General features: G+C 37.2%; 1 protein-coding gene across 3 annotated transcripts; it reads left to right on the top strand.

Annotated features, from left to right (window-relative positions):
- Positions 1-41,087: 41,087 nt before the first annotated feature.
- Positions 41,088-127,393, top strand: LOC131154995 (serine carboxypeptidase-like 18). Of its 3 annotated transcripts, XM_058107865.1 has the most exons (14): positions 41,088-41,394; positions 41,574-41,719; positions 44,284-44,360; positions 73,134-73,256; positions 73,422-73,524; positions 75,138-75,175; positions 75,251-75,352; positions 77,776-77,862; positions 78,065-78,220; positions 78,317-78,388; positions 78,503-78,621; positions 126,608-126,721; positions 126,815-126,869; positions 127,148-127,393. In XM_058107865.1, exons 1-14 carry the CDS (start codon positions 41,237-41,239, stop codon positions 127,229-127,231), a joined length of 1,434 nt encoding a protein of 477 aa, XP_057963848.1. In that variant the 5' UTR covers positions 41,088-41,236; the 3' UTR covers positions 127,232-127,393. The 3 variants fall into 3 exon arrangements, with proteins under 3 accessions (XP_057963848.1, XP_057963850.1, XP_057963849.1); XM_058107867.1 differs by lacking the exons at positions 126,608-126,721; positions 126,815-126,869 and having other exon boundaries at positions 41,157-41,394; XM_058107866.1 differs by lacking the exons at positions 126,608-126,721; positions 126,815-126,869; positions 127,148-127,393 and adding an exon at positions 112,940-113,448 and having other exon boundaries at positions 41,157-41,394.
- The last annotated feature ends 16,786 nt before the right edge of the window (positions 127,394-144,179 follow it).

Below are 144,179 nucleotides of genomic sequence, written 5' to 3'. Positions count from 1 at the left end.
TCACTTGTTATTTATTTCCCGAAAATCAATTTTGAGAAAATTGCTTAGGTTTTCTCCCCGATTTTTTCTTAGGTAAATATTTTTAGGAGAAAATTATTTACAACACAAATATTTTCTTGAACTTAAATTCCTAGATTCTCCAAATATTCTTTATTTGAAAAAATATTTATAAGAGAACATAATACCCATTTTTCATATATATTTTATTTGTGCAAAAATTACTCGAAAAGCAAACCCTAGGTTCTCCTATATTGAAATATATTTTTGGGAGAACATTTTATTGGGGTCATATCTTTGAGTATTTTATCATACACATCATTTCTCAAAGATTGAAAATATTGTTTTGAGAAAACACCCTTTGTCTACTGAGCATATTTCATATCATAAGAGAGTGCATGTATTTGAGTTTTAATGTGTACATCTCTTCTTGTATTCAAAAGCATTGTAATATGTACAAAAGTATTTTTTAATGTATCGGTTGGTTTCAACCCATTAATTGAACTGGAGAGTCTCAGCCCCGTAAGTGAGACTGATTTGGTTCAGCCCAATAAATTGAACTAGGGAGTCTCCGCCCCGTAAGGGAGACAAGTTGGGCTCAGCCTTACAATTGAGTTGGGGTTTACCTCACCCCGTAAGGAGAGGTTGAAACGGATTCTGCTCTGCCCGTTTAAGTGAGCAGGGATAGTATAATCCTTGTAGGGTATGTCCAACGCGGGGACCTAGGCTCATTTGGACGAACCTTGATAACAAATATCGTGTGTCTCTCTCCTAATCTCATTTACTTTATGCACTTTAATTTTCATATGTGTGTGCTTGTTTATTTACTGTTGTAATTATTTGCATGCACACATTTGAGTTAAATGAGATATGTCGCATGTGTATGTTTGAACATATAGTTTCATCATATTTCATACACGCTATTATATTGAATGAGATATGAATTGTGGTGAATCGATGTAAATATTTAAATTAGCCGAAATATTTTTAAAACCTAATTCACCCCCCTCTTGGGATCATACAAATTCCAACAATTGGTATTAGAGCCTGATTGCAATAAGCTTAACCGCCATTTGCATAAAGATTGCAACAAATCATTTTTCGGTGTATCCCTGTTTTGAGGGTCAACCCTTTGCAAATTCTCCACTATTTTTATTGCGTAGACTTTACTGTTTGAATATTGAAAATGATTTTTGTAGAATCAAATGATTGGAGGATTTGGAAAGTGTTTATCGAAATCTTTGATATCCCATTAAAATGTTTTTAATATGCAAAGTTTCCCAAACTTGAAAATGACTTGAATGTGCGTGACATGTTTCTCAATGCATACCATCTTGTGTGCCATGCATACTTTTTCTGTGCCTTAGTCACTAATGGTTTTACAAGTTTATATTTTTCTAAGTGCTAAGGATTTTGGGAACAATAAAATTTTGAAAAATCGAGAGAAAAAAAGACGTCACTCTAAACTCAAACGTTTAAGAAAGAGTAAAATGGAAAGGTATATATATCGTTCTCTTTCTACCTTATTGTATCATTCATGTCGTGATTTGTATGTATATTTTGTGTTTAATTTTTGTATGAATCATGTTCATTTTTTTTGCATGATATCTTATGAAGCACATTTCAAATAATTTTTTATATACTCATAAGATTTTAGGAGACAATATAAACGGGTTCTTAATTCTTTAAATGTCTAAATAGTGTTTTGTGCTTAAAATTTTAAATTTTAGAAGACACTATTGTTTTATTAAGAACCATAGAAAAGCATGGCAATATGAAAACTAAAGTGACATGTCCAATCTATGCTTAATATATATCATTATGATCGGTTATTTTGGAAAATGCATGCTTGAGTGAATCCCCTTCAAATGGAAAAAATGTTTTTAACCGTTATAAGATTCTTGATACTATATATATATATATATGCCTAAATTTAAAAACCTTAAGCATGGCATGCTTTGTCCATCATATTGAGATTGAGGTTTAGGGTTTTTATCATAGCACTATAAATCATATAACCCTAAGCTTATAATGAAGCTAAAATGCTTAAACATTGTCAAAGCTCATCCATAGTTAAAAATTATCAAATAAGTCTAAGCTTGAAATACCAAATATTGATTATTGAAAATTTGGGGTCTTCGCTTAGATTTGAAAGCATTATATGTAAAGACCTAGAAATTATAATAATTAAATAATAGAGAGGAAGGAAAATTTAAAATGGGTCAAAACAGGGTTCGTCGACGAAAGCCCTGGTTTCGTCGATAAACTCCCTGTAGGATTTGTGGATGAGTCTCAGTTTCTCGTCAACGAAGAGATACCAAGAGGGTGTATTTCAGACCCATTGGTTTGTCAACGAGTTTTTTACCTTCGTCGATGAACTACCTTCTTCACCTCGTTGACGAGGCCACGTGTCTCGTCGACGAAGTCATGTATCAAGTCAACTATAAACATGCAAAATTGGGATTTCAGCAAGCAAATTAGTTTTTTCCCTCTTTTCTCTCCCTAGATTTCAGAATTCTTTACCTTCTCTTTAAATTTTCGGCTTCGTCTTTCCCTAGTTCGACGATCAAAAGCTACCATGATGATCTTGGGGGAGATTCTCTACAATTTATTCGGAGTAAAATCTTGATTTGAGAAGGTTGGGCACCATCCCAAAATCAGGGTAAGTAGGTTATTTAAGGTTTATTTGGTTAGTAGGCTTCTCTAAACCTAGATTTTGTATTAGATGTTGATATATTGGTTTTTGGGGTGATTAAACTAGGGTGTTGTGAATTCAGGGTTTGGTGTATATACTGCAGGCAGGCTAAGGAATCTAGAGGGTGTTTCCAAGAACCCAGGTAAGATGATAAGTAGTTTATAAGTTAGGAAATATAGGTATGAAAATTATTTTGGAAATTCAGTTGATTGACAGGGAAATATATATATGTGTATAATTTCAAGATTTTGGAATTATGAACGCCATGGGCGTGAGTTAGAATTGATAGACGAGGTTAGGTTGCTAGGTAAGGGAAATATGCTATGCCAATTAAATTAAGAATTTTTTATCAGTGAAGCATATGTATTCGGGTATATGTATTTTAGATGGTTACAGATATTAAATTATATGATTTTCAGGATTATTATTCAGACCATAAATTATATTTAGTATCAGAAAATATAGATTTCAGAATATGGGATATTTATTTATTCTAGTTGTGTGACATGAGTTAATATCAGACCAATACAATAGTTATACAACTTTCATATTATCATGATTTATAGTATACGTACAGAAACATATATTTTACAACATTTTTTAGAACATGATATACACATTTCAGAACCATAACATTCAGATTATTCAGATATACAGATTATTCAGATATTAAGTATTCAGATATTCAGATATTACAGATTATTCAGATTACACAGTATATTCAAATCAGTTATTATAATACTATGGTTATTTTAGCAGAAATAGAATCTTGGTGAAAGAGTAAGATATATATATATATATATATATATATTATTATTATTATTATTATTATTATTATTATATAGCATTAGATCCCTTAGCTCAGATTCAGTCAGCAGAGCACGGAATCGTAGCTATTTCAGATCAAAGTGCAACCACATATCTCATATAGTGTGTGGATTTCTATCAACCGTGCCTTGGAGGGATTGCAGGCTCTCCAGAGGTCTGGGTTGAGGAAGCCGGTTTGACGAAGGAGATGTCAGTTACCGTGCCTTTGGAGGGATTGCAGAGTGGCCGGTCTGATGATTGATAGAGTTTCAGTTGACTTGTCCTAATAGGCCAACTAGTGTTAAGTCCTGCCTACGGGCCATACAATCTTGTCATGAGTGGTAAAATCATGATATATAGTTTTTCAAGGAAGTTTCATAGCTTTATATATATATATATATATATATATATATATATATATATATATATTTATTGAAATCAACAGACTTACCTATAGATTATAAAAGTACGATTAAATAGTAAATTCAAAAATAGTTGTATTTTAAACCACATAGGTGTGAGTTACATAGTATTATAGTTTACCTGTTATCTCAATTCAGATATTTGTTAGTTTATAGCTCATGTAAACTCATGTTGTCACACACGGGTAATAGCATATTTCTTCTTACTGAGAGTTGTCTCATCCCAGTAATTTAACATTTTTTAGGTGATCCAACTAGACGAGCAGATCAAGATCAGAGATAAAGAGATCATTTACACTACTCTATCTGTAGGGCAAGTGTTTTCAGGGGGACTTATTCTTGGAGTAGCATTCAGGGTTTTTGTTAGTAGATGTTGCTGGGAAAATGTGTAGTTATGTATATATGTTTTGGGGATAATACTAAATTCTAGTATTGTAATAATGGTTGTACAATTTTATGTTTTCCGCTGCATAGGTGTTTTCCAGTAGTCAATATAGGGGTATATATATATTTGCAAAAAAAAAATGATATGATTTTTTGAGGTTGTTACATTTTGGTATCAGAGCCTAGGTTGCTAGGTTCTGTAAACTATAGTGTATAGCAGAAAATAATACCAGAAATAGGAATGAAATTTTGAGAAGGGTAGAATAGGATATCAGTGAGTTAATGTTGGGAAACTAGGGTGAGAATTTAGGGTTCTGTTATGCAGTCTGGAAGCAGGAACTTCAGGGTGGTTTCTGTTTTTTTCTTGGGGTGACGATTTCAGGAAAACCATAGTAAACTATCATCAGTTGCTATTTCCATCTAGTAGGACTAGACCTTAAATTAGTAATAAGTAGCATGAGGGTATTTTAGTTGGATGAAAGTAAGGATAGTATTATGAGGTTCAAATTCTCATAATAATTTGCTATTATTACAGGATGGACCCTAAAGGTAGTAGTGCTCATGCTAGCGGCGATGATGGAGCAAGGCCCTCTAATATGGGCGGTGGGGACTTAGATACTATTTTACGCAGCGTAGCTCAGCAGGTCATGGTTGAGATTTCACGAAGCTCCAGGGGGCAAGGAGGTCCATCTGCAGTGCAGGGATGTACCATAGAAAAGTTCACAAAGATGAACCCTCCCACATTTTCAAGAGCAACTGATCCTACAGTTCCTAAGAACTGAATGCAGGAGATGGAGAAAGTACTTGCAGTGCTTCATTGCATCGATGAGAAAAGGGTCCTCTATGCCACGTACAAGTTGTTAGGTGAGGCCGAGAGATGGTGGACAATCATGAGATTATTGGAGGAGCAAAGACCCATACCAGAGCCTATGACTTGGAGCTGGTTTAGAGATATATTCTTTGACAGATATTTTTCTGCCACTATCAGAGAGGCTAAAGTGCAGAAGTTTCTGAATTTGACTCAGGGGTCATTGATAGTTCAGCAATATGCGGCAAAATTCATCGAGTTGTCACGATTTGCTCCATATATAGTGCCAGAAGAAGTTAAGAAAGCCAGGATGTAACAACTTGCTTAATTTACTATATAATTAATTACATAAACATCCTGATACCACTAAATAGCCATAGAATCAACCCGAAACCGTGGGTAGCGGGGATACACACGTCATACACAGCGAAAACTTAACCAGCAGTAAAAATAAAATTTCATTCTTCCTAACCATAAAGTGCATAATACCAGATTTATCTACAATCCATCATAATACTACATGTATACACATATACAATCCCCAAAAACATCAAGAGATACACCTAGGATCTAATATCAAAACCCACTGACCCTAGCACAAAAGACTCACCCTCCTAGCGGGCTAATAAATACTGTCTCAGCGGCGACCTCGGTCCATCGGTCTATTTGGGTTCCCTGGAATGATTTAAGTTGGGGTGAGATACCTCTCAGTAAGGGAAATAAACTAAATACAATTGTGTGGCAACATGACTATTTATTGCTATAATAGATATACAATACATGTCACATACTTGAAAACACTGTTAATAACATGACTGAGTAACATATAAGTTCATAATTCTACTAAATCATACTGTTCATAAATCATTTGATATAACTAGTAATTTTGAAATTTACCCAGGATGAATAGTTAGCTAATGTCATGTATTCCCCCCCATGACGGGTTATGCTGCCTAAAGGCGGGACCCGAGAATGGCTGACCGACCACTACCAAGTCAAAAATGTTTATAATAACATAAATAAATGCGGTCTTGCTCCGATTACATTCATATATGTGGCCTTGCGCCAAAACATTCATAATTACAGCCTTATGCCGAAAACATACATAATTCACGGCCTTGCGCCAGCTATCAATCACGGCTTTGCGCCAAACATATCATACATACTGATCTAAATAAATGTATCATTTATCATGTATTCTGAAATCATAGTGTACTGTATTATACTGAAATAACTGCAAATATGTTTTTCTTGTAAACTTGATTAACATAATACAATTTGAGTAAAATAATATTCATGTCACACAATGCTGAATAAAATCATAACTTCCATTCTAAAGTCATATTTCTTGTATAACAGCAGTATTTTCCCAAATATGCATTTTCTACCAATATAATCATACATATAATACATGCTTTCTGAAAATTAATTTGCTAATAAGTAATAATAATTTTCATGGAAAATAACTGCTTTACTTTTTTCCCTTACTTGACTTCTAAAAAACCCTTAAAATATACCAGTCTTGCACCCATAGGGTTTCCCGTTCAACACCCTTAAATCAACGTCTCCTAGAACAAAACTTCAGTATTTTCTTGACTACTACAATTTGTACAACTACAAGAAAGTCAAATACTGAATATAAAGCCTTACCCTAAACTTGGGATGAAATCACGGCAGCCCCACCAACAATCCACTCCAGTAGATTTGAAGAGAACTTTCCCAGGAGTGTCGTAGTGGCCTCGAATCAACGAACCGGCGAGAATCTGGCCCGAAAACTTAGAGAGAAGGAGAATGGGTCGCACAAGAGAGAGAGAGAGAGAGAGAGAGAGAGAGAGAGAGAGAGAGAGAGAGAGAGAGAGAGGTCAATTTGTGCATGAATTTTGGCTAAAAATGAAGTTTAGGTTCATTTATACACCGGCCTTCGTTGATGAGCCACGTCGCTTCGTCGACAAGGTCAAGAAGGAAATTTGTCGACGAATGCTTACTCGTCGTCGATGAAATTTAGAATTGCGATATATCCTCTCGGTATCTTCTCATCGACGAAACATGTCCCCGTCGAAGAGTTCCTCATGTGTGCTTGTCGACGAATCCCCTGTGTTCGTTGATGAGACCCTTTTAATTCCTTTTTCCTCTCCTCCTTCTGTTATTAAATTACGATAATTATTCAGGTCTCTACATTCTCCCCTCCTTATAAAATTTCGTCCTCTAAATTTACTATTCATATGATTCATCATCCCTCAAAGATAAACGATCTACTTATTTTATTACTTACCTTCACTTATGGAAAAGGAATTACGTGGTTACATTCTAAGTTTTGGGAGATTACATATGTAAAAAAAAATTCCCCCAAAACTAAAAAGATACTTACTAACTAAACTACTACATGTACCTAAAAAAGAAATATTACATAATTACTTACACTTTCCTTGATTATAACTGAACTCCGTGGAACAATTGTGGGTATTTCTGCCTTATCTGTTCCTTGAGTTCTCAAGAAGCTTCTTCTATTGTGTGATTTCTCCACAAAACTTTTACAAGAAAAATCTTCTTATTACGTAATTCCTACTCCTTCCTGTCTAGAATCTGTACTGGTACCTCCTCATAAACTAGTGAATCACTGAACTCTAATTCACCATAACTAATCACATGAGAAGGATCTAGAATATATTTCCTCCACATGGAAACATGGAATACATCGTGTATCCTGGACAACATAGGTGGTAAAGTTAACCTTTAGGCAACTGGCCCCACTTCCTCTAGAACCTCAAAAGTGCCAATAAACCTAGGGCTAAGTTTATCCTTCATTCCGAAATTCATAACCCCTTTTAACGAAGCTATTTTAAAAAACATATGGTCATCGATATCAAACTCCAACTTCTTGCGGCGGTTATCAGCATAACTCTTCTATCGGCTCTGAACTGCACTAATTCTATCCCTAATGAGTCAAACTTTAACACACGCTTGTTGTATTAACTCTGGTCCTACAACACGTTGCTCACCCATCTCATCCCAATATAAAGGAGAACGACATCTTCCACCATAAAGTGCCTCAAACGGTGCCATGTCAATGATGGCCTGAAAACTGTTATTATACGCAAACTCCACCAGCGGCATAAATTGGGTCCAACTACCCCCAAAGTCTAGCATGCATGCTCGAAGCATATCTTCTAATATCTGTATCATCCTCTTAGTCTGCCCATCTGACTGAGGATGGAATGTCGTGCTAAAAGATAATTGAGACCTTAGAGCTTCCTACAAGCTCCTCCAAAATCGTGACGTGAAACGTGGGTCTCAATCTGACACTATAGACACTGGCACTCTGTGAGAATGGACTGTCTCCTGAATATAAATTTCTGCCAAATGGTTAAGGGAGTAGCTGATCTTGATACGAAGGAAACGGGTGATCTTAGTCAAATGGTCTACAATCACCTAAATCGCATTCTGGCCATACAATGCTGACGGCAATCCTAAAACAAAGTCCATGGACATGAGATTCCATTTCCACTATGGGATAAAAAGTGGATGCAACTAACCTTCCAGCCTCTAGTACTCAGTTTTTACCTACTGGCATATAAAATACTGTGCTAGATACTCGACAATCTCCTTCTTCATACCCCTCCACCAATACGACTCTCGTAGATCCCTATACATTTTTGTACTGCAGGGATGAACTATGTACAAAGATCTGTAAGCCTCTTCTAAAATGGTATTCCTAATGTCAGTATCAGCAGGAACTCACAATCTAGAATGGAACCGCAAAGCTCTGTCATTTGTAATACAAAATTCTTTCCCCTGACCATTCTTCACTCTAACTAATACCTCTACTAATTCTGGGTCTTCTGTCAGAGCAGCTTTAATCCTTTCCCGCGGAGTAGGTTGTACCACTAAACTGGCAATACGTGCTTGAGGATCACTTTTGATCAATTCTATGTCGAGACTCTCCAGGTCTATCAAAATCGGGTACTGAATCTCCATAACTGCCAACACTGGTCCCATAGACTTCCTGCTTAACGCATCAGCTACCATATTTGCTTTCCCTAAGTAATAACTAATGGTACAATCGAAATCTTTAATAAGCTCCAACCACCTTCTTTGCCTCATATTCAGTTCCTTCTAAGTGAAGAAGTATTTTAAACTCTTATGGTCAGAGAAAATTTCACTTCGCTCACCGTACAAATAATGGCTCCAAATCTTCAATGCATGTACCACTGCAGCCAATTCAAGATCATGGGTAGGGTAGTTCTTTTCATATTCTTTCAACTATCTAGAAGCATACGCTACCACTCTACCATGTTGCATCAAGACACAGTCAAGTCCCTTCAAGGACGCATTAATGTAGACAACATAACCTTTACCTCCTGACGGGATGATTAGCATTGGTGCCGTGACAAGCCTCTACTTCAATTCTTGAAAGCTCTACTCACAGCTGTCGTCCCATTCAAATCTGATGTTCTTCCTAGTCATTCATGTCAAAGGCCCTGATAACGCTGAGAATCCCTCAACAAAATGATGGTAATAACCAACAAAACCCAATAAAATCCTAATCTTTTGGACGTTCCTCGATCTAGCTCAATTCACTACCGCATCAATCTTACTAGGACCCATAGAAATTCCATCCCCTGAGATGACGTGCCCCAAGAACACAACCTTCTCGAGCCAGAATTCACATTTAATGAACTTGGCGTACAACTTATTTTCCATGAGCGTCTATAAAACCTGCTTCAAATGCATCTCATGCTCCTCATAGCTCCTCGAATAGACTAGTACATCATCAATAAAAACAATAACAAACTGGTTTAAGTATTGGTGGAAAACTCTATTCATCAAGTTCATAAATACTGTAGGAGCATTCGTCAAACCAAACGGCAAAACGAGAAATTCATAATGCCTATACCTGGTCCTGAAAGTTGTTTTCGAAACATCTTATGCTTTCACTTTTACCTGATGATAGTCTGATCTAAGGTCAATCTTAGAATACACCCATGTACCCTGGAGCTGGTCAAATAAATCATCTATATGGGGTAGAGGATACTTGTTCTTCATTGTCACCTTATTAATTTCCCTATAATATATACATATCCTTATGGACCCGTCTTTCTTCTTCACAAATAATACTGGAGCTCCCCATAGAGATACACTAGGCTGTATAAAACCCTTATCAAGTAAATATTGCAATTGATCTTTTAACTCTGCCAATTCTACTGGCGTCATTCGATAAGGTGCTTTAGAAATCAATGTTTTAGGAAAATCTACCTCACGATAAGGCGGCAAACTTGATAATTCATATGGAAACACATCTGTAAATTCTTTTACTACTGGTGTATTAGTGGGCTTCAATCCATTCCTTGTCATTTCCTTCACAAAGGCCATGAATCCTTGACAACCACTTAGGATCAGTCTCCTTGCCTAAATAGCTGAAACCAACTGAGGTAGAGATTGTACTTGCGACCTTATAAATCTGTATTCTGGTCTTCCTGGAGGTCTGAATATCACTTCTCTCGAACAGCAATCTATACTGAAAAAGTTAGCTGCTAGCCAATCCATACCGAATATGACATCAAACCCATGCATGTCCAGCACTATCAAATCAACAAATAAAATTCTCCCCTGGATATAAATTGGACAGCCACGAAGCACCCTACAATACCTCACTACTAACCCAGTCGGTGTAGTCACCAATAGTTCAATGTCTAATAACTATGTTTCTGCCCCACATAATTCAATACACCCTATAGACACAAACGAGTGTGTGGACCCTGAGTCAAATAATGCAATAACTTCAAACAAAAACATGCTAACTATACATGTCACCACGTCGTCGGTTGTCTCAGCGTCACTCGGTGTCAACGCAAAAACCCTAACTAGAGCCATATTCCTCTGCTGGCATCCATGTGGCACATGATAGCCTCCTCGAGCAGGTCTATGAGCGGGAGCAACACCAATCTACGCCTGACAATCTCTCATCACATGCCCTGGTTCCCCACATCGATAGTAGATAACTCACCCGGCACGACACTCACCCGGCTGTTTCTTCCCACAAGTCAGGCAAGCTAGAAGTGGCTACATACCTTGGAAACCATGATTCCCTGTCTCCTGCCTATGGTTTCTGTAGTAACCCCCTTTCTTCCATGAACCACAACCAACCCCCTGCTGGGAACCAGAAGGTATGGATCTCTTCCTCTATCTCTGCTCCTTAGCCTCCAATCACTCTCCAATCTTTGCTATAGTTGCTCGGTCTACTAGCTTAGAAAAATCTTGCAATTTCAGTATCGATACCTGCTTATACATCTCTCTCCTTGAACCTATTTCAAACTATCTTACCTTCTTTGTCTCATCTATAATAATGTACAGGGCGAAACGAGATAATTCAATAAACCTCACCGCATACTGCTGCACCGTCTATTGAAAAATATCTCCTTAAAATACTCCCACGTCATCTCCATAGGCATTGTCCTCTACTGCTCTAGGAGTTTCACTACTGTCCACCATCTTTCAGCTTCTCCAATCAATTTATATATAGCGAACAACACCCTCTACTACTCAATACACTATAGCACTGCAAACACTTTCTCAATCTCCTGCACCTAGTTTTTAGCGATAGCAGGATCAATTCCTTTTGAGAAAGCTGGAGGATTTATCTTAATGAACTTTTCAATCGAGTTGCCATGGCCTGCAGATGAACCACCCAGCTCTCTGGAATTCTTGGCAATTTCAGCCATGACTTGTTGCGCCATGGTGCGCAATACTGCATCTGAATCACCGCCCGCAGCGCCTGAGGGCCCAGCTCCCTTATTCCCACTAGCATGGGTGCTACTACCTCCAGGGTCCATCCTGAAAAGTCAATATATTTAATTTAGGAACCTATCTCCATAACATATCAATTAACTAGTATATTATATCTTAAACTAATTCATCACCACTGATCTTAATTCAAGGTTCAATCCTGCAAACTAGATACCCAACCTAACGATAATCTACCAAGGCTTTTCTGAAATTGTCATCCTAAGAAAATCACACAAACCATCACAGAAGTCCTGCATCTAGATCATAAAACTAGATCTCAAATTCCTTTATCCTATACTCTGGTATTATTACTGCTACATTCTAGAGTCTACAGAACCTAGCATCCTAGGCTCTAATACCAAACTGTAACAACCTACTTAATTTACTATATAATTAATTACATAAACATCATGATACCCCTAAATAGCCATAGAATCAACCCGAACCCGTGGGTAGCGGGGATACACACGTCACACACAACAGAAACCTAAGCAACAGTAAAAATAAAATTTCATTCTTCCTAACCATAAAGTGCATAATACCAGAATTATCTACAATCGATCATAATACTACATGTATACACATATACAATCCCAAAAAACATCAAAAGATACACCTAGGATCTGATATCAAAACCCACTGATCCTAGTACAAAAGACTCACCCTCCTAGCAGGGTGATAAATACTGCCTCAGCGGCGACCTCGGTCTGCCGGTCTATCTGGGTTCCCTGAAATGATTTTAGATGGGGTGAGACATCTCTGAGTAAGGGAAATAAACTAAATACAATTATGTAGCAACATGAATATTTAATGCTATAATAGATATACAGTACATGTCACATACTTGAAAACACTGTTAATAACATAACTGAGTAACATATAAGTTCATAATTCTACTAAATCATACTATTCATAAATCATCTGATATAACTAGTAATTTTGAAATTTACTCAAGATGAATAGCTAGTTGATGTCATGTATTACCCCCCCATAACGGGTTGTGCAACCCGAAGGCGGGACCTGACAATGGCTGGCCGACCACTACTGAGTAAAAAATGTCTATAATAACATAAATAAAGGCGGCCTAGCGCCAATTACATTCATATCTGCGGCCTTGCACTGAAACATTCATAATTACGGCCTTGCGCCAAAAATATACATAATTCATGGCCTTGCACCAGCTATCAATCACGACCTTGTGCTGAACATGTCATACATACTGATCTAAATAAATGTATCATTTATTATGTATTTTGAAATCATAGTGTACTGTATTATAATAAAATGACTGCAAATATGCTTTTCCTGTAAACTTGATTAACATAATACAATTTGAGTAAAATAATATTCATGCCAGACAATGCCAAATAAAATTATAACTTCCATTCTAAAATCATATTTCTTGTATAACAGCAGTATTTTCCCAAATATGCATTTTCTATCAATATACTCATACATATAATACATGCTTTCTGAAAATTAATTTTCTAATAAGTAATAATAATTTTCATGGAAAATAGGTGCATTAGTTTATTTCCTTACCTGACTTCTGAAAAGTCCCTAAAATAAACTAGTCCTGCACTGGCAGGGTTCCCCGTTCAACACCCTGAAATCAACTTCTCTCAAAACAAAACTTCAGTATTTTCTTGACTACTACAATTTCTACAACTAGAGGAAAGTCAAATACTGAATAGAAAGCCTTACCCTAAACTTGGGATGAAATCCAAGGGAGCCCTACCAACAATCCACTCTAGTAGATTCGAAGAGAACTTTCCCAGGAGTGTCGTGGTGGCCTCGGATCATTGAACTGTGAAGAATCTGACTTGACAACTTAGAGAGAAGGAGAATTGGTCGAACAGGAGGAGAGAGAGAGAGAGAGAGAGAGAGAGAGAGAGAGAGAGAGAGAGAGAGAGAGTGAGTGAGTGAGTGAGAGAGAGAGGTCAATTTGTGTGTGAATTTTGGCAAAAAATGAAATTTAGGCTCATTTATACACTAGCATTCGTTGACAAGGTCAAGAAGGAAATTCGTCAACAAATGCTTACTCCTCGTCAACGAAATTCAAAACTGCGATATATCCTCTTGGTATCTTCTCGTCAATGAAACATGTCCCTGTTGACGAGCCCCTCATGTGTGCTCGTCGACGAATCCCCTATGTTCATCGACGAGACCCTGTTTAATTCCTTTTTCCTCTCTTCCTTCTATTATTAAATTATGATAATTATTCGGGTCTTTACATAGGATGTTTGAGAGGGGCTTGATACGAGATATATATAAGCAGGTGGCAGTTCTAAAGATGCAGAACTTCTTTGAAAATGTAGACAGAGCCATGGTAGCAAAGGAGAGCGAACAGAAAGATATGGGAGTACCGAGCTAGAGGAAGAGTCCCATGCCTCTGGGTTTCCAAGAAGGTCCCAGCTAGGGCCTATGGAGGGGAGACCGGTTCAGTGGAGGCCAGAGGTAGATGACGGGACATCATGGTTTCTAGGGTGAGGAGACTTATTTCATCTACTCCAGATGTGGACGGAGACATCCATGTGAATGTAGTATGGGAGAGAACGTCTACTATTAGTGTGGGAGACCTGGTTATAGGGCTTGATCATCTCAGGGACCATTAGCTCACACACCAATTCACAGACCGTTCCAGGGTGGTTACTAGGCGCCCCATGGAGGCCAATAGAGGAACACAACACCGGCGAGGGTCTATGTATTAACGCCGGGAGACATTGAGGTTGCAAGGGATGTCGTGACAGGTATTCTTACTGCTTTACCACATAAAGTTGGTGTTTTGTTTGATACAGGGGACACCCATTATTTCGTGTCATTGGGATATGCTAAATTAGCTGGGGTTGAGACACAGTTGTTAGATGTTGAATTGTTAGTGGTCACGCTGACTGGATCAGTAATGAGGTGTAGGAGGGTGCTTAAAAATTTTCCAGTAGGCATTCAGGAGAAAGTACTACCAGTCGATTTTATGGTATTAGATATACAGGGGGTTATATATGATATTGGGTATGGACCGGCTAGTAGCTAATGACGCCAGCATAGATTATCATAGAAAAGAAGTGATTTTCAGACCCCCAAGTGAGCAAGAATTCAGATATATAGGTTCACGTGTGCACGCCTTGCCACAGTTGGTGTCAGCTATTCATGCGAGGAGACTGGTTTCGGGTGGTTGCCAAGGGTATATTGCTTACATAAAGGAGTTGTCAAGGGAAGAACTAAAACAGGTTGATATTCCAGTAGTAAGAGAATTTCTAGATGTCTTTCCAGAGGAATTATCTGACTTACTACCAGATTGAGAGATTAAATTTACCGTGTATCTACTACAAGGGTTGACACCAATATCTAAAGCGCCGTACAGAATGGCTCCAGCTGAACTGAAAGAATTAAAAGACTAGCTATAAGAGTTGATGGATAAAGGATTTACCAGGCCTAAAGTGTCGCCTTGGGGAGCACCGGTCCTGTTTGTAAAGAAGAAGAATGAGACTATGAGGATGTGCATTGATTATAGAGAAATAAACAAACTGACAGTCAAGAATAAATATCCTCTTCCCAAAATTGATGATTTATTTGATCAGCTCCAAGGGACCCAAGTCTACTCCAAGATTAACCTTCTATCGGGATATCACCAAGTGAAAGTTAGAGCAGAGGACATTTCAAGGACAGCATTTTGAACCAGGTATGGGCATTACGAGTTTTTGGTAATGCCGTTTGAATTGACTAATGCACCGACAGTGTCTATGGATCTAATGAATCAGGTGTTCCATCAGTACCTAGACTAGTTTTTTGTGGTATTTATTGATGATACACTGGTCTACTCAAAGAGTTTTGTGGAACATGAGGATCATTTGAGGCTAGTCTTGTAGGTGTTAAGGGGGAAAAATTTATACACTAAATTAAAGAAATGTGAATTTTGGTTGACGCAGGTTATTTTTATCAGGCATCAGATCTCCGAGGACGGCATATCAGTTGACCTGAGCAAGATAGAAGTAGTGGTGAGTTAGGGGAGACTGGGGAACGTTCAGGAGGTTAGGAGTTTTCTCGGTCTGGCAGGATATTATAGACGTTTTGTAGATGGCTTCTCCAGATTATCGGGTCCACTAACACGACTCACAAGGAAAAAATGTATGGTTTGAATGGACTAATGATTGTGAGCAAAGTTTCAAGGAATTGAAGCAACAGCTAGTCACTGCACCGGTATTATCTATTCCATCATAAGAGGATGGGTTTGTGATATACAGTGACGCGTCCTAGAAAGGACTCGGGTGTGTGTTGATGCAGCATAAGAAAGTTATTGCCTACGCTTCTCGGAAGCTTAAAGAGTATGAAAAGAACTACCTAGTACATGATTTAGAGCTAGCTGCAGTGGTGTATGCTCTAAAGATCTAGAGGCATTATCTTTATAGTTGGAAATGTGAGATCTTCACTAATCATGAAAGTTTAAAGTATTTCTTCACTCAGAAAGAATTGAATATGAGGTTAAGAATATGGTTAGAGCTTATTAAGGATTATGATTGCACCATTAGCTACCACCTAGGGAAAGCAAATGTGGTGGTTGATGCGCTGAGTTAGAAAGTAGCAGAAGCGATGATGTCAGCAATGGAGATGCAACGACCTATTCAGATGGATTTGGAGAAACTAGGCATGGAGCTAATAGAGGGTGATCATCAGGCATTCATTCCCAATCTGGTGTTATAGCCTAACTTGTAGGAGAGAATTAAAGCTGCTAAGAGAAATGACCCAGAATTGGTAGAGTTGATAGATAAAGTGCAAAATAGACAGGGAGAGGAGTTTACTATATTAGATGATGAAGCCTTGAGGTTCCGTACCAAACTATGTGTTCCTATAGATGTTGAGATTAGGAGGGCTATTTTGGAGGAGGCTCACATATCCCTTTACACAGTTCATCCTAGTAGCACTAGGATGTATCGGGACCTTCAAGAATCTTTCTGGTGAAGTGGTATGAAGAGAGAGATAGCTCAGTTTATGGAGCAGTGTTTGACATGCCAGCAGGTAAAGGCTGAGCACCAAAGGTTGGTAGGACAATTGCAGCCACTTCACACCCCCGAGTGGAAGTGGGATTATATATCAATGGATTTTGTCACAGGTTTGCCGCCAGTGCTGCATGGCCAGAATGCCATTTAGGTAATTATAGACTGGCTGATGAAAACTACCCACTTCCTATCTATTAAATTCAACTACCCTATGAATAGACTGGCAGAGATATACATTCAGGAGATAGTTCGACCTCATTGAGTGCTAGTATCCATAGTTTTAGACTGTGATCCACATTTCACATCTTGATTTTGGAGAAGCTTACAGGAGGCTTTGGGGTCTCAGTTATCATTCAGAACAACTTTTCATCCTTAGATTGATGGAAAAATAGAGAAGACGATCAAGATACTTAAGGATATGCTACAAGCATGTGTGTTGGATTTTGGAGGTAGTTGGACCCAGTATATGCCTCTGGTTGAGTTCGTGTATAATAACAACTATCAGGCCAGCATTGGGATGGCACCTTACGAGGCATTGTATGGTAGGAGGTGTCGTTCTCCACTATACTAGGATGAAATAGGTGAAAGGTGAGTTTTGGGACCAAAATTAGTGTAGTAAGTGTACGATGAAGTTCGACTAATCAAAGATAGGATCAGTGCAGCTCAGAGTCAATAGAAAAGTTGCGCAGATACTCACCGCCAAAAGTTAGAGTTTGATGTGGGAGATCAGGTGTTTTAGAAAGTAGCACCACTAAGAGGAGTTATAAGGTTTGGGAGGAAGGGTAAGCTGAGCCCTAAGTTTATTGGCCCATTTTAGATACTAGAAAGAGTGGGTCCAGTGGCTTACAGGCTAACTTTACCACCAGCTTTATCAAGAATACATAATGTATTTCATGTTTCTATGCTGAGGAAATACATTCCAGATTCCCCCCACGTGATGAGTTACGAGGAGATAGAGCTTAGAGATACACTAGTATACGAGGAGACGCCAGTGCAAATCTTGGATAGAAAAGAACAGGAGTTGTGTACTAAGAGAATTCCACTAGTAAAAGTCCTGTTGAGAAATCATGCAGTGGAGGAGGCCTCATGGGGGCTAGAGGAGGAAATATGACAGAATTACCCACATTTGTTTAGTGGGGATCAGTATTAGTTAGAGAAGAAACAACAACATTTCAGATAGAGTAAGTTTTATTTTGATATTGTATAAAGTAATTGATGTATAAGTTGTATATAAGAATACAAGATAGGTAGTGTTTTTGGTTTTGGGAGAATTTTCTTTTAAGTATATATTTGCAATCTCCCAGAACCCTAGTTGTAACCACGGTATTCCTTCGGCACAAGTAAGGGTAATTAATAAAATAAGTAGCCGATTTTTTCTATAGAGGATGGAGTATAGCACAGATAGAAAATTTTGAGGATGAAATTTTATAAGGAGGGGAGAATGTAAAGACTCAAAAATTATAATAATTAAATAATAAAGAGGCAATAAAATTTAAAAAGGGTCGAAACAGGGTTTGTCGACGAAAGCCCTGGTTTCGTCGACGAACTTCCTATAGGATTTGTGGACGAGTCTCAGTGTCTCATCAACGAAGAGATATCGAGAGGGTGTATTTCAAATCCATTGGTTTGTCAACGAGTTCTTTACCTTTGTTAACGAACTACCTTTTTCACCTTGTCGATGAGGCCACGTGTCTCGTCGACGAAGCCATGTATCAAGTCACCTATAAACATGCAAAATCGGGATTTCAGCGAGCAAATTAGTTTTTGCCCTCTATTCTCTCTCTAGATTTTGGAATTCTCTGCCTTCTCTCTAGATTTTCGGCTCCGTTTCCCTGGTTCAACGATCAGAAGCTACCACGATGATCCTGGGGAGATTCTCTACAACTTAACCGGGGCAGAATCTTGATTTGAGAAGGTTGGGCACCATCCAAAAATCAGGGTAAGTAGGTTATTTAAGGTTTATTTGGTTGGTAGGCTTCTCTGAACCTAGATTTTGTATTAGATGTTGATATATTACTGTTTGGGGTGATTAAACTAGGGTATTGTGAATTCAGGGTTTGGTGCATATACTGTAGGCAGGCTAAGGAACCTAGAGGGTGTTTCCAGAACCCAAGTAAGATGATAAATAGTTTATAATTTAGGAACTGTGGCCATGGAAATTATTCTAGAAATTCAGTTGATTGATAGGGAAATATATATATATATATATATATATATATATATATATATATGTGTGTGTGTGTGTGTATACTTTCAAGATTTTGGAATTATGAATGCCATAGGCGTGGGTTAGAATTAGTCGACGAGCTTAGGTTGTCAGGTAAGGGAAATATGCTATGCCAATTAAATTAAGAATTTTTATTAGTGAAGCATATGTATTCTGGTATATGTATTTTAGATGGTTATAGATATTAAATTATATGATTTTCAGGATTATTATTCAGACCATAAATTATATTTAGTATAAGAAAATATAGATTTCAGAATATGGGATATTTATTTATTCTAGTTATGTGGCATGAGTTAATATCAGACCAGTACAGCAGTTATACAACTTTCAGATTATCATGATTTATAGTATATATACAGAAACATATATTTTATAGCATTTTTCAGAAGACCATGATATACAGATTTCAAAACCATAACATTCAGATTATTCAGATATACAAATTATTTAGATATTCAATATTCATATATTCAAATATTACAAATTATCCAGATTACACAGTATATTTAGATCAGTTATTACAATGTTACGATTATTTCAGCAGAAATAGAATCATGGTAAAATAGTAAGATATATATATATATATATATATATATATATATATAGAATATTATTATACAATATCAGATCCTTGATGAATCAGTTCAGTTCAGATTCAGTCAGTAGAGCACAGTATCGTAGCTATTTCAGCAGAGCACTAGTGCCGTAGTTAATCACAATCATTGCTCTAAATGCTCACAATCCATCCTTCACTCAAAGATTAATTATATTTGATGGATAATTTATGTTTGCATATTCTGTTATTTGAGTTGAATGTTTACTATCCATTCTTCATTTAAATGACAATTTCATTTAAAGGACAAATATTTTTGTTTGCTCTACTGATGTGCATACGTGTACTGAATGTCTCCTGCGTGGCTAATGCAGTGATATGAATTGCATGTTGGTAGTGGATATAGGTTCTCACATGCTCAAACTGAATTATAAATTGCTTGTATGAATCTATCAGGTTTTAGGTACATGGAAAAATGAGAAAATGTTCAATTTACAGACGGCATACTGCCAAAGTTTCGATAGAAATTTTTCCCAAAAATTAAAATGATGTGCCAAGATGAGTAAAATAAAATGCATGCTAAAATATTTTGAAAGGAAGAGTGAATCACAAAGAATATTAACTTCCCATCCTTAATTGTATATGCATGCACCTGAATATATAGGGCTGACTGCACTGGTCATATGATAAAATGCCTTAATTGATAACTAGTATAGTTATGTCAAAAGGAGTGCTTATAATGTATGGTTTACTTAGTGGAATTAAATTTTGATTAGTATAAGCCACTCAGTTCTCCTTCCTGTGATGTTGGATAATTGAATAGGCAAGTTGAATCATATATGCTTGCGCTAAATTAAAAACATGTACACATTTTACTGTTCTATGATAACTTAGTTCATGGACACTGTTTGGTCCAAAATCTTTAAGTTATGAACTTCATGTTGGACCTAAATGGTTAGTAATCACGTCGTAAATTTCAAGTCCATGTGACTAAGGAAATTGCATGACTCAGGGGAAGTATTCATTCTGCACACACTCATTGTGTATTTTGAGTTGTGTCATTCCTTTTAAACCCCTATTGCATTAACTTAAGCATAGCCTTGATTGGCAATCGTGCATTAATATGAAATGCAATATGTCATGCATATGTGTTGAATGACCAATATTTGTTGCATACTGAAATCCTTTGAAAAGGATTTATATATGATGAGTGTCTTTATATGATGAATATATGCATATGTGTGCAAGTATGTGTGCACGCAAATATACAGGGGGAGGTTAAGCCCCACTATTAGGAAAAATGAATAAGAGCTTAATGCCTATATTCTCTTGCATACTGAGTTTTGTCATAGAGGATGATCATATGTTAAATGTGCTTAAATGAAAATTCATCCTTGCCCTTAAATGCACTTATGTGTGCTTGAAAATATACCAAGGAGCTTAAGCCCCATCCTTAAAATATGGATAAAAATCACCTGCCCCATGGAATCACATTCTCATTGTTTCTACTTTTTGAGTCCTAAATCTTTCTAAGTACCCTGAACATCATATCCTATCTTCATTGAATCAACTTTGATATGGATTGTTCCTGGTACGCATGAACACCTTGCACATGAATTTATGTTAAATCTCTGGTGCATGTGTGTTCTAGGAATAGTTTTACTAGTGAAAAACAAATGGTTTAACATATATCTAGTAAAATTTATTTAAGAATGAAAATAGTACTTATATTGTTCAAACTCTCAATGATTTTTTTTTTTAGCATCAGTATAGGTAGTTGACAATATCTAACCATGAATTCAAATTGATAGGGGGAGCATCTAAACATAAAATCCTATCTTGTGTTGCTCGCCAACATTTTAGGCTTAGATTTGTTTTTGAATTTTCTGTGGCTTGTGCTTAAATGTGATTTTTTATTGAATTTTTTTAATTAAAATATACTACTTAGCCACAACTCTTTGTTCTATCATGTGATCCTTGTTTTAAAATTGTTATAATATTTTTAGGATCTATATGGTTGTTCTTTCTAGGTATTTATTGAAATGCTTTGTGTTTATTTGTATACCAGAAAAACATTGCTTGCTTAAACTTTCATTTTAAAGTTTCTTTTTGAGCAAGCATAGCCTCCAATATTTATCGAAACTCATTAGGGATATATATACATATATATATATATATATATACTTTTATTTATATATACATTTTTAAAAGCAAGAAATGAACTTATATGAAATATATTTTATGTCTTACTTGTGTGCTCAAATGCCTTCATGACTTGTGTTATTCTATGTTAAAAATTACATGTCATGAAGTTTCAAAATTTTTAAGGGTGTTGCATAACTGGTTTATTGACTTTACATGAAATGTATGTGAACTTGCTAGATCATGTTTATCCTCAAACCTATTTTCTGATATGCCGCATGTTTTTAAATTCCAATCTTTGCGGAGTCTTATATTGTGCTTAAACTGAAATTATTTTTGTATAGTTCTGATCTAACCTTGTTCATTATGTCATTTTCTTTTTACCAGTTAAACTGTGTTATGTGCTTAATTGTCATATATCTTTCACACAGTTACACAATTTTATGCCCATAAAGTATACTAAAAAGAGGAAGAGTTTTTCTAAGAAAAGTAAAATTATTTTAAAACGGGAGTTTTTTTTGCTAAGTCTGTTTTAAATACTCAAAATATGTTCTACTTATCTTAGCCCGTTTTGCTAATGCCAAAAGGGGGAGAATTTTATTTTAAGCGCAAAATGTTTATGACTAAAAGGAAAATTTTTTTTTAGGGGCAAATATCTGAGTATGCGCTTTAATGCAAAACTTAAGTGCATATGTTTTGAAATGTCTTCTTTTATAAATATGTTTGTACTATATTGTTTACATTTTTAAATTATGCATATTCTTGGGGGGAGCCTTTTTAGGCAGTACCTATTTTGCTTTGGTGCATCTGTTATCATAAAAAAGGGGGAGATTGTTGACTTTTTGAGTTCGATCTCTGTTTTGATGCTAACACAAAGCACTTGTATCTCATGTGTGCATTTAACGTTTTTGAACAGGTTCATGATTCAGCACACACTTAATGTAGTGGACATTCAAGCCAGAAGGAATGTAAAGATCACACACTCAAGCTCATTCCATGACACTAGAAGAGAAAAAGAAGAAGACACTTAATTTAAGTTGTATATGCAATTAATTTTTATTATCTGGTCTGTAATAATGCATGCATCTGCATGATATGTTTGAAAGCTCAGAATGACCATAGCTGACCTTAGGACACAAAATCTTTAATCGAAAAATCCCTCACTTAAAAACTATACTCATACATTTAAGGGAAAATTTCGTTAAGGTCAAAATCAGGGGCTAAATAGGAATTTCACTTGCCTCGGTCGACCGACCGTCGCAAGGTCATTTAACCTTGGTCAACCAAACTAAGTAGTTAACCAAAGTCAAAGCTTTGGTTGACTGTACCCTTGGCATTATAAATGCCTTGGTCGACCGAACCATTATAAGTCAATATGTTGACTTCGCTTGGTCGACCATTTTGTTTTAAATGCACCATCTTCGGTCAATCGAACCATTAACCGCTGACATCCGAACTACTTGGTCGACCAAACATTATAGTTCAAATTGGCTTTGGTCGATCGAATTTATATGAATGGTCGACTGGCTTTTTTCTTGGTCGACCGAATCCATGAAAAGTTTAGAATCGCCCTGAGTTGGTCGACCAAATCTATAGTTCAAATTTGCCCTAGTCGACCGAACTTATAAAAGTTGTCGACCGAATCTCTCGAGTTGGAAATTTTTAAAGAGCTCAAATGTCATTAATTTTTTAATTAAACTTTTCCATAACTCATATTAGTAACTTTGATTAACTCTAAATTTCTCTCTAATCTTTTGTTAATCAAAGACCCCTAAATCAAGTTTTATTGCTAAAATCATTCTTTTGGGGAAAAATCTTTTAAGCAAATCTCTATCAACTCTCTTTTATTTGTTTATTTCAAAATCATTTTTGAAGAGAGAATTTTATTTTGGGCGTTTTATTTGCATATACTCTCACTTGTTACTTATTTCCCGAAAATCATTTTTGAGAGTATTGCTTAGGTTTTCTCCCGGTTATTTCTTTGATAAATATTTTTGGGAGAAAATTATTTACAACACAAATATTTTCTTGAGCTTAAATTCCTAAATTCTTCAAATATTCTTTATTTGCAAAAATATTTATAGGAGAACATAATACTCATTTTTCATATATATTTTATTTGTGCAAAAACTACTTGAAAAGCAAACCCTAGGTTCTCCTATATTGAAATATATTTTCGAGAAAAAAATTTAATAGGATCATATCTTTGAGTATTTTATCATACACATCATTTCTCAAAGAATGAAAATATTGTTTTGAGAAAACACCCTTTCTCTACTGAGCACATTTCATATCATAAGAGAGTGTATGTATTTGAGTTTTAATGTGTACATCTCTGCTTGTATTTAGAGGCATTGTAATGTATACAAAAATATTTTTTAATGTATCGATTGAGTTCAGCCCGTTAATTGAACTAGAGAGTTTCAGCCCTGTAAGTGAGACCGGTTCGATTCAGCCTAGTAATTTGAACTGGGGGGGTCTCTGCCCCGTAAGGGAGAGAAGTTGGGCTCAACCTTATAATTGAGTTGGGGTTTACCTCGCCTGTAACATCATGAACCCGAAATTGGGGTCCGGAGTGTTATTGAAAATAAATCTCTGATGCCATATAATAAAATAGTGGAAGATCTTCATAAGAATTACCAGAGTAACTAAAATATTCCAATATAACATTAAATCCATCCACTATCTCAATGAAGTTCCTAACTCATCAAAACCTAAATAAAATATCAATAATATCTTTAATATATATTTAATACATCCTTAGGAATTTCAAGATAAACCACAAATAATAAATTTAGTAATTAATCTAAACTACTATTTCTAACCCCACCCACGCTTCTGTTGTGCTACTCTGATTCTTGTCATACTCTATAGGGCATCTGAAAAATATTTGATAATAATGGGGTGAGACACTTCTCAGTAAGGATGGAATAAATTATTATCATTGTGTGGTAGATGAGTTTTAGTATATACAAGATATAATCATTTGTTAAGCGACAACAACTCTTTTTTATAAACAATATTCAATTATGCAACATTGTTTTAAAAGCGAGAGTTCTCGAGAACTGAGAGATTACACGCCCATACATGTAACGCCTCTTTACTCTGATAACTTATGTAACCTTTGTAAGAACCCGAACGGTGATATATGGGTTAATTGTGTAAAAGAAGGATAAAATGGTAAATTGAGCAGAATTCGTCGATGAGGCCAGGGTTCGTCGATGAAGGTTGAAGGCTCCTCGTTGATGAAATTCAGAGACTTGTTGACGAAGGAATGTCGAGAGGTTCAGAGGAATTGAAATATCCAGCTCGTCGACGAGGCCATCGACTCGTCGACGAAGCTAATAGCCGACTCGTCGACAAGGACGCCAATTCATCGACGAATCCACCCGGGTCAAAGGCCTTTAAAAAGATATTTTGGGTTACTTATTGGCTAAGATTTGGAAAAACCTCTCTCTCTCTCTCTATATATATATATATATATATATATATAGAATTTGGAACTCTCTCTCTCTCTCCTCTATTTCTTCACCGCTTGTCGCCTGATTTGTAAATCGGACATTACTGCAAGGATCAAGGAAGAATTCTCTATTTTTCTAGCGGATTGGAATTCCATTTCGAGCATTTTCGGGTTTCGGGCTAAAATCGAGGTAAGGCACGATTTTCATTTCTAATTCAGTATATGTGTAGTAGTACAGATTGTAAGCATGTATTGTACTGTGGTTTGTAAGTTTTGGAGTCTCGGTTCGTAGTTTTGGGGACTGTAGAGTTCGTAGTTGGAATTCAGGTTAAGGTAAGGGGATTTTTTTTATATCAGTTTATTTTTAAAATCGGAATCAGTAAGCTTGTAGGCTACGATCGCATGTATGTTTTGGCTACTTATTTGGGGAAATCTATCAGGTAAAAATACAGAATTTTTGGGTTACAGTTTTTTGGAAAATTGGGGATTTCGGGTACCATCTCTACTTTGTTTGGAAAATTGTTGGTTATGTTGAAACTGTATCATTGAGGTGGCTGTAATCCATATTTGCATAAACTGTATACTTGAATTTGTAAACGATATGATTTGTCGTAAACCAAATAAGTGTGGTATGTATGGTTGTATGTATTTGTTCCAGGTATTTGTGAAACAACTATGTGGCGGCTAATTACCGTACGCTGAAATGTATAGGAACTTGAGTTCCAAAATGATTCTAGGTTTTATGAAATCAGCTAGGGGTGGCTAATTACTGTACGTAGAAATAGCTATGTGGCGGCTAATTACCGTACGCTACGCCATGTACCGGTTAACTACCGTGGGCGAGAGTGGACGGATCTATATCCGAGGTGTGAAATATCACTAGTATGTTTCGGCTGGTCACCGATGGGTGTGTTCTACATCGTATGGAGTAATGTAATCACTATTGGGCCTCGGTCGTCGCAACGTAGTTGCATATGTAGCAATGTAATCGCTGTGAGACTTGGGTGACCTTATGTAGTTGCGTACTAGTGTGACGACACTGACCGTATGTTTTGGGTATCGTATGTACTATAATGGTTTTTTTGAAAATACTGGAACTGTATGGAATCGTATGGAACTATATGAAAATGTTTTGGAACTGTATCATATTGTATAGTATTATATTTTATCTAAAATAATACTGGTATGCCACACACTGATATATCCTACTTTCTTCCTTAATGAGAGGTGTCTCACCCTGATTGTACATACAATGTTTTTTTTCAGGTCCTTCTGGTAGCCGGAACTAGCATCCTAGCGTCCGGAAGTAAGGGGTGTAGTTTAGCTACTATTAGTGCCTGAACGGTACGAGCCTTTGTAACCGGGTTGTCGTGATGGATTTTGTTGACGCCCATAGTATATATGGTATTCATAGGGACGTATATCCTTGTATGGTATAGACTCTGGTATGGTACCGTTCATGTATAGAAAGACCATATTCTGCTCCGTATTTTGATGAGTATGGATGTTTATGTGTATGTATATGGGGCATCCGTTCACCCCATGAGGTCGGACCCTCTTCTTGGTGTTGTATCATGTATGTTTTAATTGATACAGAGATAGTTTAGGTTACTAAATTCACACATGGGACCCACCTGAGGGTTCGGGGTGTGACAGCTTGGTATCAGAGCTAACCAGGTTGTTAGGTCTTGTAGACTTGGTTAGGTGTATCTATTGTGTACATACCAAAGTTTAGGATGTAGGAAATGGGTAGAGTAGATTGAGGGTTGTTTCGTCGCTAGATAGGGATTCGTTGGCAGTGTTCCGTGTTTTTCCTAGAATGACGATTCTTGTAAAAGCAGGGCAAACCATTGATGACTTTTGTGTCAGTGTGATAGGATAGACCTAGACCTATGAGAGTAATAGTTGACATGTATAGGTCTATGATTGTGTTAATTGTGTAGGATGTAAGAATTCTAACTGATTCCTATTCTGTTTTCAGAATGGAGCCCAAGGATAATAACTTGGAGAGTGGCTCCGAGGAGATGGCGAGCGATGAGTCTCCATTTGTGCCTCGTGCTTTAGCAAGACAGGTGATCTGAGAAATTGGGCGGAGTGTTAAGAAACGCAAACGCTCTCCTTCTAATATGGGGTGTATGATTAAGAGGTTCACCAGTATGCACCCTCTGACATTTACGGGAGGACCCGATCCGATTATAGCGGAGGACTGGGTTGAGAATACTGAGAGGATTCTAAATGTCCTCCACTGCACTGATGGCTAGAGGGTCCTTTACGCTACTTTCTAGCTATCTAGAGAGGCTGGGCGTTGGTGCACGGCGACGAGTCTGCTTGAGAAGCAGAAGGCTAGTCCATCGGGGATGACGTGGGGCCGTTTCAAGGAGGTATTCTTCGAGAGATACTTCCCGGTCCCTACTCAGGATGCGAAGGCCGATGAGTTTTTGGGCCTGACACAAGGAACTTTGTCAGTGTAAAGGTATGCCACCAAATTCATAGAGCTATCTCGTTTTGCGCCGTACTTGGTGTCAAACGAGTACGAGAAGGCCAGAGGTTCGAGAAGGGTTTGGGGAAGGACATCCGCCAGCTTGTGGGGATGCTTGAGATCCATGATTTCTCTGTCTTGGTGGGTAAGGCCACCATTGTTGAAACCGACCTTCAGGGGGTTGAGGTAGTACTGGAGCAAGGGAAGAGACTGGTATCTTCTGGGTCTCAGACTGGTCCTTGGCAGGGTCAGTGGAAGAAGAAGAAGAACTACAACTCTAGTTATCGGCGGAACATCGAGCGGCCGAGTTCTCAGGGGGATCCATCCTCCGCACCGTGTGCTAAGTGCCGTAAATGGCACGATGGCGAATGTCAGCCATTCTGGGGTGTCTTCTACAACTGTGGCAAGTCGGGCCACATGGCGAAGAGCTATCAGGAATAGAGGAGGATTATGCCTGCACAGAGTCAGAACCGTGGGAGTAATCAGATGCCTCAGGGGAACCACTAGGCGACCACGGCTTCGGCGAGAGTATATTCTCTTACCCTAGTAGATATGTAACACGCTAGGAACATGGTGACAGGTACAATGTTATTGCTTTCGAATAGAGCTGTTGTTTTATTTGATTCAGGAGCAGCCCATTCGTTTATATCTACTAGTTTTGTGAAGTTGTGTGAGGCAGAAACCTGTGTGATGAATGAGATGTTGTCTATAACTATGCCGATTGGGAGTGTAACGATTTGTAGTAAGATGTTAGGAAACATCCCAGTTGTGATTCAGGAGAGACTGCTACCAGTGAATCTTGTAGTATACGACATGTCAGGTTTCGACATTGTACTGGGAATGGATTGGTTATTCTTCATCTATGCGGTGATTGATTTTCGTAGGAAGGTAGTAGTGTTCAGACCTTCTGGGAAGAAGGAGCATGAGTTCGTGGGATTGTGTGTGCGTTCGATGCCATAGATTTTGTCATCATTACAGACGAGGAGGTTACTCTTGGATGATTATCAGGGGTACCTAGCTTGCATGAAGGAATTTTTACGGGATGAGTTGAGACTCGAGGATATTAGGGTGGTCAACGAGTTTTCGAATGTGTTTCCAGACGAATTGCCCTGTTTACCTCCGGATCGTAAGGTGGAGTTTACGATAGAGTTGCTGCCTGGTAAGGCACCGATCTCTAAAGCTCCATACCTGATGGCTCTGGCAGAACTTCAAGAGTTGAAGGAGCAGTTGCAGGAATTGTTGAACTAGGGTTTTATTCGACCAAGTGTTTCGCCCTGGGGAGCTCTAGTTTTTTTTTTTGTGAAGAAGAAGGATGGGTCGATGCGTATGTGCATTGACTACTGTGAAATCAACAAAGTGACGGTGAAGAACCATTACCCTTTGCCTTGTATAAATAATCTCTTTGACCAGCTGTAGGGAACATATGCCTTTTCAAAGATTGACCTACGATCAGGGTATCATCAGGTGAGGGTTAGATCTGAGGATGTAGCAAAGACTGCTTTCCGAACCAGATATGGCCATTATGAGTTCTTGGTTTTGTCGTTTGGGTTGACCAATGCACCGACAGTGTTCATGGATCTGATGAACTGGATTTTTCATGAATACCTAGACCTGTTTGTAGTGGTGTTCATCGATGACATTCTGGTATACTCAAGGAGTCCGGAAGAGCATGAAAACCATTTGAGGTTGGTGCTACAGACTCTGCGAGAGAAGAAGCTGTACGCCATGCTGAAGAAGTGTGAGTTCTGGTTGAATTAGGTTGCGTTCTTAGGCCATGTGGTGTCTATGGGAAGTATCTCCATTGATCCTAGCAAGATTGAAGTTGTGGTCGACTGGGCTAGATCAAAGAGTGTGCAGGAGGTTCGGAGTTTTCTTGGACTAGCGGGTTATTATCGTCGGTTGGTGAAGGGTTTCTCTAAATTTTCTGGACCTCTGACACAATTGACTAAGAAGGGGGTGAAGTTTGACTGGACTAGTGATTGTGAGCAGTGCTTTCTCGAGTTGAAGCACTGGCTGGTTACTGCTCCAGTATTGACCATTCCTTCGGGGGATGGGAGTTTTGTGATCTATAGCGACGCATCCTTGAAGGGTTTGATATGTGTGCTTATGCAACAGGGTAAGGTGGTAGCTAATGCTTCTCGGCAACTTAAGGAGTATGAGAAGAATTACCCTATGCATGATCTGGAATTGGCTGCTGTAGTTTATGCCCTAAAGATCTAGCGACACTAGCTGTACGGTGTTCAGTGTGAGATTTTTACTAACCACACAATCCTCAAGTACTTTTTCACGCAGAAGGAGCTGAATATGAGGCAAAGGCGGTGGTTAGAGTTGATTAAGGACTACGACTGCACCATCAATTATCACCCAAGAAAGGCTAATGTGGTAGTAGATGCGTTGAGTCAGAAGTCAGAGCATGCAGCAGTAACTGCAGTTGTAGCTCAGCATCATGTTAGGCGGGATTTGGAAAGCCTTGGCGTGCAGTTGGTGTCCGGTGATCATCAGGCTTTCATTGCTAGCTTGGTGATTCAGCCGACCTTGTATGAGCATATTAAAGCCACGCAAGCTAATGATGTAGAGTTAAATGAGATTGTGGAGAAAGTTTAGTAGAGTTTGGCTGCGGATTTTAACATCTCTGATAGAGGTGTGTTGAGGTTTGGGACCAGGCTGTTTGTTCCAAATGACGATGAGATCAGAAGGGCAATTCTAGAGGAAGCGCATCGTTCTCTGTATACGATACATCCGGGTAGTACGAAGATGTATCGAAATTTGTGCGAGTCCGTTGCAGCCTTTACCTATTCCGGTATGGAAATGGGAGTACACTTCTATGGACTTTGTTACCGGATTGCCGCCAGTACATCATAGACAGAATGCTATTTAGGTAATCATGGACAGGTTGACGAAATCTGCTCACTTTGTACTGACAAAGATTAGCTACCCTTTGAGTAGGCTAGCGGACCTGTATGTGCATGAGATTGTGAGAATGTATGGTGTATCGGTGTCCATTGTTTCAAATCGGGATCCGAGGTTTACTTCTCGATTTTGGAAGAGCTTGCAGGAAGCACTGGGGACGAAGCTTACTTTCAGTACAGCGTTCCACCCCCAGACTGATGGACAGTCAGGGAGGACGATACAGATATTGGAAGATATGTTGCGAGCATGTGTGTTAGACTTCGATGGTAGCTGGATACAATTTATGCCACTTATAGAGTTCGCTTATAATAACCGCTTCTAGTCTAGTATCGGGATAGCACTGTTTGAGGCTTTGTATGGTCAGAGGTGTCGATCTCCTTTGTATTGGGATGAGGTCGGTGAACGTCAAGTTTTAGGAGCTGAACTCGTGTAGCAAGCGTATGAGAAACTAGGTTTGATCCAAGAAAGGATTAGATCGGCTCAGAGTTGGCAGAAAAGTTATGCGGATGTTCACCGCCGTGAGTTGGAATTCGAGGTAGGGGGCAAAGTATTCCTTAGAATCGCTCCGATGAAGGGAGTGATGAGATTTGGAAGGAAGGGCAAGTTAAGCCCGAGGTATAATAGACCATTTGAGGTTATTGAGAAAGTGGGTCCGGTAGCCTACAGAGTTGCACTACCTCCAACACTCTCGATGGTCCACGATGTGTTTCACGTATCCATGTTGAGAAGGTACGTGTTGGATCCATCTTATGTTAACAGTTATGATGAGTTGGAAATCGAGGATACTTTAGCATATGAGAAAATACCTGTTCAGGTTCTGGACCGTAAAGTTCAAAAGCTTCGTACCAAAGAAATACCATTGGTGAAGGTATTGTGATGAAACCACGAGGTTGAGGAAGCTTCTTGGGAACTGGAAACGAAAATACGCCGAAAGTATCCATACTTGTTCTGAGTAGTAGTTGGATAGCAGCGTGGTATGGGCATGTATGTATGTATGCAATCCTCTGTTATCGTATTGTATTAGGTGGTTAGTCTCTGGGAGAGTCCTGTTGTATTGTAAACTCTGGAGGCCACGTATGTATATAACCATGGTATTCCTCCCCCATAAGTGAGGTAGAGTATGTATGTATGTATCTTGACGGGGCTGCGTATAAATGGCCGTCGTATTCTCTAGAGTGCGTATATATGTATCGTAGGGGCGACTGCGTATAAATGGTCGCCGTTTGCCGCAGTGTGTATGTATGTAGTAGTATGAATGTGTTCGTAATGAGAGATTGCAAATTTCGAGGACAAAATTTTGTAAGGAGGGGAGATTGTAAGAATCTGAATCGTGATATATGGATTAATTGTGTAAAAGAAGGGTAAAATGGTAAATTGAGCAGAGTTCGTCCACGAGGCCAGGCTTCGTCGACGAAGGTTGAAGGCTCCTCGTTGATGAAATTCAAAGACTCATCGACGAGGGAATGTCGAAAGGTTTAGAGGAATTGAAATATTTGGCTCGTCGACGAGGCCACCGACTCGTCGACGAAGCTAATGGCGGACTCGTCAACGAGGATGCCAATTCGTCGATGAATCCACCTAGGTCAAAGGCCTTTAAAAAGATATTTTGGGTTACTTATTGTCTAAGATTTGGAAAATCCTCTCTCTCTCTCTAGAATTTGGAACTCTCTCTCTCTCTCTCTCTCTCTCTCTCCTCAATTTCTTCACCACTCGTCGCCTAATTTGTAAATCGGACATTACTATAAGGATCAGTGAAGAATTTTCTATGTTTCTAGCGGATCAAAATTCTATTTTGAGTATTTTTCGGGTTTCAAGCTAAAAATTGAGGTAGGGCATGATTTTCATTTCTGATTCAGTATATGTATAGTAGTACAGATTGTAAGCATGTATTGTACTATGGTTTGTAGGTTTTGGAGTCTCGGTTCGTAGTTTTGGGGACCGTAGAGTTCATAGTTGGAATTCGGGTTAAGGTAAGGGGATTCTATTTATATCAATTTATTTTCGTAATCAGGATCGGTAAGCTTGTAGGCTACAATCGCATGTATGTTTTGGCTACTTATTTAGGGAAATCTATCGGGTAAAAATGCAGGATTTTCAGGTGACAGTTTTTGGGAAAATTGGGGATTTTGGGTACCATCTCTACTTTGTTTGGAAAATTGCTGGTTATGTTGAAACTGTATTATTGAGGTGGGCGTAATCCATATTTGCATAAACTGTATACTTGAATTTGTAAACGATATGATTTGCCGTAAACCAAATAAGTGTGGTGTATGGTTGTATGTATTTGTTCCAGGTATTTGTGAAACAACTATGTGGCGGCTAATTACCGTACGCTGAAATGTATAGGAACGTGAGTTCCAAAATGATTCCAGGTTTTGTGAAATCGGCTAGGGGCAGCTAATTACCGTACGCTGCGCCATGTACCAGTTAACTACCGTGGGTGAGAGTGGCCGGCTCTATATCAAGGGTGTGAAATATCACCAGTATGTTCTGGCTGGTCACCAATGGGTGTGTTCTACACAGTATGGAGTAATGCAGTCACTATTGGGCCTCGCTCGTCGCAGCGTAGTTGCGTATGTAGCAATGTAATCCCTGTGAGACCTAGGTGACCTTGTGTAGTTTCGTACTAGTGTGACGACACTGACCGTATGTTTTGGGTATCGTATGTACTATAATGGTTTTTTTGAAAATACTAGAACTGTATGGAATTGCATGGAACTGTATGAAAATGTTTTAGAACTGTATCGTATTGTATAGTGTAATATTTTATGTAAAATAACACTGACATGCCACACACTGATATAACCTGCTTTCTTCCTTACTGAGAGGTGTCTCACCCCGAATGTACGTACAATGTTTTTTTTTAGGTCCTTCTAGTAGCTAGAACTAGCATCCTAGCGTCTGGAAGCGAGGGGTGTAGTTTAGCTACTACTTGTGCCTGATCGGTACGAGTCTTTGTAATCGGGTTGTCGTGATGGATTTTGTTGACACCCGTAGTATATAAGATATTCATAGGGACATATATCCTTGTATGGTATAGACTCTGGTATGGTACCGTTCATGTATAGAAAGACCATATTCCGCTCGAATTTGGATGAGTATTGATGTTAATGTGTATGTATATGGGGCATCTGTTCACCCCACGAGGTCAGACCCTCTTTTTGGTATTGTATCATGTATGTTTTAATTGATATAGAGACAGGTTAGGTTACTAAATTCACACCTGGGAACCACCTGCGGGTTTGGGGCGTGACAACTTTGCCTATTTAGTTTGGGTGTGGCTAGATACAACTGATACCTATTAGGGCACTCGCCTAACTCAACAAACCCTCGGACGGAGAGTGAAATTAGGAATAGCTTCCCAAGAGGGGGGGGGGGGGTGGGTAAATTGGCTTTTAAAAATTTCTTTTAATTCCTTTTTAGAATTCTTAGACTTATTTTATTTCTTTTAACCAATTTCGTGACTTGTTTGTTTAATTTGTTAAGCACTCAAGAACTTAGTTTCTTTATTGAATCCTTAACCATACAAACATCCAATCATTCAACCAAATCAATCAACTATAATTAGAGAGAAAACAACTAAACCAATACACAGCACTTATGTAATATAAAAACTCAAGATGGTTGTTTGTTTATATTAGCCAAATTTGAACCAAGCCTTGTATAAATGAATTTGCTTCTTCAATATGATGTGCAATATAAAATTCAATCACTCTTTCCAAATATTTAGAATTCAGATAAACTCTTAGTTAATTTCTCCTTGGGATGTTTAACCAAGTAACGTACTCCCGTATGGTTTCCGCAAGATATGGTTTAACCAACATACTCCCTTTCGGTTTTCGAAACCCAAATCAAAATTAAACTTTAAGTTTACTTGATTTCCAAATATGCGTAATTTATATGATTTTCAAATTTAAACCATCCACGCAATTTAAATATGTACTGAAAATAAAAAGTAGAGAAAGAGAGAGTGAGATGGAGATTTTTACGAGGTTCAGCTTATACCCAGCCTATGTCCTCGCCTTTGGCAAAACCACCAAAGGATTCACTAAACTTGTTCCATTGACGGGTGGAACAAACCTTTACAACACTCTTTGGTTAAGGCTAGAGTCCGCCTTCTCCAAACGATATGCCCTCGTCCGGTCACTCCTTACATAGGCTGGAGCCCGCCTCTCTGAGCAATATCCCCTTGCTTAGCCAACGATCCAAACAACCCTTGGAATCATTAATCTACAAGATACAAATCAAATATTTGTGTACAAGAACTTGCTCACACAAAGAGCTGATTGGTACAACAATTTAGAAACTAATATACTTTAAAGTAAATAACAATATGGAATTTAACTTGAAGCTCAATGAAGTATATCACCAATTTAATTCTTTCAATGGATGAAAGATTTCAGAATTGTAGCACAAACTTGGTTAGTAAAATCAACAAGAACTTAGTAAGCTTCGTGCAAGTTGAGAGCAAGAGAAAGCCTTGAGAATTTGAGAGCAATTTGAGAGAGATGCTGAATTTTAATTCTTGGTGTGTGATTCAATAATCTTTGAGGATTATTTATAGACTTTAAAAGGTAAGTAACTTGGTCCCCAAGTGTGTTGAAATATCCCCTAAGTTTTTCATAAATTTTGAGCCACAAACAACCCCATTTAAAAATTTGACCGTTATGAGAAAAATCAAAACAGCCGCGTGGCAGTCGCCTACCCCAATCCTCTAGTCGCCTGCCATGTTATTTCTAAAGGAACAGAAAGGGAAGTAGCCTGGCAGTCGCCTACTAGAACTAAGCCAGTCGCCTGGCATAGCCACCTAGGCGCCTAGCATGTTCAGGCAGTCGCCTGGCATGCACACTTGCTGTTGTCAACTTCAAGAACCCTTCTATTTCTCGGTAATAACTTTTTCGGTATAACTTTGAATTTGATGATATTTGTGTCAAACAAAAGCTAAGAGAATGTCCTACAACTTTCACGTTGAACACTTTTTAAAATAAAGAGTGTTTAATAAAGAAAAATACACCTCAATGCAGATGTAGAAAAATTAACAGCATTTTGAAAATCCTCTTTTTGGTGCTTTTCATTCCAAAAATGATTCTAACCTTTTTAAATCCATTTTTGAATCCATGCTTTAAGCTTCATATTGAATTCATTCTTTGAAGTACAAGCTTTCATCAATTCTTTAACGCTCTATCCTTGAGTCCTGAAAATATATCACTTAAACAAAACATGTTAAGTTCTACTTGTTTGTTAGCATCAAAATAGGATATTAAGCCTTGTAAGGCCAACAATCTCTCCCTTTTTGATGATGACAAATAAAAAGAAAAAATTGGAGTGAGCCTTAAGAAGACTTCCCCTTTCAATAAGCATCATCTTAACAATATTTGCAAGATTAATATCAATTTCAAAACCTCTTTTACAATCATGCTCATCACTATCAAATACTTCTCCTTTTGATATATATTATGTTCATGCTCAGTTTTTGCAATTTGCAATACTATGCTCAATTTTTGCTTAAAACCTTCTCCCCCTTTTGACATCCATCAAAAAGAAAAAAAAAATGATTAAGTAAAATCACATGTTGAGAATATCGTTAAACATGCATATCAAACATATGAACACACTCAATTTATTATTTTTCAATATAGCATGATTCAAGTATATGAGTTATAACTTCATTACTAACAACTTTTTCCTTTAGACAATATTCAAGATTTCAATTGTTGATTTTATGATACCAATTTAAAATTGAATTCATGATATCTATTTAAACTTCATGATACCAATTGAGAATTGATACCAATTGAAAATTTAATTCATGAAACCAATTGAAAATTCTCTGAATTGATTAATAGGGAAACAATCATAATATAAGCAATATGACATAACACTCCCCCTGAATTCAATACATTAAGTTTTGTTGTCAATTTTGCTTTCATCATCCTATGTTTCAAAACATTGATCCTCATCATGTATCAAATATCAATATCATGCCAATATCATTAATGTCATATCATGTTCACAATTATACTTGTCATGCTCAAAACATGTTAAGTTCTACTTGTTTGTTAACATCAAAATAGGATATTAAGCCTTGTAAGGCCAACAGAGAGTTTTACCTCGCCGTAATTTTTTTATGCATTTTAATTCACATACATGTACTCACACACATTCCTCATCAATCATACCACAGAATCTGCATACATGTACTTTTCATAATAACATAGCATATCCAAAATCATAATGTAATCAATTCACATACACATTCACACCCACCAAGGATAATGCACAAGTACTTCAGTATTCATCATTCTCATTGCGTACCGAGCAAATCTCAATACGTAACCCACGCAGGGACTTTCACAGTTACAATACACACAACACCATTCATAGAACATCGATAAAAACGAACTCTTCATCCATCCTGTCAACATTTTTACCCCATTTATATAAATGACAATATAACGAACTCCTCATAATCATGCCAATGTTATATCACAACTTATATCATGGACGATATAACAAACTCTTCATTTTCCTGCCAACGTTTTATTGCGATATGCATGAAGGACATTAAATCACACAAACATATAAGTACTCACAGCACAGCAATCACAACCGATTTATTATAAAGAATTAATCTCATGCCACACGAGTTAAGTGTTAACTACACTTACTAAACTGTGATGGTCAACCCTAATCACTTTGATCCTTTACCAAAATACGTATATTAAATCAAACCCATAATTTTAACCGGTCAAATCATTCAGAAAATCCACTACAATAATCCAAAAATCACATACTTTAGTTCAATCGGTTCAATTTTGAAATAACAATTATTATAAAATCCGTATGCTCACAAATGCTAGTTTAATCAATTCATGATAATAATAATAATAATAATAATAATAATAATAATAATAATAATAATAATAATAATAATAATAATAATAATCCAAAATCCAATTTCTATATATTCGAATACCCAGAAAGCATCTATATCAATTTCTGTAATCATATATTTAATTGATTGAATTTTAGAAAATTCCTGACATAATTTATTCTCCTTACCTTTCCCTAGGAGTGGAGCCTAGGATCCTCAAACCACGAATCTATTCCGATTAACTTGCTAAGGATCGAAGTCAAGACCCTGTGGTGGTGTCCAATAGTCAATTTTCCTGAATATTGGGGAGAAATTGAAGAGAGAGAGTAGGTTTACTTTATCCCGGGAGTGGTGCTTATGACGCCCTAATCATGAATCCACTCTAGTTAAAATGTTGGTGGCTGAGATAGGAACCCAGTGGTATTTTCTATTTTTTAATCGGCGCACTTATCATCGAGAAATTGAGGAGAGAGAGAGAGAGAGATAGAGAGAGAGAGAGAGAGAGAGCAAGAGAGAGAGTTGAGGAGAGAGAGAGAGACAGAAATGGCATAGGGCAGGGTAATGTTCTTAGGAAATAAAAATTTCCTTTCCTGAAGCCAGAAGCTTTAGGAAAGGTTACTTATATATATATATATATATATATATATATATATATATATATTGTTATAATAATGTTATATTATATTATATTAATATATTATATTATATTATTTAATTAATAATTATTATTTTATTTTTTATTTTTAGGATCATAACCCTGATCAAGTATAACTATTTTTGGGATCGTTACATCACCCCGTAAGGAGAGGTTGTAATGGCTTCTACTCCACCCATTTAAGTGGTCAATGATAGTATAATCCTTGGGGGGGTATACCCAACGCAGGGACGTAGGCTGGTTTGACCGAATCTCGATAACAAATATCGTGTGTCTCTCTCTTTATCTCATTTACTTTCTACACTTTAATTTCCATATGTGTATGCTTGTATAATTATTTGCATGCACACATTTGATTTAAATGAGATATGCCGCCCGTGTATATTTGAACGTATAGTTTCATCATTTTTCATACACGCTATTATATTGAATGTGATATGAACTGTGGTGAATCGATGTAAATATTTAAATTAGTCAAAATATTTTTAAAACCCAATTTACCCCTCTCTTGGGATCACACAAATTCCAACAGTCTAGGTCGGTTGGATTTAGGTGAATCACGTGTCCACCCATGGCAGGGACATGTGGCAGCCTTTTTTTTCTCTTTTTTTTTTGAATTTACTTTAATAGGGTGACGTCATGCCACGTGTCAACACCCAGTTGATCCTAAAAGTTTAACCCATATCGTAGACATGGCAACAATCTGGCCATCCAGAAAAAACATACATCAGATGGTTAGGATCGCTCCACGTTGCCCATGAAAATTCTCGGCCTAGGTTGTGTCATGTGTCACCATTCATGTGGTGACACATGTCCCACTATACCTTGAATAAAAAAAAAATTTGTTCATTTTCTCCCATCTGTTTCTCTATCCTTTTCTGCAATTTCTCTCTTTTTATCTCTCTCTCTTCTCAGTCTCTTTTGTTCTGGATATTCCTTGCTCTCTCTCCCTCTGCGAACTCCCTCTCACTCCTCTTGCTCTTTTTCCTTCTCTTAGTTTCCTCACTCTTCTCTCTCTTTTCTTCTCTTAGTCTCTCTCACTTCTTTTCTTCTCTTAGTTCGATCTCTCGAATTATTTCTCCTTTTCTCTCAGTCTTTCTCTTATCTCACCTCTTTTCTTTCTCTCCGTTCTCTTAGATCATTTTCTCAAGAGCGAAATAGGCTCCTAGGTTTTGACTAGGGTTGGGTTTAGTAAGACTTGGGCTTGACCAGAGTTTGGGGCTAGTTAGGGCTTTTCTAGTTAGGTTTGGGTTTAGTCTGGTTGGGTTTGGCAAGACTTGGGATTGACCAGGGGTTTGGGCTAGTTAGGACTTCTGGCTAGGTTTGGGCGGACTAGGGTTTCAACTGGTTTAACTTGGGCTTCACCAGGGTTTTGGTTAGGTGGGCTTTATTTTTAAAAAGTGGACCCCTTTTTGAAAGGATGGGCTTCGGGTCTAGTGGGCTTATTTTGAAACAACGGGCTAGTCCGTTTTAAAAAAAATGTGGGTCTGGGTTTTTTAAAATATGCGAGCATGGGTCTTTTTTAAATATGGGTAAGGTTTTTTTTAAAACATGTGGGTCTGGGTCTTTTTAAAACTCTGGATCATTTTTATTTTTTATTTTTTTAAAAAAATATGGGCTTGGGGGTTATTTAAAACCGTGGGCTTTGGGCCTTCCTTTTTTTTTTTAAAAAACACGGGCTCTAGCCCGATCCTTCTTTAGGCTTTTTCTAAACTGGGCCTGAGGAGGTTCAAGTCTTTTGACACAGTGGCCTCAAGGCTTTTCCAAAACTGGACTTAAGTTTAATCCTTTGCTAGTAGGCGTCTGGTTTACTTCATGATTGGGCTTGGTCTCAAGGCTGAATTGCATGGGCAAGGGGGGGGGGTCACAATTTGGTTTACCAAGACTAGTATGCTACTAAGAATATGGAAGTAAAGAAATATAAAAAATGGAATACTAATCTTGGGTCTTTCACTCCTCCATTTCTTCGTATCCAACCTTTCTGCCCCTCGGGTTGCTCCTTTTCGGGTGTTAGTATTTGCTCTTATCTTCTATCCCTTGCTCCTTGGTGCTGATGACCCTTCAGGCTCTAGAGATCGTTGATCCTTCGCTCCTTCAACAATCAGACCCTTAGTTTGCTTAGTAAGGGCTTAGTCCACCCTCCTCTCAACTAGTATTCATCACTTTACTCTCAATATTTCTGAGAAACTTTGGCCTCTCGATTGCCTCTTTTTTTTTTTTTTTTTTTGTCCTCAGATATTACTTCATCTCAATTTGCTTCCTGTCTATACTACTTCTATGTGTTTCTCTCCTTGCGAAAGCCCCTATTTATAGGGTTAGGACCTCGGCCAACATAGGCAACAAATCAAACCTTCCCTATTGCCACTTTCCTCATGTTCTATCTTCTCATGCGCATGTTTTCCTTCCAATAGAAAATTCCCACCCTCGGCTAAGGCTCATTGAAATGAGATTTTCTTTGCTGATTTTTTTCCATATGAGTTCCCAAACGAGTAATTGGATTGGGGAACAAATCAATCTTCTTTATTGTAAATCAATCATTTTTGAGAAATAAATTATTTAATTTATTTGTAGATCAACTGATTTTAAGAAAGATATATCTTCTTCTTTATTGTTGGATTTAATCTTTGTTGGATTTAATCTAACTTTTTGTGCATGTGCTAGCAAAGACCTTCCGAATATTCCATGTATATTCCTCTATATTTTTCTTCGTATTGCTGTATTTTTCCGTGTTTCACTATATTTCCTTGTATTTCTCTATATTTTCATGTATTTCACTATATTTTTATTTCTGCTGTATTTGTATAAACACTGAAATAAATGCCTTTCTTTTTTTTTCGTTTTCCTTACATGAGGCCACCGTCAAAATGGGGTGTCTACCACTATCTGTCAATCACATCCATTGCAGTTTCTATACAGCTGAAACGCGCAATAGTAAAAATTTCTAACGTTCAAAGCCACTGCACAGACCTGCTGTTCCACCCTATTAATTCAGAAACCAAGGGAGAGAAAGGAAAGAGACGACGGCAGTGAAAGATACAGCGGCATGGCTGAGCCTGCAAGTTCTAGAGCACTCACAGCCGCCCTCCTCCTCCTCCTCCTCCTGCTTCTTCCTCCACTCCCCCAAAACGTCGCCGTTTCACAATCGATCATCAAGACTCTCCCTGGCTTTCCCGGCGACCTCCCTTTCAAACTAGAAACTGGGTATGTTTTCTGTTTTTTCCTCTTTTCAGGATGCTCATATAAAGCCTTCCGAGTAATTAACAGATCGAGCCTGTGTCTTCCAGGTCCCATATGCGGATGCATTAATATATATTGTCCAGCTCCTTTTCTCTCTGTAAATATAATTAATTCTTTTTATCGTTGAATTAACTGAGCTGCAGCTACGTGGGGATTGGAGAGGTGGAGGATGTGCAGCTATTCTACTACTTCATCGAGTCAGAGAGCGATCCAAAGGTTGACCCCCTCTTTCTTTGGCTTACGGGTGGACCTGGCTGTTCTGGCTTTTCTGGGCTTGTGTATGAAATTGGTATATACTCCTCACTCCACTCTTCCTCCTCCTCTGTATATGTTGCATGCAATCCCTTTCGCTTGTTTCACTTTTCATCCATCCCAAATGCTACCTATTTTTGAGCTTCGAAAGGAATTCCCAGATAACATAAAGAATAGTAGAGCATTATTATTAGATGAAATTAATTGTTTGTGTATGTATAACTGCGCTGTACTTTAGATAAATGATTAAATCTTTAAAATTTTAAGTTGGTTAACTCAAATAAATAATCATGAGGCTAATCATATTACAAATCTAATTAGAATTTGATTAGTTGTTTAAATTATGACTTTCATTATTATTAGTGGTTTATTTGGACTTTCATATTGTGATGTTTGGTTTACGGATCCAACCAACAACTTTCATAAATTCAAATTGTTTTTCGGATATTCATTTTGATGTTTGGTTTACATTCCAAACGTACTTAAGTGGGAACCACTCAAAATTATTAAGTGACAAAAAGGAATCATATACGTATTTAAAATATATATATATATATATATACCCTTGTTGAAAACTAGGTGCACTATTAAATTAACAAGTCTTTAAATTATTTAGTAATTTATAATTTTATAATGGATATTGCTTTTCATGTCATATTGTTAATGAGTTTGATAATCTTTTTCATATTTTTTCTGTGCTCGTTGGAAAAATAGTATTTAATAAAACATAATATCTAAGAGAAAGGGCACTCAAAGTGGTTGACCTTCCCTGAGAATTGATAAAAATACACTGACTTCACTTAAAGTTTCAAAAATTCAAAAAATTATCCCTGAGGTTTCAAAAATTCCAAAGACCTCTCCTGAGGTTTGCCAAAAAGACACAAGCCTCTCCTTGTAAATTGCCAAAAAGATAAGTATTTTTAAGTGGAGGTTTGTATCGTTTTGACAAACCTTAGGAGAAGTGTATGTCATTTTTTAAATCTCAAAAAAGGTCAATGAAATTTTTGAAACTTCAGAGAGGTCTTTATCTTTTTGTCAAATTTCAGGGGAGGTGAGTATCTTTTGCTTATATATATAATCAGTTGCCTTTTGTGTGTGTGTGTGTGTGTGTGTTTTCTATAGCTTTTTCTTCTTTGTTTAATGAAACACCATTGCTTCCCTAAAAAAAAAAAAAAAAAATGGCGAGCAACTTTGAGATGGCAATATATATATATATATATATATATATATATATATAATTATTGTTCCAAAGAAAACCAAAGAGGGGTGAATTGGATTATCTAAAATTTTAATTTTAATGATAAGAAACTAATGCATACAAGTAATTAATTTAAAATAAATAACGTAGAGAGAAGAAAATAACAAACTCTTTATAGTGGTTCAAGCCTACATCCTCTATTTCAAGGAATAGTCTGTCTTGAGGTTTCACTATTTTCAAAGTCCCTACAATCCCCTTACTTCACTCAGTGGCAAGGACACCAAATATAATAAGTTTGATTGAGAGAGTTGAGAATTCCTTACTAGGAAGAGTTTACAAGTGTAGCACAAAAGATAAATTTTCAAGGAATAAATGAGAATATGCACAAGAGTTTTTGAAATGATTTTCAAAATTAAGAAAATTTGAACACTATTAAGTATTTGAGACAAAAGAGCTTTCACAACTTTCAAATATTTGTGTGAAATGCTTGCTTTAGAGGACACACACACACACACAACGAAGTTAAACTAGCCATTTTTGTTTGTTGGGGTCTAATTTATGGTTGGGTCGATGGACCGCTTACAGAGGTGCATTAACCAAACACTAGAGTTGAAGTAAAAAATAGGTTGTTGAAATCTCTAAAAAAGTGAATCGGTCTGCTACTCCAAGCATATTGCTTAGGTTGGTCAACTAGTCCAAAAGAGGTAATAAATTACTTGGCCTATTTTATCAAGACCAATTGATCGGTCCATAGGGCCTAATCGACTACCCAAGGCAGCAAGCTTGGAACAGTTTCTGATATTCTTCTCATTTTTCATGTTTAGTTACTTTTGTGCAATGATCATTCATTTTCTTTAGAGAATACATTCAATTCAATTTTAAAAAGTACATTCAAATAAATAAAGAGGAGTCCTGAATATTTTTCAAGTTTTGCCCATTTCAAAGTTGTTAAAAATTTCAAGTTTCATCCATTTCATGAAATCATTAACAACATGCGCATCACACTTAAACTCAACATATCAAATTCATAAATAATTTGTTATCATTAAATTAGGCCATAGAGCCATGAGACTAACAACAATTTACCTAAAATACACGCACACACACATGCACACATGCACACAATCAAAGGATCCTTATGCAATTTTCAGTACTTTCATTTTTTTCCTCAATGTTCTGAAAATCAGTCTTCTCTCACATATTAATTAAAATAAAATTATTAATTAGTGAATAAATTAGTAAATTAATATTCATTAAAAACTATCTAAAAATCCATAATTCCTCCACCATTGAGATGGCCAAAATTAGATTAAAATGTTTTTCAACTTATTCCACCAATCAAGAAATATGGAGTGATAGAAAAATTGAGCTTTGTTTGATTGTCATTTTTAATATTTGTGTAGGTCCATTAACTTTCAACTATGCTAATTTCAGTGGGAAACACCCCACATTTGAGCTAAATCCATTCTCATGGACAAAGGTGCATACCCTTTTGACTCTATATTGCTATTGTTTGATTTTTATTTTATTAATTGTATAGTAATTGTTGTAATATGTGGCTCATATGTTGAGTAAAATGCATGTACAAAGAGAAAACATAGTTGAAAACAGAGTTGTGGGCCATGCAGGACAAAATTGTTGACGATTTTCCTGAAACCATAGATGGTTTTGCCACGTACAGAAGAAATAGTCGACCGTTTTTGTCCTGTTACATTAACTGTTTGGTCTCGGCTTTAAATTGTCAATGGTATGTCTGAAACCGTTGATGGTTTTGCACAGTTACTCAGCGCTGATTTTCAAATTTTGAATTGTGAAGTTGAATAGGTTAGGTTTCAAGGGGGAACCTCTGGGAGGGTTATATATGCATGTTGTATGTTGTAATTCTATGTCTTTGGACCGAAGATAGTGAAAAACTCACTATTGTTTGTTCTCGTGGATGTAGGTATTGCCGAACCACGTAATTTTTTGTATCATTGTTTTATTGCTTTCTCATAATCTGCATGATTTTGTTTTTCTGTATATTTCACTGTTGAGTGTTGCATTGTGAGATTGTTTGTTTCTACTGCGCATTCATTTGCACAACAAATTGGTATCAAAGAAATTGGTTTTTCAATGATTCTAGGGTTCCTTATGCAAAGTTTGATGCTTTTAAGTTCAATGGAACGAGAAATTTTAGACTATGGTAGAGGAGGGTTAAAGCTTTGTTAGTGCATCAAGGTATGGTGAAGGCATTATACAAAGGTTAACCAAAAGGTATGGATGAAATAAGTTGGAATGAATTGGAAGTAAAGGTTGTGTCGACTATCATACTTTGTCTAGCTGATGAAATATTGTACCACGTCATGGATAAGGATTCTTCGACGACAGTTTGGTAGAAATTGTAAAGTTGGTATATGTCGAAGTCTTGATCGAACAAGTTGTATCTTAAGTAGAAATTTCATTAGTTTAAGATGGCAGAGGGTTCGAATTTGAGCCAACACATCAATGTATTCAATCAAATAATCAGTGATTTGAGGCATGTTGATGTGAAGTTCGAGGATGAAGACAAGACATTAATGCTATTGAATTCCCTACCAGCGTCTCATACATATGAAAATATGATTACAACTCTGACATGGGGAAAAGAAACTCTGAATTTGGAAGAGGTTACAAGTGCTATGCTATGTTTTTATCAAAGGAAGAAATTCAGGGATAAGATTTCACAAGGTTAAGAGCTTATGGTGAAGGGTAACGAAGAAAGTGGGAGAAGCAAGTTCTGGAGCAGATCGAGTAATAACAAATCTTAGTCGCGGTTCAGGAAGGAGAAGGACACATGATGTTTTCAGTGCAAGAAAAAGTAGCACATAAAATTGGATTGTTCGGAGTGGAAGACGGGGAATGTAGAAAATCAAGTGAGCTCGCCAAAATCTATGAATGTAGTAGAGGAAGGAGACTCAGGGAGCAGTGATAGTGATATGTTTTCAATTTAATTAGGTTCAAAACATCTCACAGATTCTTGGATTCTAAATTCCAGATGTTCTTATCGCATGACACCAAATAGAAATTAGTTCAGCACTTATAGGTCAGTAAATTTTGGTTTTGTTCTACATGAAAAATTATTGTAATAGGAAATATCATAATTAAAAAATTTGATGGTGTTGTGAGAACATTATGTGATGTAAGGCATGTACCATATTTATGAAAGAATGTGATTTCAGTGGGCACTTTATATTGTAACGGATATAGTTACAAGTTTGAAAGTGGGATAATGGAAGTGTGTAAAGGCGTTTTGATAGTGATGAAGGGACAGAAGTTAACGGGAAATATCTATGCACTACTGGGTACCACAGTTATAGGTGGAGCTACAACTGCATATTCTGAGTTAGATAATACTGTTGTGCATAAAACAGTGACACACAAGACAAAGGACATTCTTAACTACATTTATTCAGACGTTTAGGGACCGGTGAGAGTAGCATCACGGGTTGGACATATGTACTTCATGAGTTTATCATGAAAGGTCTTAGTGTATGATAGCTTTGCCAAGGTTTGGATCCTTAACTACCAAAGATAAAATTTATAAATACCTAACTACTCCCAAGTTTGGTAAAATAGTGAGTAAGTCAGGTGTCGATCCTCAGGAACTCAATGCGGTGGTGTACCAAAATTAACCTAATTTACTACACCAGAAACAATAAGAAAATATTGAATGGTGGATTTTCTATTTAAAACTATGAAAGCAAATTATTGAAGGTGGAAGATCTTATGGGAGAGTAATTCCCCGGTTATGAATCCACCCTAAGCCGGTAATTCACAATAACTAAGGTTCAGTCAATTGTCCATAATAGGGTTTCAATAGTTCATCTTAATACGAAAGCATAAGATGAACCCTAAACAAAGACAAGTAATCCGCTCAAGTTGTATAGCGCATCTAGGCTTGCACCAATTGTTCGGAGCATGATTGGAAGAACTGATCGAGTATACCTTATATACCGAACACGGATTCCTTTTGATTAATCTTGTTGCATGAACATAGATTAGGCTTGGTCCACTCTAATCTAAGTACTTTGATTATGAAAATTAATTTATAAAAGTCTAAATAACATCATGCAACCATACTCGATTATGAACAATCAACTAAACACTAGCTTCACGAATCTAACTTAGGGTTTCATCACAACTAGAGAATCGAGGGAGATTAGCGACTCATTACGCATGAAATCAAACAAAAAGACAAGATGATAAATACAAATGTAAACATTGCTCTTATTGAAAATCAAAATTTTCACACAATGGGAACAAAACTACATTCAAACTTTTCAATTCAGAATTAAACAAAAACAATACAAGGCTTAAAAGCCAAAAGAAAAACTCCTTATTATCTCTTAGAAGTTTTTAATTAATACCCTTTAGGGTTTACACATGCTCAAATTCAAATCAAGAAATAATCTGCAACAATATCACGAAATAGATTTCTGAAGTCAACCGTAGTCGACCTGGTCGCACTACCAAGGTCTCCTAGTCGCACCCTGGTCGACACATTTTGGAAAATCTTCAATTATTTCCGTGTTCATTTGATGGCATCGTCGACCAAGTTGCACTTCCAATGTTTCTTGGTTGCGCCCTGGTCAAGGGCCTCAGTGAACTTGCTATTAACTAGCACTCTGAGTCTTCTAGTTTGACTTGGTCACCCCTTGTGACTTCTTAGTCGCACCACATGGTCAATCAGGGAAATTTTGTTACAGTTGAATCAAGGTTATGGAGACCTCGTTGAGCTGTGATTTGCACTTGGTCGAGCCTTATTGTAAAGACCCGAAAAACAATAGTAATTAAATAAAGAGGAAAGAAAAATTTAAAGGAGGGAAAGCAGGGTTTGTCGACGAATGCCCTGGATTTGCTGAAAAATTCCCTTATACGATTCGTGGATGAAGTTCAGTGTTTTGTCGATGAAGAGATACCGAAAGGGGGTGTTTTGGACCCAGTGGTTTGTCGACGAGATCCTTACCTTCGTCAACGAACTACCTTCTTCATCTCATCGACGAGTACATGTGGCTCGTCTATGAAGTCACGTGTCAAGTCACCTATATATATATATATATATATATATATGCGAAAATTGAGTTTCAGTAGGGAAATCAAATCCTCTTTCCTTTCTTTCTCTAGAAAAACATATGCTCTGACTTCTCTCTACAAATTCGGCCCCGTTTCTCCATGATTCAACGATTAGAAGCTACCACGATAATCCTGGGAAGATTCTCTACAACTTAGCCGAAGCAAAATTTCAATTTGAGAAGTTTGGAAACCATCCCAAAATTAGGGTAAGTAGGTTATTTAAGGGTTATTTGGCTTGTAGGTTTTTCTGAACCTAGATTTGGTTGTATATGTTATTATACTGGTGTTTGGGAAGATTAAATTTGGGTGTTTTGAATTCAGGATTTTATGGCTTATACTGCAAACAGGTTAGAGAACCTAGTGGGTGTTCTCAGGAATCCAGGTGAATGATAAATAGTTTATAAATTCAAGAAATGTGAGTATGGAAATTATTCTAAAAATTTAATTGATTAACAGGGAAATATGTATATGTATAATTTTAGGATTGTGAAATTATGAATGTCGTGGGCATAAGTTAGAAATCTGTAAACGAGCCTAGCTTGTCAAGTAAGGGAAATATCCTATATGCTAGGAATTTTAGAAATTTTATTAGTAATATATATGTGTTTTAGGGTAAATTCTACAAAGTATAAATTATCTTCATTATCAAAAAATACAGATGTCACGCCCCGAACTTGGCAATGGGACCTAGGGTGTGATGTAGTAACCTAACATGTCTCTGTATCATACAAAACACAATTGATACTATAATAAATGAGGGTCCGACCTGTGGGATTCCCATGCACCCTATACACATTCACATATACGACATATATACAGCAGAAAAATTCATTCCATATATACTTAGTACCATACTAGAGTCTATACAAACAGAGTCTAAGCTTCATATTACAAAACATAACCCAGGGTGCCAGTAATACCCAAAACGACGACCTTGTTATAGTCCTAGTACTTACACAAGTACTTCACGCAGTAACCCGACCACCCCGCTCCCAACACAAGGACGCTAGTTTCGGTTACTCAAAGGACCTGAAAACATGTACATACGATAGGGGTGAGACACCTCTCACTAAGGAAGAATCAAGTTATATGAGTGTGTGACATATAAGTGATATCATGATATAAAATATACACAGTTCAATACAGTTCAAATATTTTCACAAAATAGTTCTAGTATAGTTTTAAACACACACATTATCAGGCAACCTGATGTCGTCACACCCTTCGGCATGAAGTCGGCCCGTATTACACGGCATCCCCAATTCATGGCATAGCCCCAGGTTCCCATGGCATCATATCGATACATCTGGTGTATCCACACCCTTCGGTGATCAGTCGATAAGAGGCGATATTTTACGCCCTTTGATATAGATTCGGACACTCTTGCCACTAGCAGGTGGTATTTCACACCCTCGAATATAGAGTCGGACATTCTTTCACAACATGGAACAATTCGGAACTCACGTTCCTATATCTCATTTCAACAAATCACAACTCAATGCATGTTCATATAACCGTTCATTCCACACTTATTTGGTAATCTCAAAATCATGATTTTCAAAATACAGTTTAAAACAAGTCAAGGCATGGTCTTTTCCATAACACAATATATCCACGGTTTTCCAAAAAAACCAGAGATGCAACCTAATGCCCCCTTTTCTCCCAAAACTATAATATGAAAACCTCGTAATTTTCACCATTAGATTTTCCCAAATAAGTAGCCAAAACATACACAGTATCGTGAACCATAGTTCTACTGAATCCAATTTCAAAAATAACTGATATAAACAGAATCCCCTTACCTTTCCCTAAAAATCCCAATACGAACTCTACGGCTCCTAAACCACAAACCGAGTTCCCAAAACCTTAAATCACAGTACAATAATTACTTATAATCTTACGCTCTACAAATCTACCAAAACAAAAATAAAAATCGAGCCTTACCTTGATTTTTGGGCAAAAACCCGAAGACCTCAAAACGAAGATCCGTTCCATAAAACATGTGGAGATTCCTTCCCTGATGCTTGTAGTAGAATTGGTTCGTCGATTCTAGCGACGAACGGCAAAGAAATCTAGAGAGAGAGAGTGGAGTTTCGAGTTCTAGAGAGAGAGAGAGAGAGAAATTAGGATACCTTAGCTTCTAAGCAACCCAAAATGATATTTATAGCACCTTTGACTCAGCCAAATTTGTCGACAAGGCGGCGTCTTCGTCAACAAGCCAGAAAGGAAATTCATCAATGTAGTAGTGGTCTCATCGACAAGCCTGAGATTTCAGGATTTCCCAACCTCTCTGTGATGACCCAAAAATATATATATGATTAAAGCATAATAATAATAATAATAATAATAATAATAATAATAATAATAATAATAATAATAATAATAATAATAATAATAATGGTCATTAAGATTAATATCAATACACAAGTGTTTTTCTGTAGGATCTTTAATTCCATGTTTGATGCCTAAGAAAGACCTTGTCTTAATGAATGCTCAGAGACTATTGCGGCTCAATCGCTCCCTGGAGGTTGGCCTGGTCAAAATAGAATTTTATAGGATAAACAGAATAAACACTATTTGTACACATAAATAAGTACATATACATAAAATAATGTTTTGATAGACATAATTTGTAGAAATACATGATAAAATACTAATAATAATATAGGTATCCTATGATGGGCCCACAAGACTGTGTGGAGCCCACATAAGTCCCGAAGTCGTGTGGGGTCCACATGAGTCCCAAAACTGTGTAGGACTCATAAAACCGTACGAGAACTATTGGAATTACGTAAGCCCCACTTGGGCCTCGAAGTTGTGTGGGGCTCACATGAGTTCCGAAGTCGTGTGGGGTCTACATGAGTCCCGAAACTATGTAAGGCTCATAAAACTGTGTGAGGACTATTGGACTTACGTAAGACCCACTTGAGTCTTGAAGTTGTGTGGGACCCATAAGACCATGTGGGACCTACATGAGTTTTCAAAATTCGAATTTAATTATGTTGGCCTTACATAGCTTAAAATCTTGTTATCTTATTTTGATGTTAACAAACAAGTCAAATTTAACATATTTGTGTAAGTAATGTTGTCTCAGGGCTCATATATGAGAAAGCAAGGTCAAAGTGCTCACAAGGATCAAATGAAGCTTAAAAGAGTCAAAGCATGGATTTAAAGATCAAAGCATGGATTTAAAGATAATATATTAAACCTTGAAGAATATTAGGACATGAATAAGTTGTTGAAAGCCATGGAATATTAAAGTTAAAAAAGCCAAAGAAAGGCAAAGTGAGAAATCTCAAAGAATATGAAAGCTTGAAGAAAATATGGACTCAATCCAAGAACAAAGCATGAAGACTCAAGAACCTGGAATGAGAAAAGTCTTAGAAGTCTTTATGTAAGTACTTTAATGTTTAAATATCATTTGAAATATTATGAAGCTCTTAAGTTAACTTCTTGGACCTAGATACCTTTTAAAATACTTGGAAAATATTTTCATAAGGTCAAAATATATTTCAAAAAGGTTAAAATTATTTTTGGAATGAAAAGCACCCAAAGGAGGTTTTTCCAAATGTTGTCAGTTTTTATACATCCACATTGAGGTGCATTTTTCTCTATGTAAAACTCCTTATTTTAACAAGTGTTCATCATGGCGGTTGTAGGATTTTTTCTTAGCTTTCTTTTGACACCAAGAACACCTAATTTGGAGTTATACAAAAAAAAAGTTATGGCCAAAATACTGAAGTATGGTCACAACTGTCAGCCAACCGAACATTGTTCACGGGAGGAAGTTCAGCTGACTCAACAGCACACAAAACCACTTCAGACAACCAAAGTGTAACTTCAGACATCTGAAAAATAACTTTAGATGACTGAAGATTAAGTTCAGTCATCTAAAGATTTTTTGCTAAATTTTCTAAAGAGGCAGAACCTCCTCAGACAACTGAACTCCAAAGTTCAATCATCTGAACACTATTCAATGGGCAAAATTTTTAAAATTTAATATTTTAAATAATAGTTGCTTGGGTTCCAAACTTTCTAAAAACTTGGGAAATTATCTAAGGAAACTTTAGCAACATGGAAACAAGTCTAATTGCCTATAAATACATGGTTTTCCAAATCAAGACTCAACAATGAATTGAAAAATCTGTTTTAGAAGCTGAAAGCACTCTTGTTCTTCCAAAGCTCTCTTGTTCACTCATTGCAAATCTCTTTTTCTGAGATATTCTGAAGTGCTAATCTTTCATTCTCTAAATTCTTACTGCTAATCCTCATTCTCATATTAATATTTTACATTGAAGTATATAGTGCTGAACTTGTACTAACTTGCTCTTTGTGAGAGTATATTTGTACGCATATTATATCTTGTTTCTTGTAGTTCTTTGATGTTCTAAGGATTGTTTGGATCATTGGCTAAGCAAGGGAATATTGCTTAGATAGGCGGGTTCTAGCCTAAAGGAGTGACCGAACGAGGGGACATCGTTTGGAGAGGCGGGCTCTAACCTAGTGAAGGAGTGTTTGAGCATGGGGTATCACTTGTAAAGGTTTTATTCCACCCATCAATGAAACAGGTTTAGCGAATCCTTTGGTGGTTTTATAAAGGCAAGGATGTAGGCTGGGTATAAACCAAACCTCGTAAAAATCTTCGTTTCACTCTCTCTTTCCCTATTCTTTATTTTCAGTGCATATTTAAATTGCGTGGATGGTTTAAATTTGAAAATCATATAAACTACGTACATTTAGAAATCAAACAAACTTAAGGTTTAATTTTGATTTGGGTTGCGAAAACTGAGAGGGAGTATGTTGGTTGAACTATTTTTTGCGGAAACCATACCGGAGTACGTTACTTGATTAAACGCCCAAAGATAAATTAACTGAGAGTTTATTTGGATTCTGAATATTTGGAAAGAGTGATTGGATGATGCATTGAATATTGTATTGAAAGAACAAATTCATATATACAAGGCTTGGTTCAAATTCATATTAACAGCAGGGCTACACACAAGTTGAGAATTGTTGTCATTGTTTGGTTTGATCATCAGGGTAAATTGATTGGTTTGGTTGAAAAGTTGATTACTTGTTTGGTTAAGCAATAAATGCTATGGTTGAAGATTGAATGATTAGTGAGTGAAAGAATTAATAGTGGAAAGAGATTTTTTGAGTAAGTTCTCACTCACCCACTCTTTGTGATCCCATTTCTTAGAGATATTCATTGTGTTCCTGGCACAAGGTTAAAGAAGAGATAAGTAAATTTGATTATGTTAGATTTTTATTTAAAATTCATACCCGAGTTTATTTATAAGTAAATTTCAATTATGTTAGTTAGTTTCATAAAATTCTCTTGAGTTTATTTTTACACATTTTTAATTATACTAGTTTTATTTTAAATATACTTACATTTATTTTTGCGTTAAGAAATGTTCTAAACCCCTCAGGTATTTTACATCATTAATTTCTATTCAAAAAAATATTTTTAACACGAAAATTGTGTGGTATGAGTTTATTTATACGTTGCATATTTCAAAAAAATATGAGTAAAAATTACATGAGTTGATTTTTTTTTTTTACGTTTTGTATTTCACGAAAATATGAGTAAAAATGATATTTTCATGATATTATTTTAATTGTACAAATTATACAATGAAAATATTTTTAAAACCCCTTATGGCAAAGAAAGTTCAAAGTTACAGATGATCGATACCGCAATTTAAAGTTTAAACGGATCAGAGTGCACCCACACTATTTACCGAGTGGTTTTATATGGTTATGGATTTCTCCTGAGTGCACACCTGGGTCGGACCAGGGTTTAATAGGGAAAATCTCACTTAATGATGATGTACGTTGATTTAGTTTGACCGACCAGTCAGTTAAGTCCAGTTTTCGGACCGCACAACTCAATCATGGGGGTAAACATGACTTACAATTAATAGGCTTAAGGGTGGTTTTAATAGTACTTGTATATATATATATATATATATATATATATATATATATATATATTTAATTACATATATAGAACTATTGATGAATTGAAGGAAAAGTGTATGTTTATGTAAACGAGGGCATTTTTGTACCTAGATAATGATTTAGTTAGGAAAAGTATATATATATATATATATATATATATATATATATATATAAATATATATATATATATATAAAATTTAGTATTATAGTTATAGTTTTAAAAGTTAAAAAGTTCAATTTAACAGTTATAGTATATGATTATATAATTTTACTGATAGTAAAAGTTTTATACAAAAATTTTTAAATTTATATTTATTTTTAAAGCAGTTTTAAAGTTATGGTATTAAATATTATTTTACGAAATTAAAATATTTTGAAAGCTCATTTTGGCCACACACAAATAATAATCTTATTTATTTACTGAGCGTTGTCTCACGCCATTCATTATTTTATATTTCAGATCATTTTGAAGAGTATCAAAAATCTAGCGTAGCAAGTGCATGGGTAGGAATGGAAAAAGTATAATAGAATAAATTAATATAATATAATTTAGAATATGTTTGTGTATTTTAGAATTTTAGAAGTTTGCATTTTAATAGTTGAGACATATATTTGTAATAAAACTAATTAGTATTCTGGTAATAAAAATAATTTAGATTTATTTGGGTTCGCTGAAAAATTTATATGTAGGAACCCATTCGGGTTCGGGTCCTTACAATTGGTATCAGAGAATAGGATATAGGTTCTGCATACTCTAACATAGAAATTTTACCAGAACTTAAGCATAAAACATGATTTGGGTAGGATTTGGTAGTTTATAATTTTTATTTTAATTTGTTCTACGTTAATAATAGATTTATGATTTTAAAATAACATTTGATCATTGTTTAATAATGGATCTTAAAGATAGTAACATTAGAAGAAATGAGATTAACGTGAAGGCTCCCAATGACAGGTAACAATCTTATATTCTCTAAGAAAATTTGTAGTATTATTGAACACATTAATTAAGTTAAATATATTATTTATGTTTGTAGAAACACATACCCATATTGATGACTCATAATTAATTGTTAGATCATATGTATTAATAATTTAAAATTTTCATATATATAAATATAATAATATAATAATATCCAAGATTTATTTATTTTCGCTGTTATTATTTTCACTAAAAATATAAGAAGTAGCACATTAGACCCTATTAGGTTTGGAGGTATTATACATACAAATAGATATGAATAAACAGTTTATTTTGAAATCTGAAACTTCCCAAAAATTTCTTTGCATGTGCAAGTTGGATATGAATATGTATTTTTACGTTGCATATTCAGTTCTTATCAAAATATTCAAGCTTAATTTAAGAATATATATTTTGACGAAATCTTTAATTTTAATTTTGTATTAGTTTATAAGGAATTAAATATAATTTAAATGTTACTATATTATATTTAACATAAAAAAAAAAATCTCTTAGCATGTGTAAGTTAAATATGAATATATATATATATATATATATATATATATATATATATATATATACGTACATACATTGCATATACAATTCCCATCAAGTATCCAAGTTTAATTTAGGAGTACAAATTTTGACGAAATCTTTAATTTTTATTTTGTATAAATTTATAAAAGTTAATACAATTTAAATTTTACTATATTCTATATATATATATATATATATATATATATATATATTAAAACTTTATATGGTAAAATAATAATAATAATAATAATAATAATAATAATAATAATAATAATAATAATAATAATAATAATAATAATAATAATAGTCTCATGGGTGGAAATCATCGGCTATAGCTCATTTACCCTCGAAATAAGGTCAGGGCATGAGACCACTTGAGTATAGTGGGGATTCGAACTCGCGATCACATGGATGCATGGCCGGTTCCTTACCACTAGGCCACCTACCCAAGTGATAACTTGAGTATGAAATTAATTATAGTTAAAACATTAATAATGATGTAAAAACATGAATAGAACCTTAAGTCCACAAATTTTGCAATATGTGTCACTCGCTCAATTTCCGAAGCACCCGTCACTCTCTCGATTTTTGCAACACATATTGCTCTCCCTCAATTTTTGACAAATGCGTCACTCGAGGCACGTGTCACTCACTCTCTCTCTCTCTCGATTTTTGGGATACACATCGTTCTCCCTCGATTTTTGCAAAACGTGTCGCTTGATATCCATGACACACGTCGCTTTCTCTCGATTCTCGCGACGCAGGTCGCTCTCCCTCGATTTATGCAAAATGCGTCGCTCGATATCCGTGACATGTATCACTCTCTCTCGATTCTCGTAGCACAAGTCGATCTCCCTCGATTTTTGCAAAATGTGTTGCTCGATATCTGTGACACGCGTTACTTTCTCTCGATTCTCGCAGCACATGTTGCTCTTTCTCGATTTCCACAACACGTGGCCATTCCCCTATAAAAAGGGTTTGCTCTTCTCGAACTCTAAGAATCACAATTTTCTATCATCTTGAACAATCACATTTGGGTTTACAGAGATTAGCTCTTCCTAACTTGTCTCCTTGTTGTCTCATTACTTGAAAATGTTGTCAAATCACCCAACTCCCCAAGTTGCTGAGAGCAGCACTAGATCGTCGATTCAAAGATGGAAGCCTAGTAAGGAACAGTTGGAGATTTTAGAGGAGACCTTCCACAGTAGTCAAGGGGAACTCCCTTCTATGGAGCACGCTATCTTGCTTGCAGCACAACTCCGACAGTATGGTCCAATTGAGTCGAGAAATGTACGCTTTTGGTTTGAGAACCGTAGGTGTAGGCGGAGATCAATTGAAGAAGCCACTATCTCAACTACTGCCCCACCAATTATCCATCTTACCTCCTCCGCCCCTATCGCCCCAAGCAGTGCCCCTGCTATTTTTCCAACCACTTGTACCCTCAATATTCCGTCTATGAAACTCACAACTAACATCACAACAATGAGTCATACCCCTTACAATGGCAGTATCGTAGTCACCACACTAAGGGTTTCGGATAATATTGGTCTACTCCACCATTGCAAAGAGATCCAATATGCGTTGAGACTCATGTACGGGCCACCGATGACTCATTATGATCATCCCCACCAAAGGCCACAAGGAGAAGAGGGCAGTTTTTCCTCCCTCGCCGAACAAATGGGCGTTCTCTCCCTTTTTCCGACCCAAGTCGGCGACATTACAAGAGGTCAACTCCGCCAAGAAAGAACCCAGGCAGTTAGCAGTGACACCGCTAGCACTTCGTTAGATGTTGACGTTGATCTAGGCTCTAAAGGCCAGATTTTTTTTCATTATATATATATATTTTTAATTTATAGGACATGTATAATATATATATATATATATATATATATATATGTACATAATTATCCTTTTCCACGTCTTCTGAATTTCTTTTCCATTTTAACCCATATTAGACCAACGATTCACACTTCAGTTCCCAAAATAAAATATTTCACCAAATTGACCCTCGATTTATTTTAAGATTTAGTCAAATCATTCATCAATATACTCTTTCAAATAGTGCAACCAATTATACAATACTCATTTTAAATTAACGACTTTCAAGGACAAAATTTTTATAAGAAGGGGAGAATGTGATGACCCAAAAATATATATACGATTAAAGCACAATAATAATAATAATAATAATAATAATAATAATAATAATAATAATAATAATAATAAAAATGGTCATTAAGATTAATATCAATATAGAAGTGTTTTTATGTAGGATCCTTGATTCCATGTTTGATGCCTAAGAAAGACCTTGTCTTAGCGAGTGCTCAGAGACCATTGCGACTTAGTCGCTCCCTAGAGGTTGGTCTAGTCAAAATGGAATTTCATAAGATAAACAGGATAAGCACTGTTTGTACACATAAATAAGTACATATTTTGATAGATATAATTTGTAAAAATACTTAATAAAATACTAATAATAATATAGGTATCCTATAATGTGTCCATAAGACTGTGTAGATTCCACATGAGTCCCGAAGTCGTGTGGGGTCCACATGAGTCCTAAAACTGTGTAGGACTCATAAAACCGTATGAGGACTATTGGAATTACATAAGACCAACTTGGGTGTAGAAGTTGTGTAGGCCCTACAAAACCATGTGGGGCCCACACGAGTTCCGAAGTCTTGTGGGGTCTACATGAGCCCCAAAACTATGTAAGGCTCATAAAACCGTGTGAGGACTATTGGAGTTACATAGGACCCACTTGTGTCTCGAAATTGTGTGGGACCTACAAAATCATGTGGGCCCACATGAGTTTTCAAAATTTGAATTTAATTCTTTAAAAAATATATATAATACTAAAACATGGCTTAAAAATAATAATAATGATAATAATAATAATAATAGTAATGATTTAAAAAAATAAAAGAATCAATAAATTAATTAAGTAATTAATTAAAAATTAATTAAAGGGGAGTGAGGGCAAGCACTCACACATGGCCTCTATCCCTATCTCATACTCAACTCATACCTAGCCCATCCCTTGCCCATTCTTTAATTTTAAAAAAATTATAATTTCACCCCTCTCCCCATACTTTTACAAATTTTATTTCTTCCCCAAAATTTTCCTATAAATAGGAAGCTCTCAACCTTCATTTTTCACAAAAATTTTCAAAGGAAGAGAATGATTAGTGAGTGAAAGAATTAGTGGTGGAGAGAGAATTTTTTGAGTAAGTTCTCACTCACCCACTCTTTCCGATCTCATTTCTTAGAGATATTCATTGTGTTCGTAGCACAAGGTTAAAGAATAGATAAGTAAATTTGATTATGTTAGATTTTTATTTAAAATTCATACCCGAGTTTATTTGTAAGTAAATTTCAATTATGTTAGTTAGTTTCATTATATTCTCTTGAGTTTATTTTTAGACATTTTTATTTATACTAGTTTTATTTTAAATATACTTACATTTATTTTCGAGTTAAGAAATGTTCTAAACCTCTCGAGTATTTTACATCATTAATTTCTATTCAAAAAAATATTTTTAACACGAAAATTGTGTGGCACGAGTTTATTTATATGTTGCATATTTCACGAAAATATGAGTAAAAATTATATTTTCATGATATTATTTTAATTGTACAAATTATATAATAAGAATATTTTTAAAACCCCTTATGGTAAAGAAAGTTCAAAGTTACAAATGCTTGGTACCGCAACTTAAAGTTTAAATGGATCAGAGTGCACTCACACTATTTACAGAGTGGTTTTATATGGTAGTGGATTTCTCCTGAGTGCACACCTAGGTCGGACCAGGGTTTAATAGAAAAAATCTCACTTAATGATGATGTACGTTGATTTAGTTTGGCCGGCCAGCTAGTTAAGTCCAGTCTTCAAATTGCACAACCCAGTCATGGGGGTAAATATGACTTACGATTAATAGGCCTAAGGGTGGTTTTTACAATACGTGTATATACATATTTAATTCCGTACACAGAGTTATTGATGAATTGAAGGAAAAATGTATGTTTATGTAAACGGGAGCATTTTTGTGCCTAGATAATGATTTAGTAAGGAAAAGTATATTTATATAAATACATAATGTAGACACCCTATTTTTGCCCTAGCCGAATAGAACAAAGGAGTCCCTTCTCATTATATTATTATTATTATTACCTTATTTTTATTATTATTATTTTATTATTATTATTAGTACTTTACTATTATTTTGCTAGTATTTTTATTATCATTATTATTATTATTTTTATTATTATTACTAGTACTTTTATTATCTTTATTTTATTTTTACTTTACTATAATTATTTTTGTTTTCCATTTATTTTATTGTTATTATTTTTGATATATTATTATTATTATTATTATTATTATTATTATTATTGTTACTTTTTGTATTATTACTCTATTTTTATTAGTATTGTTATTATTATTATTATTATTATTATTATTTTACTGATAATATCTTTATTATTTTTATTTTTACCATAATTATTTATTATTATTTACTATTAATAGTAGTATTATTTTTATTATTATTATCTTATGGATACTTATATTATTATGATAATTATTATTATTATTATTTCCTTTTTCATTATTACCATAAGAATAAAAGAATAAAAAAAAAAAATCAAAGAAGGAAGGTTGTATTAGGGTTTTCATTTTTTTTATTATAAAGCAAAGGGGGGTGAACACACAAGGGGGGCGCACAAAGGCAGCACACAGCCGGAGCAAAAAAGCAAAAAAAAAAAAAACCTTTTTCATTCTTCTTCTTCTTCCCGGAGACACTGCAGCAGCCACCACCGTCTCCGATCGCACACGACTCCATCACTCTCAAACTCCCATCTCGTACCTCCATTCCATCCTCTACTCCCCTGTTCCAGCACCCGAGCATCCCTCAAGCATTAACCCGAGCGCCAAGAGCCCAACACCAGCAGTAATCACCACCGGTGGCCTCCCCTGCAAACACCGTCTGCCACACCCATCTCCGACGAACCCGCACACTTGCAGCACCAGACGCCATCGCTGTTGCCACCGACGCTGTTCATTGCCACGCACTAGCCATCCTCCAGGCCGTGCCCAGCAACCTCGCTCCTCACACGATGCAGCAGTGCTCCGATCTCTCTATCTATAGCCGCCCAGCACGCACGGCACCACAGCAACCTGTTCCTCCTAGTCCCTCGCTGCAAACACTGTCGCCGTCGCCCCAGCGTGTCCACAGCTTCGGACTGCCACACCACCGTCGCTGTCAACCACGTCCATCACCAGCGCCATTCTGGCTTCTCCTCACGCCGACAAGTAGAACCACGCCCCAGTGGCCTTCTCACGGCCAACCCCTTACTGCCGAAGCCGTCTTGGCATAGTAGCTTGCTGCCTTAAGCAACACACAGCCGTGAACTGAGCACGGCCACCCTCAACACTCACCTCACGGCTTGCACTACACATGCAACACCACTCCACAGCCTACACACACACCCACCCGCAAACACCGGCATCACCCCCCTACTGGGAGTTTCCTGCACCCGCACACACATACATACACTCACAGGCACACACATGCATAGGCCTTTGTTTGTTTTGTTTTGTTTTTTTTTTTATTATTTTATTTTGTTTATCTCATGGAACTATGAAGATTTTCTTTTTATGACCCTCTTATTTTGGTTTTTTTTTGTCTTTTTATATATTATTAATTATTAATTCATTTGTGTTTTTTTGTAGGATTTTTTTTGGGGCTTATTTCAATGTTCAAAGTTGGATTTTGTTTTCTTGATTTTATGGTACATATATATATATATATATATATATATATATATATATATATATATATATGGTGTTGTTTTCGTTATGTAAGTATCAAGTTTATATTTTTATTTTTACGTTTACTTTTATTATTTATTTGGTCTGCTGCGTTTGGTTATATTTATCTCTATTATTATTTATGTTTAGCACATAGATTATTTCAGGATTGTTTGGGTATTTTTAGTTTAGATTAATTTTCACATTAATATTGTCTAGGTTTTGTTTAACATTTAGATTATTTCATGATTGTTTGGGTATTTTTAGTTCAGATTATTTTTCTCATTAATATTGTTTAGGTTTTGTTTAACGTTTAGATTATTTCATGATTGTTTAGGTATTTTTAGTTTAGATTATTTTTCACATTAATAATGTTTAGGTTTTGTTTAAAACTTAGATTATTTTGTTTGGTTTTTTTTTTTATTTTTTTTATTTTTTATAATTTAGATTATTTTTCACATTAATATTGTTTATGTTTTGTTTAAGGTCTAGATTGTTTCATGATTGTTTGGTATTATCTTTATGTTTGTATTTGGCATTTCTCATTATTATTTTAGTATATATGGTATTATTTATTATGATATTTTAAGCATTTTTAGGATCTTAGCATATATGGTGTTTTTAGTATGTTAATATATTTTGTGATAGTATCATAGTATTTCTATTATGTTTACATGTGCTGAGATTTATTATAGTATCCTTAGTATATTAACATAGTAATATAGTATCTAATTACTTATTTTGACATTCATGATATTTTAGTAAATTTGTATTGCTTATTACTTTATCACCATATATTAAAACCTCCCATATTTAGTATCTTTCTATAAAAAATTTTTATACAATTTCAAATTTTGGGAGAGTATTTTTCTTAAGTATTTTCTTAATTATTAATTCCTATGATTTTATTGCGGGGGTATGAGCCTTCGGGCTTCACGTACCTTAAGCTCTGAGGGAATATATGTATATATTTATTTATTTATTTATTTTTTCATAGGTATTTATAAATTCATAAAAAGGAGTAATTTAAAGACTTATTAGATTAACTTAGGGATAATTTCAAATTAATTAGGTACCGTTCGTAAGAATGGGCGCGTAGGGGGTGCTTGTACCTTCCCTTCGCGTAACTGAACTCCCGAGCCCAACTCTGGTAACATAGACCCATTCTACCCCTAATGGGGTAGTAATCACGTGTTCTAACCACACTAAAAGGTTAGTGGCGACTCCAACATTCCATGTTTTTCCTTGAAAACTAAAATTGATTTTTAATTTCGCCGCCCAGGGCACACGCGCTCCCGGGACGTCGCGATACATAATTTAATATTATAGTTATAGTTTTAAAAGTTAAAAAGTTCAGTTTAACAATTATAGTATATGATTATATACTTTTACTGATAGTAAAAGTTTTATACAAAAATTTTTAAATTTAAATTTATTTTTAAAACAATTTTAAAGTTATGGTATTAAATATTATTTTACGAAATTAAAATATTTTGAAAGCTCATTTTGGCCACACACTAATAATAATTTTATTTACTTACTAAGCGTCGTCTCACCCCAATCATTATTTTATATTTCAGATTATTTTGAAAAGTGTACCAAAAATCTGGTATAGCAAGTGCATGGGCGGGAATAGAAAGAATAGAGTAGAATAAAAATTTAATATAATATAATTTAAAATATGTTTGTGTATTTTAGAATTTTAGAAGTTTGCATTTTAATAGTTGAGACATATTTGTAATAAAACTAATTAGTGCTCTGGTAATAAAAATAATTTAAATTTATTTGCGTTTACTGAAAAATTTATATATAAGAACCCATTCGGGTTCGAGTCCTTACACTCTCGGTTTCTCCGCGTCGAAAAACCTCTGCATTTCGTCGCTGAACAGTAGAAGGGTCTTCATCGACGAAGCCTGCTCAATTTACTATTTTACCCTTTTCTTATTTATTTATTCCATATCTCACGGGTCAGGTTCTTACAACCTCCCATCCTTACAAAATTTTTGTCCTATAAATTTGTAATCTCTCATTTACGAACTCATCCACAACCAAATACACATGCTCGACTCTAGGAAGAGCTGGCAGCCTTTTACAACGCAGCCCCATCACAATACATACATACCCTCATTTATAGCGGAGGAATATCGTGGTTACATACATATACCGTCTCGGAAGTTCACAATAACACATACTCCCAAAGAATAACCACCCATCACAACACAATAGCAGCATTATTCACACGTACTCAACTAACTCTACCATCCAAACTATCTCTTTGAACAATTGTGGATACATCCGATGTATCTTCGTTTCCAATTCCCAAGAAGCTTCCTCAACCTCGTGATTCTGCCACAATACCTTTACTAGCGGTATATCCTTGGTGCATAATTTCTGAACTTTACGGTCCAGAACCTGAACGAGTACCTCCTCATACGCTAAACCATCCCCAATTTCTAAGTTCTCATAACTAATAACATGCAACGGATCTGACATGTACCTCCTCAACATGGATATGTGGAACACATCGTGGATCCTTGAGAGCGCTAGGGGTAGTGCAATCCTGTAAGCTACTGGACCCACTCGCTCAGGAACCGTGAATGGTCAAATATACCTCAAGCTCAACTTGCCCTTCTTTCCGATTCTCATCACCCCTTTCATCGAAGTGATTCTCAGGAATATCTTACCCCCCCACTATGAATTCCAACTCACGACGGCGAACATCTGCATAACTCTTCTGCCAAATTTGAGCCGATTTAATCCTATCATGGATCAAACCCACCTTCTCAGTTGTTTACTGCACGAGCTCAAGTCCTAAAACCTGACGTTCACCAACCTTATCCAAATACAAAGGAGAACGACACCTTTGACCATACAGAGCCTCGAATGTTGCATCTCGATACTAGCCTAAAAGCTATTGTTATAGGCAAACTCTACTAGTGGCAGAAATTGCATCCAACCACCACCGAAGTCTAACACGCAAGCCTGTAACATATCCTCCAAGATCTGTATTGTTCTCTCCGACTGTCCATCAGTCTGGGCGTGGAACGTTGTACTGAAAGTAAGTTTCATCCCCAATACTTCCTACAAGCTCTTCTAGAATTGAGAGATAAACCTCAGGTCTCGATCTGACACAATGGACACTGGTACTCTATACATTCTGACTATATCATGCACATACAGGTCTACTAACCTACTCAAAGGGTAGCTAACCTTCATCGGTACAAAATGAGCAGATTTTGTCAGCCTATCCACGATTACCCAAATGACATTCTGCCCGAGAAGCACTGGCGGCAATCTAGTAACAAAGTCCATGGAAATATGCTCCTATTTCTACTCCGGAAGAGCTAAGGGTTGTAATGGCCCTGCCGGCCTCTAATGTTCAGATTTCACCTACTAACACGTCAGACACTGCTCCATGAATCAAGCAATCTCCCTTTTCATACCACTCCACCAGAAGGTCTTGCGTAAATCCCGATACATCTTCGTGCTGCCAAGATGTATCGTATACAAAGAACGATGCACTTCCTCCAAAATCGTCCTTCTGATCTTATCGTCGTTTGGAACACATAGTTTGGTTCCAAACCTCAACACACCTCCCTTAGAGATGTTAAAATTTGCAGCCAACCTCTGTTGCACTTTCTCCACAGTCTCCCCTAACTCCGCATCATTAGCCTGCACGACTTTAATACGCTCAAACAAAGTCAGCTAGATCACTAAACTAGTAATGAAAGCCTGATGATCTCCAGCCACCAACTCTATACCAAGGCTTTCCGGATCCCATCTGATATGATGCTGAGCTACAACTGCAAATACTACCGCATGCTCCAACTTCTGACTCAACGCATCAGCTACCACGTTAGCTTTCCACGGGTGATAACTGATGGTGCAATCGTAGTCTTTGATCAGCTCAAGCCACCTCCGCTGCCTCATGTTCAACTCCTTCTGCTTGAAAAAGTACTTGAGTATTTTGTGGTTAGTGAAAATCTCACACTAAATACCATACAGGTAGTGTCGTCAGATCTTCAGTGCATAAACTACAGCAGCCAATTCCAGATCATGCGTAGGGTAGTTCTTCTCGTATTCCTTAAGTTGCCGAGAAGCATAAGATATTACCTTACCATTGTATAAGCACACATCCCAAACCCTTCACAGATGTGTCGCTATAGATCACAAAACTGTCATTCCCAAAAGGAATGGTCAAGATTAGAGTAGTAACTAATCGTTGTTTCAGCTCCTGAAAACACTGCTCGCAATCTTTGGTCCAATCAAACTTCACCCCCTTCCTGGTCAAACATGTCAGAGGCCCAGACAACTTAGAGAATCCCTCGACGAATCGACAATAATAACCCGCTAGTCTCAAAAAAACTCTGAACCTCTTGCATACTCTTTGGTCTCACCTAGTTGACCACAGCTTCAATCTTGCTAGGATCAACTAAGAAACTGCCTTTAGACACCATATGGCCTAAAAATGTGACCTAATTCAACCAAAACCCACATTTCTTCAGCTTGACATACAACTTCCTTTCTCGTAAAATCTACAGTACCAACCTTAGGTGGTTTTTATGCTCTTCTGGACTCCTCGAGTATACCAAAATGTCATCGATAAACACTACCACAAACTGGTCTAGGTACTCATGGAAAACCCTGTTCATCAAATCCATAAAAACTGTCAGAGCATTCATTAACCCAAAAGGCATGACTAAGAACTTATAGTGGCCGTATCTAGTTCGGAAAGTAGTTTTCACCATATCCTCATATCTAACCCTCACCTAATGATACCCTGACCATAGGTCGATCTTTGAAAAGACCTGCATCCCTTGCAGCTAGTCGAAGAGATCATCAATACGAGGCAATAGGTAACAGTTCTTCACAGTCACTTTGTTGATCTTATGGTCATCAATGTACATGCCCATCGACCTATCCTTCTTCTTCACGAACAAAACTGGAGCTCCCCAAGGTGAAACATTAGGTCGAATAAAGCCCTTGTCCAGTAATTCTTGCAACTGCTCCTTCAACTCCTAAAGTTCTGCTGGAGCCATCTAGTATAGAGCTTTAAAGATCGGTGCCTTACCAAGAAGCAACTCTATCGCAAACTCCACCTCACGATCCGGAGGTAAATCAGGTAAGTCTTCTGGAAACACAGTCGGGAACTCGTTAACCACTTGAACATCCTCAAGCTTCAACTCCTCCTGTAGTGGTTCCTTCCCACAAGCTAGGTACCCCTGACATCCGTCCAAGAGTAACCTCCTTGCCTGTAATGTCAATAGAACCTGTGGCATCGAACGCACACACGATCCTACAAACTCATACTCCTGCTCAGCAGGAGGTCTGAATACTACTATCTTTCCTCAATAATAGATCACAGCATAATTAGATGATAACCAATCCATTCCCAGTATGACATTAAAACCAGACATATCGTACACCACAAAATTTTTTGGTAGTAGCCTTCCCTTAATTTCCACTAGGCAGCCTCCTAACATCCTCTTATAGGATGTTACACTTCCAGACGGTGTAACCACAGATAACCCTTTATTCATAACTTGGGTCTCAACCCCACACATCTTTACGAAGTTCATAGATACAAAAGAATGGGTTGCCCCCAAATCAAATAAAACAACAACTCTGTTTGAAAGCAATAACAAGGTACTTGTCATTACATTCCCTACACGGTCAGCATTAGCCTGAGTAAGAGAATATACCCTCGTCGGAGCTGTGTTAGCCTGGATGGTTCCCCGAGGTATCTGATTGCTACCATGGTTCACACTAGATGCATGTATGTCTCTCTTTGGTGCGCGGAAGTCATGTGGCCTAATTTGCCACAACTATAACAGTTACCCCCAAATGAATGGCACTCACATTCATACATTCATGCCATTTGTGGCACCTGATACAACGATCGTGCGACCGATCCACCCGAGCACCCTAACACTCGGTATTCTGGCGTTAACCTGAGCCCTTGTTCTTATTCTTCTTCTTCCATGATCCCTGATTAGAACCTGATGGCATCGGCCTCTTCTTCAATTCCTGATTCACCTCATCCTCTCGGATGCTGGTCTCGATCACAGTAGCCTTATCCACCAAAATAGAAAACTCACGGATCTGCAGCATATCCATTAATCTACGAATGTCTTTCCTTAGGCCCTTCTCAAACCTTGGAGTCTTCTCATACTTGATTGAGATCAAGCACGGCACAAAACAGGATAGCCCTATATACCGAGCAACATACCCCTGCACTGTCATATCTCCCTATGTTAGAACAGAGAACTCATCCACCTTAGCATCACGTGTGGAGGCCGGGAAGTATCTCCCAAAGAACACTTCCTTGAAGCTGCTCCATGTCATCTTTGTAGAACCAACTCTCTGCTTCTCCAGCAGACTCACTGCAGTCCACCATCGCCCAGCCTCCCCAGACAACTGAAAAGTAGTGTAGAGGACTCTCTACTTATCTGTGCAGTGTAGAACCTCCAGAATCCTTTCAGTCTTTTCGACCCAATCCTCCGCTATCATCGGATCGGGTCCTCCTAAAAACGTCGGATGGTGCATATATGTGAACCTCTTGATAGTACACCCCGCAGTAGTAGGAGAACGCTCACATCTTCTAACACTCCGTCCGATCTCCAACACAACTTGCCTTGTTAACCCTCGAGGCACAGAAAGTGACTCATCGCTCGTGGTATCCTCGGAGCCACTATCCAAGTTGTTATCCTTTGGTTCCATTCTAAAAAATAGAATAAGAATCGGTTAGTATTCCTACGCCATGTGCAATTTACACAATCATTGACATCTAATCATGTAAACTACCAATCTCACGAGTCCAGGTCTGTCCTATCACACCGACACAAAACCATCAATGGTTTGCTGTCATTTTACTGAAATCATCATTCTAGGAAAAACACAAAATACCGCCAACGAGTCCCTGTCTAACAAAAAAACAACCCTCGACCTATTCTACTCATTTCCTACATCTTATACTCTAGTATGTACACATAACTACACCTAACCAAGTCTATAAGACCTAACAACCTGGTTAGCTCTAATACCAAACTGTCACGCCCCGAACCTGGCAATGGGATCCAAGGTGTGATGTAGTAACCTAACATGTCTCTATATCATACAAAACACAAATGATACTACAATGAATGAGGGTCTGGCCCCATGGGGTTCCTGTACACCCTATACACATTCACATACACGACATATACATAGTGGAAAAATTCATTCCATAGATACTTAGTACCATACCAGAGTCCATACAAATAGAGTCTAAGCTCCATATTACAAAACATAACCCAGGGTTCCAGTAATACCCAAAACGATGACCCTGTTACAGTCCTAGTACTTACACAAGTACTTCATACAGCAAATCGACCACCTCACTCCCAACACAAGGACACTAGTTCCGATTACTCGAAGGACCTAAAAACATGTACGTACGATAGAGGTGAGACACCTCTCAGTAAAGAAGAATCAGGTTATATCGGTGTATGGCATATGAATGTTATCATGACATAAAAAATACAAAGTTCAATACAGTTTCAGTATTTTCACAAAACAATTCCAGTATAGTTCTCAACACACACATGATCAAGCAACTTGGTGTTGTCACACCCTTCAGCACAAAGCTCGCCCGCATTACACGGCGTCCTCAGCATATGGCATAGCCCTAAGCTCCCATGGCATCGTACCGGTACATCTGGTGGATCCACACTTTTCGGTGATCAGCCGAAGAAGTGATATTTCACGCCCTCGGATATAGAGTCGGACACTCTTGCCACTGGCAGGTGGTATTTCACACCCTCTGATATAGAGCTGGACACTCTTTCACAACCTAGAACAATTTTGAACTCACGCTCCTATATCTCATTTCAGCAAATCACAACTCAATGCATGTTTATCACAGTTCATTCCACACTCATTTGGTAATCTCAAAATCATGATTTTCAAAATACAGTTTAAAACAAGTTAAGGCACAACCATCTCCATAACACAATATATAACACAATATATCCACAGTTTTCCAATGAAACCAAAGATGCAACCCGATGCCTCCTTTTTCCCAAAACTCTAATATGAAAATCCCGTAATTTTCACCCACTAGATTTCCCTAAATAAGTGGCCAAAACATACATAGGATCGTGAACCAAAGTTCTATCGAATCTAATTTCAAAAATAACCAATATAAATAGAATTCCCTTCCCTTTCCCCAAAAATCCCAACACAAACTCTAAGACTCCTAAACCACGAACCGAGTTCCCAAAACCTATAAATCACAGTACAATAATTACTTACAATCTTACGCTCTACAGATCTACCGAAATAGAAATAAAAATTAAGTCTTGCCTTGATTTTTGTGTCAAAACCTGAAGACCTCAAAATGAAGATCCATTCCACAGAACACGTAGAGATTCCTGCCCTGATCCTCATAGTAACGTCGATTCTAGCGATGAGCGACGAAGAAATCTAGAGAGAGGAAGTGAAGTTTCGAGTTCTAGAGAGAGAGAGAGAGAGAAAGATAAAGAAATTAGGATATCTTAACTTCTAAGCAACTCAAAATGATATTTATAGTACCTTTGACTTGGCCAACTTTGTCGAAGAGGCGGCGTCTTCATCGATGAGCCAACGAAGGAAATTCGTAGACGTAGTGGTGGTCTCGTCGATGAGCCTGAGATTTCTAGATTTCCCAACCTCTCGGCTTCTCTGTGTCGACGAACCTCTACATTTCATCGTTGAATAGTAGAAGGGCCTTCATCGACAAAACTATGGCTTCGTCGACGAAGCCTACTCAATTTACTATTTTACCCTTTTCTTATTTATTTATTCCATATCTCATGGGTGGGGTTCTTACAACAGATTTAAGTACAAAAGGTTTTTATTTATTTAGTTGTGTGGCATAAATTAATATCAGAACTGTTTAGAATTTATACAATTTTTAGAATATCATGATTTACAGTATATATATATATATATATAGATGGATAGATAGATATTTCACAGATTACAAATGGAAAGATATTTTACAATAATTTCAGAACACCATGGTATACAGATTTCAGAACCATAACATTCAGATTATTCAAATATTCAGATATTCAATATTTAGATATTAGAGATTATTCAGATTATACAGCATATTCAGATCAGTTATTACAATGTTATGGTTATTTTAGCATAAATATAACCATGGTAAAATAGAATATATATATATATATATATATATATATATATATAAATATAACAATGTTATACAGTATTAGATCCCTAATGAATCAGTTCAGTCAACAGAGCACGATACCGTTGCTATTTCAGATCAGAGTGCAACCACATATCTCAGATAGTGTGTGAATTTTAGTCAACCGTGCCTTGGAGGGATTGTAGGCTCCCCAGTATTCTAGGTTGAGGAGGTTGGTCTGATGATGATAGAGTTTCAGTTGACTTATCTTGATAGGCCAATCAAAGTTAAGTCCCGTCTACAGGCCACACAACCCTGTCATAAGGGGTTAAATCATGACATACAGTTTTCCAAAGTAGAGAAATGCACACAGTATACTTACTAGAAGTATGATTAAATAGAAAGCTCAGATATTACAGATGTATTTTAAGCCATATAGGTGTGAGTTATACTATGTATTATATTGTAGACTATCTCAGTTTTAGTTATTTATCAGTAAATTATTTATGTAAACTCAGTTGCCACACACTGGTAATACCATATTTCTTCTTCTGAGCGTGGTCTCATCCCAAAAAATTAACATTTTTTAGGTGATCCAACTAGACGAACAGATCAGGCTCGAAGATAGGGAGGTTGGTTGCACTGCCCTATTTGTAGGGTAAGTGTTTTCAGGGAGAAGTATTTATGGGTAGACTTCAGGAGTTTTGATAGATGAAACTGGAAAGATATGTATTTATGTACGTATATTTTGGGAAAATACTAAATTCTGGTATTATGTATGTGGTTGTACAGTATTATATTTTTCGCTGCATAGGTGTTTCTCAGTAGTTATTATAGGGGTATCAAAGTAAATGATTATCAATCTATTTATGTTTTATTTGAAAAAAAAATTGTATGAAATTTTGGATCGTTACACTTATGCTTCCAAATTGCTTCATTGACTCCTTGCACTACATAACTCTTCAATTTAAGCTCTAATTTATTGAAACATCAAATATACCACACGTAACTTTGAAAAATAATAAGAATTGGTAATTACGGAGTAAATAGGAACATCGCACAGGTAAATGGGGGACTAAATGAGCATATTTAGGAACACATCAATGTACTTCATGCGGCACAAGTTAGAGATGTTTGCTAAGTTTAACTTGTGGCTAAGGTGGAAAACCACATCAAGATAAAAATCCTTAGGTCACACAATGGAACTGAGTACACTGGTATTCAAGGAGTTTTGCAAACAACGTGGCATAAGGAGAAATTTCACACTACACAAGATACCATAACAGAATGGTGTGGCGAAAAAAGTGAATTGAACTCTAACTCCCAAGATATTAATTTCTGTTGTCTTTTCTCAACAGAAATTCTTTTCTGTTGTTTTATGTGAATGACATATTAATTGCTGGAAAGACTTTGACCGAGGCTAATTATTTGGAAACTCTGTTGAGAAAAGAATTTGACATAAAGGTTTTGGGTATGACTAAAAAGATTCTTGGGTTGGAGATTTGCAGGGACAGAGCTGTAGGGAGATTGTGGTTATCTTAGGGTAGTTTTGTGGAGAAGGTGTTGGATAGGTTTAACATGATTAATACAAAATCGGTCACCAGTACACCATTGGCGAATCATTTTAAATTGTCTACTGCTCAATGTCCAAGGACGAATAATGATATTCGTGACATGTCAAAGGTTTCCTGTGCCAATGCAATGGGGTGTTTGATATATGCTATGGATAGTACAAGACTAGGTCTGGAACAAGCTTTTAGTGTGGGTACTTTAGACTATGGCGTTATGTTCGGTAGGCAATACAGTGATCCGTTAGTTGTGGGATTTATGAATGTAGACTATGCAGGGGACTTGGATGACAAGAGGTCTACAATAGGGTATGTTCTAGGAGGGCCTATTTATTGAAAGTCTAGGGTACAGTCTCTGGTTGCACTATCTACAATCGATTCAGGGTATATGGCAGTAGCTAAATCTACCACGAACAAGTTCAAGCATCGCTTGGACTTGGTTTATGTCTCCAGTTGCTAGATGAGAGGCGGTTCCATCCTATTGTTCTAAGTGGAGCAACGGGTTATGTTTTTTATTTTCTCCTAAGGGGTGTATATTCACCAAGGTGGAGATTGTTGTAATATGTGGCTTATATGTTGAATGGAATGCATGTTCAAAGAGAAAACATAGTTTAAAACAGAGTTGTTGGCCAAGCTGGAGGAAACTGTCAACGGTTTGTTTGAAACCGTCGATGGTTTTGCCAGGTACAAAAGAAAAAATCGACTATTTTTGTCCTGTTACATCGACTGTTTCGTCTTGACTTTAAATTGTCAACGGTAAGTCTGAAACTATCAACAGTTTTGTGCGGTTACTCAGCGCTAATTTTCGAATTTTGAATTGTTAAGTTAAATAGGTTGGGTTTTAGGGGGAAAACTTTCAGGAGTGTTATATATGCATGTTTGTATGTTATAACTTTATATATTTGGGCAAAAGATAGTGAAAAAATCACTGTCATTTGCTCCCTTGGATGTAGGCATTGCTTAACCACGTAATTCTTTGTGTCATTCTTTTATTGCATTCATATAATCTGCATGATTGTATTTTTTTGTATATTTCATTAGTGAATGCTGAATTGTGAGATCGTTTGTTTTCGTTTCGCATTCATTTGCACAACAGTAACTATATAGTCATAGATTTTTTTATTAATTAAGAAACAATGATGTGTTTCAAGGTTGCCAGCATAATATTTGTAGATGCACCTGTTGGCACCGGATTTTCATATTCAAAAACTACTCAAGGATACAATACTGGTGATTCACTCTCAGTCAAGCAAACCTATGAGTTTCTAAGGAAGGTGAGTCAAAATTCGCTTGCCCAATCCCAAATAAGTTACAATCACATTCAAATGTATTTTTCTCTTCTTAAGTACTCCTTATACAAACTTGTTAAACACATTATAAAATATTTAAAACATATTTGTATGTATTTGCTAATGTACTTTTTTGAGTTGTTGATGCAGTGGCTCATTAATCATTCCAATTTTCTTTGGAACCCACTCTATATCGCTGGTGATTCATACTCAGGCTTACTTGTTCCCATAATTGTTCAAGAAGTCCACAATGGTAAGTGAGCTACACAAAACTAGATTATTTTTGCTTGGTTAATAATCTGTTTTATTAATTTCTACTAAAGCATAAGAGAATTATAACGATAAAAACATAACAACAAGCCTTTTTTGCTCTCCAAATCATTAAGCCTATTACCAAAAACTTTGCATTAAGAAAATAACAAAGTTGATATTTACTAATTAAATGTGACAATTTAATTGTTTTTAAAAAGATTTCATTTTAAAAGAAGTCTGCATATTTTGTCAAATTTTCTATTTTTTACTTCATCAATTTACGGAGGGATTGTACAAATATATTTAAAATTCTCTGATTTGTTTGATTCTTATAATCTCTCTTATTTATTTCTTAATTGACAACTCATGCGGATATATTTTCAAAAGTAATACATTATTGTTAACTTAATTTGGTGCATATATTTTATAAATTTTTAATAAATTATTTATTTTTCATGTTAATTTACTCAATCTATCCTCGCAGACAATTTTTTTTTTGTTATGATGGTTAATAAAGTGATAATATAAAATTAGGAAAAATTACAAAAATATCCTTGTAATTCCACTCAAAAAAACATGAGCTGCCTAGTAGTTCCACTACTACCACTTAAAACTTTAGCACTCAAAGGCAAACCCAACTCTTGGAGAAATTTAAAGCCAACAATATCTTTTAGAGGAGAAGTATGAAGCCCATTATCAAAGAAGAAAGAGTTGTTACATCCATTCCCACTTGGAATCTTCATGCCTGTGTATGCTTGTTTTAACGCCTAAAATTTTCCTTCAAGACCATGTACCATTCAAGGTTGCTTTAATACATAGTCTTATTTCATCTAATACTATTTGATTTGCATTTAAATAAGTACTTGTAAAATTATTTTTCTTAAAATGACAAATATTTTCTTAAAAAGTATTTTTTCTAAAAAAAAATAATGTACCTGCTTAAACTATTTTAGATGAGTACTCTTATAGATAAGTATTTTTTCTAAAAAAAAAAATATTTTTCTTCAAGTGGTTCTAAACTATTCCCTATTATAATAGTTTGCCCATGGTCTTAGAAAACAATATATAAAAATATGTCTTTGCAAAGTTTAGCAAAGCAATATATAAAGATATGTCTTAAGCTGCGATATTCAAACTAGAGAGAGGAGCTCGAGTCAATTTTGGATTCTTGGTTCTCACAATGTTTCAAGCTAAATCAATTAAGTTTAGAAAATGCCCAAAAAGGTGAGCCTCAAAATGACTTTGTCTATATCTTAAATTCCTCATAATAGCATGTGGTGTATTATATGAGATTTTAAAATTTTGAATTCTCATAGGGATCTAAAATTGTTTAAGGTAACTATAAAATTCAACTTTCATATTTTGTGAGAATCTCAAAGCGATCAAACATTAGCATCACATTAAATGTTAGTTTTGTACTAAACATGGGAATAGATGCATGAGCATTACTTTTTTGAAAATCATGAAGTATTTTGCGAGCCAATTAATTGTTCCCTTAGGGTTCATATACTATCGAGAAACTCCTTTCATTTCTTATTTTTGGTATTTTTTACTTTTTGAAGTTTATTTTTGTAGAAAGAATTCACAAACTAACTTTAAGTCAACTTGTTGCAGGTAACGAGGTTGGACTATTACCGCATATGAATCTCAAGGTATTCGTTATTATTAAAATCCCTACAATTAGTTAATTGCTAAATAACTAACTTGTTCTTTTGAATCTGAGTTAGGGTTATGTGCTTGGCAACCCATTGACCGATGAATATAATGACCTCAATGCAAGAGTTCCATATGCACATAGAATGGCCCTTATATCTGATGAACTCTACAAGGTAATTGAACCCATTGAGAAATTTTAGTTGGTAATCCCTTCTTTCAATTGCATATTCCTATGCATATATACTAGTTAGTCCTATGGGTTTAGTTGAAGAAATGAACTTTCGAACTTCATTTTCAAAAAATAAAAAAAGCATCGCATGACTAGAAGACAAAAAGAAAAGCGAAAAAAGGAACAAGAGAGACAAAGGTAAACCTAGACAATTTTGAATTTTATCCTCTCTGCTCACTATCATATTTTTAAAAAAATAATTAAAATTTTTCATTCTTTTTAATAGATTCTTTGTCAAAAATAAAAGAAAATGCATCCACGCAGTTTAGAAGACAAAATGAGAAGTGTTGGGGTTAGAATTAGTATGCCCTAGATCCAATCTCACATGTAATTGTTTGAACACATTTTTAATCAACAGTTTTGATTAATATATGACATTAGCAATTTTATTATTTAGTTATTTATTTAACTAAATAAAGATCTTTGATTAAATTTATAAGTTTGTCATCATAATGGAGATCGTAATAATGAGAGTTAGGCCTTTTTACTATGTAATCTAAATTGTTCTTAGTCATAGGATCATTAATATTAGGACATTAATGATATGGTTAGATCAATATATATGTGGTGGTCTCCATAAGATAGAGATTAGTTGATCTCATTAACTAAATTACATATATAGATGATGTATTTGGATATATGATCATTGAAATGACTCATTTGAAAATTCCTAATGGTTAGACTTATCATCAAAATGTCAATAGGATATTTTCTTGAGGAATATCATGTAATAATTTTCTTTGACCTGAGAACTTCATAATAATTAACATGTTATTTATTATACTTTATTTTGGACACCTATTGCGCTACGGTGATAATTGAAAAGATATTATTGGGTATGATTTAATACTTGTAGAATTAATGATTAATCAAGATGGAATCCGTCAACTCTTGGTAATGAGTTTAAACTCTATGTTATCATTAATTATAACGACTAAAACAAGACATTGGTCTGGGCAATTGAATAAAAGAAGAAAAGAGTTTCTTATATCATTCATTGGTCAGTTATAATAAATATGGAACATAATAGGTTACCAATTGAGATTTGACAGTTGAACCATATCTTAGGGTATACCCAGAGCTGTAATAATGGAAGAAAATACTACAATTATTCTTCTGCAGGTTCTTGAATGTAATTGTGTATTTCATGTTATTTGACCATTAAGGAGATTAGTTTGACCAATTTACTACCAGCTTAGTATTAAACCAATGAGGTCACACACTAACGAGTATTCTGATCTTTCTTAGTGGATTATTTATTTTATTATTTGATAATTAAATTAGAGAATTTAATTTAGTCAAATAAATAAATTTTTAGTTCAAATGGAATATTATTATATTTTTTGCTAGCATCGAGCATAAAATTAATATTGGATACAAACTGATGATTTTCTATTTAGAATAGGAAATTGATAATATTACTATGTTATTCCAATGATTAAAGATAAAATAATCTATTAATAGTGGAGTGTGACATATTGATCGCATTATTATAATAAGTTAAAATAATGGAAGATGATGCGAGAGAATATCAAAAGTCTCCCAATCCACATTGCCGCAGTGGTTATAAAATATATAATATTATTTTATTAGCTTATAATATAAGGGAGACTATTTTGGTAACATGAGAACAATATGTATAACATTATTGTGCAATGAAAGTCTTCCCTACATGGTTATAATATTATATTCAAGCGAATAGTCGATTGCAAGTACTAAATGATATAATAATAATTATTATGAAATTATTCACACAATAATACACTATTATAATGTAAAATGTGAGTGTGCTGTATAAGATTGGAGAGGATATAATAATGTGAAGTGTGAGTGTGCCGTGTAAGATGGGAGAGGATATAATAATTTATAATTGTTATGAAATTATTGAATATTGATAGTCCCAACCATTATGGATGTATTTTCAATAATGGTGGCTATCCTCTTCATCTCCTCTCCACCAATGACCAACACTAGATATAATAATTTATTATATATAAATCTCTCTCACATGACTTATAAATTGTATTCGGCTGATCTGAATGATAGAGAGATAAGCACAATTCTCCAGACTGAGAAAAGGCAAGTAGCTTCTCCCGCTTGAGAATGGGGTAAGAGCAACGAAATTCTAAAACTCAAGAGATATAATACTGAGTTTGTCTACTGTTTCCGTTGATCAAGGAGTTAATAATAAAGGTTAGTTTTTGTGTGGATACACATAAAATCTTCGTAATATCCAAAACTTTTTATATCCAAACTCGCTTTCAGGTATATTTTTTTAATATTTAGAATAATTTCAAATGCAAATAGATCTATTTTTGGATTGTTTATATTTTTCTGTTGTTTTTTCCCCTATGCCTACTTCCTCAGGCAGTTAAGAGCGACTGCAACGGACACTATGAAAATGCAGACCCAACCAATGCTCCATGCATAGCCGATCTCCAAGCTGTGACAAGGGTAAATGAGCATCCACGATGCATAATTACTTGTTGTCGTTTGCTAAGAAATTTGGTTTTTATTCGTATTTATGGTTTATAGTAAGGCGTGCGCTGAGATTGAGAATATCATTAAAGAAATCAATAGCGAAGAAATATTTTTTTGGGAATGTTTCATTTTTATAATGCATTGAGATTGATTTCATTCTTAAATACGTACGCAGTGTATGGATTCAGTATATCTTAGTCAAATATTGGAACCTTCATGTAGCTCTTGGATCAGCCCAAGACCTAGTTTTTTTCAATGGGATAAAAATGTGAAGGAAAATATCAGAGACTTCATGGACTTGCCTTCACAACGTCCTAAGCAGTGGTGCCGGGTAACCAGCCGCATGCCTGCCTGCACTTTTTGTTTATTACAAACACTGAATAGGGCAGAAGCTTAATGAATTTGGTTTCTTTCTCTTTGTGATTAGGAATATAATTATGTGTTCAGCTACGTTTGGGCTAATGATAAAACAGTCCAAAATGCGCTTCACGTTCGAGAGGTACATGATTTGTCTTTGTAAGAAATATTTTCTTAATGTTCTTTGTTTTATTGCACGCATAGAAAATATTTTGACAAAAATTTATATGTTCCTGCAATTGCAATTGGGAAGCAGGGAACCATAAGGGAATGGGTGAGATGCAATTGGACTTTGTCTTACACAGATGAGGTCGAAAACTCTGTTGGCTATCATCGAAATATTAGCAGAGAGGCTTATCGTGGGCTAGTTTACAGGTAATATATTACTCGTAGTCACCCCATCAAAATTGAGAATCAACATATAAATTAGATGCTAACTCTTTGTTATTCAAACAAAGGGCTTCTTTGGTTTGCCCTTCACATTCTTGTTATTGAATTGTGAACTGACTTGCATGCGAGATGAAGTCTCTGATGTAATTAATGATGCCAAGAAATTGCTGTATTTCCTTGACAGAAAGATTATCATCAGGAAACTGTAATAATTGTTCAGCAAGATGAGGACCTGGACAGATGGTTCCATGAGATATCTTCATTCCCAGAAAATCAATTTCTTGTTGTCTAATCATGCTTTTCTTTTCTGACAGCATTATCCCGTATTGTGATGCCAGCTGGTGGAAATGTTCAAGAAGGTGATGATGATCTGCAAGACTCTTTGAGAATAATAAAATATCATCAATATAGATCAGGGTACTATGCAGGATAGGATTAAAAATCTTGGTCATCACCTTTTGAAACAGTGATGGTGCAATTTTTAAGCTGAAGGGCAAAACAGTCCATTGGAACTAATCATTCGGAATACAGAATGCTGTTTTGAAATGGTCATCTGGATGAATGCCAAGTTGCCAAAAAGCATATTTCAGATCAAACTTTGAAAATATTTCTGTTTTGGCAAGATGGATGAATTGTGTTCTGGCTTTAGGAATAGGGAATTTATCATCCCTAATGAACACATTCAATGGCTTGTAATCAATAACCAATCTCTTTTTTCCTCTAATCTTTTCTGATCTTTTTTCAACATAAAATGCTTGACATGCCCAAGAGGAATTGGTTGGTTCAATGAGACCTTGCTTTAGTAAAGAATAACATTCTTCTCTGGCAAGCTTAAGGTCTGATGGAGTCATTCCCGGATGGGTAGCCTTGGTTGGGCTAACATCTTCATTGAGCTTGAAGGGAATGTGGATGAAAAAGTCTAGGTTTTTCTAGAATGGATGATCATGAATGAAATGGTCATGACTTTCTGCACATAACTTGAGGAGTTTGTTTTGAATAGGCTGGAAATCTGGAGGAGAATACGAAATAGAATAGATCTTGTTTGTTTGGGTAAAAGGCTTGAATTCTCTTTTGTACTTAATTCAAGTGGGAAGAATCCTCAAGGATTTCGAAAGACAATAAACATCCCAACCTAATAAAACATTTTTCCGAGGAAGTGGACTACCGATGACATCTGTCCAAATTATGCAATTAGGAAGGAGTTTAATCCCAATTTTCCTTTTGGAAATTAGAGCAGTAATAAAAATTTGGTCATTTGCAGCTCTAAAGAATTGAGTATGAGAAGACCAACATTCTGATGGTAGAACTTTTGGATTAACCATGGTCTTATGGGATCCTGTATCAATGAATGCAATAACAGGAATGGGTTTGCCATATTTTTCAGGGAGGAGCTGAATTTGGACATGGGGACTTATCTGAGAATCTTGAGAAGAGAGAATAGGTTGGACTTGAAGAGTTTCATCTGAATGATAGTCATCTTCTGAATCAGAATTTTCTGAATCAGTAAGGACGAGAATAGTTTCTTCAATCATCTCTTCTTGTTCTGAAAGAACAGATTCAGCATCTGCATCGAGTTTTTCATTCTGTAGTTGCTGGGCAAGCTTTGCAGATTTTGTCTTGTTCATTGGGCATTGCTTTGCAAAGTGGCATTTCTTCTTGCAAATGAAACATCAAGGAGATTTGTCATTTCCTTGTCGGAACTTCTTTTTTAAGAATCTAAACGTTTTCTTCTTTCTGAAATCTTTCCTGAAATGCTTGTCAGAACTATAATCTTTGAAGTGCTTCTTCTTTTTAGGACTATAGATGCAATCCTTTTCTTTGCATTTGATTGGCAAATAAGGCTTCTTGCATTGTTTTGTGAACTTATGATTCTGTTTCAGCATCTTTGAAAACAACTTATGGGTATCACATAATTTTTCAAGAGCAGTGAGTGCCAGTTGATGAATTTCTCCTAATGAGATATCTCTGAGTGGTCATGAGAGAGATGCAATCTTTCTCTGTAAATATGGTTGGATGTCTTCTGGTAGAGAGTTAATATAAACTTGTCTGAGATTGTCATCATGAAATCCACCAAGAAGATAATATCGCTTGGACATCCTTTGATAGTGAAAATCAAGATCTTTTCTTTTTAAGGAGCAACATCTCATTTCAAAATTTTCTTGTCAAACTTCATTGGCATGAGTGTCTGGATCTCCAACGAATTCTCGATAGAGCGTTCCCAAATTATAGGAGGGAGTCTGGGATTTATTGAATGTTACTTGTCTATATTCACCAAGACTTTGAAACCAGTCTCTTAAAGTTCCAGTAAATCTAGATGTGAATTCAATGAGAACTGTTTCTAAAGTATTCCCGGGTTTTGAAAGTTGGAGGTCAATCCATGCACCAAATTCACGAATGCGATCTCGCCATTTAGTTGGAGGTATTCCATCAAAAGAAAACCAAGAACCATTGGTTGAATGATGGGGGATCGAATGAGGAGTAGTTGAAGTAGCCTTATAAGGTTCTATAATGGGAACCGTGGTGTCAGTCTCTTCATGGAATTCTTGTTTTCTTGATGATCCTGGATCAGTGGGAGATGCCATCATCATATTGGTGAGATCAGTAATCTCTTGATCTGAGGAGGAGGACGATGTTTCAGTGGAAACATCACTGTTATCATCAATGGGTACATCAAGAATAAAGTCGGCAAGGAAAGATGGGTATTGATCAAGTGATACAAATGGGCTTTTGAGTTTATGATCAACAGGCTCAGAAGGCAAGGGTTTTGCTAGGATTAGAGATCTTGGAGAAGTAGGGGTTGATAGAATAAGAGAATGTCTCTTAAAGATCTCAGCAGTGGATTTAAAATGCTTAGAATAATCTGGCTGTTGGTAGGATGGAGTTGGTAGTGACTGAGGAATGAAAGAGTACGGTGGAGTATATGAAAAAGCTTTAGGCTTGTAGGTTGGTGAGGGAATTGGATGATGATCTCGTTGAATCTGAGATAATTGATCTTTGAGCCTTCTAATTTCTGCTTCTTTATCATTAAACATGGATCCAAAATATCCTGCAGAAATAATTTGTCAGAGCTAAGCATTAACACTATCAATTCTTCTCTTGAGATGAACATATAAAGCTTCAATTCTAGAATCGAGGTTGCCAAAACGTTGGTGCATCTGAGTGCCATGATGTATGAGTTTATTAACTTTGTGATCAATGGCAGTCAACGTTGTATTCTGTGATCTAGCATTCTGAGTTTGCCAGTTCAGAACTTGTTCAGTTTTTGATGGAAGCTTTTTGGAACCGTCTGGTTCAGAGGGTTGGATGAAGGGTCTAGTATGAAGGTTGGAGTCTGCATATGATCTTGGTTCCAAGGGTGGAAACTGTTTATCATACGGAGAAGCCATGAAACAGGGAATTGGCTGAGATTGGGGCAATTTAAAAACTGGAGTTTGGTATGGTTTTGGGTCAGGTTCTTCTGGAGGAAGGAGTCACGAAGAATCTTAAGGGCTCTATCATAGATCCATAAGGGCTTAGGTTTAGGATCTGGATGCCGGATTCCTATCCATAGGCTGCTTGGGTCATCAGGTTTTCTGTGAGGAGAAAAAGGTTTACAAAATGGTTTGGTTTCACTCTGGGGAGATTGGTGACAAGTGCAATCTGGATCACACATCGAAGGATCAACATCCCAAATGAAATGTCCTTCAATTTTATCAGTATGAATAGGGGATCCGTCTGCTTCAACATGGCTGACAGGAATGTCATCTTCAAAAGTTACATGCTTTATCATCAAGGATTGGAACACCGGAGGAGTGCTGGATGAAGCTGTATCTTTTGGATTGAACACCGTATTTACTGTTCCATCTGGAAGTCTCTAGAACTTGGGATCTGAGAGATGGATGGGTGATGATTGCTGATGAAGTTGTTCATAACTGGAAATCCACTCTAGAGGAATGAGTTGCTTTAATTCTTCTCTGGGAATTTGTCGTGGAATTTGGAAAATAATGGGAGCATCATCTTCTCTTTCAACAGTAATCAAGATTGTGTCCTCAGACTGTCCTGGAAGGGGAAGATCAACAGCATGATCTTGAAGTTTGTAAATGAGCTAATGGTGAAGGATAGCCATTTAGGCTGAAGAAACTTGTGGAGCACTAGTAATCTACAGTTGAACTTTTATGCAATTCCTCAAATTCTTGTCTCTCGGAGGAATATTGAAATTAGGAAAGAACGTGAGACAGACGCTATCAGCTTGAAGAGTGGTAAGCAAAGTGCCAATTTCTGCATGCCCATACTGTGTGTAGGTAGTATTGAGTAGAGTGATATTGGCTATGACTGGAAGTCCTTTACGGCCGTGAAGGGTAACAAGGAGTTTGATAGCACCGAAATGGAGATGAGTATAGCCTTCTATGATCCATTGGTTGATCAGATCTTAATCAAGTTCAAGATCAACATATTGCTCTTTGGAGGAGGCTGGGATAAGACACTTATCAAGGGTTGTAGTCTGGATGAACTCCTTGACTTGAGGTCTGTTATGAGATATAAGAAGAGTGCGAACTTGGTTGGCTAGGGATTTTTTCCTTTTGAAAATATTGTAGGGATTTAAGAGTGGAAAAGAGGTTTCCTGGATCTGAGCAGAGTCAGGAATATAGGAGTATTCTACTAGCTTGGTGATTTTGGAAGAGGTAGTTTTCTTTATGGAGGGAGGAAGAGAAATGGAAGAAGAAATTCGAGCAGGTGTGATTTTTGTACTTCAAGAATGAGATTCCATGGTTTGCAAGTTTCCACTTTGAACTATTTGTACCTCGTTCTTCTAAAATTTACTTCTATGATCTTAACTCTCCTAGACTCTAGGAATGGACGTGGCTCTGATACCACACGAGAGTTGGGAGCCCCAAGACCTTCCAAAGGAAAGCAACCAATCTAGGGCCACATCTCCAACATAGGCCATCCCATGGCCACTCAAATGGAGAACTTGGGTCCTTCAACCAAATGCTTTACCAGAGGAGGTCTTCGGGGACAGTACAACCTTTCGAATGTGCAAGATCCTCCTTAGAGGCAAGCACAAAGCATACTTGGTGCCATGTTATGATCATCAAAGAGGACCCATTACAGTTTCGTTAAACCAGAGGTTTGCCTTATGCCAGCATTGTGACTCGGCAGGTTACGGGTATCCACTGTAAATATATCCCTTATAATATCATAATGACATTACAAGCTTATAGAAGTAGAAGATAGAAGTCCTTTGGACAAATAGCTTTTAGGGGAAGAGAGAACTTAGAAGGCCATGGAAAACATAAAGAGGAAATTTTTATTCTGCTCTCCGTCCAGTTTGCCTTACAAAAGGGAAGACAGTCCCTTATATAGAGGTCTGAGACCCCAAAGCTTACACGTTAAGAAAACATTGAGAGGGACATAAAGTAAACATGAAAAAGACATAAAGTAGACGACGACATAAAGCAAAGTGGGTGAAGACTTTTGTCGCGTCGACTGACAACTGACAAAGACGACCTAACTACCGACAAGAGACATAATTAAAAGGTGACAGCACATGGGCGGCTGCATTTGTGCCGGAGTGACCCACCACCTTTAATCATGTAACAACTTTTGACTTTCATGCAAACTTATCATACAAGCAGACATAAGACGTCCCACCATTGTGGACTTATGGAAATGATAATACATAAAGTAGTCTGCCATTATGGACTTCGGTGAGATGGCGAGAGGTTGAGATTGACGTAGTCCTCATCCGTGATCTCTCCATGGATCAGATGGTAGTACATCTTCTGCTTCCAAGGATTGTATTCGTCTTCATTTGTATCCATAGGATCCTGATCAGGGAGGTCCTTGTCAGGTGGCTTGGGAGCTAGGATCTCATCTAGAATGGCTTTGACGAGCTCAGAACAAAATTTCAAATCATTCATTTCGCAGAGATGATTCAACAATGAAGGCTTGTAGCTTGGCTATGTACTGGGAAAGTTATACAGCATATCCCATTCGTAGACTTGATTCTGGGACCACAGGAGGTTCTGGTTTGGATTGTAGAAATACGGTCTATGCAGAATGAAGATACTGTGTACTGCGGCTGCTTTGGCTGGGTCCATCTTCCAAAGGTTGTGATTACCCATGAGGGTAGTCAACTTCTTTCTCCATGTGAACAGAGGATCAAACAGCTGGAGAAAGGTTCAGAACAGGGATTTCTGGTTGGCTGGATCATCAAAATGAGCGTACATTTCTTGAAGAGGGAGAAATACAGCATGTACCTGCAAAATAGAGATATACCATAGATAGTATAATACATGAGTATTAAAGGATGACGGCTTGATGATGTAAGAATTGAGGAATGGGTATGCTGGGAAGGTTAGGTAATGATCTATCAGATCAGCATAGTGGCTATAGAAGGGTTTTACAAAAAATTTGATTAAGGAGACATCAATGGTTTCTGAAGGTAATTCTGGCAGGAAATGTATTTGGGTAGAAGCACCAAGGTAAAGGATATCTAGAGGTGATGATGATGAGGGTTTGACATCCATAACTTGAGGAAAGTCCAACCTATTCTCTCTTCTCAAGATTCTCAGATAAGTCCTCATGTCCAAATTCAGCTCGGTCGTATTTCTATAATCCAACCAGGAACCTCTTATGGTCCCAAAATCAAGTCTACAAATGGGATACGCTGTACAACCTTCCCAGTACATGGCCAAGCTAAAGACCTTCACTGTTGAATCATCTTTGCAAAATGAATGATCTGAAATTCTGTTCTGAGCTCGTCAAAGCCATCCCAAATGAGATCCTAGCTCCTAAGCCACCTGACAAGGACCTCCTTGATCAGGATCCTATGGATACAGATGAAGATGAAGACAATCCTTGGAAGCAGAAGACGTACTATCATTCGATCCATGGAGAGATCACGGATGAGGACTACGTCAATCTCAACCTCTCGCTATCTCACCGAAGTCCATAATGGCAGACTACTTTATGTATTATCATCTCCATAAGTCCACAATGGTGGGCCGTCTTATGTCTGCTTGTATGATAAGTTTGTATGAAAGTCAAAAGTTGTTATATGATTAAAAGTGGTGGGTCACTCCTGCACAAATGCAGCCGCCCATGTGCTGTCACCTTTTAATTATGTCTCTTGTCAGTCGACGCGACAAAAGTCTTCACCCACTTTGGTTTATGTCGTCGTTTACTTTATGTCTTTTTCTTGTTTACTTTATGTCCCGCTCAATGTTTGCTTAACGTGTAAGCTTTGCGGTCTCAAACCTCTATATAAGGGACTGCCTTCCTTTTTGTAAGGCAGACTGGACGGAGAGCAGAATAAAAATTTCCTCTTTGTGTTTTCCATGGCCTTCTAAGTTCTCTCTTCCCCTAAAAGCTATTTGTCCGGAGGACTTCTATCTTCTACTTCTATGAGCTTGTAATGTCTTTATGATATTATAAGGGATATCTTTACAGTGGATACCTGTAACTTGCCGAGTCACAGTGCTGGTGCAAGGCAAACCTTTGGTTTAATGAAACTTTAATAGGTCCTATTTGATGATCTTAACATGGCACCAAGTATGCTCTGTGCTTGCCTCTAAGGAGGATCATGCACATCAGAAAGGTTGTACGGTCCCCAAAAGACCTCCTCTGGTAAAGTATTTGGTTGAAGGACCCGAGTTCTTCATTTGAGTGGCCATGGGACGGCCTGTATTGGAGATGTGATCCTATATTGGTTGCTTTCCTTTGGAAGGTCTTGGGGCTCCCGACTCTCGTGTGGTATCAGAGCCATGTCCTTTCCTGGAGTCCAGGAGAGTTAAGATCATAGAAGAAAATTTTAGAAGAACGAGGTACAAATAGTTCAAAGGGGAAACTTGCAAACCATGAAATCTCATTCTCGAAGTACAGCAATCACACCTGCTCGAATTTCTTCTTCCATTTCTCTTCCTCCCTCCATAAAGAAAACTACTTCTTCCAAAATCACCAACCTAGTAGAATACTCCCATATTCCTAACTCTGCTCAGATCCAGGAAACCTCTCTTCCACTTGTAAATCCCTACAATATTTTCAAAAAAAAAGATCTCTAGCCAACCAAGTTCGCACTTTTCTTATATCTCATAACAGACCTCAAGTTAAGGAGTTCGTCCAGACTACAGCCCTTGATAAGTGTCTTATCTCAGCCTCCTCCAAAAAGCAATATGTTGATCTTGAGCTTGATCAAGATCTGATCAACAAAAGGATCAGAGAAGGCTATACTCATCTCCATTTTGGTGCTGTCAGACTCCTTCTTACCCTTTATGGCTGTAAAGGACTTCCACTGACAGCCAAGATCACTCTACTCAATACTACCTACACACAGTATAAGCATGCAGCAATTGGCACTTTGCTTACCACTCTTCAAGCTAGTAGCGTCTATCTCACGTTTTTTCCCAATTTCAATATTCCTCTAAAAGACAAGAATCTGAGGAACTAAATAAAAGTTCAACTGCAGATTACTGGTGCACCATAAGTTTCTTCAACCTATATGGCTACCCTTCACCATCAGCTCATTTATGGACTTCAAGATCATGTTGTTGATCTTCCCCTTCCAGGAAAGTCTGAGGACACAATCCTAATTACTGCTGAAAGAGAAGATGATGCTCCCACTATTCTCCAAATTCCACGAAAAATTCCTAGAGAAGAATTAAAGCAATTCATTCCTCTAGAGTGGATTTTCAGTTATAAACAATTTCATCAGCAATCATCACCCATCCATCTCTCAGATCCCAAGTTTCAAAGACTTCCTGATAGATTGGTAAAAACGGTGTTCAACTCAAAAGATAGAGCTTCATCCAGCAGTCCTCCAGTGTTTCAATCCTTGATGATAAAGCCTGTAACTTTTGAAGATGACATTCCTGTCAGCCACGTTAAAGCAGACGGATCCCCCATCTATACTGATAAAATTGAAGAACATTTCATTTGGGATGTTGATCCTTCGATGTGTGATCCAGATTGCACTTGTCACCAATCTCCCTAAACAGAAACCAAACCATCTTGTAAACCTTTTTCTCCTCATAGAAAACCTGATGACCCAAGCAGCCCATGGATAGGAATCCGGTGTCCAGATCCATTCCTGTTTCAGCATCTTTGAGAATAACTGATGAGTATCACATAATTTTTCAAGAGCAGTGAGTGCCAGTTGATGAATTTCTCCTAATGAGATATCTCTGAGTGGTCGTGAGAGAGATGCAATCTTTCTCTGTAAATCTGGCTGGATGTCTTCTGGTAGAGAGTTAATATAAACTTATTAGAGATTGTCATCATGAAATCCACCAAGAAGATAATATTGCTTGGACGTCCTTTGATAGTGAAAATCAAGATCTTTTCTTTTTAAGGAGCAACATCTCATTTCAAAATATTCTTGTCGAACTTCATTGGCATGAGTGTCTGGATCTCCAACGAATTCTCGATAGAGCATTCCCAAAGCATAGGAGGGAGTCTGGGATTTAATGAATGTTACTTGTCTATATTCACCAAGACTTTGAAAAAAGTCTCTTAAAGTTCTAGTAAATCTGGATGTGAATTCAACGAGAACTGTTTCTAAAGTATTCCAGGGTTTTGAAAGTTGGAGGTAAATCCATGCACCAAATTCACCAATGCGATCTCACCATTTAGTTGGAGGTATTCCATCAAAAGAAAACCAAGAACCATTGGTTGAATGATAGGGGACCGAATGAGGAGTAGTTGAAGTAGCCTCAGAAGGTTCTTCTACAATGGGAACCATGGTGTCAGTCTCTTCATGGAATTCTTGTGTTCTGGATGATCCTGGATCAGTGGGAGATGCCATCATCATATTGGTGAGATCAGTAATCTCTTGATCTGAGGAGGAGGACGATGTTTCAGTGGAAACATCATTTAATGAATGTTACTTGTCTGTATTCACCAAGACTTTGAAACCAGTCTCTTAAAGTTCCAGTAAATCTGGATGTGAATTCAGCGAGAACTGATTCTAAAGTATTGCCGGGTTTTGAATGTTGGAGGTCAATCCATGCACCAAATTCACCAATTCAATCTCTCCACTTAGTTGGAGATAATCCATCAAAAGAGAACCAAGAACCATTGGTTGAATGATGGGGAACTGAATGAGGAGTAGTTGAAGTAGCTTCACTAGGTTCTTCCATAATGGGAACTGTGGTGTTTGTCTCTTCATGAAACTCTTGTGTTCTGGATGATCCTGGATCAGTGGGAGATGCCATCATCATATTGGTGAGATCAGTAATTTTTTGGTCCGAGGAGGAGGACAATGTTTCAGTGGAAACATCACTGTTGTCTTCAGTGGGTATTTTAGGGACGAAATCAGCAAGGAAAGATGGAGATTGATCAGGTGATACAAATGGGCTTTTGAGTTTATGATCAACAGGCTTAGAGGGCAAAGGTTTTGTCGGGATTGGAGATCTTGGAGGAATAGGAGTAGATGGGATAAGAGAATGTCTCTTAAAAATTTCAGTAGTGAATTTGAAATGCTTAGAATAATCAGGCTGTTGGTAGGATAAAGTTGGTGGTGACTAAGGAATGAAAGAGTACGGTGGAGTATATGGAAAAGCTTTAGGGATGTAGGTTGGTGAGGGAATTGGATGATGATCTCGTTTAATCTGAGATAATTGATCTTTGAGCCTTTTGATTTCTGCTTCTTTATCATTAAACATGGATCCAAAATATCCTCAAGAAATAAATTGTTTGAGCTCAGCATCAAGACTATCAATTCTTCTCTTGAGATCAACATATAAGGCTTTAATTTTGGAATCAAGGTTGCCAAATCGTTGGTCCATCTGAGTGCCATGATGTATGAGTTTATCAACTTTGTGGTCAATGGCAGTCAATGTTGTATTATGTGATCTGGCATTCTGAGTTTGCCAGTTCAGAACTTGTTCATCTTGTGATGGAAACTTTCTGGAACCTTCTTGTTGGATTTCAGAGGGTTGGATGAAGGGTCTGGTATGAAGGTTGGAGTTTGCATATGATCTTGGTTCCAAGGGTGGAAATTATTTGTAATACGGAGAGGCCATGAAACAGGGAATTGGTTGAGATTGGGGCAGTTTAGAAACTGGAAGTCCTTTATGGCCATGAAGGGTAAGAAGGAGTCTGACAGCACCAAAATGGAGATGAGTATAGCTTTCTCTGATCCATTGGTTGATCAAATCTTGATCAAGCTCAAGATCAACATATTACTCTTTGGAGGAGGTTGGGATAAGACACTTATCAAGGGCTGTAGTCTGGACGAACTCCTTAACTTGAGGTCTGTTATGAGATATAAGAAGAGTGCAAACTTGGTTGGCTAGAGATCTTTTTCTTCTTAAAATATTGTAGGTATTTACAAGTGGAAAAGAGGTTTCCTGGATCTAAGCAGAGTCAGGAATATAGGAGTATTCTACTAGGTTGGCGATTTTGGAAGAAGTAGTTTTCTTTATGGAGGGAGGCAGAGAAATGGAAGAAGATAGTCGAGCGGGTGTCATTTCTGTACTTTGAGAATGAGATTCCATGGTTTGCAAGTTTCCCCTTTGAACTATTTGTACCTCGTTCTTCTAAAATTTACTTCTATAATCTTAACTCTCCTGGACTCCAGGAAAGGACATGGCTCTGATACCACACGAGAGTCGGGAGTCCCAAGACCTTCCAAAGGAAAGCAACCAATCTAGGACCACATCTCCAACACAGGCCGTCCCATGGCTACTCAAAAGGAGAACTCGGGTCATTCAACCAAATGCTTTACCAGAGGAGGTCTTCAAGGAATGTACAACCTTTCTGATGTGCATAATGCTCCTTAGAGGCAAGCACAGAGTATACTTGGTGCCATGCTATGATCATCAAAGAGGACCTATTAAAGTTTCATTAAACCAGAGGTTTGCCTTGTGCTAGCACCGTGACTCGGCAGGTTACGGGTATCCACTGTAAAGATATCCCTTATAATATCATAAAGACATTACAAGCTCATTGAAGTAGAAGATAGAAGTCCTTTGGACAAATAGCTTTTAGGGGAAAAGAGAACTTAGAAGGCCATGGAAAACACAAGGAGGAAATTTTTATTCTGCTCTTCGTCCAGCCTGCCTTACAAAAGGGAAGGCAGTCCCTTATATAGAGGTCTGAGACCCCAAAGCTTACACATTAAGCAAACATTGAGAGGGACATAAAGTAAACATGAAAAAGGCATAAAGTAGACGACGAAACAAAGCAAAGTGGGTGAAGACTTTTGTCGCGTCGACTGACAACTGACAAAGACGACCTAACTATTGACAAGAGACATGATTAAAAGGTGACAGCACATGGGCGGCGACATTTGTGCGGGAGTGACCCACCACCTTTAATCATGTAACAACTTTTGACTTTCATACAAACTTATCATACAAGCAGACATAATACTGCCCACCATTGTGGACTTATGGAGATGATAATACATAAAGTAGTCTGCCATTATTGACTTTGGTGAGATGGTGAGAGGTTGAGATTGACGTAGTCCTCCTCCGTGATCTCTGCATGGATCGAATGGTAGTACATCTTCTGCTTCCAAGGATTGTCTTCATCTTCATCTATATCAATAGGATCCTGATCAGGGAGGTCCTTTTCAGGTGGCTTAGGAGCTGGGATCTCATCTGGAATGGCTTTGATGAGCTCAGAATAGAATTTCAAATCATTCATTTCCCAGAGATGATTCAACAGTGAAGGTTTGTAGCTTGGCCATTAACTAGGAAAGTTGTACAGCGTATCCCACGCGTCGACTTGATTATGGGTCTATAAGAGGTTCTCGATTGGATTGTAGAAATACGGCCTATGCAGGATGAAGATACTGTTTACTGCGGCTACTTCAGCTGGGTCCATCTTCTAGAGGTTGTGATTGCCCATAAGGGTAGTCAGCTTCTTTCTCCATGTGAATAGAGGATCAAACAGCTGGAGGAAAGTCCAAAACAGAGATTTCTCGATGGCTGGATCATCAAGATAAGCACATGTCTCCTAAAAAGGGAGGAATACAACATGTACCTGCAAAAGAGAGATATACCATAGATACCATAATACATGAGTATTAAAGGATGATGACTTGATGATGTAGGGATTGAGGAAAGGGTATGCTGGAAAGGTTAAGTGATGGTCAATCAAACTCGCATAATGGCTACAGAAGGGTTTTACATAGAATTTGATTTTTGAGACATGAGTGGTTTCTGGAGGTAATTCTGGTGGGAAATGTATCTGGGCAGAAGCTCCAAAGTCAAGGATATCTAGTGGTGAGGAGGAGGATGAGGCCATGAGAATCAATGGAATGGCTCGGTGTTTGGATATGAGGAAGGATGTTTTCCGAGGGCGAGATAACATATTAGCGAGCACATTGTGATCGCCTTTTATATGCTTCACGGAGAAGTCATATCTGGAAAACCAGTCTTTCAGTCTGAGAATCTATGGATCAGGAAGAATCTTGTTCCGAAATTCAAGCATCTTTGGGAAAGATGAGTTGTCCATTTCTACTGTGAAGTGCTTTGATCTGATGTAGAAGTCAAATTTCTGAATTCCATTCTTCATTGCAATAATTTCTTTGAATACAGTGTGATAGTGCTTTTGAGATTCTTTGAATTCTCCACTGGCGTGTTCACAATAGGATCTTTTGTTGTCTTTTTTTTCAACTAGTAAGGCACCCCAATAATGGTCACTGGCATCTGACTGGAGGATAAGATTTCCTGTCGATGGAATAGTCAGAGGCGGTGGATCCTTTGCAGCTTTCTTAAGATATTTGACAGCCTTTGTCTGGTCAGGGCCCCATGGGGGTGGCTTCTTTTTCAATAGCTGTGACAGGATGCTGGTGAACTGACTTGCATGCAGGATGAAGTCTCTGATGTAATTAATGATGCCAAGAAATTGCTGTATTTCCTTGACAGAAAGATTATCATCAGGAAACTGTAATAATTGTTCAGCAAGATGAGGACCTGGATAGATGGTTCCATAGGATATCTTCATTCCTAGAAAATAAATTTCTTGTTGTTCAATCAAGCTTTTCTTTTCTGACGGCATTATCTCGTATTGTGATGCCAGCTGGTGGAAATGTTCAAGAAGGTGATGATGATCTGCAAGACTTCTCGAAAATAAAAAAATATCATCAATATAGATCAGGGTACTATGCAGGATAGGATTAAAAATCCTGGTCATCACCTTTTGAAACAGTGATGGTGCAATTTTTAAGCCGAAGGGCAAAACAGTCCATTGGAACTAATCATTCGGAATACAGAAAGCTGTCTTGAAACGGTCATCTGGATGAATGCCAAGTTGCCAAAAAGCACCTTTCAGATCAAACTTTGAAAATATTTCTGTTTCGGCAAGATGGATGAATTGTGTTCTGGCTTTAGGAATTGGGAATTTATCGTCCCTGATGAACACATTCAATGGCTTGTAATCAATAACCAATCTCTTTTTTCCTCTATTCTTTTCTGATATTTTTTCAACATAAAATTCTTCACATGCCCAAGAGGAATTGGTTGGTTCAATGAGACCTTGCTTTAGTAAAGAATAACATTCTTCTCTGGCAAGCTTAAGGTCTGATGGAGTCATTCCTGGATAGGTAGCCTTGGTCGGGCTAACATCTTCATTGAGCTTGAAGGGAATGTGGATGAAAAAGTCTGTGTTTTTTGAGAGTGGATGATCATGAATGAACTGGTCATGACTTTCTGCACATAACTTGAGGAGTTTGTTTTGAATGGGCTGGAAGTCTGGAGGGGAATACGAAAGAGAATAGATCTTGTTTATCTGGGTGAAGGGCTTGAATTCTCTTTTGTACTTAATTCCAGTAGGAAGAATCCTCAAGGATTTCGAAAGACAATAAACATCCCAACCTAACAAAACATCTTTTTGAGGAAGTGGACTACCGATGACATGTGTCCAAATGATGCAATTAGGAAGGAGTTTAATCCCAATTTTCCTTTTGGAAATCAAAGTGGTAGTAAAATTTTGGTCATTTGCAGCTCTAAAGAATTGAGTATGGGAAGACCAACATTCTGATGGTAGAACTTTTGGATTAACCATGGTCTTATGGGATCCTGTATCAATGAATGCAACAACAGGAATGGGTTTACCATATTTTTCAGGGAGGAGCTGAATTTGGACATGAGGACTTATCTAAGAATATTGAGAAGAGAGAATAGGTTGGACTTGAAGAGTTTCATCTGAATGATAGTCATCTTCTGAATTGGAATTTTCTGAATCATTAAGGACAAGAATAGTTTCTTCAGTCATCTGTTCTTGTTCTGGAAAAAAAGATTCAGCATCTGCATTGAATTCTTCATTTTGTAACTGCTGGGCAAGCTTTGCAGATTTTGTCCTGTTCATTGGGCATTGCTTTGCATAGTGGCCTTTCTTCTTGCAAATGAAACATCGAGGGGATTTGTCATGTCCTTGTTGGAACTTCTTTTTGAAGAATCTGAACTTTTTCTTCTTTCTCGGATCTTTCCTGAAACGCTTGTCAGAACCATAATCTTTGAAATGTTTCTTCTCTTTAGGACTACAGATGCAATCCTTTTCTTTACACTTGATCTGCAAATAAGGCTTCTTGCATTGTTTTGTGAACTTATGATTCTGTTTCAGCATTTTTGAAAACAACTGATGAGTATCACATAGTTTTTCAAAAGTAGTGAGTGCCAGTTGATGAATTTCTCCTAATGAGATATCTCTGAGTGGTCGTGAGAGAGATGCAATCTTCCTCTGTAAATCTAGTTGGATATCTTCTGGTAGAGAGTTAATGTAAACTTGTCTGAGATTGTCATCATAAAATCCACCAAGAAGATAATATCGCTTGGACATCCTTTGATAGTGAAAATCAAGGTCTTTTCTTTTTAAGGAGCAACATCTCATTTCAAAATAATCTTGTCGAACTTCATTGGCATGAGTGTCTGGATCTCCAATGAATTCTCGATAGAGCGTTCCCAAAGCATAGGAGGGAGTCTGGGACTTAATGAATGTGACTTGTCTGTATTCACCAAAACTTTGAAACCAGTCTCTTAAAGTTCCAGTAAATCTGGATGTGAATTCAACGAGAACTGATTCTAACGTATTCCCGGGTTTTGAAAATTGGAGGTCAATCCATGCACCAAATTCACCAATTCAATCTCACCATTTAGTTGTAGGTATTCCATCAAAAGAGAACCAAGAACCATTGGTTGAATGATGGGGAGCCGAATGAGGAGTAGTTGAAGTAGCTTCAGAAGGTTCGTCCACAATGGGAACTGTGGTGTCGGTCTCTTTATGGAAATCCTGTGTTCTGGATGTTGCTGGATCAGTGCGAGATACCATCATCATATTGGTGAGATCAATAATTTCTTGGTTCGAGGAGGAGGACAATGTTTCCGTGGAAACATCACTGTTGTCTTCAGTGGGTATTTCAGGGACGAAATCAGCAAGGAAAGATGGAGATTGATCAGGTGATACAAATGGGCTTTTGAGCTTATGATCAACAGGCTCGGAGGGCAAGGGTTTTTCTGGGATTGGAGATTCTTGAGGAATAGGAGTAGATGGGATAAAAGAATGTCTCTTACAAATTTCTGCAGTGGATTTGAAATGCTTAGAATAATCTGGCTGTTGGTAGGATGGAGTTGGTGGTGAGTGAGGAATGAAAGAGTACCGTGGAGTATATGAAAAATCTTTAGGAATGTAGGTTGGTGAGGGAATTGGATGATGATCACGTTCAATCTGAGATAATTGATCTTTGAGCCTTTTGATTTCTGCTTCTTTATCATTAAACACGGATCCAAAATATCCTCCAGAAATAAATTGTCTGAGCTCGGCATCAAGACTATCAATTCTTCTATTGAGATCAACATATAAGGCTTCAATTCAAGAATTGAGGTTGCCAAAACGTTGGTCCATCTGAGTGCCATGATGTATGAGTTTATCAACTTTGTGATCAATGGCAGTCAACGTTGTATTTTGTGATTTGGCATTCTGAGTTTGCCTGTTCAGAACTTGTTCAGCTTGTGATGGAAGCTTTCTGGAACCGTCTGGTTGAATTTTAGAGGGTTGGATGAAGGGTCTGGTATAAAGGTTGGAGTCTGCATATGATCTTGGTTCCAAGGGTGGAAACTGTTTGTCATACGGAGAGGCCATGAAATAGGGAATTGGCTGAGATTGGGGCAGTTTAGAAACTAGAGTTTGGTATGGTTCTGGGTCAGGTTCTTCTGGAGGAAGGAGTCCTTCTTCACGAAAAATCTCAAGCGCTCTGTCATAGATCCATAAGGGCTTAGGTTTTCGATCTGGAGACCGGATTTCTATCCATTGGCTGCTTGGGTCATCAGGTTTTTTGTGAGGAGATAAAGGTTTACAAGATGGTTTGGTTTCTCTCTGGTGAGATTTGTGGCAAGTGCAATCTGGATCACACATCGAAGGATCAACATCCTAAATGAAATGTCTTTCAATTTCATCAGTGTAGATGGGGGGTCCGTCTGCTTCAACATGGCTGACAGGAATGTCATCTTCAAAAGTTACAGGGTTTATCATCAAGGATTGGAACACCGGAGGAGTGCTGGATGAAGCTGTATCTTTTGGATTGAACACTATCTTTACTGTTCCATCTGGAAGTCTTTGAAACTTGGGATCTGAGAGATGGATGGGTGATGATTGCTGATAAAGTTGCTCATAACTGGAAATCCACTCCAGAGGAATAAGTTGCTTTAATTCTTCTCTGGGAATCTGCCGTGGTATTTGGAGAATAGTGGGAACATCATCTTCTCTTTCAGCAGTAATCAAGATTGTCTCCTCAGACTATCCCGAAAGGGGAAGATCAACAGCATGATCTTGAAGTCTGTAGATGAGCTGATGGTGAAGAGTTGCCATGTAGACTAAAGAAACTTATGGAGCACCAGTAATTTGCAGTTGAACTTTTATGCAGTTGCTCAGATTCTTATCTCTGAGAGGAATATTGAAATTGGGAAAGAACGTGAGACAGACGCTACCAGTTTGAAGAGTGGTAAGCAAAGTGCCAATTGCTTCATGCTCATACTGGGTGTAGGTAGAAATTTTGGATTAACCATGGTCTTATGGGATCCTGTATCAATGAATGCAACAACAGGAATAGGTTTACCATATTTTTCAGGGAGGAGCTGAATTTGGACATTAGGACTTATCTGAGAATCTTGAGAAGAGAGAATAGGTTGGTCTTGAAGAGTTTCATCTAAATAATAGTCATCTTCTGAATCAAAATTTTCTGAATCAGTAAGGACGAGAATAGTTTCTTCAGTCATCTCTTCTTGTTCTGAAGGAACAGATTCAACATTTGCATCGAGTTCTTCATTTTGTAGTTGCTAGGCAAGCTTTGCAGATTTTGTCCTGTTCATCGGGCATTGCTTTGCATAGTGGCCTTTCTTCTTGCAAATGAAACATTGAGGAGATTTGTCATGTCCTCGTCGGAACTTCTTTTTGAAGACTCTGAACTTTTTCTTCATTCTGGAATCTTTCCTGAAACGTTTGTCAGAATCATAATCTTTGAAGTGTTTCTTCTTTTTAGGACTATAGATGTTGAAAAAAGATCAGAAAAAATTAGAGGAAAAAAGAGATTGGTTATCGATTACAAGCCATTGAATGTGTTCATCAGGGATGATAAATTCCCTATTCCAAAAGCCAAGACACAATTCGTCCATCTTACAGAAGCAGAAATATTTTCAAAGTTTGATCTGAAAGGTGCTTTTTGGCAACTTGGCATACACCCAGATGACAGATTCATTTGGTTTTCCTGATCCACAGATTCTGAGACTAAAAGACTGGTTTTCCATATATGACTTCTCCGTGAAACATATAAAAGGCGGTCACAATGTCCTCGCTGATATGTTATCTCACCCTCGAAAAACATCCTTCCTCATATCCAAACACCGAGCCATTCCACTGATTCTCATGACCTCGGCCTCCTCCTCACCACCAGATATCCTTTACCATTGAGCTTCTACCCAGATACATTTCCCACTAGAATTACCTTTAGAAACCACTGATGTCTCAATAATCAAATTCTATGCAAAACCCTTCTGTAGCCATTATGCAAGTCTGATTGACCATCACTTAACCTTTCCAGCATACCCTTTCCTGAATCCCTACATCATCAAGCCGTCATCCTTTAATACTCACGTATTATAGAATCTATGGTATATCTTTGTTTTGCAGGTACATGTTGTATTCTTCCCTCTTCAGGAGATGTACGCTCATCTTGATGATCCAGCCAACCAGAAATCTCTGTTTTGGACTTTCCTCCAACTGTTTGATCCTCTATTCACATGGAGAAAGAAGCAGACTACCCTTATGGGTAATCACAACCTCTGGAAGATGGACCCAGCTGAAGCAGTCGCAGTACACAGTATCTTCATCCTGCATAGGCTGTATTTCCACATTCCAACCAGGAACCTCTTATGGTCCCAAAATCAAGTCTACGAATGGGATACGCTGAACAACTTTCCCAGTACATGGTCAAGCTACAAACCTTCACTGTTGAATCATCTCTGCGAAATGAATGATCTGAAATTCTATTCTGAGCACATCAAAGCCATCCCAAATGAGATCCCAGCTCCCAAGCCACCTGACAAGGACCTCCCTGATCAGGATCCTATGGATATAGACGAAGATGAAGACAATCCTTGGAAGCAGAATACGTACTACCATCTGATCCATGGAGAGATCACGGATGAGGACTACGTCAATCTTAACCTCTCGCCATCTCACTGAAGTCCATAATGGTAGACTACTTTATGTATTATCATCTCCATAAGTTCACAATGGTGGGCCGTATTATGTCTGCTTGTATGATAAGTTTGTAGGAAGTCAAAAGTTGTTACATGATTAAAGGTGCTGGGTCACTCCCGCACAAATGCAGCCGCCCATGCGCTGTCACCTTTTAATTATGTCTCTTGTCAGTAGTTAGGTCGTCTTTGTCAGTTGTTAGTCGACGCGACAAAAGTCTTCACCCACCTTGCTTTATGTTGTCGTCTACTTTATGTCTTTTTCATGTTTACTTTATGTCCCTCCCAATGTTTGCCTAATGTGTAAGCTTTGGGGTCTCAGACCTTTATATAAGGGATTGCCTTCCCTTTTGTAAGGCAGACTGGACGAAGAGCATGATAAAAATTTCCTCTTTGTGTTTTCCATGGACTTCTAAGTTCTCTTCCCCTAAAAGCTATTTGTTCGGAGGACTTCTATCTTCTACTTCTATGAGCTTGTAATGTCTTTATGATATTATAAGGGATATCTTTACAGTGGATACCCGTAACCTGCGGAGTCACAGTGCTGGCGCAAGGCTAACCTCTGGTTTAACGAAGACCTCCTCTGGTAAAGCATCTGGTTGAAGGACCTGAGTTCTCCTTTTGAGTGGCCATGGAAAGGCTTGTGTTGGAGATGTGGTCCTAGATTGTTTGCTTTCCTTTGGAAGGTCTTGGGGCTCCCGAATCTCGTGTGGTATCAGAGCCATGTCCTTCCCTGGAGTCCAGGAAAGTTGAGATCATAGAAGTAAATTTTAGAAGAAGGAGGTACAAATACTTCAAAGGGGAAACTTGCAAACCATGGAATCTTTATTCTCAAAGTACAGAAATTACACCTGCTCGACTTTCTTCTTCCATTTCTCTTGCTGCCACCATAAAGAAAACTACTTCCTCCAAAATCACCAACCTAGTAGAATACTCCTATATTCTTGACTCTGCTCAGATCCAGGAAACCTCTCTTCCACTTGTAAATCCCTACAATATTTCAAAAGAAAAAGATCTCTAGCCAACCAAGTTCGCACTCTTCTTCTATCTCATAACAAACCTCAAGTTAAGGAGTTTGTCCAGACTACAGCCCTTGATAAGTGTCTTATCCCAACCTCCTCTAAAGAGCAATATGTTGATCTTAAGCTTGATCAAGATCTGATCAACCAATCGATCAGAGAAGGCTATACTTATCTCCATTTTGGTGCTGTCAGACTCCTTCTTACCCTTCATAGCCGTAAAGGACTTCCAGTCACAGCCAGGATCACTCTACTCAATACTACCTTCACACAGTATGAACATGCAGCAATTGGCACTTCGCTTACCACTCTTCAAGCCGGTAGTGTCTGTCTCACGTTCTTTCCCAATTATAATATTCCTCTGAGAGACAAGAATCTGAGGAACTGCATAAAAGTTCAACTGCAGATTACTGGTGCCCCACAAGTTTCTTTAGCCTACATGGCTACCCTTCACCATCAGCTCAATTACAGACTTCAAGATCATGTCATTGATCTTCCCCTTCCAGGACAGTCTGAGGATACAATCTTGATTACTGCTGAAAGAGAAGATGATGTTCCAACTATTCTCCAAATCCCACGACAGATCCGCAAAGAAGAATTAAAGCAACTCATTCCTCTAGAGTGGATTTCTAGTTATGAACAACTTCATCAGCAATCGTCACCCATGCATCTCTCAGATCCCAAGTTCCAGAGACTTCCAGATGGAACGGTAAAGACGGTGTTCAATCCAAAAGATACAGCTTCATCCAGCACTCCTCCGGTGTTCCAATCCTTGATGATAAAGCCTGCAACTTTTGAAGATGACATTCCTATCAGCCACGTTGAAGCAGACAGATCCCCCATCTACACTGATAAAATTGAAGGACATTTCATTTGGGATGTTGATCCTTCGATGCGTGATCCAGATTGCACTTGTCACCAATCTCCCCAGAGCGAAACCAAACCATCTTGTAAACATTTTTCTCCTCATAGAAAACCTGATGACCCAAGCAGCCCATAGATAGGAATCCGGCGTCCAGATCCTAAACCTAAGCCCTTATGGATCTATGACAGTGCCCTTGAGATTCTTCGTGAAGAAGGACTCCTTCCTCTAGAAGAACCTGACTTAGAACCATACCAAACTCCAGTTTCTAAACTGCCCCAATCTTAGCCATTTCCCTGTTTCATGGCCTCTTCGTATGACAAGCAATTTCGACCCTTGGAACAAAGATCATATGCACACTCCAACCTTCATACCAGACCCTTCATCCAACCCTCTGAAATTTAACCAGATGGTTCCAGAAAGCTTCCATCACAAGCTGAACAAGTTTTGAACTGGCAAACTCCAAATGTCAGATCACATAATACAACATTGACTGCCATTGATCAGAAAGTTGATAAACTCATACATAATGGCACTCAGATGGACCAACGTTTTGGCAATCTCGATTCTAGAATTGAAGCCTTATATGTTGATCTCAAGAGAAGAATTGATAGTCTTGATACTGAGCTCAGACAATTTATTTCTACAGGATATTTTGGATCCATGTTTAATGATAAAGAAGCAGAAATCAGAAGTCTCAAAGATCAATTATCTCAGATTGAAAGAGATCATCATCCAATTCCCTCACCAACCTACATTCCTAAACCTTTTTCATATACTCCACCGTACTCTTTCATTCCTCAGTCACCACCAACTCCATCCTACCAACAGCCAGATTATTCTAAGCATTTTAAATCCACTGCTTAGATCTTTAAGAGACATTCTCTTATTCCATCAACCCCTATTTCTCAAAGATCTCCAATCCCAGCAAAACCCTTACCTTCTGAGCCTGTTGATCATAAACTCAAGAGCCACTATGTATTACCCGATCAATCTCCATCTTTCCTTGCTGACTTTGTTCCTTAAGTACCCATTGATGATAACAGTGATGTTTCCACTGAAACATGGTCCTCCTCCTCAGATTAAGAGATTACTGATCCACCAATATCATGATGGCATCTCCCACTGATCCAGGATCATCCATAACACAAGAATTCCATGAAGAGACTGACACCACGGTTCCCATTGTAGAAGAACCTTCTGAGGCTACTTCAACTACTCCTCATTCGTTCCCCCATCATTCAACCAATGGGTCTTGGTTTTATTTTGATGGAATACCTCCAACTAAATGTTGAGATTGAATTGGTGAATTTGGTGCATGGATTGACCTCCAACTTTCAAAACCCGGGAATACTTTAGAATCAGTTCTCGTTGAATTCACATCCAGATTTACTGGAACTTTAAGAGACTGGTTTCAAAGTCTTGGTGAATACAGACAAGTCACATTCATTAAGTCCCAGACTCCCTCCTATACTTTGGGAACGCTCTGTCGAGAATTCGTTGGAGATGCAGATACTCATGCCAATGAAGTTCGACAAGAATATTTTGAAATGAGATGTTGCTCCTTAAAAAGAAAAGACCTTGATTTTCACTATTAAAGGATGTCCAAGCGATATTATCTTCTTGGTGGATTTCATGATGACAATCTGAGACAAGTTTACATTAACTCTCTACCAGAAGACATCCAGCCAGATTTACAGAGAAAGATTGCATCTCTCTCACAACAACTCAGAGATATCTCATTAGGAGAAATTCATCAACTAGCACTCACTGCTCTTGAAAAATTATGTGATACCCATCAGTTATTCTCCAAGATGCTAAAACAGAATCATAAGTTCACAAAGCAATGCAAGAAGCCTTACTTGCAAATCAAATGTAAAGAAAGGATTGCATCTGTAGTCCTAAAAAGAAGAAACATTTCAAAGATTATGGTTCCGACAAGCGTTTCAACAAAGATCTGAGAAAGAAGAAAAAATTCAGATTCTATAAAAAGAAGTTCCGACGAGGACACGACAAATCTCCTCGTTGTTTCATTTGCAAGAAAAAAGGACACTATGCAAAGCAATGCCCAATGAATAGGACAAAATCTGCAAAGCTTACCCAGCAACTACCAAATGAAGAACTTGATGCAGATGTTGAATTTGTTCTTTCAGAAGAAAAAGAGATGACTGAAGAAACTATTCTCGTCCTTACTGATTCAGAAAATTTTAATTCAGAAGATGACTATCATTCAGATGAAACTCTTCAAGTCCAACCTATTCTCTCTTCTCAAGATTCTCAGATAAGTCCTCATGTCCAAATTCAGCTCCTCCCTAAAAATTATGGTAAACCCATTATTGTTGTTGCATTCATTGACATAGGATCCCATAAGACCATGGTTAATCCAAAAGTTCTACCATCAGAATGTTGGTCTTCCCATACTCAATTCTTTAGAGCTGCAAATGACCAAATTTTTACTACCACTTTGATTTCCAAAAGGAAAATTGGGATTAAACTCCTTCGTAATTGCATCATTTGGACACATGTCATCGGTAGTCCACTTCCTTAGAAAGATGTTTTATTAGGTTGGGATGTTTATTGTCTTTTGAAATTCTTGAGGATTCTTCCCACTGGAATTAAGTACAAAAGAGAATTCAAGCCCTTTACCCAGACAAACAAGATCTATTCTCTTTCGTATTCTCCTCCAGATTTCCAGCCTATTCAAAACAAACTCCTTAAGTTATGTGCATAAATTCATGACCAGTTCATTCATGATCATCCACTTTGGAAAAACCTAGACTTTTTCATTCACATTCCCTTCAAGTTCAATGAAGATGTTAGTCCGACCAAAGCTACCCATCCGGGAATGACTCCATCAGACCTTATGCTTGCCAGAGAAGAATGTTATTCTTTATCGAAGCAAGGTCTAATTGAACCAACCAATTCCTCTTGGGCATGTCAAGTGTTTTATGTTGAAAAAATATCAGAAAAAATTAGAGGAAAAAATAGATTGGTTATCGATTACAAGCCATTGAATGTGTTCATCAGGGATAATAAATTCCCTATTCGAAAAGCCAGAACACAATTCATCCATCTAATAGAAGCAAAAATATTTTCAAAGTTTGATCTGAAAGGTGCTTTTTGGCAACTTGGCATACACCCAGATGACAGATTCAAGACAGCTTTCTGTATTCCGAATGAATAATTCCAATGGACTATTTTGCCCTTCGGCTTAAAGATTGCGCCATCACTGTTTCAAAAGGTGATGACCAGGATTTTTAATCCTATCCTGCATAGTACCCTGATCTATATTGATGATATTTTGTTCTTTTTAGGAAGTCTTGCTGATCATCATCACCTTCACCTTCTTGAACATTTCCACTAGCTAGCATCACAATACGGGATAATGCTGTCAAAAAAGAAAAGCATAATTGGACAACAAGAAATTGATTTTCTGGGAATGAAGATATCCCATGGAACCATCTGTCCAAGTCCTCATCTCACTGAACAATTGTTACAGTTTCCTTATGATAATCTTTCTATCAAGGAAATACAGCAATTTCTTCGCATCATTAATTACATCAGAGACTTCATCCCATATGCAAGTCAGTTCACCAATACCCTATCACAGCTGTTGAAAAAGAAGTCACCCCCATGGGGCCCTAACCAGACAAGGGTTGTCAAATATCTTAAGAAAGTTGCAACGGATCCACCACCTCTAACTATTCCATCCACAGGAAATCTTATCCTCCAGTCAGACACCAGTGACCATTATTGGGGTGACTTAGTACTTGAAGAAAAAGACAACAAAAGATCCTATTGTGGACACGCCAGTGGAGAATTCAAAGAATCTCAAAGGCACTATCACATTGTATTCAAAGAAATTATTGCAGTGAAGAATGGAATTCAGAAATTTGACTTCTACGTCAAATCAAAGCACTTCAAAGTTGAAATGGACAACTCATCTTTCCCAAAGATGCTTGAATTTCAGAACAAAATTCTTCCTGATCCACAGATTCTTAGACTAAAAGACTGGTTTTTCAGAAATGACTTCTCCGTAAAGCATATAAAAGGCGATCACAATGTCCTCGCCGATATGTTATCTCACCCTCGGAAAACATCCTTCCTCATATCCAAACACCAAGCCATTCCACTTATCCTCATGCCCTTATCATCATCACCTCCAGATATCCTTTACCTTGGTGCTTCTACCCAGATACATTTCCCGCCAGAATTACCTCCAGAAACCACTGATGTCTCCTTAATCAAATTTTATGCAAAACCCTTCTGTAGCCACTATGCTGATCTGATAGATCATCACCTAACCTTCCCAGCATACCCATTCCTCAATCCTTACATCATCAAGCCGTCATCCTTTAATACTTATGTATTATGGTATCTATGGTATATCTCTGTTTTGCAGGTACATTCTGTATTTCTCCCTCTTCAGGAGACGTACGCTCATCTTAATGATTCAGCCAACCAGAAATCTCTGTTTTGGACTTTCCTCCAGCTGTTGGATCCTTTATTCACATAGAGAAAGAAGCTAACTACCCTTATGGGTAATCACAACCTCTAGAAGATGAACCTAGTTGAAGCAGTACACAGTATCTTCATCCTGCATAGGCCATATTTCTACAATCCAACCAGGAACCTCTTATGGTCCCAGAATCAAGTCTATGAATGGGATACGCCGTACAACTTCCCCAGTACATGGCCAAGCTACAAGCCCTCACTGTTGAATCATCTCTGTGAAATGAACGACTTGAAGTTCTGTTTTGAACTTGTCAAGGCCATCCTAGATAAGATCCCAACTCCCAAGCCAGCTGGCAAGGACCTCCCTGATCAAGATCCTATGGATACAGATGAAAACAATCCTTGGAAGCAGAAGACGTACTACCATCCGATCCATGGAGAGATCATGGATGAGGACTACATCAACCTCAACCTCTCGCCATCTCCCCGAAGTCCATAATGGCAGGCTACTTTATACATTATTAATACCAAAGTCTACGATAATGGGCCGTCTTATGTCTGCGTGTATAATAAGCTTGTATGTAAGTCAAAGTTTGTTGGCTTAATGTCAAAAGCTGTTACATGATTAAAGGTGGTGGGTCACTCCCGCACAAATGCAGCCACCCATGTGCTGTCACCTTTTAATTATGTCTTTTGTCAATAGTTAGGTCGTCTTTGTCAGTTGTCAGTCGACGCGAAAAAAGTCTTCACCCACTTTACTTTATGTCGTCGTCTACTTTATGTCTTTTTCATGTTTACTTTATGTCCCTCTCAATGTTTGCTTAATGAGTAAGCTTTGGGGTCTCAGATCTCTATATAAGGGACTGCCTTCTCTTTTGTAAGGCAGACTGGACGGAGAGTAGAATAAAAATTTCCTTTTTGTGTTTTCCATGGCCTTCTAAGTTCTCTCTTCCCCTAAAAGCTATTTTTCCAAAGGACTTCTATCTTCTACTTCTATGATCTTGTAATGTCTTTGTGATATTATAAGGAATATCTTTACAGTGGATACCCGTAACCTGCCGAGTCACGGTGCTGGCGCAAGGCAAACCTCTGGTTTAACAAAACTGTAATGGGTTCCTTTGATGATCATAACATGGCACCGAGTATGCTCTGTGCTTGCCTTTAAGGAGGATCCTGCACATCAGAAAGGTTGTACGGTCCCCGAAGACCTCCTCTGGTAAAGCATCTGGTTGAAGGACCCGAGTTCTCCATTTGAGTTGCCATGGGAAGGCTTGTGTTAAAGATGTGGTCCTAGATTGTTTGCTTTCCTCTGGAAGGTCTTGGGGCTCCGGACTCTCGTCTGATCTGGGTGCCATTAGAATGAAGGGACTCCATGGGGCCCTAACCCAGAGGGTTGTATGACAGATCTTTGTTTTGGACTTTCCTCCAACTTACTGTATTCCGAATGAACAGTTCCAATGGACTGTTTTACCCTTCGGCTTAAAGATTGTGCCATCACTGTTTCAAAAGGGGATGACCTAGATTTTCAATCCTATCTTGCACAGTACCCTGATCTATATTGATGATATTTTAATATTCTCAAAGAGTCTTGCAGATCATCATCACCTTCTTGAACATTTCCACCAGCTGGCATCACAGTACGGGATAATGCTGTCAGAAAAGAAAAGTATGATTGGACAATATGAAATTGATTTTTTGGGAATGAAGATATCCCATGGAACCATCTGTCCAGGTCCTCATCTTGTTGAACAATTATTACAGTTTCCTGATGATAATCTTTTTGTCAAGGAAATATAGCAATTTCTTGGCATCATTAATTACATCAGAGACTTCATCCCGCATGTAAGTGAATATTCACCAGTGCCCTGTCACAACTGTTGAAAAAGAAGCCACCCCCATGGGGCCCTGACCAGACAAAGGTTGTCAAATATCTCAAAAAAGCTGCAAAGGATCCACCGCCTCTGACTATTCTATCCACAGGAAATCTTATCCTCCAGTTAGACGTCAGTGACCATTATTGGGGTGCTTTACTACTTGAAGAAAAAGACAACAAAAGATCCTATTGTGGACATGCCAATGGAGAATTGAAAGAATCTCAAAAGCACTATCACACTGTATTCAAAGAAATTATTACGGTGAAAAATGGAATTCAGAAATTTGACTTCTACGTCAGATCAAAGCACTTCATAGTAGAAAGGGACAACTCATCTTTCCCAAAGATGCTTGAATTCCAGAACAAGATTCTTCCTGATCCAAAGATTCTCAATCTGAAAGACTGGCCAGATATGACTTCTCCGTGAAGCATATAAAAGGCGAACACAATGTCCTCGCTGATATGTTATCTCGCCCTTGGTAAACATCCTTCCTCATATCCAAACACCGAGCCATTCCACTGATTCTCATGGCCTCATCCTCCTTCTCACCACCAGATATCCTTTACCTTGGAGCTTTTACCGAGATACATTTCCTGCCAGAATTACCTCCAAAAACCACTGATATCTCAATAATCAAATTCTATGCAAAACCCTTCTGTAGCCATTATGCGAGTCTGATTGACCTTCACTTAACCTTTCCAGCATACCCTTTCCTCAATCCCTACATCATAAAGCCATCATCCTTTAATACTCATGTATTATGGTATCTATGGTATATCTCTGTTTTGCAGGTACATGCTGTATTCCTCCCTCTTCAGGAGACGTACGTTCATCTTGATGATCCAGCCAACCAGAAATCTCTGTTTTGGACTTTCCTCCAGCTGTTTGATCCTCTATTCACATGGAGAAAGAAGCTGACTACCCTTATGGGTAATCACAAACTCTGGAAGATGGACCCAGCTGAAGTAGCCGAAGTACACAGTATCTTCATTCTGCATAGACCGTATTTTTTACAATCGAAACAGGAACCTCCTGTGGTCCCAAAATCAAGTCTATGAATGGGATATGCTATACAACTTTCCCAGTACATGGCCAAGCTACAAGCCTTCACTGTTGAATCATATCTGCGAAATGAACGATCTGAAGTTCTGTTCTGAGCTTGTAAAAGGCATCCCAAATGAGATCCTAGCTCCCAAGCCACCTGACAAAGACCTCCCTGATCAGGATCCTATGGATATAGATGAAGATGAAGACAATCCATGGAAGCAAAAGACATACTACCATCTGATCCATGGAGAAGTCATAACTTGAAGAGTTTGCTTTGCATAGTGACCTTTCTTCTTGCAAAAGATACGGCTTCATCCAGCACTCCTCCGGTGTTCCAATCCTTGATGATAAAGCCTGTAATTTTTGAAGATGACATTCCTGTCAGCCACGTTGAAGCAAACAAATCTCCCATTTATACTGATAAAATTGAAGGACATTTCATTTGGGATGTTGATCCTTCGATGCGTGATCCAGATTGCACTTGTCACCAATCTCCCTAGAGACAAACCAAACCATCTTGTAAACCTTTTTCTCCTCACAGAAAACCTGATGACCCAAGCATCCCATGGATAGGAATTCGGCATCCAGATCCAAAACCTAAGCCCTTATGGATCTATGATAGAGCCCTTGAGATTCTTCGTAAAGAAGGATTCCTTCCTCCAGAAGAACCTAACCCAGAACCATACCAAACTCCAGTTTCTAAACTGCCCCAATCTCAGCCAATTCCCTGTTTCATGGCCTCTCCGTATGATAAATAGTTTCCACCCTTGGAACCAAGATCATATGTAGACTCCAACCTTCATACCAGACCCTTTATCCAACCCTCTGAAGTCCAACACGATCAAAGGTCATTAGAATGTTGATCTATTCTCTTTCGTATTCTCCTCTAGATTTCCAGCCAATTCAAAACAAACTCCTCAAGTTATGTGTAGAAAGTCATGACCTGTTCATTCATGATCATCCACTCTGGAAAAACCCAGACTTTTTCATCCACATTTCCTTCAAGCTCAATGAAGATGTTAGTTCGACCAAAGCTACCCATCCGGGAATGACTCCATTAGACCTTAAGCTTACGAGAGAAGAATGTTATTCTTTATTGAAGTAAGGTCTAATTGAACCAACCAATTCCTCTTGGGCATGTCAAGCGTTTTATATTGAAAAAAGATCAGAAATGATTAGAGGAAAAAAGAGATTGGTTATTGATTACAAGCCATTGAATGTGTTCATCAGGGATGATAAATTCCCTATTCCAAAAGCCAGGACACAATTCATCCATCTTGCCGAAGCATAAATATTTTCAAAGTTTGATCTGAAAGGTGCTTTTTGGCAACTTGGCATTCACCCAGATGACAGATTCAATACAGCTTTCTGTATTCCGAATGAATAGTTCCAATGGACTATTTTTCCTTTCGGTTTAAACATTACGCCATCACTGTTTCAGAAGGCGATGACCAGGATTTTTAATCCTATCCTACATAGTACCCTAATCTATATTGATGATATTTTATTATTCTCAAAGAGGTGTTGCTCCTTAAAAAGAAAAGACCTTCATTTTCACTATCAAAGGATGTCCAAGCGATATTATCTTCTTGGTGGATTTCATGATGACAATCTCAGACAAGTTTACATTAACTCTCTACCAGTTACAGCCAGGATCACTCTTCTCAACAGTACATACACTCAATATGAGCATGCAACAATTGGCACTTCGCTTACCACTTTTCAAGCCGGTAGCATCTGTCTCACGTTCTTTCCCAATTTCAACATTCCTCTGAGAGACAAGAATCTGAGGAACTGCATAAAAGTTCAACTACAGATTACTGGTGCTCCACAAGTTTTTCAGCCCGCACGGCTACCCTTCACCATCAGCTCATTTACAGACTTCAAGATCATGTTGTTGATCTTCCCTTTCCAGGATAGTCTGAGGACACAATCTTGATTACGACCGAAAGAGAAGATGATGTTCCCACTATTCTCCAAATTCCACGAAAAATTCCTAGAGAAGAATTAAAGCAACTTATTCCTCTAGAGTAGATTTCCAGTTATGAGCAACTTCATCAGCAATCGTCACCCATCCATCTCTCAGATCCCAAGTATAGAGACTTCCAGATGGAACGGTAAAGACGGTGTTCAATCCAAAAGATACAGCATCATCCAGCACTCCTTTGGTGTTCCAATCCTTGATGATAAAGCCTGTAACTTTTGAAAATGACATTCCTGTCAGCCACGTTGAAGCAGACGGATCCCCCATCTACACTGATAAAATTGAAGGACATTTCATTTGGGATGTTGATCCTTCGATGTGTGATCAGAATTGCACTTGTCACCAATCTCCCCAGAGAGAAACCAAACCATCTTGTAAACCTTTTTCTCCCCACAAAAAACCTGATGACCCAAGCAGCCCATGGATAGGAATCCGGCATCCAGATCCAAAACCTAAGCCCTTATGGATTTATGACAGAGCCTTTGAGATTCTTCGTGAAGAAGGACTCCTTCCTGTAGAAGAACCTGACCCAGAACCATACCAAACCTCGAGAGTCGAGAACCGCAAGACCTTCCAAAGGAAAGCAACCAATCTAGGACCACATCTCCAACATAGGCCGTCCCATGGCCACTTAAACAGAGAACTCGGGTCCTTCAACCAAATGCTTTACTAGAGTAGGTCTTCGGAGACCGTACAACCTTTCTGATGTGCAGGATTCTCCTCAGAGGCAAGCACAGAGCATACTTGGTGTCATGTTATGATCATCAAAGAGGACCCATTACAGTTTCGTTAAACCAGAGGTGTGCCTTGCGCCAGCACCGTGACTCGGCAGGTTATGGGTATCCACTGTAAAGATATCCTTTATAATATCATATAAACATTACAAGCTCATAGAAGTAGAAGATAGAAGTCCTTTGGACAAATAGCTTTTAGGGGAGGAGAGAACTTAGAAGGTCATGGAAAACACAAAGAGGAAATTTTTTTTTTCTACTCTCCGTCGAGTCTGTCTTACAAAAGGGAAGGCAGTCCCTTATATAGAGGTCTCAGATCCCAAAGCTTACACGTTAAGCAAACATTGAGAGGGACATAAAGTAAACATAAAAAAAACATAAAGTAGGCGACGACATAAAGTAAAGTGGGTGAAGACTTTTGTCGCATCGACTGACAACTGACAAAGATAACCTAACTACTGACAAAAGACATAATTAAAAGGTGACCGTGTCGCGACGTCCCGGGAGCGCGTGTGCCCCGGGCGGCGAAATTAAAATCATTTTAATATTTTCATAGAAAAATCATGGAAAAGGTCGGAGTCGCCACTAACCTTTAGTGCGGTTAGAACACATGATTACTACCCCGTTAGGGGTAGAATCGGTCTACATTACCAGAGTTGGGGCCAGGAGTTCGGTTACGCGAGGGGAAGGTACGAGCACCCCCTACGCGCCCGTTCTTACGAACGGTACCTAATTAATTTGAAATTATCCCTAAGTTCATCTAATAATTCTTTAAATTACTCCTTTTTATGAATTTATAAATACATGTAAAAAATAAATAAATAAATATATACATATATATATATATATATATATATATATTCCCTCAGAGCTTAGGGTACGTGATGCCCAAAGGCTCATACCCCCACAATAAAATCATAGGGATTGAAAATCAAAAAAATAGATTTATAAAATACACTCCTAGGATTTTTTTTTTTAAATTTATAAGATTTTTCTAACTATGAACAATAATACTCCAGGAGGTTTTGGATAATAAACATAATAATTTAAACATATAATAAAGATAAAAAAATAATAATAATAAACTAAAATATTAGAATACCACAATTCATGCAAGTCAATGTACATAACACAAACTAAAATGTTAATATTAAAATACTACATGCGCGTTATGAACTAAAATGCTCAAACATACCTTTATACATATAATAATAATAATAATAATAACAACAACAACAATAATAATAATAATAATAATAATAATAATAATAATAATAATAATAATTAATATCTACAAATACTATAATAAATAACAAATTACCATAATACTATATATACTAAATATATAATATAATAGCATGATACCAAAACACCAAATATACATTATTAACTAAAATGCCAAACTTACCATAATAAATAATACCTTGTATATTAACATACTAAAAATATAATAATAATATATAATATTTCCTAAAATGCTATATTACTAAATGTACACAGTCACCTAAAATACTAAATTAAATGTATAATGTTACTTAAAATACTAAGTTGCTAAATATAAATATCACTTATTCAAATAAATATTATAGCATTAAAAATTCCACAACAATATTATGAACACGACAAAATAATAATACAATCATATACAAGAAATAAATAAATAATAAACAATAATGAACATAAATATATACGCAATAACAATATAAAGTAAATTAAATAAAACACTACTCAAAACCCTAATAACGTGAAATAGCCAAAACCCTAAAATAAAACAATAACCCAAAACCCTAAATGGTCGTATTATGAAAATAATGTAAATAATCAAGAATCCTAGATGTGCATAAATATTACAATCCTAAATAATAAACAAAATCCCTAAATATCGTATGAAAAATAAACATGATAAATATCCTAAATACACCAAAAACCTAAATAATATCTACACAACAACATGATATACGAACCCCTTAGATATATATAACAATAATAAAAAAAAATTCTATGATAATATACCCACCATAATATATAATATACCACAAATATGTAACAATGACAAAACTATATATCATAAATACATAATAACAATAAGGAACTAAAATGATAAACTATATACATGATAGGACAACAATAATGAGAGCAAACCGGGTAATATTTATAATAATTATCACAAAAAAAATTTAAACAAACATCACCGCGATTAAATACGATCGTGAATACAATATTTAAAAATATATCATATATATAATAGAAAGCCTAAATGCGAATATTTACATACTACGATAAATAACATATTAATATAAACACCAATACAATAAAGTCTTAAGCTTTAAGTATTAAAACAAGTCAAAATAAGAAAAGAAACAGAGAAATAAATAAATTCATTAATTAACAAATAAACAAATGGACATCAAATATATATAAAACCTGCATAAATATTATTACACAAGATGAAAAATAAATTAAAAAAAATCCTGCAAAAAAATAAATTAAAGTTAGTATATATATATATATACACACATACATACACACATACATAATAACAAATACAAATATAACCATATTAATAAGTAAATAAATAAAATACCAAAAGCAAAATCTCACCTTTGGGGCAGTATTGTGTGTATTCTGTGCATGTGAGTGTGTGTGTGTGTGCAGGGAAGAGGGACAGCACTGGGTACTTACAGAGGCAGTGCGTGGCCGGAGGTGGGGCTGGCCGGAGAATGGGCTGTGCTCGGCCGTTGGTTCTGGTTGATGGTGTCTCAGGTCTGCTGGAACTGAAGGGTGGCTGTGGCTGTGCTCGGTTGTGGTTGCAGTGGCTGTTGGATGTGGCCGAGGGGGGGGCTGGCTGGAGAAGCTGGACTGTTGTGAAGATGGCTGCGGCGGTGGCTTCCGGAGACAACTGCTGTGGTGGCTTCCTGCCGGGTGCTAGAGACAGATGGAGAGGGGGAGTTGTCTGCGGGTCCCTGCTGCTGCCTGCTGGAGATGGCTGCTACGGTGGCTTCCGGAGACGACTGCTGTGGTGGCACTGCTAGTGATGACGACGGCAAGAGTGAGGGTGCAATGCCGGCGGGGAGACTCGTGGGTGACTGAGTTAAAGATGGGTTCTTGGCGGCTATGGAAGAAGAAGAAGCAGGAGAAAACCCTTTTTTTTTTTTTTTTGCTCGGCTGCCTGTCTGTGCCCTGTGCCCTTTGTGCGCCCGTCCTTTTATAAAAAAAAAAAAAAATTGTGAAAACCCTACAAAACCTTCCTTCTTTGATTTTCTTTTTTTTTCTTTTTTATTATTTTATTCTTATGGTAATAATGAAAAAGGAAATAATAATAATAATAATAATAATAATAATAACTATCATAATAATATAAGTATCCATAAGATAATAATAATAAAAATAATACTACTATTAATAGTAAATAATAATAAATAATTATGGCAAAAATAAAAATAATACAGATATTATCAGTAAAATAATAATAGTAATAAAAATAGAGTAATAATACAAAAAGTAATAATAATAATAATAATAATAATAATAATATATCAAAAAGAATAAATGGAAAACAAAAATAATTATAGTAAAGTAAAAATAAAATAAAGATAATAAAAGTACTAGTAATAATAATAAAAATGAAAATAATAATAATAATGATAATAAAAATACTAGCAAAATAATAGTAAAGTACTAATAATAATAATAAAATAATAATAATAAAAATAAGGTAATAATAATAATAATATAATGAGAAGGGACTCCTTTGTTCTATTCGGTTATGGCAAAAATAGGGTGTCTACAGACCGCACATGGGCGACTGCATTTGTACAGGAGTGACCCACCACCTTTAATCATGTAATAACTTTTGACTTTCATACAAACTTATCATACAAGCAGACATAAGACGGCCCACCATTGTGGACTTATAGAGATGATAATACATAAAGTAGTCTGACATTATGGACTTCGGTGAGATGGCGAGAGGTTGAGATTGACGTACGTCCTCATCTGTGATCTCTCTAGGGATCGGATGGTAGTACGTCTTCTGCTTCCAAGGATTGTCTTCATCTTCATCTATATCCATACGATCCTGATCAGGGAGGTCCTTGTCAGGTGGCTTGGGAGCTGGGATCTCATCTAGAATGGCTTTGACAAGCTTAAAACAGAATTTCAGATCATTCATTTCGCAGACATGATTCAATAGTGAAGGCTTGTAGCTTGGCCATGTACTGGGAAAGTTGTACAGAGTATCCCATTCGTAGACTTAATTCTAGGACCATAGGAGGTTCATGTTTGGATTATAGAAATACGTCTATGCAGAATGAAGATACTGTGTACTGCGGCTGCTTCAGCTGGGTCCATCTTCCAAAGATTGTGATTACCCATGAGGGTAGTCAATTTCTTTATCCATGTGAACAGAGGATCGAACAGCTGGAGAAAGGTCCAGAATAGGGATTTTTGTTTGGCTGGATCATCAAGATGAGCGTACGTCTCTTGAAGAGGGAGAAATACAGCATGTACCCGCAAAACACAGATACACCATAGATACCATAATACATGAGTATTAAAGGATGACGTCTTGATGATGTAAGGATTGAGGAATGGGTATGCTGGGAAGGTTAGGTGATGATCTATCAAATCAGCATAGTGGCTACAGAAGGGTTTTGCATAAAATTTGATTAAGAAGACATCAGTGGTTTCTGGAGGTAATTCTGGTGGGAAATGTATCTGGGTAGAAGCACAAAGGTAAAGGATATCTGGAGTTGATGATGATGAGGCCATGAGGATAAGTGGAATGACTTGGTGTCTTGATACGAAGAAGGATGTTTTCCGAGGGCGAGGTAACATATCAGCGAAGACATTGTGATCGCCTTTTATATGCCTCACAGAGAAGTCATATCTGGAAAACCAGTCTTTCAGTCTGAGAATCTGTGGGTCAGGGAGAATCTTGTTCCGGAATTCAAGCATCTTTAGGAAAGATGAGTTGTCCATTTCTACTGTGAAGTGCTTTGATCTGACGTAAAAGTCAAATTTCTGAATTCCATTTTTCACCGCAATAATTTCTTTGAATAGGCTAGAAATCTGGAGGAGAATACGAAAGAGAATAGATCTTATTTGTCTGGGTAAAAGGCTTGAATTCTCTTTTGTACTTAATTCCAGTGGGAAGAATCCTCAAGGATTTTGAAAGACAATAAACATCCCAACCTAATAAAACATCTTTTTGAGGAAGTGGACTATCGATGACATGTGTCCAAATGATGCAATTGGGAAGGAGTTTAATCCCAATTTTCCTTTTGGAAATCAAAGTGGTAGTAAAAATTTGGTCATTTGCAGCTCTAAAGAATTGAGTATGGGAAGACCAACATTCTTATGGTAGAACTTTTGGATTAACCATGGTCTTATGGGATCCCGTATCAATGAATGCAACAACAAGAATGGGTTTACCATATTTTTCAGGGAGGAGCTGAATTTGGACATGAGGACTTATCTGAGAATCTTGAGAAGAGAGAATAGGTTGGACTTGAAGAGTTTCATCTGAATGATAGTCATCGTCTGAATCAGAGTTTTCTGAATCAGTAAGGACGAGAATAGTTTCTTTAGTCATTTCTTCTTGTTCTGAAAGAACAGATTCAGCATCTGCATCGAGTTCTTCATTTTGTAACTGCTGGGCAAGCTTTGCAGACTCTGTCCTTTTCATTGGGCATTGCTTTGCATAGTGGCCTTTCTTCTTGCAAATGAAACATCAAGGAGATTTGTCATGTCCTCATCGGAACTTCTTTTTGAAGAATCTGAACTTTTTCTTCTTTCTGGAATCTTTCCTGAAACGCTTGTCCAAACCATAATCTTTGAAGTGCTTCTTCTGTTTAGAATTACAGATGCAATCCTTTTCTTTGCATTTGATTTGCAAGTAAGGCTTCTTACATTGCTTTGTGAACTTATGATTCTGTTTCAGCATCTTGGAGAATAACATATGGGTATCACATAATTTTTCAAGAGCAGTGAGTGCCAGTTGATGAATTTCCCCTAATGAGATATCTCTGAGTGGTCGTGAGAGAGATGCAATCTTTTTCTGTAAATCTGGCTGGATGTCTTCTGGTAGAGAGTTAATGTAAACTTGTCTGAGATTGTCATCATGAAATCCACCAAGAAGACAATATCGCTTGGACATCCTTTGGTAGTGAAAATCAAGGTCTTTTCTTTTTAAGGAGCAACATCTCATTTCAAAATATTCTTGTCGAACTTCATTGGCATGAGTGTCTAGATCTCCAACGAATTCTCGATAGAGCGTTCCCAAAGCATAGGAGGGGGTCTGGGATTTAATGAATGTTACTTGTCTCTATTCACCAAGACTTTGAAACCAGTCTCTTAAAGTTCCAGTAAATCTGGATATGAATTTAACGCGAACTGATTCTAAAGAATTCCCGGGTTTTGAAAGTTGGAGGTCAATCCATGCACCAAATTCACCAAATCGATCTCTCCACTTAGTTGGAGATGATCCATCAAAAGAGAACCAAGAACCATTGGTTGAATGATGGGGAACCGAATGAGGAGTAGTTGAAGTAGCCTCATTAGGTTCTTCCACAATGGGAACCGTGGTGTCAGTCTCTTCATGAAACTCTTGTGTTCTGGATGATCCTAGATTTGGAAGGGTCTGATATGAAGGTTGGAGTCTGCATATGATCTTGGTTCCAAGGGTGGAAACTGTTTATCATACGTAGAGGCCATGAAATTAGGAATTGGCTGAGATTGGGGCAGTTTAGAAACTGGAGTTTGGTATGGTTCTGGGTCAGGTTCTTCTGGAGGAAGGAGTCCTTCTTCACGAAAAATCTCAAGGGCTCTATCATAGATCCATAAGGGCTGAAGAAACTTCTGATGGCCCCATGATGATGTATTCGGTGCCATGTTATGATCATCAAAGGAACCCATTACAGTTTCGTTAAACCAGAGGTTTGCCTTGCGCGAGCACCGTGACTCGGCAGATTACGGGTATCCACTGTAAATATATCCCTTATAATATCATAAAGACATTACAAGCTCATAGAAGTAGAAAATAGAAGTCATTTGGACAAATAGCTTTTAGGGGAAGAGAGAACTTAGAAGGCTATGGAAAACACAAAGAGGAAATTTTTATTCTGCTCTCCGTCCAGTCTGCCTACAAAAGGGAAGGCAGTCCCTTATATAGAGGTCTGAGACCCCAAAGCTTACACATTAAGAAAACATTGAGAGGGTCATAAAGTAAACATGAAAAAGACATAAAGTAGACAACGACATAAAGCAAAGTGGGTGAAGAGTTTTGTCGCGTCGACCGACAACTGACAAAGACAACCTAACAACTGACAAAAGACATAATTAAAAGGTGATAGCACTTGGACGGCTGCATTTGTGCGGGAGTGACCCACCACCTTTAATCATGTAACAACTTTTGACATTAAGCCAACAAACTTTGACTTACATACAAGCTTATTATACACGCAGACATAAGACGACCCACTATTATAGACTTTGGTATTAATAATGTATAAAGTAGCTTGCCATTATGGACTTTGGTGAGATGGCGAGAGGTTGAGGTTGACGTAGTACTTATCCGTGATCTCTCCATGGATCGGATGGTAGTACGTCTTCTACTTCCAAGGATTGTTTTCATCTGTATCCATAGGATCTTGATCAGGGAGGTCCTTGTCAGGTGGCTTGGGAGTTGGGATCTCATCTGGGGTGGCCTTGATAAGTTCAGAACAGAACTTCAAGTCGTTCATTTCACAGAGATGATTCAACAGTGAGGGCTTGTAGCTTGGCCATGTACTGGGGAAGTTGTACAGCATATCCCATTCGTAGACTTGATTTTGGGACCATATGAGGTTCCTATTGGGATTGTAGAAATACGGTCTATGCAGGATGAAGATAGTATGTAATGCGGCTGCTTTTGCTGGGTCCATCTTCCAAAGGTTGTGATTACCCATAAGGGTAGTTAGCTTCTTTCTCCATGTGAACAGATGATTGAACAGTTGGAGGAAAGTCCAAAACAGGGACTTCTTGTTGGCTGGATCATCAAGATGAGCGTACGTCTCTTGAAGAGGGAGAAATACAGCATGTACCTGCAAAACAGAGATATACCATAGATACCATAATACATGAGTATTAAAGGATGACGACTTGATGATGTAAGGATTGAGGAATGGGTATGCTGGGAAGGTTAGGTGATGATCTATCAGATCAGCATAGTGGCTACAGAAGGGTTTTGCATAAAATTTGATTAAGGAGACATTAGTGGTTTCTGGAGGTAATTCTGGTGGGAAATGTATCTGGGTAGAAGCACCAAGGTAAAGGATATCTAGAGGTGATGATGATGAGGCCATGAGGATAAGTGGAATGGCTTGGTGTTTGGATATGAGGAAGGATGTTTTCCGAGGGTGAGATAACATATCGTTGAGGACATTGTGATCGCCTCTTATATGCTTCACAGAGCAGTCATGTCTGGAAAACCAGTCTTTCAGTCTAAGAATCTGTGGGTCAGGGAGAATCTTGTTCCGGAATTCAAGCATCTTTGGGAAAGATGAGTTGTCCATTTCTACTGTGAAGTGCTTTGATCAGACATAGAAGTCAAATTTTTGAATTCCAATTTTCACCGCAATAATTTCTTTGAATACAGTGTGATAGTGCTTTTGAGATTCTTTGAATTCTCCACTTGCGTGTCCACAATAGGACCTTTTGTTATACTTTTCTTTAACTAGTAGGGCACCCCAATAATGGTCACTAGCGTCTGACTGGAGGATAATATTTCCTGTGGATGGAATAGTTAGAGGCGGTGGATATTTCGCAGCTTTCTTAAGATATTTGAAAGCCTTTGTCTGGTTAGGGCCCCATGGGGGTGGCTTCTTTTTCAACAGCTGTGACAGGGCACTAGTGAACTAACTTGCATGCAGGATGAAGTCTCTGATGTAATTAATGATGCCAAGAAATTGTTGTATTTCCTTGACAGAAAGATTATCATCAGGAAACTGTAATAATTGTTCAGCGACATGAGGACCTGGACAGATGGTTCCATGGGATATCTTCATTCCCAGAAAATCAATTTCTTGTTGTCCAATCATGCTTTTCTTTTCTGACAGCATTATCCTGTATTGTGATGCCAGCTGGTGGAAATGTTCAAGAAGGTGATGATGATCTGCAAGACTCTTTAAGAATAATAAAATATCATCAATATAGATCAGGGTACTATGTAGGATAGGATTAAAAATCCTGATCATCACCTTTTGAAACAGTGATGGTGCAATTTTTAAGCCGAAGGGCAAAACAGTCCATTGGAACTGTTCATTCAGAATACAGAAAGCTATCTTGAAACGGTCATCTGGATGAATGCCAAGTTGCCAAAAAGCACCTTTCAGATCAAACTTTGAAAGTATTTCTGCTTCCGCAAGATGGATGAATTGTGTTCTGGCTTTTGAAATAGGGAATTTATCATCCCTGATGAACACATTCCATGGCTTGTAATCAATAACCAATCTCTTTTTTCTTCTAATCTTTTCTGATCTTTTTTTAACATAAAATGCTTGACATGCCAAAGAGGAATTGGTTGGTTCAATGAGACCTTGCTTTAGTAAAGAATAACATTCTTCTCTAGCAAGCTTAAGGTCTGATGGAGTCATTCCCGGATGGGTAGCCTTGGTCGGGCTAACATCTTCATTGAGCTTGAAGGGAATGTGGATGAAAAAGTCTAGGTTTTTCCAGAGTAGATGATCATAAATGAACTGGTCATGACTTTCTGCACATAACTTGAGGAGTTTGTTTTAAATAGGCTGGAAATCTGGAGGAGAATACGAAAGAGAATAGATCTTGTTTGTCTGGGTAAAAGGGTTAAATTCTCTTTTATACTTAATTCTAGTGGGAAGAATCCTCAAGGATTTCGAAAGACAATAAACATCCCAACCTAATAAAACATATTTCTAAGGAAGTGGACTGCCGATGACATGTGTCCAAATGATGCAATTAGGAAGGAGTTTAATCCCAATTTTCCTTTTGGAAATCAGAACGGTAGTAAAAATTTGGTCATTTGCAGCTCTAAAGAATTGAGTATGGGAAGACCAACATTCTGATGGTAGAAATTTTGGATTAACCATGGTCTTATGGGATCCTGTATCAATGAATGCAACAACAGGAATGGGTTTACCATATTTTTCAGGGAGGAGCTGAATTTGGACATGAGGCCTTATCTGAGAATCTTGAGAAGAGAGAATAGGTTGGACTTGAAGAGTTTCATCTGAATGATAGTCATCTTCTGAATCAGAATTTTCTGAATCAGTGAGGACGAGAATAGTTTCTTCAGTCATCTCTTCTTGTTTTGAAAGAACAGATTTAGCATCTGCATCAAGTTCTTCATTTTGTTGTTGCTGGGCAAGTTTTGCAGATTTTGTCATATTCATTAGGCATTGCTTGGCATAGTGGCCTTTTTTCTTGCAAATGAAACAGCGAGGAGATTTGTCATGTCCTCGTCAGAACTTCTTTTTGAAGAATCTGAACTTTTTCTTCTTTTTGGAATCTTTCCTGAAATGTTTGTCAAAATCATAATCTTTGAAGTGTTTCTTCTTTTTAGGACTACAGATGCAATCCTTTTCTTTGCATTTGATTTTCAAGTAAGGCTTCTTACATATCTTTGTGAACTTATGATTCTGTTTCAGCATCTTTGAGAATAACTTATGAGTATCACATAATTTTTCAAGAGCAGTGAGTGTCAGTTGATGAATTTCTCCTAATAAGATATCTCTGAGTGGTCGTGAGAGAGATGCAATCTTTCTCTGTAAATTTGGCTGGATGTTTTTCTGGTAGAGAGTTAATGTAAACTTGTCTGAGATTGTCATCATGAAATCCACCAAGAAGATAATATTGCTTGGACATCCTTTGATAATGAAAATCAAGGTCTTTTCTTTTTAAGGAGCAACATCTCATTCCAAAATATTCTTGTCGAACTTCATTGACATGAGTGTCTAGATCTCCAATGAATTCTCGATAGAGCATTCCCAAAGCATAGGAGGGAGTCTTGGATTTAATGAATGTTACTTGTCTATATTCACCAAGACTTTGAAACTAGTCTCTTAAAGTTCCAGTAAATATGGATGTGAATTCAACGAGAACTGTTTCTAAAGTATTCCCGGGTTTTGAAAGTTGGAGGTCAATCCATGCACCAAATTCACCAATGCGATCTTGCCATTTAGTTGGAGGTATTCCATAAAAATAAAACCAAGAACCATTGGTTGAATAATGGGGGACCGAATGAGGAGTAGTTGAAGTAACCTCAGAAGGTTCTTCTACAATGGGAACAGTGGTGTCAATCTCTTAATGGAATTCTTGTGTTCTGGATGATCCTGGATCAGTGGGAGATGCCATCATCATATTGGTGAGATCAGTAATCTCTTGATCTGAGGAGGAGGACGATGTTTCAGTGGAAACATCACTGTTATCATCAATGGGTACCTCAGGAATAAAGTCAGCAATGAAAGATAGGGATTGATCAGGTGATACAAATGGATTTTTGAGTTTATGATCAACAGGCTCAGAAGGCAAGGGTTTTGCTGGGGTTGGAGATCTTGGATAAATAGGGGTTGATGGAATAAGAGAATGTCTCTTAAAGATCTAAGCGGTGGATTTAAAATGCTTAGAATAATTTGACTGTTGGTAGGATGGAGTTGGTGGTGACTGAGGAATGAAAGAGTACGGTGGAGTATATGAAAAAGCTTTAGGAATATAGGTTGGTGAGGGAATTAGATGATGATCTCATTCAATCTGAGATAATTGATATTTGATCCTTCTGATTTCTGCTTCTTTATCATTAAACATGGATCCAAAATATCCTACAGAAATAAATTGTCTCAGCTCAGCATCAAGACTATCAATTCTTCTCTTGAGATCAACATATAAGGCTTCAATTCTGGAATCGAGGTTGTCAAAACATTGGTCCATCTGAGTGCCATGATGTATGAGTTTATCAACTTTGTGATCAATGGCAGTCAACATTGTATTCTGTATTCTGGCATTCTGAGTTTGCCAGTTCAGAACTTCTTCAACTTGTGATGGAAGCTTTCTGGAACCGTGTGGTTGAATCCTTTACCTTGGAGCTTCTACCCAGATACAGCTTCATCCAGCACTCCTCCAGTGTTTCAATCCTTGATGATAAAGTCTGTAACTTTTGAAGATGACATTCCTGTCAGCCACGTTGAAGCAGACGGATCTCCCATTTATACTGATAAAATTGAAGGACATTTCATTTGTGATGTTGATCCTTTGATGTGTGATCCAGATTGCACTTGTCACCAATCTCCCCAGGGAGAAACCAAACCATCTTGTAAACATTTTTCTCCTCACAGAAAACCTGATGACCCAAGCAACCCATGGATAGGAATTCAGCGTCCAGATCCAAAACCTAAGCCCTTATGGATCTATGAAAGAGCCCTTGAAATTCTTCGTGAAGAAGGACTCCTTCCTCTAGAAGAACCTGACCCAGAACCATACCAAACTCCAGTTTCTAAACTGCCCCAATCTCAGCCAATTCCTTGTTTCATAGCCTCTCGATATAATAAACAGTTTCCACCCTTGGAACTAAGATCATATGCAAACTCCAACCTTCATACCAGACCCTTCATCCAACCCTTTGAAGTCTAACCAGACGGTTCCAGAAAGCTTCCATCACAAGCTGAACAAGTTCTGAACTGGCAAACTCAGAATGCCAGATCATAGAATACAACGTTGACTGCCATTGATCACAAAGTTGATAAACTCATACATCATGGCACTCAGATGGACCAACGATTTGGCAGCCTTGATTCCTGAATTGAAGCCTTATATGTTGATCTCAAGAGAAGAATTGATAGTCTTGATGCTGAACTCAGACAATTCATTTTTGCAGGATATTTTGGATCCGTGTTTAATGATAAAGAAACAGAAATTAGAAGGCTCAAAGATTAATTATCTCAGATTGAACGAGATCATCATCCAATTCCCGCATCCTTAAAACTTTTCCATATACTTCATTGTACTCTTTTATTCCTCAGTCACCACCAACTTCATCCTACCAACAGCCAGATTATTCTAAGCATTTCAAATCCACTACTAAAATTTTTAAGAGACATTCTCTTATCCCATCTACTTCTATTCCTCCAAGATCTCCAATCCTGGCAAAAACCTTTGCCCTCTAAGCCTATTGATCATAAACTCAAAGCCTATTTGTATCACCTGATCAATCTCCATCTTTCCTTGCTGATTTCGTCCCTGAAATACCCACTAAAGACAACAGTGATGTTTCCACTGAAACATTGTCCTCCTCCTCAGACCAAGAAATTACTAATCTCACCAATATGATGATGGTATCTCCCACTGATCCAGCAACATCCAGAACACAGAATTTTCATAAAGAGACCGACACCACAGTTCCCATTGTGGAAGAACCTTCTGAAGCTACTTCAACTACTCCTCATTCGGTTCCCCATCATTCAACCAATGGTTCTTGGTTCTCTTTTGATGGAAGACCTCCAACTAAACGGCGAGATCGAATTGATGAATTTGGTGCATAGATTAACCTCCAACTTTCAAAACCCAGGAATACTTTAGAATCAGTTCTTGTTGAATTCACATCTAGATTTATTGGAACTTTAAGAGACTGGTTTCAAAGTCTTGGTGAATACAGACAAGTCACATTCATTAAGTCCCAGACTCCCTCTTGTGCTTTGGGAACGCTCTATCGAGAATTCGTTGGAGATCCAGATACTCATGCCAATGAAGTTCGACAAGAATATTTTGAAATGAGATGTTGCTCCTTAAAAAGAAAAGACCTTGATTTTCACTATCAAAGGATGTCCAAGCGATATTATCTTCTTGATGGATTTCATGATGACAATCTCAGACAAGTTTACGTTAACTCTCTACTAGAAGACATCCAGCCAAATTTACAGAGAAAGATTGCATCTCTCTCACAACCACTCAGAGATATCTCATTAGGAGAAATTCATCAACTGGCACTCACTGCTCTTGAAAAATTATGTGATACCCATCAGTTGTTTTCAAAGATGCTGAGACAGAATCATAAGTTCACAAAGGATTGCAAGAAGCCTTACTTGCAAATCTAATGCAAAGAAAAGGATTGCATCTGTAGTCCTAAAAAGAAGAAACATTTCAAAGATTATGGTTCTGACAAGCATTTCAAGAAAGATTCCAGAAAGAAGAAAAAGTTCAAATTCTTCAAAAAGAAGTTCCGACGAAGACATGACAAATCTCCTTGATGTTTCATTTGCAAGAAGAAAGGCCACTAGTCAAAGCAATGCCCAATGAACAGGACAAAATCTGCAAAGTTTGCCCAGCAGTTACAAAATGAAGAACTTAATGCAGATGCTGAAGCTGTTCTTTCAGAACAAGAAGAGATGACTGAAGAAACTATTCTCGTCCTTACTGATTCAGAAAATTCCGATTCAGAAGATGACTATCATTCAAATGAAACTCTTCAAGTCCAACGTATTCTCTCTTCTCAAGATTCTCAGATAAGTCCTCATGTCCAAATGCAGCTCCTCCCTGAAAAATATGGTAAACCCATTCCTATAATTGCATTCATTGATACAGGATCCCATAAGACCATGGTTAATCCAAAAGTTCTACCACCAGAATGTTGGTCTTCTCATACTCAATTCTTTAGAGCTGCAAATGACAAAGTTTTACTACCGCTCTGATTTCCAAAAGGAAAATTGGGATTAAACTCCTTCCTAATTGCATCATTTGGACACATTTCATCGGTAGTCCACTTCCTCAGAAAGATGTTTTATTAGGTTGGGATGTTTATTGTCTTTCGAAATCCTTGAGAATTCTTCCCACTGGAATTAAGTACAAAAGAGAGAATACTCCTATATAAAAGGTTAAATGGATGTCAAACTTTTCTTGAGCTTACAGGGTTATGATTAATTATTTAGGGTCCATTTAGTTTGGAAAATAATTTTCAATTTTCATTCTACTTTTTAGACTAATTTTTTTTTACAACATATATATAAAACAAATGAATTACTATAAACAATGTTAGAACTATATGCTTGCGAACATATTTTTACTTTTTATTTATAATTTTTCAAATAAATTTATAAAATGTCAACTTGTTTTCTAATTCCTCAAATTTATATTGAATAATTGGAAAACATCGTGTCATTATTTTTTATGGATTTTCAACTCTTAGTTTGTAAATAGGAGCATGTGATTTGGTCTTGAACTCTAATTTATGTGAATTATTTATAAGTTTTTTTAAAAAAATCACATAAATCCAAATTCAAGTCCTAAAAATACATTATCTAAAATTTGAAAGATTAGAAAATAAGTTTTAAAATCTAAAAAGTAAAAGCTACTGAAATAAGAATGCTTAGATGGATGAGTGGTATAACATTGAAAGATAAATTAAGGAATGAACACATTCACAGTAAGTTAGGGGTAGCTCCTATAGAAGATAAGATAATAAGGGAAGGACTCAGATGGTATACACACTTGCAACATAGGTCATATATTGTACTAGTGAGAAAGAGTGAGTTAGTTATTAGGGGGGATAGTAGAAGGGGTAGGAGTAGACCTTAAATAACTTTGGAGGAGATAGTGAGTAAAGATTTAATATTCCTGAATCTCTTATAAGAAATGATCAATGATCGCATAAATTGGCGAAAAGGATTCATATAGCTGACCCCACTTAGTGGGATTTAAGGTTTGATTTTATTGTTATTTTTGTTGTATATTTAAGCAAACTCATTATTATCTACCTTTCTATACAAACCCTGTAAAATTAAAAAATAAACTAAATTTATTTTAACTATTTTAGAAAACTAAAAATAAAAAATAAAAATTATTTTTAAAAACTAAATGAACCCTTTTGAGTTTTTCGTTACAATTGTTTAGAAGTCAACACTATACTTATTATAATTTTAAAACAACCAACAACTATTTTAGAAAACTAAAAATAAAAAATAAAAAAAAATTCAAAACTAAATGAACCCTTTGGAGTTTTTCGTTACAATTGTTTAGAAGTCAATACTATACTTATTATAATTTTAAAACAGCCGGTAACATGAAGCTCCTGAAACAAACTAGAGAATCAATTCTAAATGCTAGTCCTTCAAGTAATTTTTACTAATTTAGATCACTGAGACGAGAAGAATCCTATACCATTTAAATGTATCATTCGTATTCTTTTTAGAGTGTAATTTTCTCACATCTTTTATGCGTGAAACATCAAATCACTAATTTTAGGATTTATGAGGTTAAAAATTTTGCCAATATGCCTTATAGAACTAGATTTTCTCCACCTCCTTTTTTTTTTTTCTCTATCAGCGGTGATCATGATATGGTTGTTCCACATATTGCGACGGAGGATTGGATAAGGTTTTTGAATCTTTCTATCACCGACAAATGGAGACCTTGGTTTGTCGACGGTCAATCTGGCTGGTTGGTCTAATTTTATTTTTAAATCACTACTAGTTCTACAATCTAGGTGGAAATTTATATTTTCAATGTCTTATCTCTTTTTTCTTGTGGAAGGTTTACAGAAGAGTACAAACACAACAGATTCCAATTAACATATGCAACTATAAAGGTTAGGAATTTAAAATCACTTATAAGACTTGTTTAGTTGCAAAAAAGAAGGAAAATTTTTTTTTCATTTTTTATTTATAGAAAACTTCCACTTGACTTTCTAGCTTTTCAAAATTTATAAAGAAAAGCTACAAAACAATGAAAAAGCAACCTTTCATAAATTTTCTTCAAAAGAAAAATAGATATTTTTTTTTTCTCCCTAATGTGATTATGGAAAGAATGGCTCAAGTACTATTGTTTTATTTTTTGTTTTAATAAAAAGAAATTTATTATGTGCAGGGAGGGGGTCACACAGCACCAGAGTACAGGCCCAAGGAATGTCATGCCATGATTTTTAGGTGGCTGGCATTTTACCCTCTTTAGCTAGTTGAGATGTTGCAGTTATCCCAAAATGTATAAAGGGTTTTATCTTGTTACTAGGTATGACATGTGGGACAAGGTTTGTAAGCGTAGATAAATTTAATTATGAAGTTAGGAATGTTGGGGAAGTAGTCAAAGCTTAAAACAATTTTCTTTAGGTAAAAATGTTTCGCCATTCCTTTGCTTTGTTTAAATTACCCTCGCATACATGTGGATTTTTCGTATAATGATCGAATATAGTATGCACGGAGAAATAAGTAAATCAACAAGAAGCAAATGAAATACAACTAAAAAGATTAAGAAACAAATAAGAATCAACACAAGGTTTACGTGGTTCGGTAAAGCCTACATCTACAGAAGCAATCGGCACAAGAATTTCACTAAGAAATGTCAAAAGTACACAATACACTTCACAATGATCTCTCTCTTACACAATACACTTCATAATGATCTCTCTCTTCTGTCAATGCACGCCCAGAAGAACATAAATAAGACTCTCTCGGAAGTTTCCCTCCAAATTCCCAATCACCCCAACGTTCCAATTCAAAATTCAAATATTTTCTCGTAGTCCAGATGCACTCGTCAACGAGAATAGGGCACTCGATACAGAGAAGGGCACTCGTCAACTAATCATATAACTCGTCGACGAGCCCATTTTTCTATTCTTGGTATCTCAGAACCTTTGAGTTTTCCTTGCTCTCGGGATCTATTCGTCAACGAGCACAGGGCACTCGTCAACGAGTCACCCTTATATATTTCTTCCTTCCATTGTTTATGAAACCCCAAGTATAAAAGTCACACCATAAACAACAATCTCCACCTTGGCAATTATACGACCCTTAGGAGAACCCGAAAAACATATCTAACAGCTCCACCTTGAACTTGAAATGCTTGGTTGAGTTTTTCTCCCTTCTATCAATTGGAGACATGGAGTAAGTTCAAGCAACGCTTGAACTTTTCACTAGTCAACTATTTTGTCAAAATATCCGCTGCATTTTTAGACGTGTGAACCTTGTCCAATACGAGTTTACCCAAAATAATCAATTCTCAAACCCTATGGAACCTCACAACAATATGCTTGGTTCTAGCATGGTACACTTGATTCTTTGCTAAATAAATAGCGTACTAACTGTGACAACATAGAACAACCCCATCTTGTTGTAATATCAGCTCTTTGACCAAATCGATAGGTCATAAGGCTTCCTTTGCAATTTCGGCAATTACCATATATTCAACTTCAATCCTGGACAATGCTACCAGAGATTGAACCGTGGATCTCCAACATATAGGTCCTCCTACAAAGGTAAAAACATAACTCGTTGTAGACCTTCTGTTATCCATATCCCCTGCATAATCCGAATCAACAAACCCCATAACTGAAGGACAACCTTGTTGCTTGCCGAACATGATGTCATATTCCAATGTATCCCGTAAGTATCTAAATATCCATTTGACGACTTCCCAATGTTGTATTCTTGGATTAGAAAGAAACTTACTTACCATGCTCACAACATGTGCCAAGTCTGGCCTCGTACACACCATGACATATATTAAACTCCCCACAACGCTAGCATAGGGGACCTTTGACATGTCCCAGATATCCTCATTCATACTTGGGAAATCTACAATAGACAATTTAAAATGACTCGCTAAAGGTGTACACATCGGTTTTACATCAGTCCTACTAAACCTCTCCAACACCTTCTATACATAATCACCCTGAGATAACCATAACCTCTATGCAGTTTTGTCTTAATGAATCTCCATTCCAAGTATTTTCTTGGCTGAACCAAGATCTTTCATGTCAAACTCCTTATGGAACAGTTCCTTTAACTGATTCACCTCAGTTAAATATTTTGCGGCTATCAACATATCATCGACGTACAATAACAAGAAAAATAAGAGAACCATCATCAAGCTTGTTCATATATACACAGCAGTCATACTCACACCTTTTGTAGCCGATCTTGATCATATAGAAATCAAATCTTTTATACCATTGCCTTGGAGACTGTTTCAACCCGTAAAGAGATTTCTTCAACTTGTGAACTAAGTTTTCTTTCCTCGATTCACTCCGATTGTACTGACTCACTCGAAAAATGAGCAGCTCGAAAGCTATCCCAAGTATAGGAGTTACATCGTGTAATAATAAGCCCAAGGGCTAGATCGTCTCCTCACGGAATGCGTTTTAATCTCAATTTCACGTTCATCCAATCGAAAACAAAAATGCACTGAACTCAGTTCAGATTCGGGTTTTTCAAGAGTTGTTCAATTTTACTTTTGCCGAATTAGATGACACGTAATTTAAAAACCCTAAAACTAACATGTACTAAATAAAAGAAACAAGAATAGAAATCCTAGTTTACTTAAAAAAACATTGGGACACGCACTAATTAAAAATGGAAACTACAAATAAGGAATTAAAACACGCTAGAATAGAAACTCTAATCTACCTAAGGAAACATCGACACATGCACTAATTAAAAATGGAAACTACAAATAAGGAATTACATACGCAATAGAGATGCAATCAAAATAAAACACACTCACAAACAGTAAAAATCAAACCTTCAACAAAATTAAGAAATTGAATCAAAACCAAACTTCAAGGGGAACCAAGAACTCAGACAGAAATTATCCCTAACAACCTAAACTAGACTGAACACAATAAAGATGGAAGCTTTAATATGACTTGACCCTAAACTAAAACAAGTTTCGACAAAAAAAATATCTGAATTTAATTAAGAATGTTAAATTAAAATAACTATCAATTAGATAAACGAAGAGATTAATTTAACAATAATGAAATACTCAACATTACTCAACTTAAACAAAAAGAAAGAAAACTCCAATAACATTAAAAAAAAACTAAAATTTCTTCAATATTCCAAGATTCAAAGAAAAGTAAATAAAATAAAGAAAGAAAGGAAAAGAGAGAGAGAGAAACAAATCCACGGAGCCGTGAAGTTGCTGCTGTGCTGGAGAAGTTGCTGCTGCACTTTGGTGGTCCTGCTATGGAGTCGGCTAGTGTTCTGCTGTGCTTGGGGACTGCTGAAGATGGTGGAGGAGGCTGGTCGTACTGCAAGAGGGCAGAGGAGGCCAAGAGAAACAGAGGAAAGGGGGAGAGTGAGGGAGGAAAGACAAAGGGAAGGAAGAGAGACAAGGGGAGAGAAGCAGAATTGAAAAGAACAAAAAAAAACAAACTAAAGAAGAAGAAGAAGAAGAAGGATAAGAGGAGAATGGGGAGCCATGGGGGCTGCCTCCGCAGGAAGAGAAAGAGAAGGGTTAAATAGGATAGGGGGGGAAAGCCCTAGACCCGAATAGGAAACCCGAATTGCTATATTTTTTTATTTTTTTCATTCTCTGTTCATCGCAAATCTGACTCTTTTGGAGCCCGTATCTCACAAAACTCAAAACACAAAAGTTGTAGATAATCCTTTTCTCTTTCTTCAAAAATTTGAATCGTCTCGATCGGAGTTTGGAAGGAAAAGTTATGTACAAAATACGAACAGGTATCGATTTTGATTCCTGGGAATTTTCCTGCGACAAAAAATTACCAAAACTTCATAAATAGTGCAATAAAGTTCAAGAATGATGATTTTGGCATTTTATTAAAATATTAGACAATTTTAGATATTTAATTAAAAATATAAACCATAACGCTCGGGTTAAACGTCCAATTACGCAGTTTCGGCGCGTAATCATATACCATATAAATTTGTTCCTCCAAGTCACCATGAAGAAATGTCGTCTTCAAATTCATTTCTTCCAAATGAAGATCATAATGAGCTACCAAACCCAACACAATCCTAATAGAAGTATGTCGGACCACTGGTGAAAAGATCTCATCATAGTTTATCTCCTTCTTTTGTGAGTACCCTTTTGCCACCAATCGTACTTTGAATTTCTTTCCTTCTTTTTTCTGAAATTGTCTCCTTATTCATATATACCCATTTATAGCCTATCTGTCTCTTCCCATCTGGAAGCTCCAACAAATCCCAAGTTTGATTTTTATGTAGTGATTCCATCTCCTCAATCATTACAGCCATCCACGTACCTCTCTCCAGGTCGTGCACTGCCTCTTGAAATGTAGTTGGATCATTGCAATGGTAAGAAAAGCATAAAACACTAACTCTTCAAACTCAAATCTTGGCAGTGGTCTGATAGTGCGTCTGGATTTCCGTATAGGAAGATTGTCAACTTGCTAGTTTCCCAAACTAGAGCTCCCTGCAACCATAGGACCATGATCATTTTCGTTGCCTTAAGCTTCCAACTCTACTTGCACAACATGTTCATCTTTGCCCCAGTTTTCTGGCTCCTTTTTGTGTTCATCACAATCTTGAGTACTCTTCATCATAGCCTTCTCATCAAAGACTACATTCTTACTAATTATCACCTTATTTGCCACCGGTTCCCATGGCTTGTACCCCTTCACACCCTTTTGATGTCCCAAAAAGATGTAACGACAAGACTTCAGGTTAAGCTTACGTGAACATAAGTTGGACACCCTAATACTTTCAATCCGAAGTAGTCTACTGCACTTCCGGTCCATACCTCTTCTGCCAGTTTACCCTATAGTGACGCCATTGGTGATCGGTTTATCAGAAAACAAGTCATACTAACTGCCTTGGCCCAGAAGTTCTTCGGTAGCCCTACATTAAGCCTGAGACATTGAGCTCCTTCAGCCAAAGTCTGCTTCATCCTTTCTGTCACACCATTTTGCTGAGGTGTCCAGGGAACAGTAAAGTGTCTCTTAATGCCCTCTTGCTCACAAAACTCCATAAACCAAAAATCAGTGTACTTGGTCCCATTGTCCGACCTTAGATATTTGATTTTCCTCCTCGTTTGGTTTTCTACTTCAACCTTCTATAACTTGAGCTTGGCAAACGTATCATACTTGTGCCGCATGAGGTATATCTAGACTTTCTATGAGTAATCGTCAAAAAACTCATATAATACACATGTCCACCTCTTGATGCAACTCTAACCGGGCCCCAACCATTAGATTGTACATAATCAAGAATACCCTTCGTCTTGTGAATAGTTGACTTGAATTTGGCCTTATTTTGTTTTCCAAGAACACAAATCCTACAAAAGTCCAGTTGACATAATTTCAAACCCTTCAAGAGTTTCCTCTTGTGTAATTTCTTCATACTATGTTCCCCCATATGCCGAAGACGCAAATGTCACAAGACGGTTTCATTAGATTTAGCATCTACGGTTACAGCTCCACCTACAATAGTAGTTCCCTACAATGTGTGGATATTCCCATCTAACTTTTGCCTTTTCATCCCCGTTAGATTTCCTTTCCATACTTTCATAACTCCACCTTCGGACTTGTAATTGAAACCATTACAATCCAAGGTGCCAAGAGATATCAAACTCTTTCTTAACTCCGGAATATGTCTTACATTGTTCAAGGTTCTCACAGCACCATCAAATATTTTATCTTAACATTTCCTATGTTAATGATCTTACAAGAAACATCATTACTCATAAGAACTGAACTTGAATTCACTAACCTGTAAGTGCTAAACCACTCCTTATTTGGAGTCATATGGTAAGAACATGCTGAGTCAAGTATCAAAGAGTCCGTAATGTTATCTGACCCGGATGAAACTAAGAGGACATCACCATCACTACAAACTGAACCTCCTTCTTGAACCACATTCGTTGATTTCGAAATCCCCTCATGCTTTTCAACATTCACTTTCTTCCAATTTGGACATTCTAGTTTAACATGCCCTTTTTTACCGCATTTATAACACTAGATTTCCTTTTTCTTCTTGGACTGAGTGCAGGATTTTTGACTTGGCCCACTTTTGAACTTTCCTTTGCCATGCTCATTGTTACCTTTTACCACAAGTCCTTCTCCTTCATCATATATTCCCAGCCTTTGATGAAACTTCAGTAAAGCACTTATTACCTCTTCTAGATCAAGAGTCTTTTTTCCCCTCGTAAGAGTGGTAACTAGATTTTCATAAGTATGAGTCAATGGCAAAGAGTTTAGTAACATCAAAGTCTTCTCATCTTCATCAAACTTAACATCAACTCTCATCATATCACTTATGATTTGATTAAAGGCATTGATATGTTGATCTAAGTTTGATCCTTCAACCATTTTAAGCCAATAAAGACATTGTTTAAGAAAAAGTTTATTATTGAGTGATTTGGACTTGTACCAGCTTTCTAACTTTTGTCATATAGCTGCTAGAGAATCCTCCACCATCACACGATAGAGCACTTTGTCGATCAAACACAAACGTATTGTAGAAGCAGCCTTTGCTTGCAATTCTCCCTATGTTGCCTCATCCATTCCGTCCGATAACGGTAAGTAAAACCTTTCCCATTCCTTGTTGCACAAGTATATCCTTAACTCTCCTCTGCCTTTAACCAAAATTTTTGGTTCCATAGAATTTGACAATGTCAAATCTTGCAGAAGATGTTCTCGATGCCATGACAACAATCGCTCCGATACCAATTTTTTGTATAATGATCGGATATAGGATGCAAAACGAAATAAGTAAATCAACAACAAGAAAATGAAACACAACCAAAAGATTAAGAAACAAACAAGAATAAACACAAGGTTTACATGGTTTGGCAAAGCCTACATCCACGGATGCAATCAGCACAAGAATTTCACTAAAAAATGTCAAAGGACACAATACACTTCACAATGATCTCTCTCTTTTATCAATACATGCCTAGAAGAACATAAATAAGACTCCCTCAGAAGTTTCCCTCTGAATTCCTAACCACCCCAACGTTCCAATTCAAATCTCAAATATTTTCTCGCAGCCCAGATGCACTCGTCGACAAGAACAGGGCACTCGTCAACGAGACAAAGAAGGACACTCGTCAAGTAATTAGATAACTCATCGACGAGTCCATTTTTATGCTCTTAGTATCTCAGAACCTCTGAGTTTTCTTTGCTCTCGAGATCTACTCGTTAACGAGCATAGGGCACTAGTCGATGAGTCCCTACCGTGCAGCACCCTTATGTTTTTCTTCCTTCCTTTGTTTATGAAACCCCAAGTATAAGAGTCACGCCATAAACAATAGGATTTTTATAATCTTTCAACTATTTATATTGAATTACCTGTTTGGTCTTCTCTTATCCCCAATTGAAAGATTAGAAAATACTTTTCTACTTCATATAAAATTTGCACATAAAATTTTTCATTCCTTTTTAAGGTTGAGTTAGTGCATAGACCTATCACATTTCATTAAGCTATTACCATTGACATGACATGAAGTGTTAGCAAAATTGTGTTGCGCAAAGAGTATACATCAGTGCGCAGTGGAAACCAAAAAATCAAATCATAACAAGTAATGCAAGCAACCAACAATTAATATACAAAAACACAATCACACAAACGTAATCAACAAAGCAATAAAACACACGATGCAAGATTTTATGCGGTTTGGCAATGTGCCTACGTCCACGGGAGCAAGCGGCTGATTTTCACTATTAATCTATCAAGGTTACATCAAGGGATACAAAATATTGTTTATATTCTAACCCTATGCGTACAGAAGACTTGGAAACTCTCTAAAGTACCCCTATAGAAAATCCCGAAGGAAAAACCTCTTAATCTCCCAATCTACTAATCTTCCCGATCAAAATCTGGGTTTAACACCAAACGAAACAGTCGACGGTTTCAGGCAAACTGTGAACAGTTTAATACCAAGAGCTAAATCCTGTAGACCAAAACCATCAACGGCTTCAGGGAAACCGTCGACGGTTATTATTGAGAGCAAAGTGTCAATTATACCATCGACCAAACAGTTGATGGTTTCTTCCTGCAACCTAACTTCCTTATTCTTTGCTTCACCATGCTTTCCCAATGCATGCATTCCACTCAACATGAGCCACATATCCAAAAATCCCCACCTTGGTGATTATTCACCAATTAGGATAAATATGAAAGCATAACCTGCTGCTTCACGTAGGACAGTAGATTGGGACTGCCACTCGTCAAATACCCGAAGACGTTAACCAAGTCCAAGCAATGCTTGATCTTGTACGTTGTAACAGGCTTTGTCAACATATTAGCTACATTCTCAGATGTGTAAACCTTCTCAAGTAGAAGTTCACCTGAAGCAACCAATTCCCTAATCCTGTGAAACCACACATCGATGTTCTTTGTTCTTGCATAATACACCTAGTTCTTCACCAAATAGATGGCACTTTGACTATCACACTGCAACGGAACTCCACCTTGCTGGATACCCAAATCCTTGACTAATCTTGTTAACTACAACGCTTCCTTGGTAGCCTCAGCCACAACCATGTACTCTGATTTAGTAGTAGACAAAGCAAAGAGCGACTGTACCATAGACCTCCAACAAAAATAGGTCCTCCCACAAAGGTGAATGCGTACCCTGTGGTAGACCTCCTGTCTTCCAAGTCTCCTGCATAGTCGGCATCCACATAACCTACCACTGATGGATCACTCTATTGTCTACTAAACATAATGTTATATTCGTTTGTACCGCTTAAATATTTGAGAATCCACTTGATTGCATCCCAATGTTGTTGACCCTGATTCAAAAAGAACTTGCTCACCATATTGAGAGCTTGTGTCAAGTCCAGCCTTGTACATACAGTGACATACATCAAACACCTCATTGCACTGGCATAAAGGACCTTCGACATGTCATGAACCCCATCGTTTGTATTTAGGCACTGGGTGGTAGACAACCTAAAATGACTCGCTAACGGTGCACTCGCCGGCTTAGCATTAGCCATGTTAAACCTTTCCAACACCTTCTCCACATAGTTGTCCTGAGATCACCACAATCTCCCTACAGCTTTGTTGTAACGACCCAAAAATTATACCATTTTTTTTACCTATTTAAAATTTACTCTGATACCCCTGAATTATTTGCTATAATCTCCCAGACCCCAAGTAAGCACTGAGGAAACCCTGCTCATTTACATACCTAAGTAGCAGAAAATATAAAAACATACATCCATATTTACAATACCAAAATCTAATTTTTCCCCAAAACATAATTAGATAATTACACATCATCCTAGTATCATATACCCAAAACTCCTTATTACTACTAAAAAATACAATCTCCTGTTAACAATTACCCTACAAACAGGGTAGTGTAGTCAACCTCACTATCTGTGAGCCTGATCTGCTTGTCTAACTAGATCACCTAAAAAAAATATTAAATTACTAGGATGAGACAACTCTAAGTAAGAAGAAATATGCTATTACTAGTGTGTGGCAACTGAGCTTACATATATATTATACTGACAAATAACTGAAACTAAATTTAGCTAGTAAAATATCTCATAGTACATCGTACACCCATATAGTTTAAAATACAATTGACATCTCTAAGTACTATTTATTTATAATTCCAATACTATAAAATATTTGCTGTTGATTTGTAAATCTATATACATAGAAATAACTGTGATAATATCTTGAAAAATTGTACATCATAATTTAACCTCTCATGATAAGGTTGTGCGGCCCGTAGGTGGGACTTAACACTAGTTGGCCTACTAGGATAAGTCAATCTGTACTCCACCAATCCTCAGCCCAGCCCTACTACAATCATTCCATGGCACAGTAGCTAGTATCTACATCATCAAACTGGCCTCTTCAACCCAGAATTCTGGGGAGACTGCAATCTCTCCAGGAACGGTAGACGAAAATTGCCCACATACTATCTGAGTTATGTGGTTGCACACTGATCTGAAATAGCAACGGTACCGTACTCTGCTAATAACTGATCTAATTCATCAGGGTCAAATACTGTATATACTAAATGTATTATCTTTCTATTTCATCATGATTCCAAAATAACCATAACACCGTAAACTGAAATGAAAATACTATAATAAATGAATTGAAATATCTATAATAACTTATCTATAAAATCTGAACTGTATAAACTGTAATATCATGTGTTATGGCTTTAAAGTTCTATAAATCATGGTAATATGTAAATACTATAAAATATCTATCTGTATAGACACTGTAATTCATATTTATGTACAATCTGATAAAGCATATCTTTATGCATAATTACTGTAAATCATGATAGTCCGAAAACTGTATAATGATATTCTCTACTAATATACTGTAAAACATGATATTTGAAAGTTGTATAAATACAATACTGATCTGTTACGAGTCCATGCCACACAACTAAATAAATAAATTCTTATGCTCTGAAATCTATACTTTTTTATATACTAATAATTTGTGAACTAAATAATAATCTGGTAAAACATATAATTTACTGACAACCATACTAAAATTCCTAACATAGAATATTTCTCTTACCTAACTAGCTGGGAGGCTCGCCTCCAACTCTATTCTCACGCTCACGGCGTACTATCCTCAAAATCCTGAACTAATACATATATACAAATTTCTCAGTAAATCACTAAATTCCCTAGAAGATTATCTCACTCATATTTCCTGAACCTACATACTCATAATTTCTTAAACTATAATTTACTTGGACTTCTGAAAAGATATCCATTGGGGTCCTCAACCCATGCCTGTAGGGTCCCAAAAACACCCTAACCCTGAAATCATAACCCCTTAATTTTATTCCACAAAATACTAGTATATTCCCTTACAACACAAAATCTAGGTTCAGATAAAACTGGTAATACTGGAAATACCTAAAAATCCACTTGCCCTAATTTCGGGACAATGCCCAAACTGCTCAAATCAAATTTCTACTCCAGTTAAGTTGTAATGACCTAAAATTCCATCCATTTTTTCCCTTCTATATTAATATATATAATTTCCGATACCTTGCTTGAGCATAACTGACATCATCACGGCCCATAGTGGGACCGTGGTATCCTGTGCATTGCATATAACACCTAAGCAGCAGAAGTACATACATATCCATCATATTCCAAAAATACAATACCAAAGTATTATATACCTAGCTGTATCCATACACATATATACATAACATTTTCCAAAAGTCCCAAAATAATGTGGGCTCCACAGACTAGCCCAAAACTCACCCCAAAAACTACGCCGACTCAACACCACCTTTACCTTTGAGTCGGCCTTACTCACCTCTCTGGATTACCTGAAATGTTTAATAATGCTGGGGGTGAGACACCTTTCAGTAAGGAGAAACATGTTATTACCAGTGCGTAGCATATGAGTTAATTGACAACAAATCATTTAATTAAAACGGTATACGATATACATCAAGAAAAACATTTGTATAATAACACATGCTGATATCACATAGAATATGAAAATTTCTGAGTTATCTATTCAAAAGTACTTCTATCTATAAAACGTAATCTTTGCTTTCTGTGTGTACTATACATAAACATAAATCCAAAAATTTCCCTCTAGATGGCTATATGTAATGACCCAAAGAATATGGTATTTAAAAAATAAGAGGGAGGAAAATAGAAAAATATATAAAAAACGGCAGCAGGCTGCATTCATCGACGACGTTGCACTGTGGGCTCGTCGACAAGGGTACGCTTTGTTGACAAGAAGATACCGAGAGGATATTTGGGTGACTGTGAATTTCGTCAACGATGGGGAGAGTTCATTGACGAGTAAACTTCTTGACCTTTGTCGACGAAGGTCATGGTATAAATAGTGCAAACCTCGGATTTTTACGTAGAAAAATTGGAAGAAACACACACACTCTCTCTCTCCTCTCTATGGTTTCTCTCTCCTCTCTCTTCGATTTCAGCTCCAACGTTCACCAGATCGACGATCTGAGGCCACCACAATGCTCCTAGGGAAGTTCTTTTCAAGTCTGCCGGAGCAGAACGTTGGTGGGGCAGAGTTGAAATTCATCCCTAGTTTAAGGTATGACTTTTTATACAAAATTTGGTCTTCCCATAGTTATAGGAAACGTTATTCACAGAAAAATACTGAAGTTTAGCTCTAGAAGTTGTCATTTTCAGGGTGTTGAACGGGGAACCTTGCGAGTGCAGGACCGGTATTTTAGGGGGTTTCTTTTCAGTATCAGGTAAGGGAATAAACTAAAACAGTTATTTTCCATGCAAATTATTATTATTTATCAGAAAATTAATTTTCAGAAAAGCATATGTTATATTTGTATATTATGGAGAAAATGCATATTTGGGAAAATACTTCTATTATGTTGAAATGTATACATATGTATGATATGCCAGAAATTATGATTTTAGAATATAATGTATGGTTTTACTTAGCATCATCTGGCATGAATATTATCTTACATAAAAAGTATTATGTCATGGAAATTTTATGAATAAAGTATGTTTTTAGAGATTATGAAACAATGCAATACATTATGGTTTTAAAATACATGATAAATGAATTATTTTATTCAGAATGATATGTATGAAATATTTGACGCAAGGTTGTGATTGATAGTCGGTGTAAGGCTGTGTTTTACATATGATTTCGGCGTAAGGCCGTTTTTATGAATGTTCGACGCAAGGCCACAGATATGAAAGAAACTGGTGCAAGGTCATATGTATGTATGTTATTTCAGAAAAAGCTATCAATCTATTTATGTTAGACAAGTATATTATCATGTATTATATATTATCAAAACCCGGATGTTAGTTTAGTTCAATTACAAGAGCACGGTACCGTAGTTATATAGATTAGGTTACTATGTTCAGACTTGTGCTAACCGCCCTACAAGGGGGTGGGAGATGGATAGTCAATGTGGCTTTTAGTGTAGAGTTGTAAACGTCCACCTAGCAATCCGGACCAGGGTGTGGCGGGCCCATCGTACTTACAAACATTTTTAACTAAGCAGTGGTCGGCTAACCATTGTCGAATCCCACCTTCGGGCTGCACAACCCATCATGGGAGGTAATACATGACATCAGCTAGCTATACATCCTGGGTAAATTTTTTGTATTATCAGTTATATCAAGTATTTCATGATCAGTATAAATTATTAGAAATTATGAAAGTAAATGATTATTCCAATATGATGTGATGAATGTTTTCCAGTATATGAAATGTACTATATATGTATTATAACATTAAATATTCATGTTGTCACATAGTTGTGTTTAGTTTATTTTCCCTTATTGAGAGGTGTCTCACCCCCAATATTAAATCATTTTCAAGAAACCCAGAAAGACCGACGGATTGAGGCCGCTGTTGAGATAGCGTGGTACTATCCTACTGGGAGGGTAAGTTTGAACTAGGATCAGGAGATTTTGACGTGGAATCCTAGAGATAATTTTTGTATTTTTGGGAGATTGTATATCAACACCGTGTTTTTGGATTATAGTTGACTCTGGTATTATGTATTTTGTGGTTATGAAAATGATGATTTACATTTACTGCTGCCTAGGTTCCACTGTGTATAACAGATGTTCCCGTTACCCATGAGTTCAGGTTGACTTTGTTATTGATTATGTTTTAATATATGATAATATATGCAGGTCATTACAGTTTGGTATCAAGAGCCTAGGATACTAGGTTTTGTAGACTCTAGAGTGCAGCAGTAATAATACCATAATATAGGATAAGGGAATTTGAGGTCTGGTTTTGTAGTCTAGATGCAGAACTTCCGTGGTGGTTAGTGTGATTTTTAAGGAGTGACGATTTCAGGAAAGTCATGGTAAACTATCGTCAGCTTGGGTATCTAAGTTGCAAAATTGAACCTTGAATTAAGATCATGAGTGATGGATTAATTAAGGGAATATGGTACTAGTTGGACGATATATTATGGTAACAGGGTTCTGAGTTAAGTTATTTGTTTTTCAGGATGGACCCTGGTGGCAGTAGTGCTCATGCTAGTGAAAATGAGGGTGCTGGACCCTCAAGCGCTATGGGTGGAGATTCAGATGCAGTTTTGCGTAGTGTGGCATAGCAAGTCATGGCTAAGATTGCCTGGAATTCCAGGGAGCTAGGTGGTTCGTCTATAGGCCACGACAGCTCAATAGAGAAATTCATTAAGATGAATCATCCGGCTTTCTCAGGAGGAACTGACCATGTAGTCACTGAAAACTAGGTGCAGGAGATAAAGAAAATATTTTCAGTGCTGTAATGTTCAGAGGAACGGAGGGTACTGTTTGCTACCTATAGATTGACTGGAGAGGCCGAGAGATGGTGGATAGCGGTGAAACTCTTAGAGCAACAGAGGACAGTACCTGTGGAGATGACGTGGGAGCGGTTTAAGGAGACATTCTTCGATAGGTATTTTCCAACCTTTTCCAGGGAAGTTAAGATAGAGGAGTTCCTGAATCTGAAGTAGGATAGCAGACTGTACAGTAGTACGCGGCAAGGTTTATCGAACTATCTCACTTCGTCCCATACATTATTCCAGATGAGGTGAAAAATGTATGACAGTTTGAAAAAGGTTTGAGGAGGGAAATATATAGGCAGGTGTCGATACTGAAGTTGCAGGATTTTCCTGAGGTGGTAGATAGGGGCACTATAGCAGAGATTGGAGAGCGGTTAGAGGATGAGGAGCAGAGACAGAAGAAGAGATCCACAGCTTCTGGTTTCCAGTAGGGGGTCGGCCATGGTTCATGGAAAATAGGTGGCTACTACAGAGGCTGGAGGTAGGATACCGGGAATCGTGGTTTTTAGGGGATGCTGCCACTTCCAGCTTGCCCAACTTGTGGGAAGAGACACCCGAGGGAGTGTCGTGCTGGGCGAGGTATTTGCTACCAGTATGGGGAGCCATGACATGTGATGAGAGATTGTCAGGCTCAGATTGGTGCTACTCCTGCTCCTAGACCTACTCAAGGAGGCTATCAGGTGCCACGTGGAGGCGAACAGAGGAATATGGCTCCAGCCAGGGTTTCCGCATTGACGTCGGGTGATGCTGAGACAGCCGGCGACGTGATGTCATGTACAGTTAATATGTTTTTATTTAAATTTATTGCACTCTTTGACTCAGAGGTCATACACTCGTTTGTATCTGTAGGGTGTGTTAAATTATGTAAGGCTAAAACACAATCACTAGATGTTGAATTATTAGTGGCTACACCGACCGGGTCAATGATGAGGCGTAGTAGGGTACTCTGTGCTGTCCAATTGATGTTCAGGGGAGAATTTTATCTGCTGACTTAGTGGTGCTAGATATGCATGAGTTTGATATCATTTTCGGCATGGATTGGCTAGCAGCTAACTCTGCCATTATAGACTGCCATGCAAGAGAAGTGATATTTAGACCTCCAGGAAGACCAGAATTTAGATTTACAGGGTCACAAGTGCAATCTCTACCTTAGTTAGTTTCGGCTATTCAGGCGAGGAAATTACTTCAGAGTGGATGTCAAGGATTCGTGGCTTTTGTGAAGGAAATGTTAGAAAATGAAATGAAGCTTATTAATACGCTAGCAGTAAAGGAGTTTACAAATGTACTTCCAGATGAATTACCAGGTCTGCCACCTGATCGTGAGGTGGATTTTCCTATCGATCTACTTCCAGGTACAGTGCCGATTTCTAAAGCACCATATCGAATGGCGCCGGCAGAGCTAGTAGAATTAAAAGATCAGTTATAGGATTTTCTTGATAAGGGCTTTATACGACCTAGTGTATTTCTATGGGGAGCCCCAGTATTGTATGTGAAGAAGAAGGATGGGTCCATAAGGATGTGCATATATTACAGGAAGATTAATAAAGTGACCATCAAGAATAAGTATCCTCTACCCCGTATCGATGACTTGTTTGATCAGTTCCAGTGTACATAGGTATATTCTAAGATTGACCTCAGGTCAGACTACCATCAAGTAAAGGTAAGAGCAGAAGATGTATTGAAGACGGCTTTCAGGACCAGGTATGGGAATTACGAGTTCTTTGTTATGTCATTTGGTCTGATGAATGCTCCTGTGATATTTATGGATTTGATGAATAGGATTTTTCATCCATATTTAGATTAGTTTGTTGTTGTTTTTATTGATAATGTACTGGTCTATTCGAGGAGCTATAAGGAGCATGAGATATATTTAAGGCAGGTTTTACAAATGCTTAGGGAAAAGAAGTTGTATGCCAAATTCAGTAAATGCTACTTTTGGCTTGAGAAGGTTGTGCTTTTTGGGGCATGTTATCTCAGGAGACGGAATTTCTGTGGATTCTAGTAAGATTGAGGCATTAGTGAATTGGGCTAGACTGAGGAACATTCAGGAGGTCAGGAGTTTCTTGGGGTTAACTGGTTATTACCGTCGCTTTATTGAGGGGTTCTCAGCATTATCAGGGCCTCTGACAACACTGACTAGGAAGAATGTCAGATTTGAATGGAACGACAGTTGTGAGCAGAGTTTTCAAGAATTGAAACAGAGACTTGTCACAATGCCTGTACTGATCATCCCGTCAGGGGGTGAGGGTTATGTTATTTACAGTGATGCGTCCTTAAAGGGACTTGGCTGTGTATTGATTCAGCATGGCAGAGTGGTCGCATATGCGTCCAGACAGTTGAAAGAGTATGAAAAGAACTACCCTACCCATGATCTTGAATTAGCCACAGTGGTACATACATTGAAGATTTGGAAGCATTACTTGTACGGCGAACAATATGAGATTTTCTCCAACCACAAGAGCTTAAAGTATTTCTTCACTTAGAAAAAATTGAATATGAAACAGAGAAGGTGGTTAGAGTTAATTAAAGATTTTGATTGTACTATCAGTTACCACCCAAGGAAAGCAAATGTGGTAACTGATGCACTGAGTAGGAAGTCTGAGGAATCAGCGTTGGCTGCTATGGGGATCCAGCATTTGATCATGATGGATCTGGAAAGAATTGGCATTGAATTGGTCGAGAGTGATCTTCAAGCATGTATCGCCAGTTTAGTAGTGCAGCCTACTCTACAGGAAAGAATTAAAGCCACTCGGAAGGAAGATCCAAAATTAGCAGTGGTGATGGATAGAGTACAGACTGGTTAGGGAGAGGAATTCTGCATTTCAGATGATGGAGCTTTACGTTTCTGTTCTAGATTATATGTTCTTGCCGATGTTGACATCAG

This window comes from Malania oleifera, chromosome 5 (genome assembly GCF_029873635.1).
Source record: "Malania oleifera isolate guangnan ecotype guangnan chromosome 5, ASM2987363v1, whole genome shotgun sequence".
Taxonomy (NCBI): Eukaryota; Viridiplantae; Streptophyta; class Magnoliopsida; order Santalales; family Ximeniaceae; genus Malania; species Malania oleifera.
Note: the sequence above shows the minus strand (reverse complement) of the source record. Positions and strands in the feature narration are given on the sequence as shown.

What these genes read in the sequence shown, in the direction of transcription:
- LOC131154995 (XM_058107865.1), top strand. Translation starts at nt 41,237, where the DNA reads ATGGCTGAGCCTGCAAGTTCTAGAGCACTCACAGCCGCCCTCCTCCTC. An exon ending in CCTATGAGTTTCTAAGGAAG is followed by an intron (nt 73,257 to 73,421) that starts GTGAGTCAAAAT and finishes TTGTTGATGCAG; the next exon opens with TGGCTCATTAATCATTCCAA. An exon ending in ATGCGCTTCACGTTCGAGAG is followed by an intron (nt 78,389 to 78,502) that starts GTACATGATTTG and finishes ATTGGGAAGCAG; the next exon opens with GGAACCATAAGGGAATGGGT.